This window comes from Dryas octopetala, chromosome 1 (assembly GCF_963921425.1).
Source record: "Dryas octopetala chromosome 1, drDryOcto1.1, whole genome shotgun sequence".
NCBI lineage: Eukaryota > Viridiplantae > Streptophyta > Magnoliopsida > Rosales > Rosaceae > Dryas > Dryas octopetala.
Window position 1 is genome coordinate 21,672,056 of NC_141366.1, and position 101,395 is coordinate 21,773,450.

Consider the following 101,395-nt stretch of genomic DNA (forward strand, 5'->3'; position numbering starts at 1 on the left):
TCACTTCTCAATTTCTTGATCATGAATCCACTTTGCAGTTCCACCATTGACTTGAATTTCTTGAATACATTTAGCACCTCAGATTTGCATCTCAGAAAGTAGACCCAGCACATCCTGGATTTATCATCAATAAATGTGAGAAAATATCTATTCCCACCAATAGTTTCAGTCATTGGTCCACAGACATCTGTGTGTACCAATTCAAGTAGATTAGATGCCCTCTTAACCTTCCCTTTGTCAAAGGCTTCTCTGTGAGACTTGCTTACTGCACATCCTTCACAAACATGATTCTTTCCAGCAATCTGAGGTAGTCCATACACCATATTCTCATCCTGCAATCTTAACAAGCTGTCAAAGTTTAAATGACCATATCTCTTATGCCATTTCCAGGAGGAATCAATGACAGTGGCTTTGTTTGCCATTTCAAAGCCAATGTCCTCGAGAGCAAGGGGAAAACACCTGTTCCCTTTCATCTGCACACTCACAACTAGATTTTTAAAATCTTTATCTCCATAAATGTTTGCAGAAAAATCTCCAAAGATCAACCAATAGCCATGCTCGACCATTTGTCCAACACTCAACAAGTTCTCATCTAACCCAGGTACAACCATTACTTCAGTAATGTATCTTGTGCCATTCTTGGTTTTAACAGGTAGTGTGCCTTTGCCAATTGACTCAACAAGTTCACCTGTCCCCATTTTAACCTTGCATCTCACACTTCGATCAATGTCCACAAGTAGAGACTCACACCCTGTCATATGGTTACTACAACCACTGTCCAGATACCACACATCTTTACAATTTTCCACAGATGCTTTATGACATGCATAAAACATAGTAGCAGTCTCTTGTACCTGATTAGCATAGTTGACAACCTGTCCCCTTTTATTTGGTTGATGGCAGTCCTTCATCATGTGCCCAAATTTCTCACAATTGTGACATTTGATTTTCCCTTTGAACCAACATTCCCCAAAATGAAGCTTATCACAGATTCTGCATTTGGTCTTCCCAGCATCTGCTCCAACTCCTTTCACATTTGCATTTGACTTATTTTCCCACTTCTTGGGTTTACTTTTCCAGGCACCTTTCTTTCCTCCACTGTGATTGTAAGGTTTGTTTTGAGGGTTTTGAGAGTTTGATGAAACACTCATGCTGGCTAGAGCCTTCTCAGCATAGTCTGAATCTTCCTCATGCCTATCCAGTCTGAGTTCATAGCTTTTGAGTGACCCTACAACCTCATGTACTGAAACTGTATTTAAATCAACAGTTCTCTCAATGATCACACACATGGGATCATATAGCTTTGTTAAACTAATCAGAATTTTCTGTACCATTCGTTGGTGAGGAAGAGTTTCACCAAACTTTTCCATTTGATTGGTTAAGTCAAAGAATCGAGTAAAGTATGAGGACAAAGTTTCATTTTCCCTCATCCTCATATATTCAAATTCTCTACGCAATCCTTGGAGCTTCACTGACCTGGTTTGTTCATCTCCATGGTACTCATCTCTAAGTAAGTCCCATGCTCCTTTAGCAGTTTCTTGATTAACAATTCGAGGGAAGATCTCCCTTGAAACAGCACCTTGAATGATTCCTAAGGCCTTTGCATCCTTCATTTGTTGCTCTTCAAGGTAAGAATCTACTTCCTCTTCGTCATCCACACTGAGTGCTTCTCCATCCTTCTTAACTTTCTCTTTCTTCTTCTTTGATTCTGGAATGCAAATTCCCTTTTCCACAAGCTTCCAAATCCCATAGGACTTGAAGATTGTAATCATTCTGACTCTCCAGAACTCATACTCTGTTCCATCAAAGATGGGAGCTCGTAGCTCACCATTTCCAGATCCAGCCATAGCAGCTGAATGTTGAGATTTCTCGTTGGATTTCTCACTCACCTTTCACAGAACCAACGCCCCAGCTCAATGATCGAAACTAGGGCTCTGATACCATGTTGAATACTGATGTAAAATGATAAAAACAGAGAAAGGAAATTGGGAGAGAAGAGAGCAAGAAGGAGGCACAGCATATGCGTGATGCTCACACTAAGCCAGCCACTAACAAAAATCATTATATCAAGGCATGTCCATGTAAGGACAAGAAAACGGTTACAAAGCAAATGAGGTGGAGTGACTGTGATCACATCATCACCATTCATGCATCTGTCCTATAAGACAGTGCCAACTGTCAAAAAAATTAATACAACCATTTGTAACTAATTAACTAACTTGATCTTGAATTAAAGCAGCTACTTAAGAAAGGAATTCAATTAGAATCCTTAATTCCAACATAAACTATTCAACCTAAGATCTTTCAAATGTTCATATTTGCTTGTTACAGTTGGAAACAACAAACAGTGGCTATCGTGATCCAAGTTGCAATATTGTATTCAATTTTGCAGTCCCATAATCCCATCAGGACTTCAATGCCGATTGAGATCGATTTATAATCTGTCTCTTATTTGGACAAATTGGTAAATTCCCAACTTTTTTAATCACCGGCCTAAGTAGGATAGTTTTGATTAGTGAATAACACAGTAAGACAGAAGGAGAGAAACAAACTGGAACCTTTTTCTTCTTTTTTTGGTATGAGTGATAAATTGGAAGTGTTAATTAGCAGCCATGAACAACCAGACGAGATAAATCGGCTTGTGTTTTGGCTGACGAAGTCATTAGAAAAATAAATAAATTAGTATGTTTTACAACACATGAGATTGGTGTTGTTTGCTCTAAACACGCCAGTTAATTTAGAGCAAACAATAAAAACTTTTGAAGTCATAAAGAAAAGTAAGTTTGTTTGTTTTTAAATTTTAAGGGATGAAATTCTTAACATATTTAAGAGCCGTTTGAAACTGGTTTTAGAATTGTCAAAAGCTCTTTCAGATTAGTAGAAGCATTTTTTGTAGTATTTGATAAAAATAAATAAAATTACTTTTGGGTTATAAAAGCGTTTTTAAATAAAAATATTTTTGCATGAACTACTTTAGAATTTTTATAAAAGGTACTGCTATTTAGTCCCAATTAATTCATCAATAGCCTCAACAATTTAATAAATATATATTTCTTATTTTATCCTTATATAAATTGACAAACAAAAATATATTAGTTATTACAAAAAAAAAAAAAATCACCCAAGATGATTTCTATACCCAACCATGTAGTACCTCTCTTCCTCTCCCTCCTTTCCCAATTTGCAGAACCATTAATTGACCCTCTAATTAGACCTCCATGTTGGGTGGTGGTCTGACCTCCACCAAAGCCAAGTTTACTTGTCCCAATTCAAATTTTATTGAGTTGGAGTAGTCTGTTGAGCTCATTAGCTTGGTCGGGTTGAGTGAAATCCAATAAATAACTTTGTTCCAATTAATTCCCACCCAAATCTAGCCTTATAATGGATTTCCAACTTTTTCAATTGAATACAATTGAAGTTGGCAATACTAGAAAAATTGAGAAACACACATAACATAATTCTAAACTACAAAAAATCCTTGTGGCACAATTTACAGATATTCTTACAAGAAGTACAAAACCCTTTTTACTTTTTTCCTTCTTTTGTTGTTGACTAAAATTGAAGAAGATAAGCTTTTGTGGCATGCTTTTGGCCCCCTATCAAGAAAGTGGCAGAGGCTACCTCAGATGCCCAACGTAATTTATGAAGAAGAATCTAGTAAGACTTGATGATACGAATTGCAGGGGCCGCGGCTGCAGGGGGCTGAATCCGGTGGTGATGTCGTTGGGGTTGGGAGGTGGTGGTGATGGTGTTGGATGTTTTTGTTGGGTATAGAGAGGAGAATATGTGAGATGTAGTGTTGAGTTTTAATAAGGGTATTTTAGAAAATTTATTGGGTATATTAATAAATTTTTATAATTTCTAATTTTTAGTTGGGTGTTGAAAGTGTGTTGGGACTATTAATTAAAAAATTAGATCCGAATAGCGTCACCCTTTTATAAAATATATTTGTTCTTCATAACAGAAGCACTTCTAATAAAAGCGCTACTAAATAAAAACGTTTTCAAAAAACAGTATCAAACAGACCATAAATGTAATTTATTTTTATCTTTTCTCACTACTTGGGTAAACTTCAATTTAAAAATAAAGACATATCATCATATATATTTTTCTTATCTAAAAAACATGTAAGTACTTTTTTCATGATTATAAGGCTCGGTTTGGGATTGCGGTGAAGGACCCAAAAGCTGCTGTGGATAACAATTTTTAATCACCTACAGCAGTTTTGGTGTGTTGGTAAAAAAAAAAAAAAAAAAACTGTTTTTCTCCACAATTCTCAAATCCCCACAACAAAAACAGAAAGCAGATTTCTAGGTGCTTTTGAAAGTTGCAGTGACTCACAGCAACAATGAATATTTTATTTTACCCATAATACCCTCATTAATTTCTATAATTTTTATTTGTTTATTTTAAATTAAAAAATATGTCAATTGTTAGTTATATTTTATATTGTGATGATTAATTATGATATTTTATTTATACGATTAAAATTATAATATACCTAAAAAAATAATAGGCATACTTATTTCATAATGTTGTTCTTAGAAAAATTAATGCTAATAAAAATTTGTAGTCAAAAATTTCAAAAACAAGTAAAAAAACATTTTATTTTTACCAAACAAATAAGTGAAATGCACTTTCAGCATCATGTCCATTTTCGTAATTATACACAGTCACAGCATTTTTATATTAACATTTACCAAACACTTTGATACTGTTTTTTGCACTCACAGCACTTTTGAAAACATAGTTTACCAAACACTTAACTGTTTTACTTTACGGCTGACTTTACTTCACAGCTGTTTTACTTCACAACTGTTTTTTCTCACAGCAATACCAAACTGGCCCTAAGGCCCTCCCGCAAATATTTTCATAATCGTATGACCAATTATCATACTTTTCTTACCATAAATATTTTTATAATAAAAAAATAGCTAGCATTCTTCATAGTACATACGCAATATAGGGTATGGTCAGGCTAGAAATAATTGATAATCTTTTCAAAATATTATTATCTTTTAAATGTGGGAAACAACATAGGTTTATTATCGAGCGTTTTCCTTTTTTAAAAAAAAATGCTTTTATTGACATGGAGCATTGCATGTTGGCAAAGACGACATATAAATTAATTGCTACCAATTGAACGTGAATGCATTTTAATTTCTTTTTCAAACAGCAAAAGTAGGGTAGTGCACTTAAATTGCATGGTACTGCCCTATCTTGCCATCCTCTTGATCGACTTTTCTTATGAAATATAAATTCATGACTATGAGTGATAATGACATCCTCAGAAAATGAGTTCATTCAGACCCAAAAAGAAAAAGAAAAGACAAAGAAGAATTGTTAATCTGCCTTTTCTTTTTCCTCTATCATTTTTCTTTTAATAAAAAAAATCTATGTAAATATATGCACTCTTTCTCTAATCAAACTATCCTCATTTGAAGATAAGTAAGAACGATATTGTGGAAGCCCAACCGAAGAATTGTTAATCTCTTACATGAGCTTGGTGTTAGACTCACTTTCCCTACCCTCTTACATTGTGATAACTTCAATGCCTCTTATCTTGCTGCCAATCCCGTTTTTCATGCGCGCACCCGTCACATTAAGCTCGACTATCATTTTGTGCGTGAAAAGGTGAGTCTTGGTAGTCATCACGTCGTCTTTATTCCCTCAAATGAGCAGATTGCAGACCTTCTTACAAAAGTTCTCTTCAAGACTCGGCACTTACTTCTTCGTGGCAAACTAAATTGTTTGAGCAGAAATTTGTAAGTGTACTAATGATAACCCTAATTGTCATAGAGTATTAATTAATTGGTCCTCTCAACTCTCAATTCTCACATCTTATGGACCATATGTGTGAATCACATAAACTAGTTTTAATTTTATAAAGAATAGTCTACAAAACAATCAAAATATTAAGATGGTTCAAATAATAGTATTCATTGTCATATCATACTTTCGGTGCGTGCATATATATAATACCATTAACACGAAGATTTTATTATGACTGGGCCATACCAACATACATTAACTCCATGGGGTTATCTTGCATGTGTAAGATATTAATTAAAATAATAAAAAATCAAATCTTGCATGTATATATTATATATATATATATATGCATCCCCTATATATTTTGTAGTCACTACTAGCAAATATCGCAATCACAAGAAAAATGTCTCTTTATATTTGCTCGGGAGGCTTGTGGACAGGCACTAAAGTATGATCTCTAAACTATTCAACCTAAGATCTTTCAAATGTTCATATTTGCTTGTTACGTTGGAAACAACAAACAGTGGCTATCGTGATCCAAGTTGCAATATTGTATTCAATTTTGCAGTCCCATAATCCCATCAGGACTTCAAAGCCGATTGAGATCGATTTATAATCTGTCTCTTATTTGGACAAATTGGTAAATTCTCAACTTTTTTAAGAATCCATTAATTATAAGGTACTAACCAAGCAAAATATTAACCAAAATCACTCAATCTATTTTTATTAACTTGTAGACATTATCTACTAGCCCAAAATATAACATGCGGACACCTTCTAAAAGAAACGCATCACAACCAAACCAACTACACAAACAGCCCAAAACTGATCTTCTTTTCTTTGCCAAATCGATCTCTTTCTTCAACTTTACCAAATCGACAATTGTTCATCTTCACTCACAAGCATCGTTCTGCAATCGCAATTCTGCAACTCCAAAAAAACTGCAGTTTCACTTGTAGTTAGTAACTGCAACTGCAAACCTTCAGTTCCAATAAACTGCAGTTTCACTTACACTGCAACTGCAAGCTTGCAACTCAAATAAACTGCAGTTTCAGTTCATTTGCAGTTTCAGAAACTGCAGTTAGTAACTGCAACTCCAATAAACTGCAGTTTCAGTTCACTTGCAATGTTCCAGAAATTGCAGTTTCAAAAACTGAGCTTAAAAAAAAATCAAGAACCTTCTACTGAAAAGAAATCAAAGTAAGAGTCTACGTACCACGAGCTGTGATCATGCCCAATCGAGGAGAAGCCGGAGTGGTCAGAGCAGATCTAGAAGGCTTCGATCAAGCTCGGAGAGAGAGAGAGAGAGAGAGAGAGAGAGAGATTGTGACATTTGGAAATACAGAGACTCTAAAAACAGAGCCAAACAACAAACTATACTGGAAAAAAAAAAACAAATATTAAATATTCTTTAAAAAAATAAAAGAAAGGAAAAATGGTTATTTAATGTGGGTTAGTAAAGGACAGCTGGCCTCCAAAATACGAAAAGTACCTTATTGTTAAGTTTAAACAATATGTATAATTGAGGATAAATATAAAAGTTGTCATATAGTTGGAGATAATTAATTCCTTTTTTAATCACCGGCCTAAGTAGGATAGTTTTGATTAGTGAATAACACAGTAAGACAGAAGGAGAGAAACAAACTGGAACCTTTTTCTTCTTTTTTTGGTATGAGTGATAAATTGGAAGTGTTAATTAGCAGCCATGAACAACCAGACGAGACAAATCGGCTTGTGTTTTGGCTGACGAAGTCATTAGAAAAATAAATAAATTAGTATGTTTTACAACACATGAGATTGGTGTTGTACTGTTGTTTGCTCTAAACACGCCAGTTAATTTAGAGCAAACAATAAAAACTTTTGAAGTCATAAAGAAAAGTAAGTTTTGTTTGTTTTTAAATTTTAAGGGATGAAATTCTTAACATATTTAAGAGCCGTTTGAAACTGTTTTTAAAATTATCAAAAGCTCTTTCAGATTAGTAGAAGCATTTTTTGTAGTTTTTGATAAAAATAAATAAAATTACTTTTAGGTTATAAAAGCGCTTTTAAATAAAAGAGTTTTTGCATGAACTACTTTAGAATTTTTATAAAAGGTACTGCTATTTAGTCTCAATTAATTCATCAATAGCCTCAACAATTTAATAAATATATATTTCTTATTTTATCCTTATGTAAATTGACAAACAAAAATATATTAGTTATTAAAAAATAAAATAAATCACCCAAGATGATTTCTATACCCAACCATGTAGTTCCTCTCTTCCTCTTCCTCCTTTCCCCAAGATGATGGTGTTGGATGTTTTTGTTGGGTATAGAGAGGAGAGTATGTGAGATGTGGTGTTGAGTTTTAATAAGGGTAATTTGAGAAAACTTATTGGGTATATTAATAAATTTTTATAATTTCTAATTTTTAGTTAGGTGTAGAAAGTGTGTTGAGACTATTAATTAAAAAATGAGATCCGAATAGTGGCACCCTTTGATAAAATATATTTGTTCTTCATAATAGAAGCGCTTCTAATAAAAGCGTTACTAAATAAAAATACTTTCAAAAAACAGTGTCAAACAGACCTTAAATATAATTTATTTTTATCTTTTCTCACTTGGGTAAACTTCAATTTAAAAATAAAGACATATCATCATATATATTTTTCTTATCTAAAAAACATGTAACTACTTTTTTTCATGATTATAAGGCCCTCCCGCAGATATTTTCATAATCGTATGACCAATTATCATACTTTTCTTACCATAAATATTTTTATAATAAAAAAATAGCTAGCATTCTTCATAGTACATACGCAATATAGGGTATGGTCAGGCTAGAAATAAAGATAATCAATTGATGGTGATGTTGTTAGTTTTTTTGGAGAAATTTCTGTTATATATATAGACTATATGACATACTGTCATTGTAATATAGTCATCTTTGACTGTATTCAATTAAGATTTCAAGTGATTTTTGTGGAATAAAATTTAGTTGTATTCAATTAAGAGTTTTAGAGAGTTTATAAAAATTTAATGTTATTCAATTAAAATTTTTAAAAAATTTATAAAAATTAGTAATATTCAATTAAAATTTTTAGAAAGTCTATAAAAATTGTATAGTATTCACTATTTAAAAAGTTATTGACTTATAAAGAATTAATTAAATGACAGATTTTTATAAATTTTTTATTATAAATTATGTGATATTAAATTCAATGATTCTTCAACCTTTCTTACAGATTTTAACCGATTTTCAATATTAAATAACTATATATACAAAAACCGATATTTGTATTTCTTTAATGACCTCACCAAGAATTCAAACTTTCGGACAAAAGTATGAGAAAACTATTAGAAGTAATTCCTTAGTAGTTAGTAGTCAATGACAGCTATAAACAATACTGCTATGATAGTCTCGTTTTTGCTAAATTATAGAAATACTTTTCGCTAATTTTGCCTCGTGAAATTGATTTTGTATTTCATTATTCAGAAATAAAATGACCAAATAATTACAGTATCAGTATTAAACTATTTTTTTTTTCTCCCTCCCTCCCTCTTTGACGATGGAGCCCCTTTATGTTTGGACTTGGCTCCCATTCGACTCTAAAGAGACCAAAAATATCAATTCGCATCGATCTTACAAATGTAAGAGGGTAGAAAATTAGAAATCAACAAAAGGAGTGCAAAGACGGCTAAAACTAGCCTATGAGATAGCATTGAGGGATCTGTGCACGCCTACCCAAATTTGGGCTTCAACGTGGATATATATCATCAATGTGAACAATATTGCAGCTTCAATACTTTATATATTATAATATATACACATAATAAATTTTAATTAATATAAATGATGAGTTTCTATTCAACCATACGAAAGAAAGAAAAGTAAGCTATTGTTCTTTTATTTGATGTGGTTTGTTCGAAAAAATGGTTATAATTTGTTTTATATATAAAATAAATAGAATTAAAAAAATTTATGAAACTCTCAAAAGTCTTTCATCCAATTCTATAAAATTTGTAAAATTCTATCATTCAATTCTATGAAGTCAACAATAATCCATGAATTTTATAAAAATCTATCACTTAAAAAAATTCTACAAAAATATGAGTAAATCTAACCCCCCCCCCCCCAAAATATTATATTAAAGCATAGATTTTAGCTGCACAAAAAAAAAAAGCATAGATTTTAGGAAATTAGTAGCCTTTAATTAGTCCTTATCCATTTAGGAAATTAGTAGATAAGCACTTTCCATTGTCCATATCACAATGTGAGGCTGAACTTTTCTTTTTTGGCGAGATCGAAGTTTGCATGGATATTTTCTTTACTTAATTATTTTTTTCGCTGGCCTCTTAATATTTTATTTTTGATCTGATCAGAAGTTTGATTTTTGGTCAATTGAAGAGAGAAGTGTATGTATTGATAGACATAACAGCTTCACAGAAAGTCAAAATACATCGATCACTGCCGTCATGCACTCTTTAGTCTATCGTTAAAGGAAAATGCCAAAATAGTGTTGAATTCAATTAATTCTATTTAAGATAGGAGTCAAGTACAACGTACAGAATTACAGACCACCAAAGTAGACCCATTAGCCGTGGTTATTAAATTTGGGATAGGGGTCTAATTTGCTTTGAAACCATATGGGCCATATGGTATGGCCTCAAGTCCCAATCAAATTTATTTCCTCTTTATCTGATAAAATATTATTGCAAATTATAATGAGAAAAATTAGTTTAAATACAGAATTAATTATTTATTTCATTTTAAATAGCTCAATACCAATTTCATATTTATAATTTTTATGGGTTTAGAATTTATGATTTATAATTTTTATTAGGGATATATAGATGTTATTGTAGTGTAAGTTGTATATAGTGGGGGTATAAGAGCATCTCCAGTCATGCATATCCCTATATTTTTCTTAAATTTAAGGATAAGTTAGGAAAGAAAGTTAGATTTGGAAAGGTCTCTTCAATGCTAAAGTTGAAATTTTCTTTAAATTTTTTTTTTTGTTTGGGTTTTTAGTATAAAATCTTACTGTTAGAGGTTTGGGGAGTCTCATCAATTTAACTTGATGTGAGAAAATTTTTAGGAAAAATTCAAGTTTGGGAAGATTTTAGATAATGATTAGAGTTATCTTTTATATCATTTTCTTCCATATTTAAATTTGGAGAAATTTTGAAGGGAAGGACCGGAAATGCTTTTAACTTGAAAAAAATTGAAATATTCAACTCAAAAATTAAATTAACTTAAAACAAAAAAATTCAAGATTTTTATAAGCATTTAATAAGACTATAATTTTTAAATATGAAACAATACACTCTACATTCGCACATAATTGAATTGCAAAAACTTATAATTTTATCGGAGCATTCGCTCTTCAAGTCATCGACAATCAGATAGAGTGTCCAAAAAATGTTCTTTTTAAAATCTCTACATACATAATTATGAATAAATTAAAAATGTCTCAAACTCTTATTAAAGTGCCAAAGGAACTTTTTGTATGTGAAACCAAACACCAAACTAGAAAATACCCAACGAGTCTGGTAGCGATCCTTGGTTGAGTTAAGTCAATAACAAACAGCTATGTAAATAATAAAATTTAGAAAAATATAAAAATAAAATAATAAAATAATTGGCAAAGAGTCAAAAAGTATACGTGAAACCAAACACTCTTCAGACTTCCACCAACAAAAAAAAATATAAAATTAATTAATACTAAACAAAAAAAAAATCAGAAGAAATGAAACACGCCAGCGTTCCAACTTTCCAATATAAAATTACAAAAATTAATTAAAAATTTAAAACGAAGTTTGAGGAGATTTGCCTGCACCTCGATCCACAGCAACAAGTTTAATAATTAATTAATTAAATTAATTATCAAACAAAATAAAAATAAAAAATATTTCTCGAAGCCGTCGTTGACTCTACCATGCATAAGACCATAAAGCTTTTCTCCCACTATAAAACCCAAACACCTTTCTCTTTGTCACCACTCAAACATCAAACAATTCAAACGTCTCCACTTTCAGTCTTTCAAACACAAAAACGAGCAATTTCAAATTTGAAAGAAAGAAAGAAACAACAACACTTCTTGCAAATTACAAATGGCTTCTTCAGCTACAACAACACCGACCGTTGATCAAGGTGGCGGCGCTTTAATCTCGGCCGTCCATCCGGACATAATCATGGCCCACATACTGACCCGCCTGGACGGCCCGACCCTGGCCTCCGCCGGCTGCGCATCCGCCCAATTACACGCCTTCTCCACCGAAGAGAAACTCTGGCGCGACATCTCCACCGCCACGTGGCCCTCAACCACAGATCCACGTGTCCAACACCTCATTTCCACGTTCCCAGCCGGTCACCGGTCGTTTTATTCAGATTCCTTCCCGCTTCTCGATCACTCCTCCTCTGATAATCTGAGCCGTCCATCTCTCGCGACGTCCGAACTAATCTCAGCCGTCGATATTTTGTACCATGACAAGCTCATCTTCTCCAAGGTCCAAGAGACCGAGACCGAATCCGACTGGTTTCTCTGCTCGCCTTTTCGGGTCGACCTGCTCGACCCGAAAGAGACCGTCCCGACTCGGATACAACAGGTCGAGGAAAACCAGGAGCTTCTGAAGAACTTGGAGGAGAACTTGACTTTGAGCTGGATCCTGATCGACCCGACCCGGAATCGCGCCGCCAACGTGTCCAGCCGGAGACCGGTGTCGGTGCAGCGCCACTGGCTGACCGGCGAGATACAGCTCCGGTTCTCAACGATCATGGCCGGTGATCGTCGAGGGGAGTTCGTGCAGTGCGGGATGGTGGTCACGTGCAAGGCGAGCACAGGAGGAGAGCTGCACGTGAGGGAGGTGAGCATGCAAGTGGAGGCCATGGAAGGGAATCATTTGAACGGGAAGGAGAGTTTGGTAATTTTGCAAGGGGCCATAGAGGGAGGGAAGAGGAAGAAGCAGAAGGAGGATGGAAGAGAAGGGAAAGCGAGGTTTGGAGAGTACTTGGAAATGAAGAAAGAAAGGAGAGAGAGAATGGAGAGGAGAGAGAAGACTTTGGACTTGGTCTGCATTGCCACTGGGATTACCATTTTCATGGCGTTTTGGTCCTTCGTCTTGTTCAGATAGATTGACATCATCATCAACCCAAAAACGTACAGTTTTTTGTTTTTGTTTATACTGAAGAGTTTTCTACTTTTCTTTCCGAAAGGACAAAGAAAATGGATATTAATTATATATAATCATTTATTTATTTAATTTTTTCAATTCTTACATATATCATATATATGTAGTTGTGTATAAACCATTGGATTGGTTCAAATTAAAAAGAGATACGACTCGCTGTCTTTTGGAAATCTTGGCTGATCTTTTGTAGATACATCCATGCATGATCATATCAAGTAATATATAAAATTGTTGAATTTATATTACAATATAAACAAATAGAAATAAGGAAAGCAAAAAATAAAAATAATAAACATTATAATAGTAATATAAAAACGAGAAAATACATTGTCGAAATATATTCCTATTATCTAAAGAAGTAAATCAATGTATAAGAAATTTTAACAATAAATTACTCCCAAAAACAAAAAAATTCATGGTTCATATAAAACTAGAAATCTACCTAAATAACAAATTAAGTTAAAGTCCAATTTATTTGCATGCGCCGTGCCTAGAGGTCAAAAACAAGCTGTCGAGAGTTTGGCAGATGCAAATGCATCTTCCATCTACATCTAAATTGGCAGATTTAAGTTGTGAATGCATCTTTTTATATTGCAGCTGCAGCTTTTTAGATTATAGATAACATATTTTAGGTTATAAATGCATGTTTTGGGTTGCAGATGTAGGGATGAGATCGTAGATGCAGGTTGAGGTGCATCTATAACTGCCAAGTGTTCGATAAGAACTGCCGATCACTTGGTAAGAATTGTCAAGCGCTCGGTAGAATTTTTGTCGTGCAACTTAAGTTTTGGATCAGGTGGACTAGTTTGAGTTTTTCTTTTTCATTTTGAGTTTTTACTTAAAGCACCTAAATTTTAAATATCCTCTTATTATTTTAAAAAGTATCAATGATATTAATGCATCTAAAAATAATGATTACCCTACTTTCTATTCATACATAGACTCTTATTTTCTTTTTTCTACCCAATCGTGATCCTTCTTGTATTCTATTATTTGCATTTTTTTCTCGTCCACAATTGGAAGTCAAAGTAGATGGGAGGTTCCAGCCTAACATTTCACCAAAAAAAAAAAAGGAAAATGGGAGAGTCGAATTCAGAATTTCAAGCCTTGTTTTTTCTTGCTAACCCAAACGAAGAGTAAGGATATTGAATTCATACTTTAAGTGTAAATTTGATAAACTAATATTGTTAGTTAATAACACTGACATGTGTTGACAAAACTTTTTAACCCACATTCAAAATTTGTTATTTAAGCATTCAAATGCCTAATGTTTCACAATTTAAGTATTTGAACACTCTCTCACACATAAGGAACTATAAACATTTATTTCAGTACTCACTATTTATGTTGCTTATTATTCATGTGAGTCTTGATCACTATTCACGTGTAGAGATATACATGATATGTATTCTTTTTGGATTGGAATATTGATTTTGAAGTAATTATACATTTATTGTGAATAAAAAATGAATAACTTCTTATTTAGTGAAAATACAAATTATACATAATGCACAAGATGTGATTGATTGTGTACGGGGGGAAAGGCTCTCTGAGGACTCAGAATGGTGGAGAAAGTCAGAGTTCAGAAACACGCCGGTCAAATCCTTTGACTCTAAATTGGCGGGCCGGTCACCTTGGAATCTTGGATACTTGGATGCTTTCAAATGGCCTTTTTAATTAAGCCGGCTGCGGGCAACCTTCCTGGTGGGTTCAATTATCAATATTACTATGCTAATCTCCTCCCACACCTTAATCACACTAATTAATCTACTTCCTTCTCTCTTATCAAAATAAATTAATATTAAACAAACAAACTATTCATTTGTTTCCATTAATTTGTCCCCTCTAACTCTCATGGATGTCTAAATAGCTCTTTCTACGAAGATTCCTCGCACGACTACCGTACTATGTAGTATTTTACTACTTAAATTTCTTTTTATTATTGTAGACTAGTGTATTAGCAGGAGTTTCTATACATTAAAACGTATTTTTTTTATTGTGTATTAAATAACTGAACGTGGCAATTGCGAGAAGAAACTTCAATTATTTTTTCTGATAACATAGTTTAGAGAAATAGTATTACCAATTACTAGTTAGTCCTGAGTATAATATCGAGTATAATATCTTTAAGTTTTAAATGAATGACCAATGACAATTTATTTTAGTAGATGACACTCAATTTTTTTTGTGTGGGTAAATAAATCATGAGTTCAAATCTCATGTATGATAATTGTTGATTAATTAAAAAAAAAAACAAAACAACAGTTGCTAATCATTATCTAGCAAAGTTGCAGTTTTCGTATCTTATTTTGGGAAAATTTTACCATGCAAACACTCTACTACACACATTTTTAACTATTGAATTTTGACATGGTTCACTTTTTTCTTAGGAGGATATAATTTTTCACCATTTTTTAGATGTAGTATGGCGTAGGGGTTAGTACATAAATGGTCTCCTTATCTTTTTTGGGGTTATAAATGGAGTTTAGAAAACAGAGTGAGCACAAATAGATTTGACTTTTGAGTCTAGAGATCGCTCAAGTCCTCTCCAATAAGGCCTTCTACTACAATGAGATCCAAATTTTGTGACCCAAAACTCATTTTGGATCTCAAATAGTTGCAAAATATGGGTATTAGGTTTTGCAACACCAATGGTGCTGAGACTGAATTTGGGTCTCATCATTTTATACCTATTTAAATTATGTCTAATATTGATTAATAAGTGATGGATAATTTATAACTTCACTATTTATGAAAATTATATCATTGATTTTATTTTAACAAAATCTTTAATATAAGGTCAATATTAAATATATTTGAATTAATTTATTTTATTAAAGTATACTAGAACAAAAACATAAATCAAACAACAATAACATGAGTTGAGGGTGAATCACGAATGTCGGTGTAAACATTCTTATAATTATACCAATATGAGAGGGTCTGTGAGATTTTTTTAAAAAAATTTATGAAATTTTTTGGGATTTTTCTACTACTTTTTTCGATATATATTTTTTTAGATTTTAAAGCATTTCTATGATTTTCTTTTAAAAACAAACAGTGAGGGGCGATCTGGGCCATGGATTTCCAACAATTAAGGATCTGGGCAGTACATTTATAAAAAAAAAAAAAAAAAGGGCAAATTACACAAAAGTACCTCAACTAACCACCCTATATCACTTGAGTACCTCAATAAAAAAAAGTTGCTCATAGGTACCTCAATTACTGATTTTGCACACCTAGGTACCTCCGTCAACTTTTCCGTCAGGCCTGCCGTTAATTGCCTACGTGGCACACTAGAAACATGCCACGTGGACAAAAAAATAAAAAAAATTTTAAAAAATAAACTAATTATTTAAAAAAACAAAAAAAAATTAAAAACTCAAAAACTAAATAACTAAAAAAAAATGGAGTTGCAGGGGCTAGCTCCCAGCCTCCCTTCGCCTCCCACCCCTTCCAGCCATCCCCCCCTCCGACCCCAGCTACCCTGCCGCCGATCCATTCGACCACTCACCCCCTCTCTCCTCTCTCTACCTCACTCTCTCACTCTCTCCTCGCCCCTCACTTTCTCTCTTTGCCTCGCTCTCTCTCTCTCTCTCTCTCTCTCTCTCTCTCTCTCTCTCTCTCCCCGACCGAGCCACCCACCCCCTTTCTCTCCCCTTCCATCTCCTCTCTCTCTACCTCACTTTCTCTCACTCTCTCTCTCTCTCTCCCCGAAACCCCAACCCCGACCCGCCCGCCCTGAGCTCCACCTTCGTTCAGATCTATAAGAGAGAGAGAGAGAGAGAAAAACAGAGGGAGAGAGAATGACAGAAAAAGAGAGATGAAGCTGGTGGCCGGAGAGGGGAGGGAGGTGGGTGGGTCACTGGGGGAGGCAAAGGGAGGAGGGGGTGGGTCATTAGGCTCGGGCTGGGCTTAGGCTGGGGTTTCGGGGAGAGAGAGAGAGAGAGAGAGAGAGAGAGAGAGAGAGAGAGAGAGAGAGGCGTGGAAAGAGAGGGGGTGGGTCGGCGGCGTGGTGGCTGGGGTCGGCGACAAGGTGGCTGGGGTCGGAGGGGTGGTTGGCTGGGTTGGGTGGGTCTCGGAGGGAGGGGTGGGAGGCGGAGGGAGGCTGGGAGCTAGCCCCTGCAACTCCATTTTTTTTGTTTTAGTTTTTGAATTTTTTATTTTTTATTTATTTTTTGTTTTTTTAAATAATTAGTTCATTTTTTAAAATTTTTTTTATTTTTTTGTCCACGTGGCATGTTTCTAGTGTGCCACGTAGGCAATTAACGGCAGGCCTGACGGAAAAGTTGACGGAGGTACCTAGGTGTGCAAAATCAGTAATTGAGGTACTTACGAGCAACTTTTTTTTATTGGGGTACTCAAGTGATATAGGGTGGTTAGTTGAGGTACTTTTGTGTAATTTGCCCAAAAAGGGAAAAAAAAAAAGTCCTTGCGGATCAACCACAACCTTTGATCTGGCAACAGTACTCTAATCCTGGCCTTCCGTGTCAATGACGCACGCGCCAAGGACTCAAGAAGGGTCACAGACTGATAGCCGGCATGTGGGATTCGCGTCGCAGGGGTGTTAGCCGAGTTTTGGGCTTTCTCTCCTTTCCTCTTTTTTCTCACATGGGTGGGCCCGCTTTATTTTGGGTATTAGTATTAGTGTTACCATATATGGGTAACACTTTGGGTTTGAAGGAAAAATGGGTTGCACTTTCCAGCCTGGGCCTCCCACAAGCCCAGCTTGATTCCTCTAATGGGCCAAACATTGCCAGCTTAACAAGGCCCAAAGTACATATGCGCATATAAGTACAACAAGGCTGGCTGAGCCCACAAGGAAAATGTAACACGTTGTGGTATTAGATGAATGAGACCCCACTTTATCCATGAAATCCCACGTGGCAGAAGCCTATTGAAGCACAGCCAATCCTTGCAAATCCAATCTATCTTCCACAAAAATCTCCATCACATTCACAGCTGACATAACCCCCAAACCCTTTCAACCACCACAAACACACTCAGAGAGAGTGAGAGGGAGAGTGAGTCAAAATTCAGAACCCAAAAAAATGGCAGCAAGCATTGCGACTGCATCAACCGTGATAGGCCTGGGCACTACTTCCTCGCTCTCACCAAGGAGGACTGCATGCCTCTCTTCAGGTGCGTACATGACCTCTCTCGTAACTTACGTACGCTGCTCTCTCTAAAATGCGCCTCGGTGCACCATGCACTAATGCAGTACGTGGTTCTTAATTACAGGCTTTTTGAAGCACATTGTGACGGCTGCGAACCCTCTGGTGCAATCGCGGGCTTCTGGAGGAAGGTTCACATGGTAAGGTTATTTTACTTGTTGAAAATAGATAAAATTCAAAATTGACCAAAAAAAAAATTAGAATGGACTTAAATTTGTATCCAATTAATCAATAATTTGTTTAAGAAACTCATGGTGATTATTGTTAGTTACGTAGCTAATTAACTATGGTACGTTACATGCATGTGTGCATGGTCTGTACGCGTGTGTTGGGAATTATCAGCAACTTCCAGAGGGATTGGCTGCGTAGGGATCTGAGTGTGATTGGGTTCGGGTTGATCGGATGGTTGGCGCCGTCCAGCATTCCGGCAATCGACGGTAAGAGTTTGACGGGGCTCTTCTTCGACAGCATTGGAACTGAGCTCGCTCACTTCCCCTCACCTCCCGCTCTCACTTCCCAATTTTGGTCAGTAACCTTCTTCTTTATTTTTTCATTTAAAAAAATAATAAAAAAATAAATTAAAATAATATTCCCATTGGTAACATACTAACAATAACTAGCTTGTAAATTCACATTAAGATACTCTTTTTTTGATTAAAAATTCACAACTGCAGAATAAATAAACAACGAAAAGAGGCCCAATAATTTGACAAAAAAAAAGAAGGCCCAATACGGTATATGTTCTGTTTGCGTCTGAGCCCAAGATATACAGTAGCGTAGAATAAACTGAGGAAAAAAGAAAAGAAAAAAGAGGTCCCACCGAGACTTGAACTCGGGTTACTGGATTCAGAGTCCAATGTCCTGACCACTAGACCATGGGACCGCTGTTGTTGACTTTCCATTACTTTTATTATTTGTAGTATGCATGGAGATGAATCAAACACTACAATAATTATCCCCAACAAAAAAAAGAATTAAATAGTGGAATAATTTGTTTTTAGCTGGGAAATGAGATAGAGTATGATACATTAATAACTTTGAACACCTATATATATTATTATAAATCCAAGCCTTGCCCTTTGGTGTTACAGACTATAAAAAATAGAATTACCTGGGATGCTATTTTTTTTTTTTTAAAATAAATATGACTTTTCTTACTATTAAATAAAAATGACTTGGATATGCCTTTTTTTTGAACAGGTTGTGGTTGATAACTTGGCACTTGGGTCTTTTCATCACCCTTACTTTTGGGCAAATTGGCTTCAAGGGAAGGACTGAGGATTACTTTTGAATTTGATCCCTTTAAGGTTATGCAAAATCTATGTTTAATGTTCACTTGTCTAAATTTCTTTTCCTTTCATGTCCGCTATAATTGTGAAACTTTATTCTCTTGCATTATTATGTACTCTCTATGTAAATAAATATGGTATTTAGCTTTTATTTTTTTCTATAATATCTCCCCATAAAAGATGGACCTAACATCATCACGTAGGGATGGGCAAATGATGGGCCAAACATTATTTGCATTGCCATATTAGATTTTGGGCCTTCAAATGGATGAGGTAAACTCATAGTCAAATTTAATTCAATAGAAAATTATGATATATTTGATCCAATGTCAAATTAGAGTAAACTGGGGTTCACTTATTAGTCAATGAATAAAAAAAAGCGGAGGCTATTCCGACCACCCTCCATTGTTAAGTTGATCACCCTAACATATTTTGGATAAATTTTCCTATTTTACCCTTTCTTGCAAAAAATTATGGAATCATTCAGACTCATTCAACAGCATGCCACCGAAATATACTAAGGAGTTTGGCAGCTTATGGCAGAATATAATGACAATGTTCGGCAGAATACTACCAAATGCCTTTTTCATTTTCATTCGGTGATTACTTACAGAAAACTCTGCCAATGTTCAATAGTTTGGTGTCGAATAACCACAAACATTTCGACAAACAAATGTCGAATGATCCGACGAATAAAATTGATATTTTTTATTTAAGGGTAAAATTAGAATTTAAATATATGATGGTCAACTTAACAGTTTAGAGCGGTCGGAATAGCCTGGGCCATAAAAAAATCTAACATTTTCATTATTTCATAAATTCTAGTAAAGTAGCTTTTACCACAACAATAAATAATATTTACTCCAACTATTTGCCTCAAACTTATCATGTGGTAGCAAATAAAAAAATGTCAGGTTTTTGACAAAGGAGTTATGTTTGTTCTTTAACATTTCTCAAATGTAAGATTTAGCTATACAAAAACCAGTAATGATCACTCGCTTACCTAACCACCCGCTCACCACGATGCGGGGAATTCAATGATTGGGACTATCCATTTTTTAGGTCTATCCTTAAGAGTCGTCCCTGTAAAAAATCAGTCAAATCGATAATTGTTTGGTCCTCCAAACTTTGCAGACAAATACAATTCGTCATATAAGGTTGAAATGATGTTGACAGTAATACACTAGTTAAACAGTTTTCGATTTGACTAATTTTTTGCAAGGGTGATCTTTGAATGATGCCCTAAAATATGAACAGTTCTGATCATTAAAATTCATTGCTGGGTGGTTGGTGAGCGAGCGATCATTACTTATACAAAAATAGCCCAAGCATAATGGACCTGCTTGAGCCCAAACATATTTTTTGGACACGAGCCAGCCCGTCCGAATATTATGGGCAAGCCTAGACATGCCCATTTGTCCAAAGAATGGACGATGCTTGTTTGTCATGAACTAACTCCTTAGCAAGTATTAATGAAGTTCTATGTTACCATATTTTGGGTTGAGTTATATCTTTTGTTTATATTTGTACTAGCTTTTTGGCAAGCATAAGCGCACGCTAAGAGGCTTTCATTGCACATATAAATATATTTTTTCACCATATAATATATTTATATTTATATAAGAAAACATAAGAAGAAATAAAAAAGTTCAAAGAAAGAAGAAGTAAATACTTTATATATATATATATACACTTTAAAAAATATATATATATTTAGATATATTTATATAAGAAAAACATAAGAAGTAAATACTTTATAGTAACTGCCTAGTCCGTTGTTTTGTTGTGTTGGTAAGTGTGAGAGAAAATATTCCACGACTGAGGTTTGTGAACCAATAATTAAACGAATTCATTTGAGGCTGAACTAGTTAGTGAAAGTCCATTTAAGTTTGGGTTTGAAGTAAAGCCCATCCTGTTAGCAAAGCTTAGAGTGTGGTTTGACCACGTGATTGAATGAAATGTGAAAGTGGGCGTGAGAAGCAAGTAACTCAGCATAAATATTGGGATGAAAAACGCGTGGAAGGAGGTACTTGCGTCTCACTCCGTAAACTTTATCCTCAAAAAATTATTGACTATAAATACATAACCAAAGTCATTGAGAAGGGTACGCAATCTAGGATCCTGAACAGACGATAACTAGCTCGAACGAACACTGACTTGAGCGTCGGAGTATTTTTTGCAGGTACCTCACCCACCGTTCAAGACCGACTCAAGATCAGACAACGAGCGCAAACCCACTCTATGCCGATCCCGAGTTTGATTCCCAAGGTTCATATCACCTGTAGGCCAAATTATCTTCTTTGAAGATTTTAGATCCAACAGTAAGGAATAGTCTTGTTAGTGGTTACTTTAGCAACATTTTTTTTTAATTAATCACCAACTAGCTTGTAGTCTAGTGGTACTTCTCTTCCTAATGTTAGAAGAGGTTCCAAATTCAACTCTTCCTTCCCGAAGTTCAAAAAGAAATTTTTTAATTATTTTTTTAGTATTTTATTCATTGTTGATAAAATTGTATTTTTTTTTAACAATGTTCTTAAAGGTTAAACAAGTAGTTGGTCTTCTAGCTTTACATATATAAATAATTTAATTTATTCTTTCAAACAAGCAAAGCCTATGGTGTTCAATGACAATAGGATAGTGTGAGAACTTTATGGATCCTAGGTTCAAATCTTATTATTTTGTATAAAAAACAAAATTTTTAATAAAAAAAAAAAAACGGCCAAAATGGCCAAACAACTTGCATTTAGAGGCCGAAGAGACTCGACTGAGTGACCCACCCATAGACCCAAATATTCTTATCCCTTGGGTAAGGCCTAGGCCTAAACTATTTGTGGAAGGCCCAACTCAGCTCGATCCATCCAACCTTTAGTGCCAAAATGGCCACAGACCAGATCGGGCTTGGGCTGGGCCATGTCGACCCATTTTACAAGCCGGATAAAATGGATGGCTTGAACCAACTATAGGCATGGCAGTTGTTGATCCCCCTTCCCCCCAAATTAAAAAAAAAAAAAAAAAAAATTATAGGCATGAAGAATTTGCATGGACTTAAAGGTTTTTTTTGTTAAATTCTTAAAGAGGATGAATAAGGCATTGAGTCATAAGGTCTAGTTGTCAAGCAATTTAAAAGATAAAATTCCAAACTGTCAAGCTCCTGATAAAGGGTAGCAACAATGCCACACCTCCAAGGAGAAGCAAGATTGAAGGGAAATAAAATTGGGACTAGTCTTACTAATACCCTAATCACATCCTTGGACAGTCTAGCGATTTTTCTTTTGTGGAAATTAACAATCGAGTGATTTGATGGGCTTCATCTATAATGCAAAGCTGCACTTTGATAAATTTGATAGGCCATTGGATATTATTCCTCCTAGCTTAGGTGGAATATTTTAGTAGGAGGGCTGGTTATTTTTTGGGTTGTCCTAGTTAGTGTTTTCTTTTTCAAGAGAAAACAAAGAAGGAAATATATTTTCAATATTGCAGTTACCAAAAAAGAAAGGATTAAATTTTTAAGACAGCTCAGATTTAGGTGCATGTTACACATATAGCAGGAGAGCAGGAGAGCAGTGAGAAAAGTAGGAAGGCCACATTTCTCTGTTCTGTCTTCCCCTGCTCATAAAAAGCTTTGAAGTGCCTGCAATATATAGCACAAGGTTCTGTCTCTGTGAACTCTCTGAAATTGAAAACCAAAAGGTCCAAGTTTGGGAAAAATCTTCATCACAGATTCAAATGGGTAGGAAGCCAATCCGTTCACCAAAGAACCAAACATTTCTCAAGGTCCTAAATGGTGACTTCTCTGAGTTTCTGGTAACATCCTGCCCTCTTTTTCGCTTTAATTTAAAGATCAATTACTACTGTCATCTGTGACATATATATTTTCTACATGACCTTACCCCTTCCCTATCTGCTCAATGAGTCAATGGCTAGTAGCCTAGTATGACACAATTATTTGATGAGTTCCCAAAGTTTAAATTGAATTATTTCCAAGTACTGTTTGATTATTTACTATATATTAATCAATATTATGATGTCCTACAGTTCTGTTTATTAAATATTAATTTTGGCTAGGCCAGCCGTTGTATTAATATAAAAATTATTGTATAACGGTCACGTACATGTAGATCATAACAGTTACAACGATCACATGTAGACCTTCACAATTACAACGATCACATGTAACGGTCACAACGGTCCCGTACATGTATATCGTAACGATCACATATAAATGTAACGGTCACATGTAGATTGACCTCCTCTCACAACATGTATGTGAGACTAACATGCATGGGAGGTCACATGTACGTTCACACGCACAAGAATTCCTACGTAAGACTTGCTTAATTTTATGTATTATGTTTATTTAAGAAGCTATTAAATTTTGTAGGGTATACCATCCGCATTTGTCAAGAATTTCAATGGAAAATCACTTGAAAAATGTTCTCTTAGAGGCCCCAATGGAACATGGAATGTGGAATTGGAAAGGAGAGAGAATGGCTTGTTCTTCCATGATCATGGATGGCAAGGTTTTGTGAAGGATCATGTGTTAGAGGAAGGGGATTTTTTGGTTTTCAGTTATGACGGAGAATCAAACTTTAATGTCACAGTCTATGATACAACATTCTGCGAGAAGGATGTAGAAGCAGCCAAGACGAGAAGTACTGACAGTCCTATTTCCTTGGCGAACAAAGGAAAACAAGCTCGAGTAGAAGTTGAAATTGTTGACTTTCAAACTGAAAACGACAACGAAAACTTTGAAAGCGAAATGACCATTGCTGATAAAACAAGTTGTGAGTTATAATACTTTATTTTAGTTAACTTCTCTACATGCTCTTTCGTACTTGTTTTACTCTTTTTCTTCTTAAATTGTGTCTCAATTTGGCACAATGTAGGCAAAGGTAAGCAAGCTCGAGTTGACTCTGAAACTCAAAGCGACAACGAAGATAGTGAAAATGAAACTATTATTGCTGACAAAACAAGCCGTAAGTTATAGTTCTCTATTTTAGTTAACTTCTCTACATGCTCTCTAGCGACTTTATTAAATTGTGTCTCAATTTGGCACTATGTATGTAGGCGAAGAAGAAGGATACGCAAAGGGTTATGTAGAAGAAATATCAACCAGATGCATTGTGTTCAAATCAGAGAATTCATGTTTTATGAAAACTTTTAAGAATCATTTACAATACCGCATGGTGAGTACTAATTTGTGATCCAATTCATAAGCCAACTATACATGTTTTCTAAACCTTTCCGTCTTGCAAGACGATAACTTTAGAATACCATTTCAATGACTAAACAATATGTGACTTGTACGTTTAGGTCTGAGTACATAATCTATGAGGCATTCAAGTGAAAATACTTCTAGCATGAATCTCCTTTTTTTGTTTTATGTTTTTGGTCAATTTCCATGCTCATTTTATCTTACTCAACACCTAACATTATGAATTTTTTTTCCCCATAATATGAATGATGGTTCAAACTGCAGATGATTCCGGGGAAAATAGCCGTAGATGAAGGTCATATGAGTAAGAAGAGTGCAATACTTGAAGATCCATCTGGTAGGCAATGGCTTGTTAAACTTATAAGCGGTGGTCCTAATCGCTTGCTCATGACAAGAGGTTGGACACAATGCTGTAAAACGAACCAGATTTCACCTGGGGACACCATCATTTTTGAGTGTGTCAAGCAAGGTGTAATTAAACTTCACATTTTCAAAGCAGGAGACAAGAGGTGTCCTGTGGGACTTGTTGCTGCCCCCTGATCTGAAAAATTAAAGCCAATTGACTCCTTGCAAATTTCTTTTCAGAAATATGTTGTGATTGCTATATTTGACTCATTGCAATTTTCTTTTTAGAAAACTGTTGTGATTGCTATATTTTTCTTATCCATTTTGGGTAAAGAATAATCTTTGAATTTGAGAATATTTTTTATTCCCCCAATAACTCTTCTATTTTTGTTCAGAACCTATGAAATATTTTCTGACTCTTCTGTGGTAGCTTTTCAGTTATGTGATTCAGATTCACACTTGAGTTTGTATTATGTATTAGCTTACCTTCCAAATAAAACAAATCAAATGTTACAATTAGCAAAGAAAACAAATATTGTTTAAAAGTAAAGGATAAAAATTCAAATGTATGAAAGACTTTTCATGCATTTTTCAAATGTATGTTACAGTTCTGTGCTTGGTGTCTATGAAAGACTTTCTCCTTGGCTAGTAGCATCCCATAAAAAATTTTCAGTATTATCTTTCATTTATATTATATGGATATTCGCATTAGACATATATAATATCTATATTCATGTGTCCTTTTTTGTGAGGTGTTTTATTGGTATAAGTGAGTAAAAGTATTTATTGAGGACAAGTATGGAAAATAAGATTAAAAGGCTAATATCAAAGAAGGAAATTTAAAGATCCAGATAGTCTTGCACGTTTTCCTTTCTTGGTTTTGGATTGTGTTTTTCTGTCACCATGGTCGGAAACTGTATATCGACCATTTGTTTTCTACATAGTCTGATGAGTTCTCTCGCCTAATTGAAAAATATTTCAAAGTGTTCTGTTGGTTGTATTTGGGAACATGGGAATGAAGTTATTTTCAAATATGTGAGGCCAAATCCATTTACGGATATTTTTATAGCAACTAATTAGGCACTTGTTTGTTGTTTTTTTCATAAACGCATATGCAACCAGTTCAGTGTCCAAGAGCTTAAACTAATCTCATTTCTTGGGTTCCCCCTAAGTTGTGATGGATCAATGTCGAAGAGGTGGTAGGAGGATAGATTATCTTAGAGGTTGTCGTAGTTAATGTTATTTTTTTCTCAGTAAAAACAAAGAAGGAAATATATTTTCAATACAATAGTTACCAAAAAAGATGGCTCAATTTTAAGTGCATGACATAGGTAGGTGGTAGCAGTGGAATGAGAAAAGCAGGAAGGGGTGTTTCTCTGTTCTGTTTTCTCCTGCCCTAAAATTTACTTCCAAAATCAGTCACAGTCTAAAGAGCAGTTGTTCTTAAACTGCTTTGAAGCATCTGCCTCCAATATAATATAGCACAAGGTTTTGTACCTGTGAACTGTTTACTTTAAAACTCAAAACCAGAAGGTCTTGCAAGCTTGGAAAACTCTTGATACAGCAGATTCAAATGGGAAGGAAGCCAATTCAGCGTTTACCAAAGAAACAGACATTTTTCAAGGTCCTACATGATGACTTCTCTAAGTCCTCTCAGCATCTGGTAACATCCTGCCCTCTTTTTTGCTTTTTTTTTTTTTTTTTTTTTTTTCTTTTCAAGATCAGTTACTACAGTCTGGTATGCATGCTTGTGACATCTATATTTGCTCAATGAGTCAATGACTAGTATAGCACAATTTTTTTATGAGTTTCCAAGGATTTGGTTGAATTATTTCCAAAGTACTGTTTTATCATTGTTTACATATTAATTAATATTAGGATGTCATAGCATTTTCAATTCTGTTCATTAAGATTTTATGGCTAGGCTAGACCTTAATTATATTAATACAAAAATTATTGTGGGTAATAGTCACAACGGCAAGTCACATGTACTTAACGGTCATAACGGTCTCCTTCTCCTCAAGGCTTTCTCTTAAATTTTAGGGGCTTGTGCGAATATTAAAAATGGAGAGTTTTTAAGAGTCTAACATGGAAGAAAAAAAAAATCACATATTAGTATCATAAAGCTAATTTTATTTAACAGATTCGATTAGATGCGGACGTGCGAACATGCAAACGTGCCATCAAGCACTTGGCAATGATTTTTTAAAACAGGCGAGCGCTTCTTCCCCCGCCGAATTTTGAGGGTATTTCCCAAAATATGGTTTCACCTCATCTCCTCCTAGGGTATAGAATGAGTTTGGTGGAGATGTCATGTTAGAGTTTAGCTCTAGGATTTTGAGCTCTAAACCATAACATAAACGCCGACAAACCAGCGCAGAGCCCTTGGTGCTGCAAAATTTTACATTACCAAACGCTCGGCGTTAGGTGCGAACGTTCGCACCTAAATGAGACTGTTTTATATAAAGGCTTAATTTTGTTTTTACCACCCAAAGTTTGAGTTGATTTCCACTTTACCACTCAGATGTTTATTTGTCCTATTTACCATTTATAATTATTCTCCATGTCCCACTTTACCTTTCTCCGTCCATTCCGTCATTCAAACCATAAAAAATGTTGACGTGACAGGGGCATATTTTCCTCTCTTCATTCAATTTCGTCTACTTGGACAAAAAAATCTACTAAAATTTCTTATATTTTATAAAATATTAAATTTAATTACAAAAATTAAAAACTAAAAATATGAGAATTTTTTTTGGGGTGGGGGGAGGGGTGGGAGGAAGAAGATGGGTTTTGTTTTGTTTTTTTTTTTTAAGTTTTAGAATATTATATTTTTAATTAATTTTTTTTACACATGGCAACTTACATAAGAAAAAAAAGGCCTACAATGGCCATGTAGGTGCCACATCACCAATCTTTAGGGTTTAGACTTTAGGAGAATTTTTTATTTATTTTTTTGTCCAAGTGGATGAAATGACAAGAATCCTTTTGCTACATCAGCATTTTTAACGGTTTTGACCATAGAATGGACATAAAAATGTAAAGTGAGACACGGGGCATAGTTGTAGGTAGTAAAGTGAGACAAATAAACATGTGAGTGGTAAAGTGAGAATCAACTCAAACTTTGTGCGGTAAAAACACAATTAAGCCTTATATAAATCATCACATGGAAGGGACTTCATTTTTATATGGAAAATAATACTCTAAAATGGACAATCCTATGCGCAGCCAATGATTTACTCAATGCACCCAATGTTTAACAAACAAATTTCAAAATCTGAACTTTTCCTTGTTACCTACAATGCACAAAGAATTAAAGAAAATTAAAAAGAAGTTATAGGATCAAGCTCACTTTACCCAGTTGCTCAGTCACACCCACAGTTTATCATAAAGCTTTTAAAGACACCATTGATGAACGACCTCTTTGAAATTGATCCAAGCCTTCTTTAAGCAGCTTCTTCAAATTCAGACAAACGAAGAAAGAAACAAACTCACTATGTAATCAGGTCTCTAACAAATTATTGATGAAAGAAACCTTGGTTGGGCCGGCTTGCTTAACCATGGTTCTTATTTAACCTTGCTCCGTATATAACTTGGCTTGAGCCTCGAGCCTTGAGTTGCTTGAGAACTAAGAAGGTGTCGCACTTGGTTATGCGTTTTTTTTTTTTTTGGTTATGGGTTTTAGATGAACTGATAAAGGAATCTCCTTGAGAATTTCTTGCTCATAAATTGAATAAAAACTTGAAAAAAAGATAAGAGTGCTTAATTGCTTATACTGTTATGCATATACACCCTTAAATTTCTCACTACATGTCCCATACTCACGACACTTTCATCCCATTTTAATTTCTTAAAAATTTCTCACTACACACCCCCACACATTTCAAAAGTATCATTGCTATACTAGGGGGAAAAAAAACAAGAACAAACCCAAAAGCCCCAATCCCATCCCCATGCAGCTAACCTTCGGACCTTGCCCTAGCCTCCTACCACCCCGACACCATCATCATCACTGTGTCTCCTCTCCCTCTCTTTCTCTTTCTTCGTCCTCTCACTTCGCACCCCTTGCCGAACAAAGGGGGAGGCCGTCAAGGTCAAATCAGAGGTTAGTGGGCCAGCAAGGTTGCCAGCATCCCTTTCTGTACGAAAAGGGGCATAAAGTGAGAGGAAGAAGGAAAGAGAGAATGAGAAAGAGAAATAGAAAGGGAAAGAAAGAGAGATAGAAAGAGAGAGAGGGAGAGATGGGGGAGGATCAATTCTGGAGGTCACCATCGACGACAAGGACAACATCGGCGATGTGATGGGGGTGGGTTGCGCAATTCATTTTTTGAAAATTTGTGTCCTTTATGGTCTTTCTATATTGGGTTAGACTTGTCATTTCACAAATGGTCCTTCAACTTTCACCTAAATATCAATTCGGTCCTTAAAGTGCATTTTCACTCAATGTGATCCTCCATATTTACTATCGCACATCAATATTGTCCTTCTGTTGTATTCCGTCTGAATTTTCGTAAAAAAATGTCATGCGCAATGCAAGTGAGCCTTTTTCAAGGGCAAAATGGTCATCACACATCTCATAACTACTCAAAAAGACCCTATAAATTTTATGTCATTCATTAATTACCCTTAGAAAAATACTAAAAAGATTAAAAAATAATAATTAAAAAAGAAAAAAGAAAAAAAAATCATCCCTCATGTGACCATTTTTTATGGCAACTCAAATGGAATTGAACGGAAGAACAACATTAATGTGCAGTGGTAAATATGGAGGACCATATTGAGTGAAAATACACTTTAAGGACGAAATTCATATTTTGGTCAAATTTGAGGGACCATTTGTGATAAAAAAAAGCTTTCACAAATTAAAAAGAGAGGGGTACGAAGTAAGAAGAAAATGAGGGTGTAAACAGCAGCCATGCATCAAAATACATGGTGAAAAAACAATGATAATGTAATTGAGGAAAATGAAGAAAAGAAATTGAAATGAGTAAAATGGTCATTACATAATTAGAGAGTTATTTCTTTTTATGGTTTTGTTAGTTTATAATCAAATAGGTTTTTGTTGTATAAGTGATGCATAAGTAACATTTTTGGTTTAAAATAAAGAAAATTATATTTATGTTATTAAATCACATGGTATATGGGTCACCTCGAACACGACATAATTATAAATGGGTTAGGTTAGGGATGAGCCATTTGACATGATTAATTAAATGGGTTGTGTTAGGGTTGACTAATATTTAACACAAACACGAAATGACACGATACAAATGCGAATATGAACACATCTAGTATTTCTTTTTATGGTTTTGTTAATACTATGATTAAATAGGTTTTTGTTCTATAAGTGATGTATAAGTGATATTTTTAGTTTAAAAGAAAGAAAATTATGTTTATATTACTAAATCACATGATATATGGATAACCCGAACACGACACGATTAAAAACGGGTTGGATTTGGGCTAGTGTCCATTGACACGATTAATTAAATGGGTCTAATTAGGATTCACTAGTATTTAACACAAAAACGAAATAACATGATACAAACATAACTCACTAACACAAATTTCCACCTCTATGTTTGAGGATAATCATAAGACCACCTAGAAAACTACAACACACCAAGAAAAGAGGCACCGCACCCACACTGACAAGTCGAGAATGCTAGAATTGGAGCAATGTACGTTATTCCTCATCCATTGGTAAGGTAAAGAGTTCCCCTTAGAGGAATCAGAGGAAAAAAGGAGCTTGGAATGACACCAATTACAAGCTCACTGTTTGAATCTTTGATGTTGGATCTTCCTCAATCTACAATACAACCATCCTCAGTATTTAATATGAAAAGTTTTCATATTATATTGTATATAATGATTTTTTTCTATTCATATTTTTATCAACTGGTCACAATGGTCACATGTAGACCTTGTCTACCTTTCGTAACATGTACATGAGACCCACATGCTAGGAGGTCACATGTAATGACCTCACACAGTACTAAAATTAAATTGTCGTTTATGATATACTGAAGTGAGACTTCCTTAATCCTATGTATTATGTTTATTTAACAAGCTATTAAATTTTGTAGCATATGCCACCTGCATTTGTCAAGAACTTCATTGGAAAACCACCTTGCAAATGTGCTCTTAGATCGAGGCCCAAGTGTAGGACATGGGCTGTGGAATTGGAAAAGAAAGAATAGTTTGTTCTTCCCTAATCTTGGTTGGCAAGGTTTTGTGAAGGATCATAGTTTAGAAACATGGGATTTCTTGGTTTTTAACTACAACAGTGAATCAAGCTTTAATGTCACAATCTATGATAGAACCTGTTGCGAAAAGGATGTAAAAGCAGCCAAGAGGAGAAGTACTAGCAATTTTGTTTCCTTAGAGAATATTGGAAACCAAGATCGAGCAAAATATGAAATGTTTGACCTTAAAAGTGAAACCGACAACGAAGACTTTGAAAACAGTCATGTCTCCTTAGTCAATAAAGGAAACAAAGCTTGAATAAAATATGAAATTCTTGACCTTGATACTGAAATGACAATGAAGACTCTAAAAACAAAACAACCCTTGCTGAGAAAATAAGTCATATGTTATACTTTATTTTAGATTTTTAGTTACTTCTCTACATGCTTCTAGTGACTTTTTACTCATGTTTTTTTAAAAAAATAAAAAATTGGGATGACTATATTATTTGGGTAAATTATGGTTATTTTTCATTCACCAACTACTCTTCTACTTTCTGTTGAGTACCTGTGAAATATTGACTTGGAGAGAGGTAGAGAGAATGAAAAATGAAACATACTGGGAAGGAAAAAGAAGAGTTTTTTTTTATATTTATTTAAAATTTAATATGTAAAAGAACTATTGTACCCTTAAAAATGGAGTCGTCTATGATTAAAATGAACACAACAAAGACACAACAGGATTAAAAGGAACATGACACGTCACAACCCTACAAAACGAGCCGAGCCGACTAGTACGACACAAGTACTCCAATCGGGCCAAAGTTTTTAGTCCATTAGGCATAACATGATATGAGCACAACACGGGCCAAGCACAACACGAGTATGAGCACAAAATGAGCTTGAACTAAGAATAACTCATTTAACATTATCTTTTCACTTTTAAAAAACTTTTCAACAAGAAAATTCAACTTTCTAAGAAAAAGATATTAATTTTTAATTATAAGAAAGAAACAATAACATAAAAGGAATACAAAAATATGGGCTCATGCGCCAGTCTGTTTATAACACGGCGGCACAAGCAAGGTCGCGGTCATGGGGAGAGTCAAGCCCAAAGCTTAGCTATCTAGCGGATATGGTATGCCACAATTATTATAAAGGCATGCACGAGCTTGACACAAAGCACAAATGGACCCAACTAAAATGGGACATGAACACTTGTATTTTCGATACAGTAGTTAAAAAATGACAACCATAAAATATTATTTTGGCTCAATTACAAAGTGCACCCACCAATTATAGGGGATATTTCTAATTGGTCCATTAACTAAAAAATATTTCAAATACATACACCAACTATCTGAAACCTACAAACTAGCACTTATGTTAAAATTTTCATCTTAAAAAATGTTAAGTGCCACAGTGGACAATGCTTACGTGGCTTTTGTTGTTGACATGTGGTATATAGGTAGGGGTATTTTGTGGTATACACAAAATGACACTTGGTCTTTCCTCATATGGGTACTTGGTGGGCCCAGGTGTCATTTTGTGTGTACCCCAAAATATCTTTACCAATACCACATGTCAACAACAAAAGCCACGTTAGCATTGTCCACTATGACACTAAACATTTTTTTAGATGAAAATTTTAACAAAAGTGCTAGTTTGTAGGTTTTTTATAGTTGGTGTATGCATTTGAAATATTTTTTAGTTAATGGACCAATTAGAAATACCCTTTATAGATGGTGAGTGCACTTTGTAATTGAGCCTATTATTTTTAAGAGCAAATTATATTTTAATACCTCAATTATACCTCATGTTTCAACTTAGTACCTCAACTTTTAAAAGTTGCATTATGATACCTCAATTTTCATTTCATGTCAATTTCATACCTCCGTTATATCTTCTGTCAAAATGATTGTTAACTGTTGAGGTGGTGCTGATGGGGCGTCATCATTGACATGGCATTGATGTGGTGCCATGTGGATAAAAATAATTTTAAAACACCAAAATTTTTAAAATTAATTATTAAAACCTTTATAAATAAAATAAAATAAAATAATTCTCGCCGAAGGTCCTACCTGCCTAGCTTGATCCTCAAGGACTTTAATTATCATTGGTTTCTGTGACTATGTGCTCAAATTTGTAAGTGCGAACGATGGTTGCTTGAGTGATTGGATGGAATAGCAAAATAATGAACTTTAATGTAAAAGATGTGGATGATTTGATTTTCACGAAATCTAATAACAATAGTAGTTCTAACAATAAATCTCATAATAAGAAAATATGAAAATTGATTGTCGAAACCTCTGAAGAAATCAATACTAAGGAAGAGAAAACCTTAGTAGAGCAAAAAATTAACAAGAACAAAAACTTGAGAGCTTGAGAACTTGAAGACTTGAAGATCTTGAGAATTCTGGGAATTTATTAGACAATTGTAGGTTGTTGTTGTGTTGATTGTTGAATGTGTTGGAGAGAGAGAGTTCGGAATGGTGAATGCCTTCTTTTTATAGTGATCAACTTTCTAGGGTTTTGGAAATCTCTTTCCTTGTTGCCTTTGGACTCCTTTACTTGCTTCACGCCCAAGACTTCTCGTTATTTACTTAATTTAGTTCTCCTAATCTACCAAGGACTTCTTGGCGATGACGGGACTCTTGAATTCAAATCTTCTGGGACTTGAGCCATTGCTCTTGGGCATGTACAAACAGAATACTGGGCCTGGCCGTGCTCTCGGCCCAAAACCAAATTAGGGTGTAAACACTTACCTAGTGGATTATGGGAGCCATTTTGGCATGGGTGTATCACCCCCCATTTTCTCAATTTATTTTTCTTTGCAGTTCGTTGTTGTTGTTCTTTGGTGGTTACGGTCTCTATTTGGTTTGCTGTTCTCTGGCGATGATGGGTGTTTTGACATCAAGTTTTGAGGTTTTCGTGCTTTTTGCCTGGTTTACCTTGCAGTGGTGATGTTGCTCATGTTCTTGTGTTGTCTTTGCTTTTCCATGGAGGATGGCTCTCTTGCAATGGCAAGACTTCCTCTAGTTCATGGATCTAGGGTTTGGTTTGGTGTTTCTTGTGGGCTTTACTGCCATCTTTCAGGGGTTGGGCCAAAGCTTGGGCCTTGTGTTTGGCAAATTTATCTTTTTCTCTGTTTTTGTGACGGTATTAGTGTTAGGACTTGCATTTGGATTTTTTTTTTTTTGTGTGAAGTTTGGCCCAATAAGATGAGGATGTGGACTTCGGCAATATTGCATCTATTCCTTCCTTATTAGACTCTTGCTTTGTAATCGATCTCCTTCTCTTTTCAATGGAAGTTTTATTATTGACCAAAAAAAAAAAAAACAATGTTTATTAGTAAGGGTATGAAATTATGGCATATAAATGTGGGATGTCTAGCACTACTGTTTTAGAAATAAGAAGGGTGAGAAGAGAGGATTATTGTTTCAATGATTTTATATCTTTTCATTACTTGTTTTTCCAAATTTGCCCTTCCAAATCAAAGACCCTGAGTTTTGTCTCTCATTTGCATCACCCACTCACCCAGTTTTTATTGTCGTCTCTTTATGGTGTTCTCCTCCATTAAGGCATTAATAGTGCAGGGCATTGCGTCGGATATGGGCTTTGATACTAAAGATGCATGAAGACATTACTAACACTAGTTTCATTGTTGCTCTGAAAGCAAAATACCAAGTACAAACACCTAATCAATTTATCCATAATAAATGGTGGAACTCCACCTAATGCCATTTCGTGGAGCAGCTGCATAGTAGGCATTTGTGCATTTTTTTTTTCCTTTCTCTTTTTTATGATTATTAATTACAGATCTCACAAAGCTATATGTGTGTTAATGGAACAACTTGAAATTTGATTCAATCTCCAAAAAATTAATATTCAAAATTTGATTTTGAAAAGCAAGCGTACTTGGATTTTGGGTTCTAGCTTGTTTTGGCCCTGTACGTACCTGGCTTTTTGCTGTCTAATTAGCAGTAATATTTAGATCCAAACCTTCCATGCACATCATATAGAGAGGCCTTCATATATTCAAACCTTCCATGCACATCCCATGGTGCTGCAGTATTAATGGAGTTGAACTTCAGAAGGAGAGTGATAGAGTATAGGCTATGAGTAGTGTTGAGGTGGCAGTATTTGTTAAAAGACTGCTGTGATTGCCGAAGTAATGTGTAGGCAGTTAAGTTTGTTAAAGAAGGGGTATGGATCCAAGTGTATGAGGCCTATACAAGGCATATATGCTATATATTGCTCTGTATTCAGTAAAACAAACTAATCAGAAATACCAAATTCTCTTTCGCATTATGTTATCATGGTATCAGAGCCTGCGAGGCTAACACCAAGCACTGATCGTGGGTCGACTTTATGCAAGTTGTGTTCATCTTTTACTCTCTTTCTTTGAATTCAATCTTCAAGTCTCGAGCATGAATTTGCTAGAGGCTTCTGATGCAGAACGGATGGCGGAGAAGTTTATGCAATAGCTTGATCGTTGCAAACCCAAGAAATTTTGGAAATGATTTCTACTAGTCGGAGGGTTTGGCTCTGAAAGTGGCACTAATGTATATCGTTTTGAAGGAAATCGCGAGATAAGTCAAACACATTGCTATGCCATGACATATGGGCTTTTTCGGCCTTCTGAGGTTGTTTAGGGCCTCAAAACGGCATTTTAAACTTTCAGACTAATTATATGGTTGCTTGCGCCCTAGGATTTTTTTAAGCATATTAAGCAATTTTACAATTGCACCAGAGTTCTTGTTCTTTTAGGTTTACGCTTGTAAGTCTTGAATTGATTGTACTGCATCATCTTCTGACAAAAACCTTGCAACAAAGTCCACCGTCTGTGGCAAAAACCTTGCTAGAGCACAAATTTACCCTTGCAACAAAGTCGACCATTTGTGACAATAACCTTGCTAGCTCCCTAATATTTATCTATTTGAATTGCAATTAAATAAGCAGATTTCATTAGAGCCCCCCATGAACCAAATTTTTGCAAAAAAAAAAAAATCCGAATCATCATACAATCGACCACTGTTTCCCAAATGGCCTCAATCGTTCTAGGACTTTCGAGACTTGGGTACAAGTTGGAAATCGAGGGTTGTGGGTCATTCCTAGAGTGGTGTCAGCAATTACATACCCTTTCTATGAATTATGGTAGTTCAAATTAAGCATCATGGCCTTGAATTTTAGTTGGACCTTGTTGTCTTCCAGTTCCCTCTTCAACTTCATGCCATTAGAGGACCACCGATCCATCAATAATAATGGACTCTCTATATTCTTCAGGGTTAGTAAGTTTTAATTTCAACTGTCACGTGCCGAAATATTATTGGACAGATACACCACACAAGCTTGTCAGTTATACCTTCTCCTATTTCAGGGCGAACATGGCCTCAATCCATCCCAAACCAAAAAAGGATAGGGTTGACATCAAGTTGTAATAGTTTACTCCAATATCTTCATTTCAAGATATCTATAATATTTTCTCATTTGCTTAGTAGGATGGCAATCATCTATTAATATTTGAAATGTCTCTATAAAGAAAAATTGTCATTTACATATCCATATTCTTATAGAGGAATTTAATTAAACTATAGAGTCATGAAAATTTACTTTTCATTAAAGGAAGAAAATCAACTATAATTTTGCCGCGGATGAGAAATAATTTTGTATTCCAATCCTAATTATTACAACACATTAAGTAACTATTTATATATCAACATCAAAATTACAACAAAAAAACAAAGGTTTTTTTTTATATTCCAAATGGTATCTCAACTTCACCCAAATATCAATTTGGTCCTTAAAGAGCATTTTCACTCAATGTGATCTTTCATCTTTACTACCACTCATTAATGTTGTCCTTCTGTTGTATTCCGTTCAAATTTCCATAAAAAATTGTTATGTTAGTGCACATGACACTTTTTTAAGGGGCAAATTGATCTTCACACGGCCCATAATCACGCAAAAAGATCCTACAAATTTTTTGTCGTTCTTCAATTCCAAGTTTACACTTAAAAAATACTAAAATGATTAAAAATAAAATAATTAAAAAGACAAAAGAAAAAAAAAATATCCCAACTGACATTTTTACCCCTGATGAAAGGTTTCATGCAATGCATGTGACTATTTTTAACAGCAATTCAAATAGAATTGAACAAAAAGGCAATATTGATGTGCAATGGTAAATATGAATAAAAATGACTAATTAAATTAATATTTGGGTTTGGTAAAAAAACAAAATTAATATTTGGATCAAAATTGATGGACCATATATATGTGATAAAAAGCAAAAATAAAAAATGATAGTGAAGAACTAAAAGAATAGAAATGATAGAACGGATGGGTTCTTAGGTTAAGCACTTGGACGCACAGTCAAACCTTTACCTTTATAGGCTTCTTAATGCACCAATTTGTAATTTTGTCAAGCAATTAAACTAAGAAAAATGTGTAAGAGACCAAAAGAAAAACATAATACTAGGGAGAAAGTACCGAGAAACCAATATGGCACGAGGTTAACCTGACGCTTGTGGGCATGGCCCCCCATACACGTGGCTCTATTCATTTTTTAATAAATTTTAAAATTATTGTAGTATTTTGCAAATTTTGAAGGAACTTTATATAATGACCTCTTAATTAAGATATTTGGATTTCTGATATATGATAATATGAAGAAAAAAATTTCCTAATATGCCCATGCTCGTGGGCCTTCATTAGCTCCGCCCATATCTCCTTACTTATTCGAGGCTAGACCTGTCAATAGATCATATTATAATCTCAATTCGATATAATTAATGGAATATAGATTTATGATTTCAATATCCGACTAGGATCCAAATCGGATAATCCGTTAATTTAACAAATCAAATATATATATTAGATCTAATCCAATCTAACTTAATATAATATTTAATGTATTTTTATATTTTTGAAAGATATTATATGTGTGTAATAATTTGAGGTTTTTTTAGTATGAAAAATACACTTAAATGATTATACTTATTTATATAATAATAAAAACTTAGATCTAGAACCCATTGAACCACCCGGTCCGATTGCAAAAAAACGGGTACCAAGCCGGTCCTTTGCCAAAATCTTGGTGGCTTTGGGTTTCGAGGGGAGATGTGGTTGTCAGGGTGAGGGTGGTGGTCGGGGTTGGGGGAGATATGGGGTTTCGGCTGGTTAGGAGCTGGGTAGGGGCAGAGAGAGACATAGAGAGATGAGAGAGAAAATAAGGAGAGGCAGAGGGAGCTGAGTTGTGTTTTTAGACAAAGACAAAAAAAAGGGAGAGAGGAGAGAGGAGAGGGAAAAAAGAGAGATGGGGTATGTGTGCATTGTGTTTCCAGACAAAGACAGAAAGGAAGAGAGAGAGAGGGGGGATGCAGGGGAGGAGAGGGGATGGGGCGGGAGGAGAGAGAGAGAAAGATGAGGGGGTTTGGATGTTGGGATAAGAAGTTGATTGGTAGTGGCAATCATTTACTGCGGGAAAATAACTATTTAAATTGCAAAAATACTTTATTAATTGTTATTGTGCGACCGTACAAATCATTGCCAGCAGTATGGCCGAATAGTGCGACAGTGTCAATTTGCTTAGTTTAAAATAAAAAAAATTCATGGAAAAAAACATAACGTAGACGCTAGACTTATTTATACAAAGTGAGAACTTTATTTATATAAAGTAGATTTATTTATCATTCCAACTTTTAGGTAAATTTTTTTTTTTTTTGTACAAAGGGCTCTAAAATGGACTTTTTAGTAATTTACCTTAAAAATAATACACAAAAAAAGAATGATACGTACTAAACCTAATACTAGTAAAATTTTAATCATGTCTAAATCTTTAAATAAATTCAATTAAATTCAACTCGATCTGAATTAGATATGAATTGATCTATTAAATCTTGATAATTCGAATATGATCCGAATTCCATAATCCAATTATAAATAAATTTGAATATAAGTTAAAATGGATCCAATCCGAAGCCAATCCATTAACAAGTCTAATCATTGTTCTTACTAGCTCTTTCTTTTATCTCCCAGCCAAGCCAACCAAATTTCATTTCCTATATCCTATATCATAAGGGGTGAGCGTTACATGATCAATAACCACCATAAGATCATGGTCCTGCTAGGCATTTGAGGAACATGGTGGTTTGATTGTAGTATCCATGCCCCCTATGCCCTATTGGATACTGGTAATTAAACACAACTTGTGACAATGGTTTTGAAAAATTGAAGTGAGAAGCTGCTTGGAGTTATGGACCACCACCAAACAATTCAACATGAACATTAATGAAGTTTGTAGTGAACATGACAGTGACAGTCCATGAACCACAGGATTCAATTGGCAAAGCCGCAAAAGACAGGATCATGGCCCCATGGCCCATGGGTGTGTGCTGTGGTTTGGCTCAGCCAAGGGGTGCAGGTAGTGGGGGCCTGGATCTACCAAAATATTATGTGGGTGTTTTTGTAAGACTTGTTAGTGTAACTTCCAAATCCAGCAATCAAACTCCAACCTATCTCAAACATATTGAGCCGTTAGTGGGTCCCCCCCCTCTGGCCTCTCTCTCTCTCTCTCTCTCTCTCTCTCTCTCACTTAAGAGCTTCTATTAAGGGACTTGATTGATTGACTCTTTGATTTCGTGAGCTGTACTCTGGCATTGATAAGATTTTGCCAATTATTACTCCCTACTTAAATTTGATTCAACCTTTTTTTTTTTTGTTCCTTTTTTTTTTCTCTTTGTCCACATTTGTTACAAACTCCCTCCTTTTCTAACTTTCTCAATCCTTCCCTACTTTTCATATTGGAAGATCCACACACATCAAGATGTGTTCTATTTCATCCGTTACTTGTTTGTCATTAGTGAATATACAATATAGCTAATTACAATCCTGAAAATACTTCATAATTTGACACTAAACTAACATTAAAAGCATCTTTTAAAAAAGGTAACATTAAAAATGATAATGTATTGATTAGTAATACTTACAATTTAAGTTAATATAAAAGAGAGATATCATCTTGAATAATACTTGTATATTTAAGTCCATGCGATTATAATCATCAAGATACAAACTAGTTCTAACTTGGTGTGTTACCAATCATCAAATTCACTTCTAAAAATATGAAACGTTCATTTTAAACACAAAAATAAAAAGTCTTAATACAGTGGCAGATTCAGAAATCAACTATTATGGGGGCAAAATTAACTCAGCGAGCAAAGACAGTTGCGAGGGAGCAGCCGCGCAGGGGGCGATGACGTTTCTGGGTTTGACGTTGTGAGCGAGCACAGCGCGCAAGGAGAGTTGCCTTCAGCATTTCAGCCCTTCGTTTCTGCTTTGGCCCTTGGGTCTGGTCTGGCTCTGCTCTATCACTCACCCTTTCAGCCTTTCTTCCCCTTTCTCTACAGTCTAGTTCTTATTTTCTTGTTTAGACATTTACACAAACACATTGAATGCATTCTTGCCCTTGCGCCTGCCACCAAGACCCAAACTTCATGGGGTCAAAAATTTTCCTCAAGCCAAGCATTTATAGGTTCATGGGGTCAATTGACCCCACCCTGCATCCACCCCTGTCTTAATAAGAGGATATTAAATTTATAAGAATAAACCTTAAAATGAAATGAGATCGAGAAAACCTCTTATTATTTTGTTAGCCATAAGAAATTTTTTTATGTGATCGTAATATTATTTAGCTTATTAATGTGGTGTGAACGTGTTATAATTAAAGGATTAATAACATGGCATGCTAATGGGTCAAACACAAAAAATTTCATAGAAATTATGCTTCATGCATTCTCCAAAAACGTAAAAAAGGGGGAAATACTTGCTCATATTCCTTGACATTCTACTCATCTCTCTTCCCTCTCCTCACATTTAAGGTTAAGCTAGGAGTGTTTTTGTTAAACCAGCATAATTATATAATTGATCTTATTCTAATGCTTAATGAAAAACCATAATGAATTTGATTATCAATCAAGCATTGATTTCAAGATTTCAAGTTTCAATCAAATAATAAAACCAATAAATTTGCTCTCTTGATCCCATTCCCTACTTGATTTCATTATGACTTTGATTTATTTCCCACAACACAAGCAATTTATACATTTAGTAAAAAGAAAAAAAAAAAAAAATATATATATATATATATATATATATACGGTTGAGGAAGGTTTAAGCAGATGTTGAAAGATCTGAGAATATTGTAACAAAAAAAATATAAAGAAAGATCCGAGAATATCTATTTATAATTTTATATGAATAAGCAAAGGAAGAACATTCCAGCTGAGAGAGCAGAAGAGGTGAGGAGACCAAGAATAAAAATACTGAGAACCTAGTCAACATTGTGGGCCGTCTATACACACACACATGCACGATCCTGATTGAATGCACTTGCAAGCTTGCTTCACATGTTTGCCACGTCATCTCTCTCTCTCTCTAATCAAAAACCAAAACCGTCTCTCTCTCTCTCCTTCTTCCCCTTTTCTCAAATTTTTTCAATATTTTCTTTTTATTTTCCCTCTTAACATTTCCAAAACAAAAGCCCAGAAGCCCACCCAAAGCTTCCAAATCCATTCCAAAATTCCCATCTCTCTCTCACCCCCACCTTCCATTTTGACACCTTTTTTCTCAGAGGTTCTTGATCTTCTTTTAAGGCTTCCCCAAATCCACCACAGTCAGAATCTTTGACAGTCACAAATGCTTTTTCCTCTTTGCTGAATTCAAGGCTGACACTTTGAAACTTGCCTAAAAAGAAAAAAGCAAAAAAAAAAAAAAAAACCAATGTCCTCCCCATCATCATCATCAATGTACTTCCCTCAACTTTTCCCATCAACACCTCCTTCCTCCCCTTCTCATTCAACCCCCAAATCTTGAAAATCTTGAAGATCTCCCAATTGGGTCATCATCATCATTCATCATCTATTCATCATATTCAAAGATTCACCCCCCACATACTTAATTTCTTGATTGGCTTTGTGTGCATTCTATGTCTTGGCAAACCCACCAGCACGGCACTAGTTTAGTAATTGACAGGCAATGCAGCAAGATCAGGAAGCGAGGCTGTTCGTCTTCGTCCTCGTCTTCCTTGTTGCGTAGGTACAGACTGAAGCGCGCAATTCTGGTGGGAAAGCGAGGGGGTTCGAGCACGCCAGTCCCAACTTGGAAGACGAGACCATCATCATCACCTTGTGCCATGGTGCCCAATGCTGCTGCTGCTGCAGACTACTTATTTACAAAGCAGCAGCGACCGCCTTCTATTGCTAAAGGGAAGGAAGCAATGTCAATGTCAGCGAGAAAGCTTGCAGCCACATTGTGGGAGATCAATGAAGTCCCTTTGAAGAAGAAGAAAGATCCCAAAGTCACCAAAGATGGTGGTATTGTTAAAATGCCATCACTACCAGGTTCCTTGCAGCCAAAGTTATCAGATCCATCATCCTATACTCCTATTTCTGAGGTGGGATTATTTTATTTTGTGTGTGTGTTTTTTTATTCTTATTCTTTTTCTCTGGTGGATAAATTTCTGGTTTTGCACTGGATTTATGTCTGAGGCTGCAGGCTTGGTAGTGAAAATTTTGTTTTTGTTTTTCATATTAGACAGTAACACAAATCGCAAAATTCTTGTACCGAATGAGTGTGATATAAGTCTGTGCCATCAGTTTTTGTATGAGGTTTGTTGTAAGCATTTAATTGGGGCACATGTAGATGCTTTAGTTTTTCTAGCTACGAAGAGTTCTGTTCATCAGTTCTTAGTAAGACTTCTTACTGATAATATTGAAGGGTTAGTGTTTTTTTAAGAAAAAAATATTGAGTTCGAAGTTTATTTTATTCTGGAAATTTTGCAGAGGAAAAATGGATCTGGAGGTGCTGGACACCAGAGAAGATTGTCAGCCGTTTCTCATAAACTTAATGTGACTGATCACTATATGGGTGGTTTTGAAACTCAGAGCAGTGCCAGTTTACTGGAGGTAAACCAATGCATATCAATCAGGATAATCTTTGATCAGTAAAACACAGGGACATATTGTGTCGTTTTGGGGATGTTGTTTTCCTTTTTGTGTCAAAAGGGAATAAAATTATGAAAAATGACAAGAAGATGTTGACAGTGATTCTCAAAACTTGGTCCCCCAAGATTTGTCTGATAATCGTCCATCTCATAAATATCAACAATAGTTTTCTGGGTTGTCATTTTCAATGGATAGTAGATTGTAGATTTTAAAAAAAGGTCATTTTCCGTTTCATCGTTTTCATGCTTAAAACACTTTGGTATTGCTATGCACCAAACACATTCTTAGCACTTCAATAACCAATTTGTGCTTTTCTCCTCTAATATATGTCTTTGCAATGCATTTGTTTGCATATGCCTGTATATATTTTTTTGTCGGACACAGTTTAACAAGGGAAAGCATGTAGCCCTTGGCAACTAGAATGTTTGTCACTTTTGATCACATCAATTTTGAAACTTTGAGAATATGTTAAAGATAAGCCTGCTGTTGGCTCCCTGGAGTTTCTATGGTGAATTTCCAGGATGAGAAAGAAGTACACTGTACACATGTTGATTGCATATCACAACGTGCAGGTCAAAGATCAATCTTGTGGGAAAAGCGATCGAAAATGCATAAGTGGATCTAAGACCTGTTTGAAGGAGGTCAGTAATGGCCTTTCTACATCTAAGGAACTCCTAAAAGTTCTAACTCGTACTTGGGGTCTTGAAGAGCAGCATTCCTTAAGTATGTCCTTACTCTCAGCCTTACGAGTTGAGCTTGATCGAGCCCGAATCCAAGTTGATCAATTGATCCGAGAACAGAGGTCTAACTGCAACGAAATTGAGTACCTCATGAAGCATTTTGCAGAAGAAAAGGCAGCCTGGAGAAGCAAGGAGCGAGAGAGGATACGTGCTGCCCTGGCGTGCTTAGCAGAAGAACTTGAGGTCGAGAAAAAGTTAAGAAGACAAACAGAAAGGTTGAACAAGAAGCTTGGCAAGGAACTGGCTGATAAAAAGGCAGCTTTGTCAAAGGCCATGAAAGAGCTTGAGAGGGAAAAGAGGGCAAAAGAGATTTTTGAGCAAGTTTGTGATGAGTTAGCCACAGGTATTGGGGAAGACAGAGCCCAAGTGGAAGAACTAAAGAGAGAGTCAGAAAAAGTTCGTGAAGAGGTGGAGAAGGAGAGGGAAATGCTTCAGCTAGCTGATGTGTTGCGCGAGGAGAGAGTGCAGATGAAGCTCTCGGAAGCCAAGTATCATTTTGAGGAGAAAAATGCAGCTGTGGAACAGCTGAGGAATGAGCTAGAGGGCTACATGAGATCCAAAATGGGTGGTGAGGGAAGTGGTGATTCTCCAGACTTCAAAAGAATCAAGGAACTTGAGGCTTATTTAAAGAAAATAAATTTTGGGGCATTTCAAAGTGCAAAGAAAGGAGAGGATGGAATTGAAGTTGCATATACAGAAGAATGTGATGGAGAAGACTCTGGTGATAGTGATCTTCATTCCATTGAATTAAACATGGACAATAACAACAGGAGCTACAAGTGGAGTTATGCTTGTGGAGAAGATGTCGAAGATGATTCGAAAAGGACTTCAGTTGATAAACCATTTAAAGGAAGAAAGTCTCTTTCTGAAAAAATTCAATGGGAAAGCATATGCTTGAACAAAAGTTCCAATGGTATTGATTGGGAAATTGGTATAAAACCTCAAGGATATTCAGATGGGCATCATATGAACATATCTGAGCTCGTTTCCCAAAGTCAAACAAAAGAAAATCAAGCTGAAATCAAGAAAAATGGATCTGCTAAGGGTATCACAGACCTTATATTATCTGATACAAAAGTAGTACCAATTCATAGCTTTGACAGTACAACTTGCCAGTACCAGTCCTTGTCCATGACGGATCCTGGAAACGGAGTGTGTGGAAGTTAGACAGCATTGCAGGAGAGTGATTCAAATCCCCAGCTAGCAGGAAGAAGAGGTCAGTGCCAGGGTCAAGAGAATATAAATGTTTTCCTGTCATTTAATTTATTCCCACTGAGCAAGCTTCTCTTATTCTTGTTTCTTCATAGTTTGCCACTGCTTAAATTGTTTGCATCAATCAAGTTCGATGTTACAGAGTGAACAATTGTACATACAATTTTATACAATGCTATATGAATCCAATATATTTTATTTGTAAGTTTTGAGTATGTGTTCGGAATCCTTTCGGAAAGTCCACGTTCCAGACGTAAAAATTATAATACATTCAGTTTAGAGTTCTAGGAGGCTAAATGAGGAGAGCAAAATAGTATTTGCATACATTTAGGTGTTTGGTTCAACCAAAAAACCCGAGCACACTACTTTGCATTCTGCATACACGACATCTTCTGCAGTGTTCCTTCATTTGCTACACTTTACTCTGTTAGCTACACTATCCTCCATGACAGTTTAAATTTTCATTCGCCGAGTGTCGAGTGTCTGGTTTTAGTAGAAAATATATGGACCCCACCACATAATAGTGGACCCCACCTCCCACAGAAGAGGAATCAAGGACACAAGAGGCTGAGACAGCTCCTCCGAACCCAAGATATGCTGATGCCCCATCTTGGCCAAACGTACATTCTTAATGTAATTGCCATCTGATATTCTATTTAAAAAGGGAATTTAAATAGACAGTCAATTCTGATATTCCATTTTAATGACTCCCAACATGTTTGGGGAAATTCACCACTGAACTTGCTTCTGATACAAGGTAAGACAGTCCATAACCACATCAATTTCAACTTCATAAGTAATAACCTATTTTTTTCAAGTACAAATCAGTAAGAATAATTCACATTTGACAAAAGAGAAACAGATAACCATATCAATTTCAACTTTATTCAGATAATAACCTATTTTTTTCAAGTACAAATCGGTAAGAATAATTCACATTTGACAAAAGAGAAACAGATACCAAAGCAAGAAAAGGCCTGGTCTACACAGGATATACACCAACCCAATCACATGTCTAACAAAGCGTCATCCTATTATTACTGAACCTTTTTGCGAACTACACTCGGATGGCAAGCTGGTGATAACCAACTATGACTTTTGTGAGACGTCAGTCTTTGCCGAGGCTGAAGTGAAAGTAACTGGAATTGTTGGATGGTCCCTCACAATCAAGCTAAACACTTCAGGCCGTGAAAAGTGTCCAACCACATCGAAACCAAATTTCTCCCTTGCTATTTCTCCAAGATCTAAGCACCATTTGGTCATTAACAAAATCAGAGCTCCATTCTTTCAAACAAAAGAACTAAAAAAAGCATCTCTCTTCATATCAATATTTTTTGTTTGAACTTTCAATTTTACAGTGTCAATTTATTAGGGTCTTCAATAAAGGTAAAGTAATTTGGTCTGACTTCACACCAAATTTGACCTATGACTAAACTTAATTACATTCCTCCTAGGTGCATTTTTAGGGTCATGCTAGGCTTAGGGCAGGTCAATATAACTATTTAAGGGGATACTCAAGCTTTTGACAAACCCATTAAATTGTATTACTTCAGATCATCCATCTAACAACATAAAGCCTAGATCAGACAGTAAACAATAAACTAAGTTATACCAATCTTTCTTAGGGTGTAGTGAAAATACAGAAACATCCCTCTTGCTTTCAAAAACTCTATTGACCTCCCTTGCCATTTCGGATTCTAGATAAATTACTTCTTCTAGAGATAGGGTTCTCAAGTTTAAGAGAAATGTCGATAATTAGGGATGTAAATTGGTTCAATGCAACCAAAACCAACTTAGTTCTGAAAATAGAATGGAGGGTTCCTGCAATTTTGCTTGAGGTTGAGTTTTCTTTAATTCCAGTAAACCTCAAAGGGATTCAAAGGGACATTGGTGTGATTTACTGAAAAGAAAATTACCAGAGTTTGGCAATATAGAAACTTAATTGATGTCAGAAGAGTATATAAACAGATGGCATACCAAGATCAGCTGAGATGAGAGCCTCCCCATCATAATTGGGTCCAGCAAGAACAGCGCCTGAAGGTGAGATAATGACACTGCCTCCAGCACAGACAACAGAATCTGGAGTAAGTTCCTCTTCTGTGCCTGAAAACACATATTCTGGAGGAGGGGGGTAGTCTTTCCTTCGACAGAATTGATTAGCTGACAAGACAAAACACCCACCCTCCATAGCAATATGAGTCATTGATGCTTGCCATAAATCCCTGGAATCAGCTGTAGGAGCACAATATATTTCAATGCCTACACACAACAAAGCATCGTACATTAGTCTAAGTATCAAAGATTATTGTATCAAAAGTGGAACTAAGAACACATTTAGATTCCACCAAGCAAATCATGCAGATGTATAGACATTCATGCTCACGTTGAGCAGAAATATTTTACCAGCATAAAGTACTTAATTCAGCCACCCAGTGGGCCAAATAATATTTTAAACTGATACCAGCCTATATAAAAGTCAACTCTACTTATTGAACTTAAACTTGCATGGCAAGGCATGAAACCTGGAAGTTAGCAGTCTCAAACAGGGCCATAGCCCAGAATAAAAGCAAGCAATCCAGATGGCTAACCTTTAGCATACATTGCTGTCCTTAGAAGTGGCATCTTATTTTCCCAACAAATGGCAGCACCTATCTTCCCAATTGGAGTCTCGAAAACAGGAATTGTGGATCCATCTCCAAATCCCCAAATGATTCGCTCCAATGCTGTTGGCATGACCTTTCGGTGCTTTCCGAGGTAGCAACCTTGAGAATCGAAAAAAAGAACAGTACAATAGAGTGTATATCCATCTCTCTCTATCACACCCATTACCAAGAATACCTTATACTTTCCCGCCATTGCTGCCAGTCGATCAACTTCAGGACCTGCATTAGTTAATAAAAATTGTGAAACTACATATTCATATGTACACAGTTTCATAAAAATAGTTTAATTGGGTCCAATAATCACAGTTTTAGCATCCATTATCTGTCTTCATTTTGATTTAAAACCAGAAAAAGTTATAGCATGCCTCGCCAAAATTATTTTAACACTTAATGCTCCAATTCCACAGAAGGCTTGAATTCGTCCATTACAAAATAAGTAAAACTTGGATAACTTCTAACACAATTTAGCTTGTAAAAACAATGTGCTAAATAGAGGTGTTAAATCGGCCTTATCTGGCGAGCACAACCCATTTAATTTAGGCAACTTTCGTGCCTCTCTACATGCTTGCCTTGATTAGGCCATGCCATCCTTGTGAGGTTTTTTTGGAGAGGTGTAGAGAGAGAGAGAGAGAGAGAGAGAGAGAGAGAGAGAGAGAGAGAGAGAGTTTGTATGAAAAATGGAGGGGTTGGGTATTTACAAGGGAACAAAAAGTAAAACATGCAGAAAAGGAAAAAGAACAAACAACTAACAGCCGACAGCTCTAAGAGTCGTTGGCTGGTCTGGTACAGTCATATATATGTGTTTAAAACATATGAACAAACAGGCGGGCTTGACAATCATGCCAGGCACAAAATACTAGGCAGCATGGAGAGGATAACTGTGTGGTGCCATGCCACTTTTAAATGAGGTGGACCCAAACTATGCTCATGCCAGTCGAACCGTTTTACACCTCTAGTTCAAAATCTTAAGTTGTATATGCATCAATAAAAATGTACAGCATAGATAAAGAATCTACATATTCTACATGTTTAAGACTGGGATGAAGTATCAAATGGTGCCAAACAGATAACAACCAGCACACACAGAATGATCAACTATTGCATTAAAGGGCAATGGTGAAATAAAGTGGATGATTTGTGAGGGACTGCAATATTATGTGAATTAAATTTGAGGGTAAAATCAAAATATATAACTGTGAAGATTTGGCAGCTTCAATAAGAACCTGCAGAAGTTCAATATACCAAACACTTTCACCTTCGGAGACATTGTTCTCATCGGCTACAATTAACAGAACATTAGATATGCCGACACTTCTCATGCCAAGCACTAACATCCTTTTTTTTTTTTTTCCAAATAAAAATAGTTAAGATTCTCAGTTCGATTCCATGCTTTGAGAAAGCATTTTTCCACAAATTTTTGATAAGTGGAAAAGATGAGATAATAGTATAACCAACAAGAAAGAGCAAAATTTGAAACCTTTTCCTTTTTTTTTTTTTTTTTGTTGTTGCATCCAAATACTCACTAGACTAACTTTCCTCTAGAATATAATTTTCATAGGAAAAACAAACATAAGTTAAATCTCTTCACTTCAGCAAAACAAAGAGCTTATAGTTATAGCGAAACAATAGTTGGGTTTGAAGCTTAACCACAAACAGACATTTCACGGCACCCATTGCATTTATTCACTTCAATAAAGCATAGAACTTATAGCAACAAATAACTGAATTTGAAGTTTAACCTCAAACTGACATCTCACTGCACCCATTACATTTCAATTTGCAGCACTCAATCACACTGGGCATTCAGATGAATTCAATTCATCTCAGTTTCTCATGCATAACCAAGCATCAAATCATCAAAAAAGAAACAAAGTGGTTTTACCAGGTACATCAATCGCTGCAGCATGATACTTGCGGAGCTCTTCTTTACCCTTAGCTGTTCTGTTCCCAATGACAACACCAAAATTTGACCCACGCGGATAACCACCTACAAATGCTTCAGGAAACACAACCAGCTGGGATCCATACCCAGCTGCTTCAGCCAACAATCTCTCAGCCTTATCTGTGCATACAATCAGAAATGAGAGCCACCAAACTATGAAGTATGAACATCTTCAAGTTAAATAAGAAACATGAATGCAGCTAATATGGATTAGAGGAAAATCATATGTCCAAAGGTTATCTGCCAATATAGTCAGGAATCGAAAAAAAAAAAAAACAACAAAGAGAATAACATCTGAAAAATTATGCTATCAGCAATTATGCACCCTTTTCATATCAAACAGAATTCAGCCTAAATTGAATAGAAATGGATAACACACAACAAAGTTGCAGATATAAAACCACAGTAATCTTGAGCATGCAGCATTGGATTATACTCATTTTGAACAGTGAAACAATAAACTCGATAAGCCAAAAAGTAATCAACGTTCTCTTCCAAAACCCAAAAGAGAAAATTTAAAAAATCTTGATGGGGAAATTTATACAAACACAACACTGAAAGTGAGTGCAGAGAAGTCAAGAGTTGGAGAGAGGACCTAGAGTGGCAGGGGTGTCGTAGAAGACAGTGGAGGCTTGGACCACGGTGGCTCGGACAGTGGGTGCGGAGGAGTCAGTACCCATGTCAACCTCCGCGAACAGTGGGCCCTCGTCCACTGCTGTAGATGGTACCAGAGCCATTTTATCTTTCTTTCTTGTTTTCTTGGTCGTGGTTTGGTTGGTTCTGCTCTTTTATAGGCAGCGTCCGAGCTAGTGTGAAGGCTAAGCCTTTTTTTCTTTCTTCCTATTTGTTTTAGGCGCCAACTAATAAAGACCAAGAGTTGGTTTTTGAATCAACCAGCCCACGGCTCCCCAGCCCCCTACCTATCATTTGTCATAGTCCTTGTTTCAAGAAGGCTTGTCTCTTTCACACCAATCTACAACTCCCTTTTTCTTCATGTGTTTACAACACATGGTTCTTCTCCTTTCAAAAAAACTGCGACACCAAACCTCCTTTTATTTCTAATCAATTTCCAACAACTCGTGATATTATATATATATATATATATGTCATCGTTTGAAAAGTGGGTTGACAATATGCTTGGATGGAATTGCTTCAAAATCTTTAGTAAAGACATTCTGTCTGTTGTCATCCATTTGATCTTGTTGGGGTTAGACTTAGAAGTATACAAAAAACATCTAGACTATATATTTTCGTTACGCATTTTACTACATAAAGTGGTTATAAGCATTTCTAAAAGCTCAAATATATAAGTAAGTAGTAAATTTTTGGTTTCGAGGAAATTTTCGATGGAAATTTCGACAGAAAGTTTCGTGGAAATTTCGATTAAAATTTCAATTTCGACAAAATTAGACAAAAACGACGAAAATTGTTATTAAAATACGAAAATTTTGAATGAAACTTGACCATATGTTTATTTAACATATTAACTACTACATTGATAAAAAAATATTGAAGAAACCAAATTATATAGTAGATTTCATGTGATATAAGTTGAATATAATGCGCGCTGGAGGCAAATACTGTTAAATAAAAATTGTTCACTAATTAACAAAAATAACCTCTTTTTAAGGGATATTCAATCATTTTGAATCTAATTGTCCTTAAAATATATGTGGACAAATAAGAAAATGACATGTATTATTATTTTCTAAACCACTTAACCCAATAACCAAATACAATTCAAATAAATTGTATCCCGGAAAGTTGGTTTATAATTTATTTTGAAGTAAATAATGATTTATTGATAATTATCTTGTTAATTTGAAGATATTAGAATTTTCTGAGGAATTTTGGAAGGAAATAAATGAATTTGAAGTCGTAGAAAAATAAGATTTATCGAGATGAGCTCACGATTTTACAAAACATTTTTCGAACCTCGAAGTTAATTTTGGTGAGTTATTTAGATTTTAAGTGATTTCGGCGAGCCATCGAGAAACAATAAAAATTAAGAAAAGGCCAGTCTTGATTTTAGTCTTGTTGGAAAGATCTCGGGTTAACGAGCGCGAAGACGCAAACGAAACATGATTTTTTCTTTTTTCTTTTTTCTTTCCTTTTCTTTTCTCTTCCTTTTTTTTTTTCTTTCCTTCTTCAGTTCTCATCTTCTCTTTCTCTCTCCTAGTCCCTCACTCACTCACTCCCTCCTCCTCCATGTTCCCTCTCTGCTCCCTCTCCCTCCCACTCCCCAATCTCCCTCTCTTCCTCCTGTCCCTCCCCGGATCTCTTCTCTCCCTCCGATGACGACACGTGCGGCTCTGCCTCTTCCTCCCTAATCTCTTCTCTCCCTCCGGCGATGGTGATAGCGGCGGCTCTGCCTTCGCGAAATTTCGAAGTTTTTGGTTAATTTTCGAAATTTTGGCTAAATTTTCTGAAATCTAAACAAAAATGATTGGGTATTTTGATAAAATTTCCCCCTCCCCAAAAAACGAAATTTTCTTCCATATGAGTAAGTGTATTACCAAGATAGTAACTATACATGTTTAAGGAAACTCATGTAAGAGAATATGGCATGTTGTCATATATTGAAAAATTATAGCCTTGTGTAAGTGCTTATAAGGGTCTTAAGTCTTTTTTAATTGGTTTTGGGATGGATGATTTCCTTCAAATCACACGTTGCCTTTATATACATATTTGGATCAATAGGAATATAATGGTAAAACAAACCATTCAAATGAAACTTTGTATATATATATATATATATTGAGAACTATTGCATTGAATTTTTAAGAGCTCTAATTGATATATAATTTAGCAAAATTACACTAAATAGCCTATGTTGGGGCTTGACTTACTTTTTTAACTTTTTTATTTTGTTTATGGGTTTGATTACAACCTGCTAGTATTTGATTGATATAGAATTTGAGTTTGTTCGTCAAAAGATGAACTTGTTTTCTTCTCCATTAAGGCTTAGTTTGGTATTGATGTGAGAAAGAACAGTTGTGAAGTAGAACAATTGTAAAGTAAAGTCAGTTGAAAGTAACGTAGTTGAGTGTTTGGTAAATTATGTTTTCAAAAGTGTCATGAGTACAAAAAACAGTATCAAGGTGTTTGGTAAATTTTAATGTAAAACTGTTGTAGTTGTGTATAATTACTAAAATGGACATGATGTTGATTTTGGATGAAATGAGGGATAACCCTTTTTCATTTTGAATAAAAATTGAGGGTATATTGGGCAACTCAAAATTTTTATTAATAGTGCCCACAACTTTCATTCACAACAATTTTGAAAAGCATTTGGATAGCTGCTTTTCAAAATTGTAATGAGTGACCTAGAATTGTGAGACATTATAGCTTTTACTTTTATTACCAAACACCAAAGCTGTTGTGAGCTAATGATCTAGAATTATCATCTACAATAGCTTTTGGTTGTCTAACTACGTACAATCCCAAACGGGCCCTACTGTTATGGATTTTTTTCAAAAAAAAAAAAGTCAAATATATGAGTTTGTTCATCAAAAGATGAACTGGTTGCAACTACTTTAGATGGTGCTACAATAAATTTTTGTCCACATGATCGAGGAGTTTTCTTTTGTGAAATCCTGAGGGGTATTTTGGTCTAAAATTTTCCAAAGAGCTATGAAAAGAAACATTTTTCCTACCAATGCTATAAAAGTAACTCACCTATTAAAATTAGTTATTTTATAAAATTAGCTTATAATTTATTCAAGAGTTTGAATATGTTCCAACCACATTAATTTGAATGCAAAGGACTTACTGAGCTTATTCTTTAGCTTTATGATCTTGTCACTGTCTTGACCTACGATCAACATATCATCAACATAGAGAAGAAGCTAGTATGATGTATTCACCATCAGAGTACCTTTTCACAAAGATACAATGGTTTGCAGTTGTCCTTCGATATCCATGCTCAATCATGAAGGAGTCAAACTTCTTGTACTATTGTCGTGGTGCCTGCTTTAGTCCGTACAAGCTTTTCTTTAGTCTACAAACTAGATTTTCTTTTCCTCTTACTTTGAATCCTTCTAGATGCTCCATGTAGATCTCTTCCTCCAGATCACCGTGAAGAAATGCGATCTTTATGTCAAGTTGTTCAACCTTTAGGTTTAAGTTTGCAGTCATCCCAAGTACAACCCGAATGGATAACATCTTCACCACAGGTGAGAAAAATTCTTCAAAGTCAATTCTCTTTCTCTGACTAAAACCTTTCACGACTAGCCTTGCCTTGCCTTGAACCGGGGTCGTGAGCTATTCTCTTCAGTCTTCAATATGTACAACCATTTGTTCTTGAGTGTTCTTTTACCTTCTGGTAGTTTCACCAGATCATATGTCTGATTCTCATGCAAGGATTTCATTTCCTCATGTGGAGGGTATCTACTGGAGGGTCTCCGTTCTTTGGTTGATCTTTTAAGTTAAGACTAAATCGGTTGTTCTGGAGGGTCTTGTGCTTCTTGCACATCATCAGTTGTATCATTATCAACTTGTTCATCCGCTATGAGGCCATAGACTGCATCACCAAAATCTTCAATTGCATCTCCCTCGTCATCATGCTTTGTGCTTGGAGGAACTTGATCCATATTTTCCAGTTCTTCTCTAGGATGATCATGCTTTTCAGTTTTCTGAATATCTTCGAGGTTCTGGTCTTCAAAGAAGACAACATCTCGGCTTCTGACAATCTTCTTATTGACAAGATCCCATAGCATGTACCCGAACTCTTCATTTCCATATCCCAAGAATATGCATTCTTTTGACTTGGTGTCGAGCTTAGACTTTTCATCTTTGGGAATGTGAACAAATATATGCTCTGCATCCAAATACTTATAATTGTTTTTATGTGACGCCTTTTCAATTCGAAAACTTGTTTTGCACGTCACTGTTCTGAGGAAGAAAGGTTGATTAGATCAACCGCAGTCATTAGAGCTTCACCCCAAAAGCCATGGTGCCCAATGCTGCTGCTGCTGCAGAATACTTATTTACAAAGCAGCAGCGACCGCCTTCTAATGCTAAAGGGAAGGAAGCCATGTCAATGTCAGCGAGAAAGCTTGCAGCCACATTGTGGGAGATCAATGAAGTCCCTTTGAAGAAGAAGAAGGATCCCAAAGTCACCAAAGATGGTGGTATTGTTAAAATGCCATCACTACCAGGTTCCTTGCAGCCAAAGCTATCAGATCCATCATCCTATACTCCTATTTCCAAGATGGGGTTATTTTATTTTGTGTGTGTGTCTGTTTTTTTATTCTTTTTCTTTTTCTCTGGTGGATAAAGTTCTGGTTTCACAGGATTTATGTCTGATGTAGTGAAAATTTTGTTTTCGTTTTTGTTTTTCATATTAGACAGTAACAAAAATCGCACAATTCTTGTACCGAAGGAGTGTGATATAAGTCTGTGCCATCAGTTTTTGTATGAGGTTTTTTGTAAGCATTCAATTGGGGCACATGTAGATGCTTTAGTTTTTCTAGCTACGAAGAGTTCTGTTCATCAGTTCTTGCTGATTTATTGTAGGGTTAGTTTTTTTTTTTTGAGAAAAAAATATTGAATTCAAAGTTTATTTTATTTTTGGAAATTTTGCAGAGGAAAAATGGATTTGGAGGTGCTGGACACCAGAGAAGATTGTTAGCCGTTTCTCATAAACTTCATGTGATTAATCACTATATGGGCGATTTTAAAACTCAGAGGCAGTGCCAGTTTAGTGGAGGTAAACCAATGCATATCAATCAGAATAATCTTTTATCAGTAAAAAACAGGGACATATTGTGTCGTTTTGGGGATGTTGTTTTCCTTTTTGTGTCAAAAGGGAATAAAATTATGAAAAATGACAAGAATATGTTGACAGTGATTCTCAAAAATTAGTCCCCCAAGATTTGTCTGATAATCGTCCATCACATAAATATCAACAATAGTTTTCTGGGTTGTCATTTTCAATGGATAATAGATTTTTAAAAGTTCATTTTCCGTTTCATCGTTTTCATGCGTAAAACACTTTGGTATTGCTATGCACCAAACACATTCTTAGCACTTCAAGAACCAATTTGTGCTTTTCTCCTCTAATATATGTCTTTGTAATGCATTTGTTTGCATATGCCTGCATATATTTTTTGGTCGGACACAGTTTAACAGGGGAAAGCATGTAGCCCTTGGCAACTAGAATGTTTGTTACTTTTGAGCACATCAATTTTGAAACACTGAGAATATGTTAAAGATAAGCCTGCAGTTGGCTCCCTAGGGTTTCTATAGTGAATTTCAAGGATGAGAAAGAAGTACACTGTACACATGTTGATTGCATATCACAACGTGCAGGTCAAAGATCAATCTTGTGGGTATCACAGACCTTATATTATCTGATACAAAAGTAGTACCAATCCATAGCTTTGACAGTACAACTCGCAAGTACCAGTCCTTGTCCATGAAGGATCCTGAAAACGGAGAGTGTGGAAGTTAGACGGCATTGCTGAAGAAATCTAGGCATTCATCCCAAAACCAATTGGCAATGGGAGAAGTAGCCCAAACCCTTATAAGCCACTAGCAAGGCCCTCACATCTTCAATATGAGATTTCTTTCAACACGGCCCCGCACGTGTGGCGTCATTTAAGCCTAACACATGGACAATTTATATTGGGATGTGGGAACACGTGTGGCCGATAGGCGCATCACGTGGATAACCTGCTCTGATACCATGAAGAAATATAGGCATCCATCTCAAAACCAATTGGCAATGGAAAGAGTAGCTCAAACCCTTATAAGTCACTAGCAAGGCCCTCACATCTTCAATGTGAGATTTCGCTCAACAATTGCAGGAGAGTGATTCAAATCCCCAGCTAGCAGGAAGAAGAGGTCAGTGCCAGGGTCAAGAGAATATAAATGTTTTCCTGTCATTTAATTTATTCCCACTGAGCAAGCTTCTCTTGTTCTTGTTTCTTCATAGTTTGCCACTGCTTAAATTGTTTGCATCAATCAAGTTCGATGTTACAGAGTGAACAATTGTACATACAATTTTATGCAAAGCTATATGAATCCAATATAATTTTATTTGTACGTTTTGAGTATCTGTTCGGGATCCTTTCGGAAAGTCCACATTCCAGTACATAAATATTATAATACATTCAGTTTCGAGTTCTAGGAGGCTAAATGAGGAGAACAAAATAGTATTACCATACATTTAGGTGTTTGGTTCAACCAAAAAACCCGAGCACACTACTTTGCATTCTGCATACATGACATCTTCTGCAGTGTACCTTCATTTGCTACACTTTCCTCCATGACAGTTTAAAGTTTTGTTCGCCGAGTGTGAGTGTCTGGTTCTAGTAGAAAATATATGGACCCCACCACATAATAGTGGACCCCACCTCCCTCAGAAGAGGAATCAAGGACACAAGAGGCTGAGACAGCTCCTCCAAACCCAACATATGCTGATGCCCCATCTTGGCCAAACATACATTCTTAATTTAATTGCCATCTGATATTCTATTTAAAAAGGGAATTTAAATAGACAGTCAATTCTGATATTCCATTTTAATGACTCCCAACATGTTTGGGGAAATTCACCACTGAACTTGATTCTGATACAAGGTAAGACAGTCCATAACCACATCAATTTCAACTTCATAAGTAATAACCTATTTTTTTCAGGTACTCAGTAAGAATAATTCACATTTGACAAAAGAGAAACAGATAACCATATCAATTTCAACTTTATTCAGATAACAGATAACCACTGAACTTGATTCTGATACAAGGTAAGACAGTCCGTAACTATATCAATTTCAACTTCATAAGTAATAACTTATTTTTTTCAAGTACATATCGGTAAGAATAATTCACATTTGACATAAGAGAAACACATACCAAAGCAAGAAAAGGTCTGGTCTACAGAGAATATACACCAACAATCACATGTCTAACAAAGGGTCATCACATTATTAGTGAACCTTTTTGCAAACTACACTCGGATGGAATACTGGTGATAACCAACTATGACTTTTGTGAGACGTCAGTCTTTGCCGAGGCTGAAGTGAAAGTAACTGGAATTGTTGGATGGTCCCTCACAATCAAGCTAAGCACTTCAGGCCGTGAATAGTGTCCAACCACATCGAAATCAAATTTCGCCCTTGCTATTTCTCCAAGATCTAAGCACCATTTGGTCATTAACAAAATCAGAGCTCCATTCTTTCAAACAAAAGAAATAAAAAAAGAATCTCTCTTCATATCAATATTTTTTGTTTGAACTTTTAATTTTACAGTGTCACTATATTAGGGTCTTCAATAAAGGTAAAGTAATTTGGTTTGACTTCACACCAAATTTGACCCATGACTAAACTTAATTATATTCCAACTAGGTGCATTTATAGGGTCATGCTAGACTTAGGGCAGGTCAATATAACTATTTATGGGGATACTCAAGCTTTTGACAAACCCATTAAACTGTATTACTTCAGATCATCCATCAAACAACATATAGCCTAGATCAGACAGTAAACAATAAACTAAGTTATACCAATCTTTCTTAGAGAGTAGTGAAAATACAGAAACATCCCTCTTGCTTTCAAAAACTCTATTGACCTCCCCTGCCATTTCAGATTCTAGAGAAATTACTTCTTCTAGAGATAGGGTTCTCAAGTTTAAGAGAAATGTCGATACTTAGGGATGTTAACTTAGTTCTGAAAATAGAATGGCGGGTTCCTGCAATTTCGCTTGAGGTTGAGGTTTCTTTAATTCCAGTAAACCTCAAAGGGATTCAAAGGGACATTGGTATGATTTACTGAAAAGAAAATTACCAGAGTTTGGCAATATAGAAACTTAATTGATGTCAGAAGAGTATATAAACAGATGGCATACCAAGATCTGCTGAGATGAGAGCCTCCCCATCATAATTGGGTCCAGCAAGAACAGCGCCTGAAGGTGAGATAATGACACTGCCTCCAGCACAGACAACAGAATCTGGTGTAAGTTCCACTTCTGTGCCTGAAAACACATATTCTGGAGGAGGGGGGTAGTCTTTCCTTCGACAGAATTGATTAGCTGACAAGACAAAACACCCACCCTCCATAGCAATATGAGTCATTGATGCTTGCCATAAATCCCTGGAATCAGCTGTAGGAGCACAATATATTTCAATGCCTACACACAACAAAGCATCGTACATCAGTCTAAGTATCAAAGATTATTGTATCAAAAGTGGAACTAAGAACACATTTAGATTCCGCCAAGCAAATCATGCAGATGTATAGACATTCATGCTCACTTTGAGCAGAAATATTTTATCAATTAAAAACACTTATAGATGGTCTTCCGTCTTTAAATGAATACAAGTAGCTAGGAAAATCTTGTAGAGATTGAATGGATACAATGCCAACTTTCTTAGAAAAGTGAGATTATGCCACACATGTTGTAGAAAAGGGCCTGGGCAGACTGTTCTTGGTCTTCAGAGAAGAAGTATTAATAAAGCCTATATCTTAATTTAATTTGAATCAATCTGAAAGACAAAATACTCCACACATTGCACAGGAACCTAGGAACTGGTTCAATCCAGCATAAAGTACTTAATTCAGCCACCCAGTGGGCCAAATAATATTTTAAACTGAAACCAGCCTATATAAAAGTCAACTCTACTTATTGAACTTAAACTTGCATGGCAAGGCATGAAAACTGGAAGAAAGCAGTCTCAAACAGGGCCATAGCCCAGAATAAAAGCAAGCAATCCAGATGGCTATAGCGCCACCCATCATAAGTCATCCTACTCATATAACACTGAAATAATCATCAAATTATGAATTCCAAACTTGGAAGATAGTAGAAAACAATTGCGGTTGAATAAGCACATTAGAAGAAAATTGAAGTATTTAGAAAAGTGAGTCAAAATAGTTTAGGTCAAGTGTGGTATTTCAAAATTTCCAAGCCAAAGTAACTAACCTTTAGCATACATTGCTGTCCTTAGAAGTGGCATCTTATTTTCCCAACAAATGGCAGCACCTATCTTCCCAATTGGAGTCTCGAAAACAGGAATTGTAGATCCATCTCCAAATCCCCAAATGATTCGCTCCAATGCTGTTGGCATGACCTTTCGGTGCTTTCCGAGGTAGCAACCTTGAGAATCGAAAAAAAGAACAGTACAATAGAGTGTATATCCATCTCTCTCTATCACACCCATTACCAAGAATACCTTATACTTTCCCGCCATTGCTGCCAGTCGATCAACTTCAGGACCTGCATTAGTTAATAAAAATTGTGAAACTACATATTCATATGTACACAGTTTCATAAAAATAGTTAAATTGGGTCCAATAATCACAGTTTTAGCATCCATTATCTGTCTTCATTTTGATTTAAAACCAGAAAAAGTTATAGCATGCCTCGCCAAAATTATTAACACTTAATGCTCCAATTCCACAGAAGGCTTGAATTTGCCCATTACAAAATAAGTAAAACTTGGATAACTTCTAACACAATTTAGCTTGTAAAAACAATGTGCTAAATAGAGGTGTTAAATCGGCCTTATCTGGCGAGCACAACCCATTTAATTTAGGCACCTTTCGTGCCTCTCTACATGCTTGCCTTGATTAGGCCATGCCATTCTTGTGAGGTTTTTTTGGAGAGATGTAGAGAGAGAGAGAGAGAGAGAGAGAGAGAGAGAGAGAGAGAGAGAGAGAGAGAGTTTGTATGAAAAATGGAGGGGTTGGGTATTTACAAGGGAACAAAAAGTAAAACATGCAGAAAAGAAAAGAGAACAAAAAAGTAACAGCCAACAGCTCTAAGAGTCGTTGGCTGGTCTGGTACAGTCATATATATGTGTTTAAAACATATGAACAAACAGGCGGGCTTGACAATCATGCCAGGCACGAAATACTAGGCAGCATGGAGAGGATAACTGTGTGGTGCCATGCCACTTTTAAATGAGGTGGACCCAAACTATGCTCATGCCAGTCGAACCGTTTTACACCTCTAGTTCGAAATCTTAAGTTGTATATGCATCAATAAAAATTTACAGCATAGATAAGGAATCTACATATTCTACATGTTTAAGATTGGGATGAAGTATCAAATGGTGCCAAACAGATAACAACCAGCACACACAGAATGATCACCAATTGCATTAAAGGGCAATGGTGAAATAAAGTGGATGATTTGTGAGGGACTGCAATATTATGTGAATTAAATTTGAGGGTAAAATCAAAATATATAACTAGTGAAGATTTGGCAGCTTCAATAAGAACCTGCAGAAGTTCAATATACTAAACACTTTCACCTTCGGAGACATTGTTCTCATCGGCTACAATTAACAGACCATTAGATATGCCGAAACTTCTCATGCCAAGCACTAACTCCTTTTTTTTTTTACAAATAAAAATAGTTAAGATTCTCAGTTCGATTCCATGCTTTGAGAAAGCATTTTTCCACAAATTTTTTGATAAGTGGAAAAGATGAGATAATAGTATAACCAACAAGAAAGAGCAAAAATTTGAAACCTTTTCCTTTTTTTTTTTGTTGTTGTTGCATCCAAATACTCAGTAGACTAACTTTCCTCTAGAATATAATTTTCATAGGAAAAACAAACATAAGTTAAATCTCTTCACTTCAGCAAAGCAAAGAACTTATAGTTATAGCAAAAAAATAGTTGGGTTTGAAGCTTAACCACAAACAGACATTTCACGGCACCCATTGCATTTCTTCACTTCAATAAAGCATAGAACTTATAGCAACAAATAACTGAATTTGAAGTTTAACCTCAAACTGACATCTCACTGCACCCATTACATTTCAATTTGCAGCACTCAATCACACTGGGCATTCAGATGAATTCAATTCATTTCAGTTTCTCATGCATAACCAATGCATCAAATCATCAAAAAGGAAAAAAAGTGGTTTTACCAGGTACATCAATCGCTGCAGCATGATACTTTCGGAACTCTTCTTTACCCTTAGCTGTTCTGTTCCCAATGACAACACCAAAATTTGACCCACGCGGATAACCACCTACAAATGCTTCAGGAAACACAACCAGCTGGGATCCATACCCAGCTGCTTCAGCCAACAATCTCTCAGCCTTATCTGTGCATACAATCAGAAATGAGAGCCACCAAACTATGAAGTATGAACATGTTCAAGTTAAATAAGAAACATGAATGCAGCTAATGTGGATTAGAGGAAAATCCTATGTCCAAAGGTTATCTGCCAATATAGTCAGGAATCGAAAAAAAAAAAACCCAAAGAGAATAACATCTGAAAAATTATGCTATCAGCAATTATGCACCCTTTTCATATCAAACAGAATTCAGCCTAAATTGAATAGAAATGGGTAACACACAACAAAGTTGCAGATATAAAACCACAGTAATCTTGAGCATGCAGCATTGGATTATACTCATTTTGAACAGTGAAACAATAAACTCGATAAGCCAAAAAGTAATCAACGTTCTCTTCCAAAACCCAAAAGAGAAAATTTAAAAAATCTTGATGGGGAAATTTATACAAACACAACACTGAAAGTGAGTGCAGAGAAGTCAAGAGTTGGAGAGAGGACCTAGAGTGGCAGGGGTGTCGTAGAAGACAGTGGAGGCTTGGACCACGGTGGCTCGGACAGTGGGTGCGGAGGAGTCAGTACCCATGTCAACCTCCGCGAACAGTGGGCCCTCGTTCACTGCTGTAGATGGTACCAGAGCCATTTTATCTTTCTTTCTTGTTTTCTTGGTCGTGGTTTGGTTGGTTCTGCTCTATGAGGGTGGCCAATCAGTTTGTATGTTCCTTTTGTGAGTTTGGATGCTGGCAGCTGACTCACTTGTGTGTTTGCCTGTTTGGAAGGTTGAATTTGGACCGGACGTTTCTAGAGTTTCCATTTCCATGAATGGCATCCAAATCTATTAAAATTGGGTTGTGACGAGGAAAAGTAATCTGCTGTCACTTTTGTCTGTACTTTCCTTTACCTATTTAGTGTAAATACACGTCACAAAAGTATGAGCATTTACTGGTGGATCATAGATTATCATCGTAATAATGTCACAAATTTACGTATTATAATACAAGTAGATATTATAAATTATATTTTAAAATATAAACTCATCGTCGATTTTATATTATAACACTTGCACTGATTATATCACGTGATATTATTATAATTATACAACACTCTTGTTAAATTCTTATTAGGAAAAACTTAGATGGACAAAAACTAATAAGAAAAAAAAAAAGGTACAATGCACATATGTTTAGTATGACACAATGCTTTCTCTGATGAATTACTCCCTAGATAACAATAGAATTTAATTTTGGTTGTTTCTTGATCCAACTAGTGATATTATATGTCATCGTTTGAAAAGTGGGTTGACAATGCTTGGAGGGAATTGCTTCAAAATCATTAATAAAGACATTCGTCTGCTGTCATCGATTTGATCTTGTTGGAGTTACACTTTAGAGGTATACAAAAGATATCTAGACTATTTTCGTAATGCATTTTTCTACATAAAGTGGTTAGAAGCATTTCTAAAAGTTCTCATATGTAAGTAAAGGTATTACCAAGATAGTAACTTTTTAAGGAAACTCATGTAAGAGAATGTGCAGTGTTATTCTAAAAAAAATATTGAAAAATTATAGCTTTATGTAAGTGCTTATAAGGGTCTTAGGCCTTTCATATTTCCAATTGATTGTGGAATGAATGTCTGGATTTCTTCATAATATTAAAGCAAGTTGACCTATGTGTTTTAGGTTGAGTGACCTTACGTGCTCTACATCACCCAATATGAGTTTTCCATTAATTATTTGGCTTAAGTGACATCACAGCTATGGGGCGTGTAAGAGAATGTGGAGTGTTGTCTCACATTAAAAAATTATAGCATTGTGTAAGTGCTTATAAGGGTCTTGGGCCTCTCCTAATTAGTTTTGAGATAAATACTTAGATTTCCTTCAACTCACATGTTACCTTTATATACATATTTGGATCATTGGGAATATAATGGTATAACAAATCATTCAAATGAAACTTTGTATATATATATTGAGAACTATTGCATTGAATTTTTAAGAGGTCTAATTGATATATAATTTAGCAAACTTACACTAAATAGCCTCTTTTGGGACTGGACTTACTTTTTTAACTTTTTTATTTTGTTTATAGGTTGGATTACAACTTATTAGTATTTGATTGATATATAATTTGAGTTTACAAATCTGAGTTTGTTCGTCAAAAGAGAACTTATTTTCTTCTCCATTAAGGCTTAGTTTGGTATTGATGTGAGAAAAAACTGTTGTGAAGTAAAATAGTTGTAAAGTAAAGTAGTTGAGTGTTTGGCAAATTATGATTTTAAAAGTGTTGTCAGTGCAAAAAACAGTATCAAGGTGTTTAGTAAATTTTAATGCAAAATTGTTGTGGTTATGTATAATTACTAAAATAAACATGATGTTGATTTTGAATGAAATGAAAGATAAACATTTTTCATTTTGAATAAAAGTTGAGAGTATACTGGGCAACTCAAAATTTTTATTAATAGGGGCCACAACTTTCATTCACACCAATTTTGAAAAGCATGTGGATAGTTGCTTTTCAAAATTATAATGAGTGACCTAGAATTGTGAGGCACTATAGCTTTTACTTTTATTACCAAACACCAAAGTTGTTGTGAGCTAGTGACCTAGAAATGTCATTTACAACAGCTTTTGGTTGTCCAACTACAATCTCAAACGAACGCTAAATGTTATAGATTTTTTTTTTTCAAAGAAATAACAGTCAAATATATGAGTTTGTTTATCAAAAGATAAGGTGACTGCAACCACTTTAGATGGTGTTGCAATAAGTTTTTGTCCACATGAGGAGTTTTTTTTGTCAAACCTTATGGGTATTTTGGTTTAAAATTTTCTAAAGAGCTATGAAAAGAAACATTTTTCCTACCAATGCTATAAAAGTAACTCACCTATTAAAATGAGTTGTTTTATAAAAGGGAAATTTTTTCAAAAAAGACACGTACTTTGGGATCAATTCAATTTTAGGATACACGTTTGAGTTTGTGTTAGTGTATGACACATATTTACAATTTATGTTATTGTAGGACGCACCGTCAACTCTGTTACATTTTCTGTCCAAATTAGGGATAATTTGGTCATTTTATATTAAATAAAACTTTAATTCAATTTCTAACTTAATTAAAAATATTAAATTAATATTAAAAAATATTAAAAAACAAACAATCAAGTATCAACTAAAAATTAAATTTAAATAGTTTTTAATTTAAAAAAAAATTTGAACCGTAAGCCCCCCCTTTATTCTTCTTCCCCATACCTTCCATTCCCATTTTCTTCTTCTTCTTCTTCTTCCCTTTCTTCTTCCTCCCTTGACAATCCACAAAAATAAAACACTGCACCCCAACCCCAGCTCCTAAATTTCCCCTTTCTTTTGCAAAATAAAATTAAAAACAAAAGAAAACCCAAAAAAACAAAAACACCGTTCTGCATATTAATTGCATCAACCCCAGCCACCTATTTTGCAGATTGCCCCAACCCCACCCCTATATACCCCTATATACCTGCTCCTCCTCCCTCTCCTTCTCCTCCTTTTTCTTAAACAATCCAAAAAAAAAAAAAACACCAGTGTAAATCCCCAAAATAATAATTAAAAAAAAATCAATTTTCGCATTGCAATCGGTGATGTTGGGATCCAATATTCTCAATTATTGCAAATAGAATTTCAAATTTATAAAAACTAAATCAATTCACAAAATCCAAAAAAAAACAAAAAAAACAAACAAAACCAATACAAAGAAAGGGTATCAGTGGGTTTTTGCTAAGGCTAAGAGAGGCACAGAGAGATAAGAAAAAAATCCCTCTGCATATTGCCTCCCACTTCCTCTGTTGCTTGCCATGACGATGTCGAAACGCAACACCACCAAATCCATTGAATTCGGAGCCGATCAATCTACAAACCCATGGTGTGATCTTCAAAACCCAAGCGGCATCGCCGATCTTCAAAACCCAAGTGACGTCGATGTGTCGTTATAGTTTCTGTAACTGAGAGATGAGAAAGATGGAGAAGAAGAAGAAGAATTGTCACTAAGAGATCGATGTGTCGATCTGCATTGCCTGCCTCCTTTTTTTTATTTGTTTTTAAAATATAGGGTTGAATTGTCAATTTTGCCCCATTAAATAAGTCACGTGCGTGACACATGGTCTATTTTTAACGGAAAATGTAACAGAGTTGACGGTGTCTTACAATAACACAAATTGTAAATATGTGTCTTACACTAACACAAACTCAAACGTGTGTCCTAAAATAGAATTGACCCCAAAATACGTGTCCTTTCTGAAAAATTTTCCCTTTATAAAATTAGCTTATAATTTATTCAAGAGTTTGGATATGTTCCAACCACATTAATTCGAATTCAAATTTACTTCATGATCAAAGGATAACTTGATCTCAAATGTAATTTGTCAATATCTTCAAATGGAAATAATCAAGTTATGACACCTAAACCACGTACCAACCTATGATGACCATTAAATTAATTATCTTAACAATCTTTCTTACTGAACCTAAAGATAATAGTCCAATTTTCATTCAATTCCTCTATTGTGCTAAACTTTGGGATTAAATAAGTTATTCATGCCCCCAAAATTCAATGAGATATCGATTATGGTTTGTAATGTTTAAAGGCTGATGGTTTAGGTTTAGAGTTTGATGTGCATTTAATGAGGTGCCTCGTGGCAACATGGAGTTTGATGATGTGCATTTTAATAATAGCTTATGTTTATCGTCTTCTCTTCACAACAATGATAAAACCATACACAAATTTAATAATGAGGTAACAGTAAATGTAGATTAAAATATAATAGTACTTCAATTGTTTAAAAATAAGAAGGATTTGCAAAGATAGATCTTATCGTAATAAAGTATATTTTTGAGTTTGTAGTGAAAAAGTCAACTAAAGGTCAGTTTGAGGTTGGATTAATTAATGGATAATAATTGCATATGATGACCATGTGCAACCAAATTGTGAGATATTGACTATTTGATGGTAAGAAAATTTGTGCTTCTTGCACATCATCAGCTGTATCATCAATTAGTTCATTAGCAATAGGGTTATAGACTGCATCACCACATCTTTAATTGCATCTCCCCCTCCATCATGCTCTGTGCGTGGAGGAACTTAATTGATCTATATTTGCCAGTTCTTTTCTGGGATGATCAGGCTTCTCAGTTTTCTGAATATCTTCAAGGTTCTAGTCTTCAAAGAAGAAAATATCTCGAGTTCTGACAATCTTCTTAATGATAGGATCCCATAGCATGCACTCAAATTCTTCATTTCCATATCCCAAGAATATGCATTCTTTGGACTTGGTGTCGAGCTTAGACCTTTCATCTTTGGGAATGTGAACAAATGCTTTACATCCAAATGTTTTTAATTGTTTGTATGTGACGCCTTTTCCATTCCAGAACTTGTTTGGCACGTCACCGTTCAGTGGAGTCGAGGAAGAAATGTTGATTAGATCAAATGCAGTCATTAGAGCTTCACCCTAAAATCTCTTAGGCAGCTTAGCATGAGATAACTTGTTCTGATTCTTTCAATAATAGTTATGTTCATCCTTTCAGCTACTTCTCTGTGTTGAGAAGTCTTTAGAATATATCGTTTATGCCTTATTCCATTACTTTTACAGTAATGTCTGAATGCTCTCATGTATTCTCCTCTGTTGTCAGTGCAGGTGCACTTTAAGATCTTCCCAGTCTCTCGTTCAACACTGACGTGGAATTGCTTAAATACATCTAGCACTTGATTTTTTGTCTTACATGCATAAGCCCAAACCTTCCTGGAGGGATCATCAATGAAGGTGACAAAGTATCTTGCACCACCATGAGTACTAGTAGTTATAGGACTACAAACATCAGAGTACACAACATCCACAAAATTGGATTTTCTTAGTGCAGGTTATGATGAAACGAAACTCTGTGTTGCTTTCCAGCCAAGCAGTGCGTGCATGATTTTAGAGGCATACATTTTCCTTTGACTCCGGTTAGTACCTCTTTTTTGGCTAGAATATGAAGTCTTTTCTCACTTATGTGACCAAGCCGTCTGTGCCACATCTCTATTGAATCTTCTTCGAGAGTATTCACGTACCCACTACAGACTTTTGCATGTGCCATGTAGAAAGTGTTCTCCTTCTTCCCTCGGGATAACACTAAGGAGCCTTTGTTGAGCTTTCACTTTACATCACTAAAGACATTTGTATAGCCTTCATTGTCCAATATTTCGGTGGAGATCAGATTGAGACGTATGTCTAGAACATGTCTCACATCCTTGAAAACCAAGTCACAACATGTGTTGGTTTCAAGGGAAATTTCTCCTCTTCCCACGATCTTGGACAATTTATCATTTCTCATCATAACATTACCAAAATCTCCACTGGTGTAGGATGTAAAGAAGTCCCTCCGTGAGGTTACATGAAATGATGCACCGAAATCTACAATCCAAAATGTATCTTGAGATGTTAAATTAACAAAACCATCTCCGCAAATGATTATTACCTCATCTTCATTTGAGGTTATAGTGGTAGTGTCTTTGGCTTTACCCTTCTCATTGCTTCCTTTTGCTTGCTCTCACTTAAGCAGTCTGTACACCCTTTTCATATGACATAGTTTGCCACAATGGTAGCATTCTAGATCCTTCTTTGGTTTGGATTTACTCCTTTACCGATCTCTTGGCTTGCCCCGATTGTGGGATTTTCTAAAGCTGCTTCTTCCACGATTGTCGAAGATAAGAGCCTCTGACTCGGTCGATATTCCTTGTTTTTTTCTCCTTGCTTCTTCATTGAACATGCTATCTTTGACTATGTCCAAGGTAAGAGCGCCTTGAGGAGCTGAGTTGCTCAAGGACACCACCAGCGTGTCCCAATTATCTGGCAACAAGCTAAGTAGCAACAGTGCTTGGAGCTCATCATTAAGCACCAACTTCATGTTCGTCAACTGGTTCACCACGCCTTGAAAGTCACTCAAGTGTTTGGTAACACTTCGGCCATCCTTGTACTTCGAATTCACCAATCGGCGGATCAACGAAGCTTTGTTTTGTGTCGTCTTTCGCTCGTACATGGACTCCAACTTTGTCCACATTGAGTAGGCATTAGTTTCTTATGGCACATGGTACGTGAAACACACTTTGACCAACCCATTGTCAGATTTCTCCAACAGCTTTTTTGATTGAGAATGCTTCAATCTGTGTCTGACTTGCTTGCTGGCTTCGTTCCACTATTTTGGAGCGGCTCATACAAATCCTTGCAGTAAAAGATGTCCTCCATTCTTGACTTCCAAATGGAATAATTTGATGAAGTCAATTTGATCATTGTTGCTAACGACGCTGACTTTTCCATTTAATCCACACAAGATACCACGAACAATCAACCAGACTCTGATATCACTTGTTGGGAAAGTTGGCACATAATACATGGCCAATGGATTATTTGATAATCTTGCGGATCAGTTTTTCCCACTCTTGTGTGATTAAAATGGGATAACAAAAATAAAGTGAACAACAACAGATAACTAGGCAATATGTTTTGATTTAGGGATTCCACAGTTCAAACAGATGCTTATCAGGTTTTCAACTCTCTCGCAACATCGAATTTAATGGAGGTCTTTTTGGGCTGACCAGACAATCCACTATTCAAGAGTTTCAATACAAGAAAATCACACAAACAAGCTCATTCACTTAAATCCTAAATCTAAGTGGCAGCTTCTTACCTTTGTGCAAACTTCTTGAGTCAAGCAATCAGTCCATCATGACATTGGTAGCACACACCTTGAGCTCTTCAATGCATGACACCAACAGCAACACAGGCGCATAACAAAAACAGAAGCATTGAAATGAAACTGTGGATTCTATAAAAATCAGCTCTTTTAAGCTGTCAAGACTTGAAGAAGTCGATGGAGAATCCTATTCTAAAATCTATATGAGTGTTTGATTTTAGAAAACATAAAGCCATATTTTAAAAATCATTTTTCATTACAAAAATATTTTTCTCATTGGAAAAACTTAAACTCTTTCTCTCAATCCAAAACCATGAAAAATTCAAAATGAAAGAGTTGCAAAAGAGAGGGACGACACCCTCAGTTTTGTCTAAAACTCATTCTCACCTAATCGGGACACTTGGAGGATCCTAACTTGTTTGAGCTATGGACAAATGACATCAAGAAAAGGAATGGCCAAGAACAGAATCCAAAGCTGGTTTGTTGATGAGAATGATGATGTAGATTGAGATAAGAGATGAAAAAAAAAATATTTTCAGTTAAAGAATATCCACATGGTGTGTGCGTGAGTGAGCTGAGGAAGATAATAAACAGTGCACATGTGTGTGTGTGAAATACAAGTTGAGGAAAATGACCTCATGTGGACGACACATGTTTCTTTTATTAATGAAATCATTTTTAAACATGTAAGAGACTAACTCACTACACATAAAAAAATGATGTATGAGATGCATTTACTTTAGTCCACTTGCTTTGATTCTCTCAATCTTGATCTCTTCATCCCAAAACAAACTCTAATAAGTAAATTGTAAATTCTATCATAGAGCTTGTTGAATATGGCAAATGTAAAATAATTACAATAGTTTTGACAAGGAAAAAAGCCAATTTATAAATTCCTAAAACTAACAATGTTATTTTGTGTTCGTGTTAAATACTAGTCAATCCTAACTCAATTAATTTAATTAATTATATCGAATGACTCAAACCTAACTCAACTCGTTTATAGTCATGTGTGTTCGGGTTGATCCATATATCAAAATTTACTTTATTTTTAAACCAAAACTATTACTTACACATAAATCATATTAATCATGATACTAACAAAACTAGCAAAAAAGAAAAAAATTAACTCTACAATCATACATATACTTATAAAATATATATTAAAAAATAATAAGTAGTGACTCATTCTCTTTATACATTTAAACGTGTTTATTATCATGTCACAATCCTTTTACATATGTTTAATATTAATTTGACCATTTTTTTATATTTTATTTTGGGGAGGGGATTCGAATTGGGACCTCTTTTGTCATTAGGAAAAAAAATATTATTAGACCACATACTAGTTATTATCCAGACCCATTTATTATTCGTATTTACTGTATCGCGCATCATTCAGATCAAGAAATGATCAATAAATGCCTACTAACTTCGTGTCAAATTTTTTTTTGTCTGACTACTTGAATAGCATGGTATTATTAGACAATCTTGTATACAACAAGAAATAAGTAAGTTTATCTCCATTCGACGTGACCAGGGGCAAAGAGCCAAAGATAAAGAGTCCAAATAGGGGACATAGCCCCGTAGGGTTCACCATGTGACGACCACGCTCCTTTCCGACTGTCCAACGTGGCAACGTGCCGTTCACTCCGCCTAAAGCCTCGTCCTGCCTGGCATACAGACGTCGACACGCAAAAGAAAGACAAAAAGGCAGAGACAAAGCAAAGCACAAAACACAAGTTGCACAAAACACAAACTTCCAAACCAAAACAAAGAGATTGACCAAACGTCCAACCCTCACTTAACCCCAATTCCCTCCCTTTCAATTCTCTGTTTCCCTCTGTTTCCCTCTCTTTCAGACTCACTCGCTACTCTCAGCACCAATCAGACCAAAGAACAGAAGATGGATGAGGTTTCCAAGGAAGCCCAGCTCTCGATTACGGCTTCTACCATGTTTCCAGGGTTTAGGTTTTCACCCACCGACGAGGAATTGATTTCCTACTACCTCAAGAACAAGTTGGAAGGCTCCCAGAAGAGCGTGGAGGTCATTCACGAGGTTGATTTTTGTAATTTCGAGCCCTGGGACCTGCCAGGTTTGTTCATCTCTCTCTCTCTTACTCAAGTTTTTGGGTTTTTTAGGAATTGAGTTTTGCTTGTATTGTGAAAACAGTGATGGAAAATTTGTGTGCAGAAGTTGCTGTTCTTTTGTTTGTTTGAAAGAGTTGTAGGGAGACACTGAAAACGTATTTGGGATTTGCGGGCCGACACTGACAGCAGTGTAGAATTGAGTGAATACATTCTTATAGAAAATATGAAAGTTTTTTCATTTCTTTACTGAGTGGATCAGCCTTAGATAACTATGAGATACAAATTTCAGCGCCTTTTAAATTGACTCTGAGTGTTTTGCTCTAAACCTGCAGCCCCAAAACACCAATTTTCAGAAAAAGTGGTAACAGCAACAAATGCCAACAAAACCCTTCAGCTCAAAAAATCTTCAACCTTAAACACTTTGTCAACAAATGGCGATATCCCCCCGCGCCCCAAAAAAAAAAAAAAAATTCAAGCCAATATAATTTCCTAAAAGACCACAAATTTTCTATAACTTGAAGAGGTACTTTTTAAATTGTGATGTTTGTGACGTTCTTCTGCCATAGCCGTTTAGGGTTTTTCAAGGAGTGAATGACAAAACTTAAAAGTCCTTAATTTTTATTTGGGACGTTTTGAGATAAGGAGGGTTTGAAACAGAGGGGTTTAAATTTTTAAATATCATAAAGTGTAGTTTATGAAACTAAGGAAAATGGGTCAGGGGGTGAGCTATGTCAGCGGATCCCTGTGCTGGGTCCGCCCTTGTCGACACTCGAAATGCAAGGTCCGTAGGCTTCTTTTCATTTGAACTGGACTGCTAAACCTTGGAACTTGCATGGGGCTCACTCCAGTATAGGAGGTCCACACCTTTGAACATTGTAGATCATACAACTAGTCTTCTGAATTTCCTCTGCAAATATAGAGGAGTTTCTAGGTGAAGGGGTTTTTATTCATGTGAAAGTGGTAGCATTGAATATATTGTAAATAAAAACGAGGATAAGGGACATTATTCAATACTCCCAAACTCCTTGTTATATGAATGGTGATTGGTGTGGGTCCTATACATAGGTTTCATTTATATGTGATGAAAACGAGCACCGTTTTTTTGGAGGTGGCATGCCATAGTTTCTCAATGGAAAACAAATCACATGCCTACAATGATTTATTGAAGCATCCAACCCAATAGCTTAAGTTGTTAGGGAATATGTCAACAATGTATATTAAGCCAACACCCTTTCTCAATTGCAGTCTCGTGAATTTAACCTTTTTTTTTTTGCTGCCTCCTGCATGTGGAAAGGCAGGCTGATACATACATAAAGAAACATAGAAGTATAGCTTCGTCTTGTACCATGCAAATTAACAAATAAATGTGGGATGAGGGTTGAAGGTTTAGAAGTCATGAACTCCGGCAACCAGGACTCGGATGCCATATTGAAGTATCCTACTTAAAAGCTTAAGCTCATAGACGGAGCCATAAAGTTTTCTTGGGGGGTTAGGGCTCCAAAGATAATTTCACTAAAATTATATGCAATTATATAGACTATCTTTTTCCTATTTTATAAAAGATCAACTGTTAATTATATATGAAAATAAAATCTAATATCTATAAAATGTGAAATAACATTTTTCTTCTGTATATAAAAAGGAGAATAAAAGGCTTTAGAATGAATCAATTATGTTTTCCTAACTGCCTATTATATGTACCGTATATGTATTTGACTCATATACCTAGAAAAGTACGAAATAAATACATGGAAAAGGAAAATAAAAGTTAGAATAACCCAACCCCTTTTCTCTCAATAAACCACAGAATTAAACCCTAGTCTACAAATTCCCAACTATAATGAATCAAAATGACTGAAGGACTTTAATGGTTTGACTTTGATGTATGGGGGTTCGAGCCTATAACAGTTTACCTGATGAGCTCTGTTTTGTGAGAGTCTGTATTGCGATATTATTGGTAGTACATAAATGGTTTCTTGCCAATCTGTGTAGAGACATTTATGCTAAACTTATTCTTGCATGTGGAAGTTACCTGTTTGCCCACTTGATTAAGGAGGTTGAGTTTCAAAAGTAAACATTAACCTTTTGAGCTCCATAGTGCCCTCAGAGTTGGACTACCATTTGAAGCTGGTGCATGACTTGAAATGAAATCTATCTAAATTGTTTCTGGCTCTAAGGTCAGGCTGTTCCAGGGTTCTAGATAGTTTTATTGTTGAAATTTTTTTTTTAATCCAAGTTCATCAGCCAGGAATAACTTGTCATTTCAGTTTTATACCAAGTTACACAATCACTATTTGGGGTCATGATTTAAAGCAAATTTGATAGACCTCAGAGTTTGCGTCATATAATCTGGGGTTCCTGGATCATGAGTTTTTATTTGGAGTCATAAGGTGTCTGCATGAGTTCAAAGCGCCAGAAATTAATAATGCACATGCAATGGCCATATTTCAAGAAATGAAATGAAATGCTAGAATTCTACAGTAATTTACCTGCGATTAACTGGGAAGATATGTTAATGTTAAGACAATTGTAGTTCAGAATGATGCAAAAATGTGGATGCTTATGCAATTGTCTTGAATTCTTAATGTATGTGTGAGAGAGAGAGAGAGAGAGAGAGAGAGAGAGAGAGAGGGAGAGAGTTTTTCCTTTAAAAGGATCCAGAAAAACAGCACTTCATAGTTTATGATTATGGAGTGCCATATTGATTCTGTTTGGGTTGTGCACATACATATATTGATATATGCATTCTGGTGCAAGTCTCTCTTGGAGTTAATGATGTTTGCTGAATTTGGCGTCTGATTAGTGCTATTATATATTAATTCTGTTTGGTGATGCACAAACCTAAACTATTGTCTCTTTGGAAATAATTTTTTTCTGGGTTTGGTGTCTGATTAGTGCTAGTGTTTTGGTAACTAGCCAAATCTGTCATTCAATCGGATAATGAGTGGTTCTTCTTTTCTCCGCGGGGAAGGAAGTACCCAAATGGCTCACAAAGCAAGAGGGCAACTGAATTTGGTTATTGGAAAGCCACAGGAAAAGAACGTAATGTAAAGGCAGGTTCTAATGTTATTGGTACAAAGAGGACACTTGTGTTCCACATAGGTCGTGCACCAAAAGGAGAAAGGACAGAGTGGATTATGCACGAATACTGCATGATTGATAAATCCCAGGTGAATTTTGTTATTATTAGTTCAAAAGTGTCAATTCTTCTATTAGTTATTTGGTTTGAGCTGTCACCAGACATATTCCTCGGGGAAGCAGATTAAATTAATACCATTTTTTCTGCAGTTTTACTAAGAAGTTACAAGCACATTATTATTCTATCAACTGGTAGTACTTTAATAATATTAGTCATGCAATTTGATCGACCAATGCAAAAATGGGGGAAATTTGAAAGAAATGTTTCATATAAAACAATATGCACTTCATTTCATGTGATTTTGAAAAATACAGATAGCCATTGTGATTTGGTTCCATCAATGTTCTCACTTTTTGGTCTTAAGGTCCTCATTTGATATCTTTAGATATTCATTCAATAATATCATATTAATACCTTGCCTGTTAATTTGAAAAATCGCACTTGAGAATCCAATATTATCTCCCACATATCCCCACTCTATCAGCCGATACTGACCCAAGTCTGTCATCATTTTGAGGCTTCACATTCCATATAATTTGTAACAAAGAACAATTATTTTAAAAGTATATTGTTTGTCAGAAGACATTGAAATGTTTAACCACAGAGATTGACTTGCAAGATTATCTTGAACTCATTCAAGACTATTTACTTGCTGTGTATGTGAGTTATATTGGAAATAGTCTTATTGTACTGCACATTCAGTAGTTTGTTACAGGATGTAGCACTTCCTGATTATGCTAATTCTGCCTTCCTGTAATTGCAGGATTCTATGGTAATTTGCCGTCTCCGTAAGAACAGCGAGTTCCGTTTGAATTGCACCAACCGAGGCTCTTCAAGTCAAAGTCCTTTATCTACTATGCAGAATAGCGAAAATGCTGTCTCTGAAATTGGTAACGACCAAGGGGATAAGGCAGTTGAATGCAATTCGAAGAAGTCTAATAGCAGTTATGATTCTCATTCTATTGAACAAATTGATTCTGCGTCTGAATCCAATCAAAAACTGACAACAGAGGTTACACAGACAAGATCTTCCGGCCACCAGAAGGTAGGTTTTTTCTTGTCTATAACATATCCTTCTTTTTCTGGCTGTCTTATTTGTGATTAGCTCAGCAACCCGCATGAAAATTTATAATTTACACACCTGGTTTTAAATATCAGTTTTTTTTCCCCTTCTGGAGGATTGTAAATAGCAGGTAAAATGTATGTTTAACATGTAGTTAGTATCATGTTCCTCTAGAAATGTGGTTGATGCAACTTCTGTATTACATTTATGAACTTTCAGAGGTTATCTATACTAATACAGTAAGCAAACACCTAGTTCTTGTGTGAGGTTGTCACACCCTTTTTCTAAAAAAGAAAAAAAAAGGAAAACCAAGCTTTCACACGCGAAAAAAATTATTATTGGTTTATATAAGAACAATATAATTAATAAAACAAAAAATATTATTTGTACCTCATTCCCCAATCTATTCCTTTTACTTTCTTACTTCCGTCCCTCTTTTGACAACTCATAATTTCCCTCCAAACTAGGAGCCAAAAGCATTTTCTATTTTTAAGTTTTTTTATTTAATAACATTTTAAATATGCACTTTTTTGTCACACAAGCATACGCAAGTGTGTAGAATCCAGTGTTTAAAAAAACATTTTTGAGTCGAGCCTCCAGCCGTGTGTTGTGGTGAGGCGGGCTGGTTTGCTTCGCAAAAATCTCATGTAGCGTCATGACCGGTGCAAGGCAGTGCGACGCGTACGATTTGTTGCAGAGGCGCCGCAATCTGGGTCTTTTGAAAACTTTCAGACAAAAGGACATTGTTCGCCTCTTTTGTGTGTCTTTGTAAATGATACTGTGCATTTCATGTGTTTCTTCTGTTTAAATGAAACTTCGTGTTTCATGCCAAGCCAACCCCTTCTTCACCTCCCACCTGATAGCCAGCCCAAATTAGGTTTTCATTCAAACCCAACCAGCTGCCCCTTATTCCCCTCCGTTCCAACATACACCTTTTCTACCCCTCTGTTTTCTATCTTCTTTCTTTACCTTTTCCATCTTTTTCTTCATTGATGTGTTAGCTCTATCTTTTTCTTATCTGTTAGACCTACCCACCTTATTTGTTCAATGATCAATGGGTCTACTAGAGCTACCCACTTTGATCAATTAGCCAAACTTGTTACCAGATATGAATCACTGTTGTTCGATCTAGCAGTAGTTTTATGGGAATTTTATCTATCAATGTAGGATCTTTATTTAAGAATGGAGCAACTTATCACCAGCTCTGTTTGATCAATTAGCCAAACTTATTAGCAGCTCTGTTTTCTAGCTTTATTGATGTGCACTGTATTTTATATAACTTTATATATTTTTTATTATAATAATTTATGTCCCGAAAGGCTTACGCCTCGCCTTGCTGGACATAAAACCCCTCACTAAAACATTGGTAGAATCTAGATTGTCTAGGATATATTATTGAAATTGGAAAGTGTAAAATTTGGTGTTCGCTGGTTACAGGATCTAATATGGATAGATAGATAAAAGAAACTGATATTTATATGTCCAAGCGTAGTCGTATATTTAGGCACAAATAGAAGTGTTAAATTACTCTCTTCTAATCCCTAAACTAACAAGAAATGATTCTTTAGTTGTTATGGAATGTTGACATGGAATTTATTTAAAAAAAGCAAACAATGTGTTTTTATTCACTCTTTTTTTTTTTTTTTTAATTATTTTCATACAAGCTCTCAAAACATATATCATTTTTAGATGTGAACAAATACTACAAGCTTAATTGTTTCAGATGCCCAAATTGGTTTGGAGATTTTCTATGATTCAGAACTTATGTATATTTTTATCAATTAAATTTGGCGGCTATCTACAGTTGCAAATAAATTTATATGGTATTCTTCTTGTACCTTAAATTATGTGCTTGTGTGGATGAATTTCGTTATTTTGATATCATAGAAGGAAATCTGAGTCTGCTTGTCTCTGTGATGTCTTTATATTTCAACAAAGGATAAAGAAGAAATAATCATGGAGGTCCATGAAACCTTGCATCATTAATGGCAGTTTTAAACTCAACTTTTACATGTTAGTTCATTGATTGTGTAACTCTTGAGTTATGATCCATGTTATTTGCAAATTGCAGGGTTCTTATGAAGAGGACTTCTATGCAGAGATCCTGAAAGATGATATCATCAAACTAGATGAATCTTCAGTTTCTGCTGTTGCTGACATCCTGCCAGTGTTTACCCATAAGTCAGAGGCTGAACACAAATCTAAACAGCCTATGGAAGCCAGTGTGTCGCAATCAATTCCTTCTCAAGGTACTGCACACCGAAGAATCAGATTCAGAATGGAAAAGGGAAAGTGTGAGCCACAAGCATTAATGAAATGCCCTAACTCAGAGCAGTCACCAAAAGGTCTATCAGATAGGATGAACAATCGTCATGTGTTATTATATGTAATTTTTGTTTTTTTAGTACTTCTGGTTCTGTTTCTGTTGTTGCTGGGAGGTTTCTGGCAAGTCAAAAGCATCACATATAAGTCTTTGTATAAGTTTTCTGCAAGTAAATGTTAATGGAAAATACTTGGGTCCTGAGGTTTTAGGACCACCCTGTCCCGAGGTTTTAGGTGGCAAAATAGGATTTTTACATCTACACTTTTTTTAATCTTTTTAACCCAACAACCAAACACTCACTTTTTAATCTTTCTAACCCAATAAACCAAACACCACCATTTTTTCTCTTGTTCCAGAGCCATGGCACCTACCATCTGTACAAGCAGCAAGCATGAAGGCACAGCTCACTGGTTAGGATCGTTGGCTTCAAAGCTCTGTATTAGCACGAGGTTTGGCTTGCATGTGGTGATCTCGGCAGTGTTGCACTCGCAGAGTTGCTGGTATTGGCATTGTCGAAGTCAATTTGGTGAAGGCCCTTCTTATTCTGGAGCTCTTGTATGATTAGCTTCTTAATAGGAATTCTAATAGGTAACCTCAGCTTGGATGTGTGAGAAAAGAACCATGGCAGATCTGCTATGGCTGGAATTCCAATGGGCAACAAGGGGAAAAACGATGGTAGACTCTGGGATGCTGGGTGGCGGTGTTTCTGGGTGGGTTGTTGCAGCAGAGACTACGGTGGTTGAAGGCTATGTGGAAACGGCAGTGGTGGTGGAGGTGGTGAACTGGAAAAGTGGTTTCTCTGGGTGGGTCGCTGCACCAGGGACGACTGTGATTGAAGGCCATGTGGAAACGGCAGTGGTGGTGGAGGTGGTGAACTGGAAAAGTGGTTGTTTGGATGTGTGGTTAATTAGAAAACATGGTGTTTGAGTACTAGGTGGTCCTAAAACCTCAAGACCTAAATATTTCCCAATGTTAATATAATAAGACTTGTTTTTTTGGCCTGGTCATGATTTTTCTCGAGTGTTTGAGTAAGTTTAAGGACCTTAAAATTAGAACACTGCATGTCTTTTGATTCTTGAGATCCATATTTAGTTTCCCACTTTCCCATGTTGACACTGGTTTCTGGAGGCAGTATTTTGGAGAGGGGGGTCTTCCTTTTTTCTTGGTGAAAATATAACACTCCAGATGTTTTCTGTGACAATAAAGCACTTTACATGTTTTTTGGATGAAGGTAGACACTCCAAGGTGTTAACTAGGGTTTACGGCCAAAAAGAAAAGAAAAAAATGTGAAACCATGTTAAACAGGGCTTTCACCATCCAATGGAGTAGCCCGGTCAAATATATGCATCTTTTTGGCCGCTTCTTATGTACCTCCAATTTTCTTTTCTAACCTCCTAAAACCTTTCCCTCCAAGTTTCAATTTTGCCCTCAACTGTTAAGAAAAAAAAAAAGAGGACTGCTATTTACATTTTTTTTTTTTTTGCATACCCTTTTAAAAAATAAAAAAAAACCTAAGAGAAAAGACTACCTTACCCCTCTTTAATTTCTTCTCCTTCTCCTTTCCTTACCCACACACCCCATCCCCCGTACACACACACACCCCATCCCCATCCCCATTTTTTTTTTTTTTCTTCTTCTTCTTCCCCCACCTGCACCCCCACCTGCACCCCCACCTACACCATTTCTTATTATTCTTCTTCTTCTCCCCACCCCCCTGCACCATTTCTCTTCTTCTTCCCCCCACCCCCACCCCCACCCCCACTCCCACTCCCACTTGCACCTTTATCTTCTTCTTCCCCCCACCCCAACCACTAAGGGTGGGTAGATGTCGGTAACCGATCCGACATGGCCCATAGGGGTAAACCGATTATCGAATCGATGGGGATCGAATACAGCAAAATGGAACTGCCGCCGACCCGCCGTATTGATGGGGGTCGGTTACCAACTTTTCGGGTTCGGTAGGCATTGATCAGCAGTATCGATTGGCGGTATCAAACGTTTTGGTGTTTCAACAAAGGGTGGTATTACACTGCTTCCGCCTCCGATCATGTCGGCCCGGTTCGATAACCCAATCGAAACTGATATTTCACACCAAGACACCGAATCGATCGATTCAGTTGCGGTTTAGTCGTCGGTATTTCGGTTGATTCGATTAAAGAACCCAGCCCTACAAACCACCTCCCCCTGAGCCCTCCCCTCCTCTCCAGCTCCTCTGTCCCTGCCGCCTCCCCCCGAGCCAGCCCCTCATCTTTTTCTCCTTCCCTCTCTCTTTTCGCCTCGCAGACAGCCAAAATCTTAAAAAAATAAATAAAAATTGCAGGGGCTGTACACAAAGAAAGGGAGAGAGCAGAGGGGAAGAAAAGAAAGAGAGACAAGGGGAGAGAGGAGAGAGGGGCGGAGAGGGGGTGGGGTGGTTGCCGGCAGTGGTGGGCTTTGACAGTGGTGGGTTGCTCGGCATGGTCGGGATGGGGTGTGTGTGTTGGGTGTTTGTTTGTTTTTTTTTTCTTTTCTTTTGTTTAGGAGGATGGTGCAAAAAGAAAAAAAAAAGTGTGCAAATAGTAGCCTAAAAAAAAAAACTATCGACCAAACCAAAATAAAAAAATAAAAAACCAAATCGACCCCACCCACCTACGGACCTACCTCACTGGCCTCATCACTGGCCCCACCACCGGCCGGCAACCTCCTCTCTCTCTCTCTCTTTCTCTTTCGGTATAATAAATTAAAGAAAGCCAAGTAATCTCTTTTGTTAACATTCCGATGTAGAAGTCATTAAAGTAAGTAATTGAGCAATATTGACAGGAGAAATTTCATTAAATAACTATTTTTAATACAACCATATCTTTTTTAACCCACAATTCAGAACTTTATCTTTTATAACTGTTTGGCCACTTTTGAGACCAAATTACCTTCCCCTCTCTCTCTCTCTCCCCCTCTTTCTCAGTCTCTCTGTTCAGCCACCAGCAACATTTCTCAGCCGCCGGGCCCACCACGTCGTTCTCCTCCACCCCCACCGTCGGGCCCAGCAGCATCCCCGGTTGATCCTACGCTGATGCTCTTTCCCCTTCCTCTCTCTTCGTTACTCGAGCATTCAACCCCCACCCATCTGCAAGTGATTCGAAATTTCAGATATGTTGGATTGGATCTATTGCATCACCTCCATGCTATAGTTGTCCAAATATGAGGCAACTGACAAAACCAAGCTGAAGATATTTTTACGGGATTTTTCATCTTGTGAAAAAATAAAGAAAATCCACGAGATCAAAATGAAAGATTGTTTTGTTTAATGTACAAGGCCTCAAATGAAAAGAGAGAAAAAGTTGCAGACTATAAAATTATAGACAAAAGTCACTGACCCAACAACAGCCATCTCTCTCTCTCTCTCACTTTTTTTTGTCAATTTTTTCATTTTTAGATCTTACTTTAGCAAACTTTGATCTGAATTTGTTGTTTCATAAAATTCCGTTACGAGTTTGTTGTTCTAAATATGAAATTTTGACTTGGGTTTAAGAATAATAAAAGTTATTTTTTATGCTGGAAAATCAAAATAGTTTAAAAAATATTAAAAGGGTATATGAATAAAATTACTCATTCCATATTTGGGTATAATTGTTCATTTATCTTAAAAAATGATGTAGGATAAGAAGAGAAAATTGTTGAGCATGAATGAACCCGTTCAAAAATACGTTGTTAGAACTTTGATGACAAAAATACCCACCAAAAATTAGAGAGATGGAAAAATGAACAGTAGTGACGGATTGGGAGCAAAGTAAGACATGAATTAAAGTTTGGGGGGCTCTAAGTGAGACAAAATAAAGATCGAGGGACATAGGAGCAAAGTGAGACATGCGTGATAGCTTGCGGGCACTGCTATAAATAACTCAAAACAAAAAGAGACTTTCAGTTTCTTTAGTTTTATAATATACGGAATAAAATTTTATGACTTTTAAAATTTTAACTAAAGTTCAATAATATTGTAATTATTTCATGTTACATAATATTGATTCATTATTTTATATTTTTTTCACACATATCAAGCGCCGAGTGGTCGGTGGCCATTTTTAATTGTTCGACAGTGCATTTTTACTTCTTTGTCAAGCCCTGATTTGTCGGCTTTATATTAGATTTTAACTCAGAGTTAAAACCTAATATGTAGCATCCACAAATTATTCTATACCCTAAAAAGATATGAGGTTAACCCGTATCTTATACTCTCAAAAAATAAAAAAAATAATGACATATTTCTTTGATAAAATAATGATTAAAGGACTTTATTTAGAAAAAAAAAAATCATAAGGTCTTTTTCTAAATAAAAAATGTTAGAAGACTAAACTGTAATTTTTTCAAACTAAAAATCAAAAACCTTCGTCTTCGTCTTCGTCTTTTTCCTTTCGTCGCCGAGAAGGGAGACACCATAAACCCCCGCTGAGCTTCTTGTTCTTGCTCTGTCTTTCATAGTTCAAAACACCAAAACCCCGAAATCGAAACTTAATTTTAACCAAAAAAAAAGAAAAGAAAATTGAAACTTCAAAACCTCTCCATTATTTCCCAGCCCATCTCCATTTTTGTGTTCTAAACCTTGAGAGAGAGAGAGAGAGAGAGAGAGAGAGAGAGAGAGAAGCTTTAAACTAAAATTTACCAGAGGGCTCTAGTTACACCCATTTTTCTTTGCAAACCAAGAAGTGAAGGCAGACCCAGCAGCGGTATAACCCAAAAGCTTGTCGTGTTGGAGAAGGAAACTTTGTTGAGTTAGTTTCACAAGAACACAATCGTCCTGATATGTGTTTTTATATTCTTAGTTTGTTCACGTTTGCACTAAATCTTATGATTTTTGGTTTGCATGTTAATCCCATTTCTTTGAAGAGAAGCTAATAGGATTTGTTCCACCCTATGAGGTCACCAAACAGCAAGGTAAAAGATCTATCTTTAATATTTTGATGAAATTAGAACTGATATAATGGTGTACTAGATGTGGGTATTGATTTTGATGCAATGTCAGTTTGATCTTAAGAAAATTTATGTGTTTTTATAACTTCAATTGATTCTGCGTTGGATTAGTAAGGATAAATTTTATTGACTCTCAAAAGGGTTAGATGAGGGCTAAGACAGAAGCTATATATTTTTGGTTAAGGTGTTTGGTTGATGGTTATGATTAGTTAGGTGATTGTTATTCTGTTTTCCACTATTTGGGTTCTTCAAATAAGTTGATTGGGACTGTGTTATAGAACATGAGATAAATTATGTTGGGTAGTTGGGATTGCAGAGGCCGGTTGTGTGTTGATAGTCAATCTTTCTATTAGGTGTATGTGAGAGTTCCATTTGAGTTAGGGATTAAGAATAGGAAAAACAAATTTGATGTTAATTTAGTTATTTTGAAAATCTGGAAATTTTAGAGATTGTCAGCGTGGCTGCTCATTGAATGAGTCTTGATTTAAGAAATTGGCCTTTTTACATATCAAAGTGGACTTAATACGAGTCATTTCTAAACTAAATTTTAATGCGAAATGGATTTAAGATGAAATTTTGGTGAATTTTCAAAGTTGGGATTGTGCTCACCCAATTTTCAAAATAGATTTCGGTAACTTTTTGTGATACTCCTGAGTGGCTGAGTATCACATTGATTGTTATTTACTAGAGAGATCTAAGGTATAAGCACGGCATAAGAACCAAAATAAAATAGAATTAGCACTTTTGGGGAGGCTTTTGGTTGTCGGATAATCATAACTAGTAAACAACCAAGGGAAAAAAGATGAAGTGGGATATGTGCAGCCCTTCCCAAAGCCAAAGTAAGCTATTGTGAAACTGATTATGCCAACAAGTGTATAGATGCTGAACAAAAAAGTAGTCACCTCATTCTGGAGTTCCATAAATTTTCCACTTGCCATCATCCCATAGTTAATGTTTAGTGAAATGATATGGCACTCTTGGCACCTTAGATTTTCAAAATAAAGTACTTGCTGTTAACTGGCCTTTGACGAGCCTGATCTTTGTAGAGGAAAGAAGAGTCCTGGGTGTCTTACTAGAGCAACCCCCGCAAATTCGTTGCCCCTCATATGTTTATTAGCGGCACAAGGACATCAATCGCGTCATAAAAGAGAAATTGTGCCAATCACCTGCAGTGTCTGGCAAACCTAGCTTATGCGTAGTGGCTGCAGTGGCCCCACTGAAATATTTTCATCTGATTTTTTTCACAAGTATTGCATACATTTTTTATTTTTATTTTATCGAAGTTGGAACCCCACAAAATTATAACCTCTCACCTAGCTGAGGATTTTGTAATTATCACTTGCCACGCCTTTGCCTCTTTCTCTCTCCCTCACACTCTCTCACTGTTTTCTAGCTCTCTTAGAATATAATATTTTTTCTTCTGCAATAGTAGATCTTGCTGCTGTTTTTCAACAAAGAATGTAAATGTAGAGAAATGAAGGAATTCAAATTAGGGTCCGCTCTAGCTATAAGTTGCCACTTGCCAATCAATCATGCCCCACGGAGCCAATTATTTTGCATTTTCCAGGGCCCTTTTCTCTGTCTATCTCTCTAATCTTTTTCTTAAGCTTTTCAATGTCATTTGGATATAAGTATATTAAATTTTTACCTTTTTTTTCAAAAATGTAATAAATTTATACTTTTCTTTTTATTTCAATGGGATTTATATGCTTATATATGTGTGTGTGTGTGTGTGTGTGTGCAAGCGCGCACGCGCGTGAATCCTACTAATTGAATTATTTCATCTGGGTATGAGTTTGTGTGGTATGAAGAATTAAATTTTAGTAATTTATTGCTTATTAGTTCAAATTATTAATTGATCCTTTACGTTTGCTTCCACAAAGATAAAATCCTGAGACCCACTGGTGAAAATAAACCTTTCAAAGCCCCAAAGGCATTGACACATATATCTCATCATGGACCCATCCATTGTGAAGAAACTCCTTGAAGACGATGAGGTGCTCTCTCTCTCTCTCTCTCTCTCTCTCTCTCTCTTTTTCTCTCTCTGTGCCATATCTCAAGCTTTGAATATTAAATTCTAACTGTTTTTTAATAATAATTTCCAAAGGACGAAACCATGCATTCAGGCGCAGATGTGGAGGCCTTCCAGGCTGCCCTGAATAGGGACATACAAGGAGATGTGTCTGCTTCCCAGCCTTCTGATTCAGTCTCCGGTATCCTTCTTAACCTTCTTTTTGATTCTAAGAACTAACTGGACGTAATCATAGACCTATTTCAGATTACTCTGTGAATAGTTGGTTAGAATTAATTAATTTTGATAGTTAACTTTGGTGTATGTTTAAATTTTAGAAAGCACGAGTGGGATTTGTGGGCTTAAGTATGATTTAGTGTATGTTTAAGTATGATTTAGTATGCTTTATGGGATTTATGGGTGTTTTTGGTGGGAATATATTTTGTAACTGCAATGTTGCAACTGTAGTTGTGTGAGTTAACCGAAACTGTAGTTGCAGCTAACTGAAATTGTAGTTGCAGTTAACCGAAACTATAGTTGCATTTAACCGAAACTAGTTGCAGTTGCTCGATGCTGTTTTGTCCTGAAAGTTTCAAAATGGACATGCTGGAGTTATGGGAATATTGGAAAGTTGTCAGGTCCTAATCGTTAAGGGACTTATAAAAGTAGTAGATAGTTCATTAACATAACCTAAAGTTTTATTCAAAATTTCAATATTCTTTCATAATTTCTGTCATTTCTCTCTTGTTGTTTTTCCATACCGTATGTTGTCAACATTTTTGTGTTTCTGAACCTTTGTTATTTCTGTTGACACCAATATATACCTTGACCGTTACTTTGCCTCCATTTTCGCCATTTTATTCCAATCATCATCAATGTATTTTTGCCATTTATGCCTTCATTTTGCATTTCTGATTCTAAATTATCAGAAGTGATTTGAAATCAATGCATCTTTAAATTTTTTTTTTTGAAAGGATCTGTCGTTCGTTTCAACCTTAAAAAGCAACTTCCAAACAATTTAGAAAAGCTTGTTCGGGTGTTAAGCTCACCATCTCTAGTCAAATTTCTTTGGCTTTTGCTTATGTTCGTGACCAGAACACCTTGATTATACATGATGTGTGCAACTAAATAATGCAGCAGTTTTGCCTCCAGGAAACAACAATATTTCTAGTCAGTCATTACCTCAGTTGCATACGACAAGCCAGGATGAAAATGCAGCTTGTCAAATTCAGCAAGACCAAAAAATTGCACAGCAGCGAGAACTACATTCATATGAAATGGAGTTAAAGCAACAAGGGTTTGTTTATGAGAATATGCAACAAAAAAATGATGCCTCACAGGAACTTAATCACCTCCCTTTGCCCCAGAAGCAACCCCAAGGTGACCTCCAAGAAGGGCATGCAGAACAAAAACCCCTCCAGATTCCTGAAACAACTGGAATGCCGATTTCTGGAAAAAATCCAAGATCTATACAGGAGGACATTACACCTAATCCAGAAAGTGAATCTCAGTACTTAAAGCTTCAGAAGATGAGTAGTCAACAGGCAATGATCACAGCGCAGCCAAGAAACCCGATCAATCGCAGTAAACAAGTATCATTTTCCCAGTTGCTACCTGTCTTAGTGCCTCAACTTGATAACGACAGGTCCAATAAACTCACTACTCTATTTGAGAAACTCAAGGTGGGTCCAACTCCTACTCACAATGCTTTATGAAGGTGTTGTGCATTTTGTCTTTTTTTTTTTTTTTTTTTTTCTGGCCAGGTTGTTTGTGTGCTGATATCTGTACTGTTTTTGCTATTATAGAAAAATGAAATCTCCAAAGATGCTTTTGTCCGGCACCTTAAAAGTATTGTCGGGGACCAGATGCTCAAATTGGCAGTACTGGAAGTGCAATCGCAGGTAAGTATAGAATGCATTTAATATTATTTTAACTAATTAATAACCTTTTGATGTCGAAACTAAGTTGAAAGCCAGCATATAAAACTCTTGCAGCGTGTACCTAAACGCCAGTTACCTCCTCAGGCTTCAGTGCAGAAACAACCTCCTAGGATGCTATCTATTAGTGCAGGTTCTACACAGTTCACTGATACTCGTTCATTTGCACTTCAACAGAGAGGCACTAACTCTCCCACAGACTTATCGCACATTCCCTCTTCAACAGTTATAGTTCATACTGACTCAAGCCATCCAGTCACTGAAAACAGTGCTAAAAATTTGAGGGAGGCAGAACAACAGTCAGATATTTCTCATGGAATGCAAGTAAGTCAAATGTCTTCATCCAGCGTGGTAGCAGCTAATCAAATAAGGGAGCACACCTCAGTTCCTATACAAGTACTTAGCAAGCAGCAGCAACAACAACTGCACCCGTATTCAGGGACAAATGTCGATACTTGCACATTGTCTATCAAACCGCAACCTCATGATTCACAACTGAGGCAAATTCCACAACATCAAAGCATGGATTCAGCTCAGTCATGTGAGGGAGCGAGCATCATGAGTGTGTCCAAAATGGAGAGGCAAAACTTTATGAATGACCCTAGTAGACTGCAGCGTGAATCTCTTTCATGCTTTACAAATAATTCGACTTTACAACAGAATCCCATTCCTCGACAGTCCTCAAATAAAGAACAGAAATCTGGTCCTTTGTCATCAATGGCTTATGTTAAACAGGAACCAATTAATCAGACTGCTGAGCTGCAGCACAAGCCCCTATTGTCTAATTCACAGAGATTGCCTTCTGTTTCTATTGCACCACTTGAACAGGGAAATGCATCACCTGAAATTTCAATGGATGAGTCTTTAGAGATACGATCTTCTAGAATGGGTGTTTCAACATCTGTAAGCATGGTGCCTTCCCCATCTACAAGTTTAGTGCCCCCAAAATCTGTTTCTCCAATGATGCAAACCAATCCTAATGTCTTGGTAATTCCATTCCCTCATCTATGCTTCGCTTCATATGCATTTGTTTGGTCATGGTGGAGACTTCCTATATTTTAGTTGAAGTGTTTCCTGAAAAGACCTACTCTATTTAGAACTAATTATAGAACTACATACATGAGATGTGGCTACTTCTGTAGTAGTGTGCTCCTTTGCAATGGTGATGAAACAGCAGGTATCTATTTTTGTATCTGTGTCCTATATGAAACCACTTTCTCATGACTTGCGAGATGAAATGACATACTAACAGGTATTGGGGGCACAGATTATTTGTTAATCAGTAACAATATACCTTCTTTCCTCATTATATTGTTTTGTTATGCCTCTGATGTCCAGAATTCAACTGTTACTTTAAAAAATTGATGGGCTAGTTTCATGTTGGATCAACTTATGCTAGTTTACCTTATGCTTTAGTATATTTGTTTCAAAAGTCATATTTCCGACTGGTATATAACTATTTTTTCACATTATTTATTACTAATGCTACTTTTTATTTTTACCAGTTAGGCCCTCAGATACCCTCTGGAAACTCTCCCTCTGGGGTTACTAATAGAACACCTCCAAAAAAGCCATCTATTGGCCAAAAGAAGCCTCTCGAAGCACTTGGTTCTTCACCACCTCCATCAAGGTAAAATAAGTTTATTTTTTCTATTACAGCCTGTGATTGATTGCAATTGCTTCCTCCATATAACTTTCTGTTTTATCCTTATAAATTATGTTCTGGATCACCTGCAGTAAGAAGCAAAAAGTTTCTGGGGCCTTTTCGGATATTGAACAACTCAATGATGTCACTGCTGTCAGTGGAGTTAATCTTAGGGTACCGTATTTTGTCATTATCAATTCTGGCTATTATGGAGGGTTAGCTAATTAAGTGAAGAATGAACACTCTTTAACTAAATGTGCTAAAAGAGCCTTTTGGCATTCTTGATTTAAATAGGAAGAGGAAGAGCAGCTATTTTCTGGGCCAAAGGAGGATAGTCGAGCTTCAGAAGCATCTCGAAAAGTTGTGCAAGAAGAAGAGGAAAGGCTGATTTTGCAGAAGACTCCCTTGCAGAAAAAATTGGCACAAATCAGTTAATACTCTGTACTTATTTCTTTATCAGAGGCTTCCAAATTTCATAACTTCTTATACACTTTGTTCCTGTCATGAAAAGCAATATCAAACAGAGCTTGATATCTGGTCTTTATTCATATGCCTTTTGCAGTGGCCAAATGTGGTTTGAAAATTATAAGCAAGGACGTGGAGCGATGCTTGTCACTGGTGAGGTGCTAGCTACTATGTTCCTTTTTATCGCAATAAACTTACATGTTATCTAATTCCATGCCAACTGAATCTTCAGTGTGTGGAGGAAAGAATGAGGGGACTAATAAATAATTTAGTCAGACTGTCAAAACAGGTTTGTTATTATATTTTCTTCCTTCAAAACAGAATTCTCTTGCATTATATAGTTCCTGATTTTGAGTGAATCTCCTTATGCTAGCGGGTTGATGCTGAGAAACCAAAACACCACACTAATACTACCTGTGATGTTCGGCAACAAATTATGGATCTCAATCGGAAAGCTAGGGTAGAATGCGAAAAAAAGCAGGCTGAGGCAGAAAAGCTCCGGAAGCTTAATGAAGTGAGTGTCTGTTATACATTCTATATTATATTTGTGCAATGCACACATGGTAAAATACTAATGTGCTAAACATACACAACATTTTGTACGAGTATATGCTATTTATTAGTTCCAATTATTTAATATGACTGCATACAGCCTGAGGCTAACAATGGAGTCGATGGCGATAAGGAGAAAGATGAAGGTCATCCTAAATCATTTAAGGTATGAGGAATCAGCTGAGCATTATATGTAAACATTATATGTTACCTCTGAAATGAACAGAGCAGTTATTCGTCTGTGGCTTTCTGCTTGGTGCAGACAAACAAAGATGAAGAAGAGAAAATGAGGACAACTGCAGCGAATGTTGCTGCTCGTGCTGCTGTTGGGGGAGATGACATGTTCTCGAAATGGCAACTTATGGCACAAGCCCGACAAAAAGGTGAAGGTGAGATTGATGCTGCATGTGGGTCCCAGCCAGGTAAAGATGTAAACCGAAAGCCTACAGCAACAGCTGGAAGAGTTATGAGGGACAATCAAGAAGCAGAGAAAAGGGGCGGTGCTGCTCCTCTTGCTGCAGCTGGTAAGTATCATTAAGCTTGATCCTTTGTTAAATTATGCTTTTGTAGCTTATAGTAGCCATATGTCAACACTGGGGATGGCAAACATACCCTTAATACCTATACCGGCCTATCCCACCTGGTAAATCCTTTATCCATTCCCGCTTATTTTGTCTCGGGTATTACCTGGACCTGCTGACTCAGCACCTTTATGGAATGTTTTAGGTACTTGGAATTGGAACAAGACATTCCCATTTATGAACTGTTTGAAATTAGAATGAGAATGAGCAGGAATGAGAATTATTCCCATTCCTTCCATTCCCATTCAAGATAAGTAAGCATGCCGTTGGACCGTTAGATATCATTACTGCTACACTAAACAAGATTCAAATGTACAAGAGTATGCCACTGTAGGTACCTTGCTAATGCTGATTGTACAAATTGTATTAGAAAAGGGGATTTATTCTATGATATTTATGCTAGTAAAGAATGCACACACCTTGGGATCTGCATGATTAACATAATACAACTTCTCATTTCATGTAAGTGGCTGAGCTGCCATATATTCCTTTTACACAATAAATGTTATCCCTGAATATTGAAATAATCAAATTACAAAAGCTTATCAAGTACTATGTCCATGATGTGTACTAGTTCTTGCATTCTTATAATTATAACTTGTCATATTTGAGAATTCATCTTCAGTATATTATTTCTTGGAGCAAACTAGAAATTGGCTTGACGGCCGTCAACATATCATCTAACAACTTTGATGGAGAAGTATAATGACTTAAAATTTTGTAGTTATCTTGGTATGGCATTTGTCGAAGAAGTCCTCCTATGTGTATCCTTACTATGTATTGCTTTGTTAATTGCACTTTGTTTCAATTTTTTTTCAGCAGGGACTATTAGAAAATTGGGAAGGAACCAAGTTAATATGACTCAAAGAAGGGTAGCTCGTAGTATATCTGTTAGGGATGTGATTGCTGTCCTGGAAAGGGAGCCTCAGATGTCCAAGTCTACTCTGATATATCGTTTGCATGAGAAAATCTAATCCGAATAGTCTTTTTACTCATGCATTAGCCCTTTCACCCCATTAAAGGTGACCATATTGAAATCACAGAGATTGCAAGTTTCATCACAATCCGGAAGCATCTCCACACCAGCCATCAGGATCTTATAATCACAGGCTAGAGATTTTGCAAAGGAAATATGAAATGAGAACCAGTTTTTTCATGGTTATGCTGTATACTTACAAAGAAAAACTTTCGCTCTATACATGGTATGTAGTGTGAAAGTTGCCAATTGTTTCCATGTATTTTAAATACGTTTAGATGGGAAACATTCTTTTCAATCTAAATGCAGTTCTTATATTCCTATGTTGAATCAAATTCAAATATGCTTTTACAGACATTTAACTCGGATTTAGAGGGCAAAAAATTAAAAAAAAAGGCCAATTGTCCCTTTTTATTTTATCGTGTTACTGATTAGGACTTGGGAGGTACTGAATAATTCTATAAGATACGAAGATGCTTGGGCTGTACGTATCTATTGTGAATTGACAGATCAGAATAATGGACAACAATAAGTGAAAGAGTGCTGCTATGTAGACCCAACTAATTTATTTCTATCCCAATCATATTCTTTACATCCAACTACAAAATTTAAATTATAAAAATTTATTTTTATACTCTAACAACTTTTTCAAAAAGATCCTTACTAAAACCAAAACACAACACTACTTTCAATCTATTCCTACTCTCTATACGACTATACGGTTGTCTATACCCAACAAACACACCTAACCACACCATCACTATCATACGACACCATCCACCCAACACCATCATCTCCACCACCAGGTCCACCACCCAACACCATCAGTGAAATGAGGAAGACATGAATTGGCTGTACGTACCTTTATGTGAAATGACAAGCTTAAAGACATCCAATAAGTGAGTCCTCTAAAAAGTGGCATCTGTTTTACCCATATATATGACTATGGCACTCACTAGCTAATGTGGAAGGCCTTAGTTGTGCTTGTGCATGAAAGCTAATTTATCTAGAGCATCTTCAACCCTTTTCCTATATTTTCTTCAAATAAGAGGATAAGTTTGGGGAATGGCTCTGTAATGCTAAAGTTGAAATTTCCCCCAATCATTTAAAATTTGACCGTTGGAGGTTTGAGAAGCCTCATCCATTCAACTTGATTTGGGAAAAATTTTAGATAAATCTCAAATTTTGGGAGATTTTAGAAAATAGTTGGAGCTGTGTTTTATGTCATTTTTCTCCAAAATTAAATTGGGGATACTCTAAGTACTAGCTAATAAGTGTTTGATGAAAGACTCAAATGGTTCTAAAGTGAATTGTTCTCTAAATTCAAATTAATTTTGAGGATTATTTATGGAGATCATCCTTGTAGGTAAATTGGGTTGACATTAGTTGGTAGAATCAATGGGTTTTATTAATAGAAGGTAAGTTTTGTGAGTTCTCGTGAAAATAAATATAGGTAAATTTGGGGCCTAATTAGTGTACAAACATTTGCTTGTCATTGTATAGGCAATGTAGGAAAATTAATATATATGGACTTTGATTTTAATTCAATGTAGGTAAAGTGACATATATGAACTTTGTTTACAATTTAATGTACGTGAATTGCATGCTCTATATTGATACTTTGACTATAGGGAAGGGCAGTTTAGATTCTTGAATTTGGATTTGGATTTCAAATTTTATTATTTGGATACAAAATTTAAAGTTGAAGATTTCGATTTAAGAATTTTTTATTATAGTTTAAGAATTTAAACATATGATTAAGGATAAAAATAAGAAATATGATTTTAATTTTCATATATATAGCAATATTTGATAAATATTTAAAATAGACAATCAAACATAAATATAGGTTTAGCTTGGTTGATGGTCGCCATCGGAGGTGGTGACCGGAAAAGGCACCGAAGGTGGTTGTTGGAAAAGTCGCCGAAGTTGGTCACCGGCGGTGATTGTCGTAGTTGGTCGTCGGAGGTAAGGGAGGGAGAGAATGAGATGGTGAGATTTCAAATACCTAGTTACAAATGGTATTTGAAATCCATGAATTTGGCCCTTTCAAATAATTCATCATGGATTTGGGCCAAATCCAAATCATTACTTTAAATTAAATCCATACAAGTGTATTTGGATTTGGACTCCTCAAATCCAAATCTCTCCCTTGAAATACCTTCATCCAAATGGACCCAAGGAAAATTTTGAATTAATTGGGAATAAATTGTTTTTACCATATTAATTTGAATGGACTTTTTTGAATTAATTATAGATTTATTGCATTCTATCATGAAATTAACTAAATTGATGTGGAGAGACTTGCAATTAACTTTGAAGATCAACTTGACATGCACAAGAAACGGAAGCGTCGACTTTGACAAGCCGTATTTAATTCATACAATGTCAGAAATAGGTCAAATAATATATCAAATCGAAGAGTATTTCGAGATGAGGGTGACCGACCCCACATCGCTGGGTCATTTTGTTTTTTAGTCCTAATAAAGTCATTTACAAGCTGTAAACGTCATTTTACTATTTTATGTTAAACTTTCCTATTTTCGCATCTAGGATTCCTTTTCCGTTTGGGCTTCCTTTTGAAGCTAGGTTTGTAAGACTATAAATACTCTCTTTCAGAATTTTTTAGAATTATTATTTAGTTTATCAAAATTAAAAATGAGGGTTTTCTCTCAATCTTTCTGGTGGAGTCTAAAATCTTTTACTTTTAGGGTTTTGCTTGAATCTCTTAAATTTTCACTGCGTCATAAATCCTAAAATTTAGCATTAAATTGGATTTATCTTTTATATATTGATTAATTATTGTATGTAATCATAACACTATGTGGTATGTTGACGTGATATTACCAATCCACTTAGAATATAATACAAGCTTAAACAATTTAAATAATATTTTTTAGGATTTAGAGCTTTAGAAATTAATGATTGTGCATGAATTATAATTTAAGTGAATTAGTAACACCACATCAGTTTGTCACGTGATATTATGGTCACATACAATAATTTTTTATTAAGAAAAATGACATGTTTTGTAATTACAGAAGAATTTTTAAGTGCACTTTAATCTTGAGTGATTGAAATAATAAAATAGTTAACCGGTTAGAAACTACAAAATAGAATTGGAGCCAGCTATATCCAATTAACCCAAAAAAATGAGGTGATATACATGTGCGTGTAGCAATTCCAATAATATATTACTGCTGTTATTATAGTCTAGCAACAAAAAAGTGAAAAAACAAACACACCAACCATGAGAAATCACATGTACTATAACACGTGCTGCAGAAAATCCTTATAAATACAATAAGCGACTCGTGCTGATCATCAAGGACTCCAGTAAGTGATTCTTGTTAATTGTTCATCGTACTATGGCAAGTTTCTCATTACTGTCAGCTGCTGCAAGAAGGTACGTATATAAATATATTTGCATCTAGCTTTCCCAAAGTTCTTTCTCTACATTGAGTTTGTGTCAATATGTTGAAGGCTTGAAGGTAAGGTAGCACTAATCACTGGTGGAGCTAGCGGCATTGGAGAGTCAACTGCAAGATTCTTCTCCAAACATGGAGCTAAAGTTGTTATCGCCGATGTGCAAGACGACTTGGCCGAATCCGTGTGCAAAGATTTAAATCCGGGATCCACTACCTTCGTCCACTGCGATGTAACAAACGAAACAGACGTCGAAAATGCTGTTAAAACCGCCACATCCAAATACGGAAAACTAGACATTATGTTCAATAATGCCGGCGTAACTGGAGTAGCCAAGCCCAACATTCTTGACAACGACAAGGCTGAGTTCGAGCAGGTCATCGGGGTAAATCTAGTCGGCGTATTTTTGGGGATCAAGCACGCGGCGCTCGCGTGATGATCCCTACACGCCGGGGCAGCATAATTACTACTGCTAGTGTTTGCTCTACCGTAGGGGGGTGCGCGTCACATGCGTACACAAGTTCAAAGCATGGGGTGGTAGGGTTGATGAAAAATACGGCGGTGGAGCTCGGGCAGTACGAGATTCGCGTAAATTGTGTGTCACCGTATGTAACTGCCACACCACTGGCTAAGAACTTCTTTAATCTTGATGATGAGGGAGTCCATGGTGTTTATTCCAACCTTAAAGGTGGGGTTCTTAAGACAGATGATGTGGCCGAGGCTGCTCTTTACTTGGGTAGTGATGAGTCCAAGTATGTTAGTGGGCATAATCTTTTGGTAGATGGAGGCTTCAGTATTGTGAACCCAATGCTTTCTATCTTTGAAAAATATTGATATTGAGATAACCTTTATTAATAATACCTAGCTAGATCGATGATGCAATTGAAGAATTTCAAACTCTTGCTATGTAACTCAAAGAAAGAGAGAATGAAATAAAGATATATTTCTCGTTGAATGGATGAATATATAATTACACTTGTACGTATACACTTGGGGGACTTGCTTTTATACAAGACAACCAATAACTAAGGTTAAAACTAATCTAATAAATTGTAAACGAACACTCAACAGAAAGTGTTAGAGAGAACTAGAAGTGAGACCCTCTCTCCGGCCAGTCTAGCTCGATCGCTCTAGCTTTTCTCTCTTTCTCTGTCCCTCCCTTGGTGGTTTGAGGGTCGGCGGCAGTCGTCATCGGGGCTCCTCGCCTCTCTATTTTCTTTATCTTCCTCCCCTTTTCTTCTCTCCCATTTTTTCCCTATTTTTTGGCTCACTGCTAACTAAACCTTGACTCTTGACTGGTGGTGGTTGCAGAGCTACTTCATGTATCATATGCTTGGGTATGCTTTTGGGTTTTGGTTCATTAGTTTGGGATTGTGAATTTGAGTATGCTATCTCAATCTGTTCCAAAATTTTATGCCTTTTTAATTTTTTTGGGTTTGATTTCTGCAAAAATATGTAACTTTGGGGAACAAGGAAATCCGTCTCTCTCACTCTCAGCCTCCTTCTCTGTCAGAGTTAATTTGTCCATTTCCATCTTTTTTTTTTTTTTATTTGGGAACACAATATGACTAGTTTTGGATCTGAAAGTTTCTTAATTTTTTTTTTATGTAACTGTTTGTTTGGTTTTTTCTGCAATGAATACTCAAACCTCCAAAACTTCAAAAACCCAGACATGCAAACACCCAAACCCGAAGAACAGAGTAATAGACCAAAAGGTAATTTATCTTTAGTTAATTAGTTTTTTTTCTTTTTAAATTCGACTGCTGATTTTGTTTTTTAATTCGACAACTGATTTTTTATAGTGCACGTTGCTTGTTTTATTTGCTATTCTCTCTGTTTTTTTATTTATGATTTGAAACACTATTTGGTTGCGTTTGATATGAAAGTCTCTTGAATTTTTTTATGAAACTTTTTGTTTGGTTGTTTATGCAGAAAATACTCAACCCTCAAAACTCCAAGTATCCAGACATCCAAACACCCAAACCCAAAACACATACCAAATTAAAGGTAATTTACCTTTCGTTAATTTGGTGTTTTTTTGTTTTTTGTTTTGGTAGATTTAGCTGTTGATATTTTCTAGTGCCAAATGAAGTTGGTTCTCTCTGTTTTTTGTTTTTCTTCCACTTTTAGCCAAGTGTTCTATTAGATTCTTTGTGTTTGTTTGTAGGTGAGAGGCAATGATGATGGGATTGGCTGAGGAGAGGCTTGATAAAAAAAATACAATACACACCATCATATATCAATTTTATTTACAATTATGAACAATTACAAAATTTTAAAAGTCGAGTATCTATTCCCCAACTTTTTTAAAATTTGAAAATTTGACTAAGAGACTGTTTTAATGTTTGTCACCATAAAAAATTTGGGGAAATTTCATTAAATAACCCATTTTAATACAACTATATATTTTTTAATCTTCTACTCACAACTTTATTTTTTATGATTCTTTAGCCACTTTTCGGACAAAAATACTCTTATAATCGCCACATGATCGACATGTTAACACTTTGTCAACCAAGAAATTGATTTTATAAAAAAATGTAAAAAAAGGTAGAAAATGATGGATATGATGAACTGGCTGCAGCACCATCTAAAATGGTTGTAACACTATGTGTCGATCATGTGTCGACCATTTATCGACCATGTGTCGTCAACCATTTATCGATAATTTGTCATTGACAATCAAATTTCATATCTGAAACAACAAACTCAGGTCGAAATTTCAGATATAGAACATCAAACCCAAGTTGAAATTTCATATCTAGAACAACAAAACCATGTCAGAATTTTATCGAACAACATATCCAAATTGGAATTTGTTAAACTCAAATCTAAAAATGAAATAATTGACAGAAAAATCTGAATTTATTAAAGTTTTCAAGTCTCAATCCAAGCTTTTTTCTTTTTGGTGCTCAATAATGAATATAATGTTCTTGATAATCTTTTTCTCTGATTACATCCAAAACCCACAAAATTTCAAAGGAAAACAAAACGAAAAAGACAAGGGGACCAAGTTCACTGCCGAGGATATCATGCAGGTTGTTGGGCGGTGGAACCTGGGTGTAATTTGTGGGTTTTGTAGGTCTTCGTGGGTTGCCCCAAATGCAATTTAAAATATGCAAATGGAATATCAGGTAGAGCAATATCTAATGGGTTACAGCCACTGAATTTAGGTGTATTTAATGGGTTTGTGGGTCTTCGTGGGTTGACCCAAATGGAATATCAAGTAGAGCAATAGCTAATGTTCTACAGCCACTGAATTTGGGTTCGGTGGAGAGAGAAAGGGTCAGAAAGGCTACATGTTCTTCAGGTGTGGAGGTTATGATCGGGCTGGGGTGAGGGAGAGAGAGAGAGGAGGGTAATTTGGTCTCAAAAGTGGTCAAAGAGTCATAAAAGATAAAGTTGTGAGTGGAGAGTGGAGAGTTAAAAAAAGAGTGTTACTATTTGCACACTATTTTTCTTCATTTTTCTCCCAACACACCCCTATTCTTTTTTAAAATTTAAAATTAAAAACTTTTTTTTTTACACACCCATTTTATTACCAAAATATCCATCTTCTAAAACACTCCCACCACACCTAAACAATACACACCTCCCACCCAAAACCAACACCACCGTGCGCAGCACCCCGCACCACCAGGCGCACCACCATCAACCCCACCTCTCTCTCTTTCCTTCTCTCTCCTCCCTCCCTTTCTCTCTCTGGCTTTTCAACCCAGCCACACTAACCCACCCACCCCGCAACACTATGTGCAACACCAGCCTACAACCATTTGGCCCATTTGATTGTAATCATCATCAATAGCCTACACATATATTGAAATGTGCATAAAAAAAATACAAACACAATTTCACTTCTTTAAACCAATACAAACAATTCAAAACAACAATACCCAAATCTTTAAACTCATTAACACTAAAAATTTTAATAAAGACCAGTTTGCCAAGAATGAGAAGACCAGGCTTTTGAACCTCCACGAGCGGTTTCAAAAGCTTGGCAATAGATAACGGGTAAAGAGGGCCACCCTACACCACCCCACGCAGCACTCGCTCGACACTGGTCCATAGAAAATGTCACACTCGTTCGGCAGTCATCCGCCGAACGATGTGAGTGTTGTTCGACAGGTACCCACCGAACATCAAGGACTCGTTCGGCAAGTACCCATCGAACCAGCTGCTCGGAGAAAATGTCTACTTGGGCGAGAGGAGGGGGGGAAGAAGAGAGAGAGAGAGCTGGGTTGGTGCGAGCAGAAGGGCACGCGAGGTGGCTTCGACGGTGCTGCACGCGGTGGCTGGAAGGTGCTGCGCGCGGTGGTGCTGCAAGCAGAAAGGGAGAGAAGCCAGAGAGAAAGAGAGAAAGCCAATTGCCATGCGGTGGTGCCGGGCTGGGGCGGGGCTGCGGTGGTCGGCGGGTGGTTCCTATTGAGCTTGGGTTTGGGGTGGGAGGGTGCTGTGAAGGGGAGAGATGGGTAGAGAGAGGGAAGGAGAGATAGAGGGGATAGGGTTTTGGGTAATTTTGTTTTAGGTAATTTTGTTTTAGGTGTTTTTTGTCATTTCACAAATCAAATTTTTGGGGTGTGCAAAAAGAAAAAATAGGGTGTGCATATAGCAGCTCCCTAAAAAAAATATAGTTATATTAAAATGAGTTATTTAGTGAAATTTCTCAAAAACTTGAGCGTTACATATCACTGCCAAGCAATATAAGAACCTGAAAAGAAAGCCTGCAGTCTAACAGTGTGGCAGGGGAGGTTTATTAAAAATTACAAAAAAGGGAAATTAGAGAAGGACCTTGGTGTAGTTGGTTTAGCTCTATAGCAACCCCATCCTATTGGACTGTCAAGACGTACAAGAAATGCTGCATTGTCACTATTGACTTAGTGACTATAAAGAGTCACTTTTGTTGGGGAAGGTGACTGTTCTTATCATATGCTTAGGGGGTTATTCTAGTAGTGGATGGCTTGATGAAAATTCATGCAATTATTACTTCATTAAACATGACTACTTGCTTGTATATTTTTTAAACGTTTAGGTTGTTAGGTTATTTAGAGCTGTCATTTGTCTTCAATGGTAATTGGCGAATGACCCATTTTATTATGCTTAAATATTAAGAATGCTAACTACATTTTCTTTCTACATTCTCCTTTAACATTCTCTCTTATTATTGTCATTATGCAGTGTATGTAGTCTCATGGCGATCAAAACTAAATATTTTATATCATTCTTTAAAGATTATATCTGCAAAAAAATTAACCAAATTAGAATCTAACACTGTTACCGAAATCGTTCGTTTATTAATTTGATAATATTTACATGACCAAATGCTTTTCGATTTGGTTGATTTTTTTTTTACAGAGGTGATCTTTTAATAGTACTTAATTTTAAACTCCCTAATCATCCCAAAACCCCTGCCATCCACCTGATTATATTCCAGGCATAAAATACACCCAAAATTACAAACCATGCCACTAAAACAAATTGTAACTAAAATTGAAACAAAATATTCACTGAAATTGAAATGTGAAACTATAACTAAACATGAAACTGAAATATTCAAATTGTAAATAAAACTGATACATAATATTAGGGGTGTGTAAAAATACTGAAAAACCGAACCAAACTGACAGGATCGGTTTGGTCCGATTTTATTTTTTATTTCGGTTAAGAAACCGATGATGAGAGGTTCGATTTTGGTTTTGAATATTAAAATTTTCATTTTTAACCAACCGAACCACCACTTTTATTATATATTAATTTTTAGGCTCAATTACATATTTGTCCTCCAACTATGACGCCGTTTTCAAGTGGGTCCACAAAAGCTTAAAAATTTCGAGTGCGTCCATGAACAATAAAAAACCTTGCAAAATTCACTTATGTCAAGGTGTCTGTCTGTCAAAGATGGTGTTAAGTGCCAACATGGACGATGTTAGCATGGAATTTTTTAATGACATCTATGCCATGTGGGAAAAAAATAATAAAAAAATGAAATGAAATCATTTTTAAAATATTAAAAATAAAAACTAAAAAGCTTAAAACAATCCACAACCCACCCACCCACCCACGTATGCATATACCCAACCTACAACCCCTCCTTCTTCTTCCTCTTCCTCCTTTCTTCATGCTCACCATACATCTCTTCTTCTTCATCGTCTTTCCCTTGCCCACCCACTGTCGCACCCTGCTGCTGCCCCAATGTTGTTGTCGTTTCCCTCCTCCTTTCTCTTTATGTCACTCTCTCTCATATACAACACGCATCCACAAATATAACACCAACATATCTGCAAATATACAACCAACATCCATTAATGTCAAGGGGTTTAAGCTTGACCTCACAAATTCAAACCCAAGACCCAAAGAACAATGAATCTGACACAAAGCTTGAAAATACATCCAACCCAAATATCAAATTCAATCCCAAAAACACAGAGCAATGAATCAATCACAAGACTATGTTAAATCTGCCCAAATTATTCAAACCCACACTCAAAAATCAAAACCCAGAAAACAATGAAAGAGAGAGAGAGAGAGAGAGAGAGAGAGAGAGAAAGAGGAGGGGAGGCACCGACATGGTCGACCTCGACAATGACCGTGATGGATTCGGCAATGGCGGTGCTGCTAAGCTTCACCATGCCTTAAATCTCTTTGATGGTGGCTTCACTTCCCCCATTAGACCCACACCCTTCCCCGCTGCTAGAAAATCGCCTCTGCCCAGTTTCTCTCCCAGCCCTTCGATCAAGAGGGCCACGAGCTTTTTGATGATGCCCACTGAGTTCTGCCTCTTCCTTTCTTTATCCTCTCTCCTATCTCTCT

General features: G+C 35.9%; 9 protein-coding genes and 1 non-coding gene across 11 annotated transcripts; 7 read left to right on the forward strand and 3 right to left on the reverse strand.

Moving 5' to 3' along the window:
• Nucleotides 1-11,749: 11,749 nt before the first annotated feature.
• LOC147299120 (F-box protein At2g27310-like) lies at nucleotides 11,750-13,038 on the forward strand. The gene has a single exon (XM_086255246.1). It carries the CDS (start codon nucleotides 11,866-11,868, stop codon nucleotides 12,883-12,885), a length of 1,020 nt encoding a protein of 339 aa, XP_086111372.1. The 5' UTR covers nucleotides 11,750-11,865; the 3' UTR covers nucleotides 12,886-13,038.
• A 4,879-nt stretch (nucleotides 13,039-17,917) lies between these two features.
• PSAO (photosystem I subunit O) lies at nucleotides 17,918-19,556 on the forward strand. Its single transcript, XM_086247429.1, has 4 exons — nucleotides 17,918-18,084; nucleotides 18,184-18,256; nucleotides 18,459-18,641; nucleotides 19,317-19,556. Exons 1-4 carry the CDS (start codon nucleotides 17,994-17,996, stop codon nucleotides 19,405-19,407), a joined length of 438 nt encoding a protein of 145 aa, XP_086103555.1. The 5' UTR covers nucleotides 17,918-17,993; the 3' UTR covers nucleotides 19,408-19,556.
• TRNAQ-CUG (transfer RNA glutamine (anticodon CUG)) lies at nucleotides 18,928-18,999 on the reverse strand. The gene has a single exon. It is a non-coding gene; the product is annotated as a tRNA-Gln (tRNA).
• Nucleotides 19,557-23,131: 3,575 nt separating the features above from the next.
• LOC147299123 (B3 domain-containing protein Os01g0723500-like) lies at nucleotides 23,132-25,160 on the forward strand. The gene is made up of 5 exons (XM_086229555.1): nucleotides 23,132-23,209; nucleotides 23,787-24,189; nucleotides 24,292-24,381; nucleotides 24,473-24,591; nucleotides 24,885-25,160. The coding sequence occupies exons 1-5, from the start codon at nucleotides 23,132-23,134 to the stop codon at nucleotides 25,158-25,160; spliced, it is 966 nt and encodes a 321-aa protein (XP_086085681.1).
• A 16,509-nt stretch (nucleotides 25,161-41,669) lies between these two features.
• On the forward strand, nucleotides 41,670-45,322 carry LOC147299124 (uncharacterized protein At5g41620-like). Its single transcript, XM_086242748.1, has 3 exons — nucleotides 41,670-42,605; nucleotides 42,994-43,116; nucleotides 43,728-45,322. The coding sequence occupies exons 1-3, from the start codon at nucleotides 42,138-42,140 to the stop codon at nucleotides 45,060-45,062; spliced, it is 1,926 nt and encodes a 641-aa protein (XP_086098874.1). The 5' UTR covers nucleotides 41,670-42,137; the 3' UTR covers nucleotides 45,063-45,322.
• A 624-nt stretch (nucleotides 45,323-45,946) lies between these two features.
• Nucleotides 45,947-50,685, reverse strand: LOC147299125 (bifunctional nitrilase/nitrile hydratase NIT4A-like). Its single transcript, XM_086242761.1, has 5 exons — nucleotides 50,308-50,685; nucleotides 49,653-49,832; nucleotides 47,696-47,989; nucleotides 47,085-47,366; nucleotides 45,947-46,351 (listed from the first exon to the last, which is right to left on the reverse strand). Exons 1-5 carry the CDS (start codon nucleotides 50,447-50,449, stop codon nucleotides 46,197-46,199), a joined length of 1,053 nt encoding a protein of 350 aa, XP_086098887.1. The 5' UTR covers nucleotides 50,450-50,685; the 3' UTR covers nucleotides 45,947-46,196.
• A 6,705-nt stretch (nucleotides 50,686-57,390) lies between these two features.
• Nucleotides 57,391-62,519, reverse strand: LOC147299126 (bifunctional nitrilase/nitrile hydratase NIT4B). Its single transcript, XM_086228187.1, has 5 exons — nucleotides 62,242-62,519; nucleotides 61,590-61,769; nucleotides 59,634-59,927; nucleotides 58,560-58,841; nucleotides 57,391-57,850 (listed from the first exon to the last, which is right to left on the reverse strand). Exons 1-5 carry the CDS (start codon nucleotides 62,381-62,383, stop codon nucleotides 57,696-57,698), a joined length of 1,053 nt encoding a protein of 350 aa, XP_086084313.1. The 5' UTR covers nucleotides 62,384-62,519; the 3' UTR covers nucleotides 57,391-57,695.
• Nucleotides 62,520-71,190: 8,671 nt separating this feature from the next.
• LOC147299127 (NAC domain-containing protein 60-like) lies at nucleotides 71,191-78,249 on the forward strand. The gene is made up of 4 exons (XM_086229490.1): nucleotides 71,191-71,531; nucleotides 74,443-74,696; nucleotides 75,429-75,710; nucleotides 77,800-78,249. The coding sequence occupies exons 1-4, from the start codon at nucleotides 71,342-71,344 to the stop codon at nucleotides 78,229-78,231; spliced, it is 1,158 nt and encodes a 385-aa protein (XP_086085616.1). The 5' UTR covers nucleotides 71,191-71,341; the 3' UTR covers nucleotides 78,232-78,249.
• Nucleotides 78,250-82,412: 4,163 nt separating this feature from the next.
• On the forward strand, nucleotides 82,413-91,479 carry LOC147299128 (transcription initiation factor TFIID subunit 4b-like). Of its 2 annotated transcripts, none has more exons than XM_086229488.1 (15): nucleotides 82,413-82,959; nucleotides 84,879-84,992; nucleotides 85,103-85,208; nucleotides 86,144-86,688; nucleotides 86,812-86,907; nucleotides 86,983-87,930; nucleotides 88,449-88,573; nucleotides 88,681-88,762; nucleotides 88,883-89,018; nucleotides 89,151-89,206; nucleotides 89,286-89,342; nucleotides 89,427-89,567; nucleotides 89,706-89,771; nucleotides 89,868-90,129; nucleotides 91,006-91,479. In XM_086229488.1, the coding sequence occupies exons 2-15, from the start codon at nucleotides 84,951-84,953 to the stop codon at nucleotides 91,158-91,160; spliced, it is 2,817 nt and encodes a 938-aa protein (XP_086085614.1). In that variant the 5' UTR covers nucleotides 82,413-82,959; nucleotides 84,879-84,950; the 3' UTR covers nucleotides 91,161-91,479. The 2 variants fall into 2 exon arrangements, with proteins under 2 accessions (XP_086085614.1, XP_086085615.1); XM_086229489.1 differs by having other exon boundaries at nucleotides 87,001-87,930; nucleotides 91,009-91,479.
• Nucleotides 91,480-94,530: 3,051 nt separating this feature from the next.
• On the forward strand, nucleotides 94,531-95,422 carry LOC147299129 (borneol dehydrogenase, mitochondrial-like). The gene is given in 3 exon segments (XM_086229565.1): nucleotides 94,531-94,568; nucleotides 94,646-95,012; nucleotides 95,015-95,422. Coding segments are annotated over 3 exon segments (813 nt in total).
• The last annotated feature ends 5,973 nt before the right edge of the window (nucleotides 95,423-101,395 follow it).

Coding starts and splice junctions, on each gene's coding strand:
- LOC147299128 (XM_086229488.1), top strand. CDS start 84,951: ATGGACCCATCCATTGTGAAGAAACTCCTTGAAGACGATGAG. Junction 84,993..85,102: donor AACTCCTTGAAGACGATGAG/GTGCTCTCTCTC, acceptor TAATTTCCAAAG/GACGAAACCATGCATTCAGG. Junction 89,343..89,426: donor TAGTCAGACTGTCAAAACAG/GTTTGTTATTAT, acceptor TCCTTATGCTAG/CGGGTTGATGCTGAGAAACC.
- LOC147299126 (XM_086228187.1), bottom strand. CDS start 62,383: ATGGCTCTGGTACCATCTACAGCAGTGAACGAGGGCCCACTGTTCGCG. Junction 61,770..62,241: donor CGACACCCCTGCCACTCTAG/GTCCTCTCTCCA, acceptor TTGTATGCACAG/ATAAGGCTGAGAGATTGTTG. Junction 59,928..61,589: donor TGCAGCGATTGATGTACCTG/GTAAAACCACTT, acceptor TAACTAATGCAG/GTCCTGAAGTTGATCGACTG.
- LOC147299120 (XM_086255246.1), top strand. CDS start 11,866: ATGGCTTCTTCAGCTACAACAACACCGACCGTTGATCAAGGTGGCGGC.
- LOC147299125 (XM_086242761.1), bottom strand. CDS start 50,449: ATGGCTCTGGTACCATCTACAGCAGTGGACGAGGGCCCACTGTTCGCG. Junction 47,367..47,695: donor GACAGCAATGTATGCTAAAG/GTTAGCCATCTG, acceptor TGTTGTGTGTAG/GCATTGAAATATATTGTGCT. Junction 46,352..47,084: donor TCTCATCTCAGCTGATCTTG/GTATGCCATCTG, acceptor AATGGTGCTTAG/ATCTTGGAGAAATAGCAAGG.
- LOC147299123 (XM_086229555.1), top strand. CDS start 23,132: ATGGGTAGGAAGCCAATCCGTTCACCAAAGAACCAAACATTTCTCAAG. Junction 23,210..23,786: donor GTGACTTCTCTGAGTTTCTG/GTAACATCCTGC, acceptor TAAATTTTGTAG/GGTATACCATCCGCATTTGT. Junction 24,382..24,472: donor TATTGCTGACAAAACAAGCC/GTAAGTTATAGT, acceptor CTATGTATGTAG/GCGAAGAAGAAGGATACGCA.
- LOC147299124 (XM_086242748.1), top strand. CDS start 42,138: ATGTCTTGGCAAACCCACCAGCACGGCACTAGTTTAGTAATTGACAGG. Junction 42,606..42,993: donor CCTATACTCCTATTTCTGAG/GTGGGATTATTT, acceptor GAAATTTTGCAG/AGGAAAAATGGATCTGGAGG. Junction 43,117..43,727: donor GCAGTGCCAGTTTACTGGAG/GTAAACCAATGC, acceptor CACAACGTGCAG/GTCAAAGATCAATCTTGTGG.
- PSAO (XM_086247429.1), top strand. CDS start 17,994: ATGGCAGCAAGCATTGCGACTGCATCAACCGTGATAGGCCTGGGCACT. Junction 18,257..18,458: donor TCTGGAGGAAGGTTCACATG/GTAAGGTTATTT, acceptor GGGAATTATCAG/CAACTTCCAGAGGGATTGGC. Junction 18,642..19,316: donor GCTCTCACTTCCCAATTTTG/GTCAGTAACCTT, acceptor TTTTTTGAACAG/GTTGTGGTTGATAACTTGGC.
- LOC147299127 (XM_086229490.1), top strand. CDS start 71,342: ATGGATGAGGTTTCCAAGGAAGCCCAGCTCTCGATTACGGCTTCTACC. Junction 71,532..74,442: donor CGAGCCCTGGGACCTGCCAG/GTTTGTTCATCT, acceptor TTTGGTAACTAG/CCAAATCTGTCATTCAATCG. Junction 74,697..75,428: donor GCATGATTGATAAATCCCAG/GTGAATTTTGTT, acceptor CTGTAATTGCAG/GATTCTATGGTAATTTGCCG.